Genomic DNA, 144,179 nt, shown 5'->3' on the forward strand with positions numbered 1-144,179 from the left:
ATGCTTACATGAACAGTTTACTTAGATATGGTGTGATCTTCTGGGGAAATACAGGTAAGGCAAGACAAGCTTTCAAACTTCAAAAAAAGGGTTATTAGAATAATGGAAGGGGTTCCCTGCAGAGTGTCATGCACGGAAATATTTAAAGAATTTAAAATAATGACTCCTCCTAGGTTATACATCTATGAATGTATCTGAAAACCCACCAGGAATTTTCTACATTAAATAATCAGGTTCATAACTATGAAACAAGGAAGAGGGATGATTTTCACAGAGACATCCACAAAGGAGCACTCTACCAAAAAAGTGTAAACCACCAGCCCAAAATACTTTTTAGTGCATTGCCTTCTACAATAAAGAAAATTAAAGAATTTCATAAATTCAAGGTAGATCTTAAACAGTTTTTACTAACACATAGTTTTTGTAGCAATGAAGAATATCTGAATATGGAAAAGTAATATTATTTATATATACTGATAAAGATATTTGTATTTATTATCCAAGATTTTGAAACAAATTAAAGATAACAAACTGTATTGTATATTGTTAATGGATGAATAAAAAGATTGATTGATTCAATGATCGAAAACCATCTGTAATTGGCATGAAGTTTTGTTGTGCCTTTCTGCATCTCAGCATCTCAACTATATGGTGAGTAGAAACTATACTTTCCATTATATTGTTACGTTTCATCCTGGATTTTTCCATTGTTTGGTGTAAAGAAACATTACATTTTTAGCATTTTCTACAAATTATCATTACTGTAATGATTTTGCATCATAACAATGAATTACGTATTATTTTCAAGTAACAAAATGCACATATGTGTAATAGTAAACTAGAAACATAAAAAAACCATGCATGTAAAATGTAAAACAACAATTTGAAATGTAGAATAAATATAAGTGAAATTAATAATTAGAGTAATAATGTACCCTTAGCTATTTTAATAGGTGTGTTAAAAGTACTCTGACAGCATAGTGTGTACAGCTTATTTTCCAAGAACGGTATTTCAGAAACCAGCTTTATTACACGACTGTATGTGACTTGAAGGCTTCTTTAGCTTATGTTGTAATAAAAATTTTCATTTGTCAAAATTAATTAAGGACAGCATTTTTTCCAATATTTCAAATAATTGCAAAAGTTGACATACAGTTTTCAAGAAAGTTAGTTACATTTCAGCTCTCATATGAAAAGCGTTTTTTATGTATCATCATCTCAAAGATATTCAATCTAAATTTAATGTGCCAAATTACCTTTCAGGTTATGTTTATCCCTTAAAAGTGAAATAGATCACTAACAAAAAGTACCATTTGCATTTTTTTCCCTCTGTAACCTCCAAGTCCCATCAAGATAATTTTTTTATACTTGGGAATATTCCCTTGATAGAAAGATTCTAGGGCCTACTTTAAGTAATATATCTAGAAATATATCACAAGCCCTTATACATTGCTGACAGTGAGATACTTAAGACAAGATTAGACTAATTAAAGCCCACACAGAGGCATTAAAGTGATAATCTGTACCATCCTCAATATGCAAAAGGAACAGGAAAAACCCAATAACTGGTACTGTGAGATATATTCTCTGTTCTGCCCTGTGTAGTGATTTGGGGGGGTATGAATGTATATGTAGATGTGGGCCAAGTCGTGGTTTAAGTTTTGGTCTCATTTGTTAGCAGGTTTTGGTAAAAAAAAATACAAGAAATATTTCCCACACATGCAGTGAATATGTTTAGAGCATCAAAACATTTTGGCTATAAAGTTGCAGTTGAAGGCAATGGCAATTGTTCATTTCCCAAATCAAAATTTGTTGAATGGAAAAAACAGCCTGTGTGACAAGTTTGTTTCAAATTATTTTATTAGACATTTATCATGAAACCTGTTGCATGTTAACTTCATATATTATGATGTTTTATAAATTATTTTCCTTATTTTTCTTTTTTACAGCCCCGCACTTTGAGAAGTATTAAGAGAAAACTATTTAATAGAAATTCAGATGACTGGTTTATACTGTCTACGAAGAAATGTCTTGGATCTGTACATCTTATTCAGTTGTGGCATGATAACACAGGAGATACACCATCATGGTAAACTGTCATAAATAATTATGGTACCAAACATTTTTATTAAATATTTAATATCTTACATTTCCATACTCTGATGTTATAGGTTCAGAATCATTCACTTATTCACTTATTTATTCATTCACTCACCTAGGTATTGTCTCAAAATAACATAGGATTTGTCATCATAATTCAATGAAAGCAAATATGTCTAATGTACACTCATGCTCATAAATTAAGGATAATTGCAGAATGTGGTGACACCCAATGTGGCAATACACAAAACTGGCTCTAATAGCATAGGCACATAGGGAACACACATGACACAGATCTGTAAGTGCACAGTACTGGTAATAAGTTGAAAAAGCCATCCCGAAACACATGTGCTGCAAAACACCACTGTTTCCTGCATGTGTACCCCATCATCAGTATGGGATATGATCACCATGCACATGTACAGAGGCCGTACACCGGGTTGGCATACTCTGGATCAGGTGGTGAAGCAGCTGCTGGGGTATAGCCTCCCTTTCTTGCACCAGTGCCTGTTGGAGCTCCTAATGTGTCATAGGTATTTGGAGATGTGCTGTGATACTTCGACCGAGAGCATCCCACACATGCTGGATGGGGTTTTGGTCTGGCGAACAGGCAGGCCACTCCGTTCGCCTGATATTTTCTGTTTCAATGTACTCCTCTATGATGGCAGCTCAGTGGGGCTGTGCATTATCATCTATCAGGAGGAAGGTGGGACCCACTGTACCTCTGAAAAGGCAGACATACTGGTGCAAAATGCTGTCCCTATATACTTGACCTATTACAGTTCCTTTGTAAAAGACGTGCCGGGGTGTACATGCACCAATCATACTCTTACACCATCAAACCATGACCTCCATACAGGTCCATTTCAAGGACATTAAGGGGTTTGTATCAGGTTCATGGTTCACACCAGATGAAAACACAGTGAGAATCAATTGTTCAGACTATACCTGGACTCGTCCATGAACATAACCTGTGACCACTGTTCCAATGACCAAGTACTGTGTTCTTGACACCAGGCTTTACGGTCTTTCCTGTGACCAGGGTTCAGTGGAATGCAACTTGCAGGTCTCCAGATGAATAAACCATATCTGTTCAGTCAGCTGTAGACTGTGTGTCTGAAGACAATTGTTCCAGTGTCTGTGGTAGAGTCCCAAGCAAGGCTACCTGTAGTACTCCATGGCTAACTATGGGCACTGATGGTGAGATATTGTCTTCTTGTGGTCTTGTACACTATGGATGTCCCGTATTGTAGCACCTGGGTGCATTTCCTGTCTGCTGGAATCGTTGCCATAATCTCAGGATCACACTTTGTGGCACATGGAGGGCCTATGCTACGACCTGCTGTGTTTGACCAGCCTTCAGTCACCCTAGTATTCTACCCTTCATAACAACATCAATATGTGTTCTTTGAGCCATTTTCAACACACAGTGAACCATTAGCACATCTGAAAATGTCTGCACACTTCCTCACTGCACCGTACTCTGACATGTACCAACACACCTCTGCATATGAGGATTGCTGCCAGTGCCACCATGTGATGACCGCAGTTCAAATGGACCACATGGCCATACCCTGAGGTGATTTAAACCCACAAACTGCCCACCATAGTGTTGTTTCACCATTTATCAGCATTACCCTTAATTTATGAGCATGGTTTAGATTATATTAGAATTACTTTCATTCCAACAGATTCGTAGTGAGGAGGTCCTCCAGGATGTAGAACATGTCAGAAAAACCATGATACATGAAAAATATTTACAACTGAAACAAATAAGCTAATGTACCTTTCACAGGTCCCAAGTGGAATGATTGTCATTTTTTTAATGAACACTATATGAAAGAATGTACTGAATTTAAAAAACAAAGAAGTTTTTTTTATTTATAAGTTTTTAAACATGTAATAGAGCTACTATAATACTTACTTACAATGAACACATTACAGCACTGAAATGGTACAGAAGTTAGATTATACTTACACACACACACACACACACACACACACACACACACACACACACACACTTATTTGCAATAAACACATTCTCTCTCTTCTCTCTCTCTCTCTCTCTCTCTCTCTCTCTCTCTCTCTCTCTCTCTCTCTCTTAGATTAGATTAGATTAGATTAGATTAATACTTGTTCCATAGATCATGAATACGACACTTCGTAATGATGTGGAACGTGTCAGGTTAATAAAAGATGTCTGTACAAGAAATTACATTACACAAAATATTGCATGACACTAATGATTAAGTTTTTTTTTTTTTTTTTTTTTTTTTTTTTTTTTTTTTTTTTTTTTACTTACTTTATATCTAAAAATTCAGCCAATGAGTAGAAGGAGTTGTCATCTAGAAATTCTTTTAATTTATTTTTAAATGTTAGTTGGCTATCTGTCAGGCTTTTGATGCTGTTTGGTAGGTGCCCAAAGACTTTTGTGGCAGCATAATTTACCCCTTTCTGTGCCAAAGTCAGATTTAACCCTGCATAGTGAAGATCATCCTTTCTCCTGGTGTTATAGGTATGCACACTGCTATTACTTTTGAATTGGGTTGGATTATTATCAACAAATTTCATAAGGGAATATATATACTGTGAGGTTACTGTGAGGATCCCTAGATCCTTAAATAGATGTCTGCAGGATGACCGTGGGTGGGCTCCAGCAATTATTCTGATTACACGTTTTTGTGCAATGAATACTTTTCTACTCAACGATGAATTACCCCAGAATATGATGCCATACGAAAGCAGTGAATGAAAGTAGGCATAGTAAGCTAATTTACTGAGATTCTTATCACCAAAATTTGCAATAACCCTAATAGCATACGTAGCTGAACTCAGACGTTTCAGCAGACCATCAATGTGTTGCTTCCAGTTTAACCTCTCATCAATGGACACACCTAAAAATTTTGAAAATTCTACCTTAGCTACAGACTTCTGTTCAAATTCTATATTTATTACTGGAGTTTTGCCATTTACTGTACGGAACTGTATATACTGTGTTTTATCAAAATTTAAAGAGAGTCCGTTTGCTGAGAACCACTTAATAATTTTGTGAAAAACATCATTTACAATTACATCACTTAGTTCTTGGTTTTTGGATGTTATTACTATACTTGTATCATCAGCAAAAAGAACTAACTTTGCATCTTCATCAATGTGGAATGGTAAGTCATTAATGTATATCAAGAACAGTAAAGGACCTAAGACCGAACCCTGTGGGACCCCGTGCTTGATAGCACCCCAGTTTGAGGAATCAGCTGTTTTAACATTACACGAACCACTTATTTCAACTTTCTGCATTCTTCCAGTTAAGTATGAATTAAACCATTTGTGCACTGCCCCGCTCAAACCATAATGATTTAGCTTATCTAAAAGAATTCCATGATTTACACAATCAAAGGCCTTTGAGAGATCACAAAAAATACCAATGGGTGATGTCCGGTTATTCAGAGCATTTAATATTTGATCAGTGAAAGCATATATAGCATTTTCTGTTGAAAAGCCTTTCTGAAAACCAAACTGACATTTTGTTAGTACTTTATTTTTACAAATATGGGAGGCTACTCTTGAATACATTACTTTCTCAAAAATTTTTGATAGAGCTGTCAGAAGAGAGATTGGGCGGTAGTTGTTGACATCCGACATATCCCCCTTTTTATGCAATGGTTTTACAATGGCATATTTCAGTCTATCAGGGAAAACACCCTGCTCCAAAGAGCTATTACATACGTGGCTGAGAATTCTACTTATCTGTGGGGAACAAGCTTTAAGTACTTTGCTGGAAATGCCATCAATTCCGTAAGAGCTTTTACTTTTCAGTGAGTTTATTATTTTACTGATTTCAGAGGGAGAGGTTGGTGGAATTACAGCTGTTTCAAACTGTGCAGGTATGGCCTCTTCTATTAATAGCCTTGCCTCTTCTAGTGAAGATCTAGATCCTATTTTCTCCACAACATTTAAAAAATGATTATTCAAAATATTTTCAATTTCTGATTGTTTGTTAGTGCACTTGTCATTCAATTTTATTGCACTAAAGTCTTCCTGTGCTCTTGGTTGCCCTGTTTCCCTTTCAATAATATTCCAAATTGCTTTAATTTTATTATCAGAGTTACTGATCTCAGTCATGATACACATGCTTCTGGACTTTTTAATAACTTTTCTTAGTACCGCACAATAGTTTTTATAATATTGAACAATTTTGGGGTCAGTACTCCATCTTGCTGTTAGATACAGTTCTCTTTTGCGGTTGCAAGATATTCTTATTCCTTTAGTTAGCCAAGGTTTTTTATATGTTTTCTTGGAATTATGTTTAACTATTTTCTTGGGAAAACAATTTTCAAATACCCTTAAAAATGTATTGTGAAATAAGTTATATTTCAAGTTTGCATCGGGTTCCTTATACACTTCATCCCAGTCTAGCTGCTGTAGGCTTTCCCTAAAGTTTGCAATATTTATATTGTTAATTGAACGCACTGCTTTGAAAGTCTGATTTATTATACTGCATGGAGCTATGTCATGTACTGTAACAAGCTGTGCACTATGATCTGAAAGACCATTCTCAACAGGATAAGCATTTATGTCCTTAAACTTATCTTGGTCTATAAAAAAGTTATCTATCAATGTACTGCTGTTCTTTGTTATCCGAGTAGGAAAATCAATGACGGAGCTCAAATTGAAAGAACTGAGTAATACTAAAAGGTCATTCTTCCTATTACACTCTTTCAGGGAATCAACATTGAAATCCCCACAAATGATAATTTGCTTCCCCCTGTCTGACAGATAGCACAACAAAGCATCCAAGTTTTCCAGAAATAGCTGGAAATTCCCTGAGGGGGACCTATACACTGTTACAATTATGAAAGTGCCATCCTTTAGTTTAAGTTCAGTGGCACATGCTTCCATATGTTGCTCTACACAAAATTTTTTAGTTTCTAAATTTTTTGCACTGTGGAAGCTTTTCACATATATGGCAACTCCTCCTCTCATCATATTATCTCTACTTACATGTGCAGCTAATTTGTACCCATTGATGCTAACCTTTTGCATATCAGTGACAATGTGATGCTCAGACAGGCATAGTACATCTATTACATTCTCAGTTTCTATATCTTCTAAACAAAGCAGAAGCTCATCAATTTTATTGTTCAATCCCCCAATATTTTGATGAAATATACTAACATTTTTCATTTTACTTTTGCAACTATCTTGAACTTTTTTGACATCTTTAGTACTTGCATGGCTGAGTTTCCCACTGGACACTGATCTTACACTAAAAAAGAGTTTCCACCATGAGATGTAGTTCCTCCCCCCTTTAAATTTCCTCTCTCTCTCTCTCTCTCTATTCGTTTATTGGTTTAGTCGGTTCTGACACTTCGTGACCCCATGAACCAAATCACTCCACTTTTTCCTGTCTTGCACTTTCTCCTGTAGATCTTCCAGGTTGGAACACATTGCTTTTTTCCAGCGAGGCATGCCTTTGCATTGTGTGTCCAAAGGAGGTCAGCTTTTGTTTCAACATTAAACCTTCGAGGGAGAAATCTGGTTTTATTTGATCCATTATTGATCCGTTGGTTTTCTGTTCAGTCCATGGAACTCTAAGAAGTTTCCTCCAACACCACAATTCAAAGGAGTCAATTCTTTGCCGTTCAGCTTTTCTAATGGTCCAGGTCTCATATCCATACATCACAACTGGAAAGACCATAGCCCTCACAATACGGATCTTTGTTGCTAGTGTTATATCTCTGGACCTTATAACCTTGTCAAGGTTTGACATCGCCTGTCTACCGAGCAACAGGCGTCTCCGGATTTCATGGGTGCAGTCGCCATCAGCAGAGATCTGGGAACCGAGATAACTGAAAGTGGTCACTACCTCCATGGTTTCTCGTGCTACATCCCACAAATTGGTAGGTGTAGTTGCCATAATTTTCGTTTTCTTCACATTCAGCATAAGACCGGCCTTTTCACTTTTGTCTCTCACCTTCAGCAAGAGTGTTCTCAATTCTTCTTCACTTTCTGCCAACAGGATCGTATCATCCACATACCTGAGGTTGTTTACATTTATTCCAGCTATTGTAATTCATGTTTCTCCTTCATCTAGCCTCGCATTCCTCATAATATGTTCTTCATACAGATTAAAGAAGTACGGTGACAGTATGCAGCCTTGCCGGACCTGTTTCTGCACTGAAATTGTGCAGAAGTTATATTGTACACAAGCACAAAAATCAGTTGGTTCATCAATGGAGTAGAAAGAGTTTGTCACCAATAAATCCTTTAGGCTTCTCTTAAACTGAATTTCATTGGCTGTTAAGCTTTTTATGACTGCTGGCAAGATATTGAAAATGTATGTTCCTGAATAATGCACACCTTTTTGTACAACATTAAATGACTTTAAATTTGTGTGAAGATGATTCTTATTTCTAGTATTGATTCCATGAATTGAGCTGTTGGTTTGAAAAAGCGATATATTTGTAATGACAAATTTCACGAAGGAATAAATATATTGGGAAAAACTAGTTAGTAACCCTAGTTCTTTAAACAGGCTTCTGCAGGATGTTCTTGAGTTCACACCACATATAACTCTTACTGCACATTTTCATGCTCAGAAAACCTTTGTTTGGCTTGATGAATTACCCCAACAAAAAAATCCCTTATGACATTATGGAATGAAAGAAACCGTAGTATGCCACCTTCTTCATTTTTATATCACCTAAGTCTGACACAATTTGCATTGCAAATAGAGATTTTTTAAGACACTTCAGCAGTTCTGTGGTTTGCTCCTCCCAGTTGAATTTATTATCCCAAGAATTTAACTTCTTCTATCTGCTTGTCATCATATGTTAGACATATTCTCATGGGACACCACTTACATTTTTTGGACTCCATGTAGTGTGTTTTTTTCAAAGTTTAGCAACGAAGTTTAGCACAAATATTTTATTAGGCGATCTTTCTAAGACTACACTTGATTTGCTATTTATTGCATCATTGGCAAACAAAACGAACTTGGCATCGGGTAATTTTACTGATGAAAGGTCATTGATATACACAAGAAAAAGTCAGGGCCCTAAGATGGAACCTTGTGGGACCCCACATGTAATTATTTCACATTTGGATGATGCTTGATAGATTAATGCATGTCTCTTTACTAATAACAACCTTTGTTTCCTGCCAGAAGTATAAAATTTGAAGAATTCTGGAGCATTTGAAATTACAGCACCAAATATTAAGCAAAAGATTAAACTAAGATCAGGTCCAAAGGAGGTCACTTTAGGAGTACCACAAGGAAGTGTATTAGGCCCCTTGCTGTTCCTCATTCACATTAATGATATTCAAGCGTCAGAGAGAAAAGCTAAAATCGTTTTATTGTCTTATGATACTAGTTTAATAGTTATATTAAAAACAAAGATTCCAAGACTTACCAAGTGGGAAAGCGCCGGTAGACAGGCACAATAAAATAACACACAAACACACACACACACACAAAATTTCAAGCTTTCGCAACCAGCGGCTGCTTCGTCAGGAAAGAGGGAAGGAAAAGGAAAGATGAAAGGATGTGGGTTTTAAGGAAGAGGGTAAGGAGTCATTCCAATCCCTGGAGCGGAAAGACTTACAAGCAGACATCAGTCTGCTTGTGTCTGTGTATGTATGGATGGATATGTGCATGTGTGTGTGCGCGAGTATATACCTATCCTTTTTTCCCCCTAAGGTAAGTCTTTCCACTCCCGGGATTGGAATGACAGTGCCCAGCCATGCTCCTGCACCACAAGCTGGCTTTCCTTATGCTGGTTCCATGCTAACTTTTGTGATGTGGGTCGCAACTGCAAACCCCAGTGCACTTTCCCAAACACTTATTGTGGGCACACCTTGGCGCCACATCCCGCTGTGCTGCCTCACGTCACCTACTGGCATCTTGTCCAATGCCTACTGCACTGTCATCTGCTTCACACCTCTTCCTCGAGGACACCAACACCGAACTTGGTTTTCTAATGGGCACTGGAGCCGACATTAGTGTTATCCTGCCCTCCCTTGCCCCTAACATAGATCCCTTATCTGCACCACCACTGATAGCTGCTAACAATTCCCTGATTCCAGTGCTAGGTTTTTCACATCTCCTGCTCAAATTCTGCCCTGGATCAGGTTTTCCCCTGGACATTTTACATTGTGGAAGTTGATGCACCTATACTAGACCTCGATTTTCTTCATAACTATACCCTCTCCCCTAATCTGCAAGCTGGCTGTCTGACTCAAATCTCCGGTTGGAGTGTTCATGGTGCATCACACCATTCCCCCCTCAGCTCAAAGTTTCTACTGACTGATCACTCTCTGCCCTTTCAAAGTGTATGTCACTTGCTTCAAACCTTTCCTCTACTCTCTCTGCTTTCTTGCTTAAGCGTTCAGATTTCGATGCATTGCACACTCAGAATGTTGACCTGGGTGTTCGCATTGACGAAGTCTATGCACAACTTTTGCAGACACAACAGCAGCTTCTGGAGCTCTGCACACCCATTCTTGCAATCGTAGACAGGCCTCCTCAGCCTGGTCATTATTCTGCAGCTGCAACCCCATTAACGGTTTGTCCGGCCTCTGCCCCTTCCCCCTCTGACCCTCTCCTCCCTGCTCCTGCCCCCCCTCCCCTACCCCTCCTGCCCCTACCCCTCATGCCCCTACCCTCCCTGCCCCTACACCCTCTGTTTCTCAAATGTCCCTGCGTGCAGTTGCCAATGGCACGTGCCACAGAATAAACACAACTGAAGGACCCCCTGTGTGGCATAAGGCACATCGCCTAAACGCGCAGAAACTTTGCTGTGCTACAGACATTGTTAAAGATCTTTTGGTTTCCAAGATTCTCTGTCAATCTGATAATAACTGGTGATTGCCAATCCATCTTGTGCTGCAGAAGGATGGTACTTTCCAACTCTGTGGTGACTACCGTGCATTTAATGCTCACACTACCATCGATAACTACCCTATCCCCCATATTCAAGATTGCACTCAGATGTTGCGTGGTTCCCAGATCTGCATTCTTGATTGTAGCAAAGCATATCATCAGATTCCCATGTTCCCCGAGGATATCCCAAAGAGAGCCATAATCACTCCATTTGGTCTCTTTGGATATTGTTCCATGCCACGTGGTCTCAAAAATGCCGCACAGACATGGCAACGCTTCATCGACTCACTGTTGTTTGACCTTCCTTTCGCCTGTGTCTACTTAGATGATATTCTGATTTTCTCTCCCTCACCTGAGGAACACGCTCTCCATGTTTCCAGAGTGCTTGCACTGCTTGCTGCTAATGGAGTGGAGGTTAACCATGAGTAGTCTCAGCTTAGCAGTCCTGAAGTCACCTTCTTAGGTCACACAGTCACGGCCGAGGGCATCTTCCCTACTTCCTCTTGGGTTGAACTCATACTTATCCTCCCTCCCCCAGAGGACTTTGCTGAACTTCGACATTTTCTAGGCATGGTGAACTTCTACAGGCGCCACCTGCCCCATACTGTGTCTATCCAGATCCGTCTGACCGACGCTCTGGCGGGTAAGGATAGTAAAGGCAAACGTAAACTTGTTTGGACACTGGAGATGACTGATTCATTTGAAAACCTCGAAACTGCCCTCTCTAAAGCTGTCACACTCTCTCACCCTGCTACTGACGCACCCATTTCTATTGCAGCTGATGCAAGCGACACTGCAATTGACGTGGTCCTTCAGCAACATGCAGTGGATACCCCCCAACCCCTCTGTTCTTCCGCAAGAAATTAACCAAATCCCAGTCCAAATGGTCTGTCTTCAACCATGAACTGCTCGCCCTGTACGAGGTGGTCAAATATTTCAGAGCCGATGTCAAGGGCCGCCTGTTCACGATTTATACAGATCACAAACCGTTGGCAGACGCAATCCGTAACCCTTCACGCGATCTCCCCCCACGACGCTTGCACCATATGGATTTCAAATCCCAATGTTCCACTGATGCACAATATATCCAAGGCACTGACAATGTAGTCATTGACTACCTGTCTCGCATCGACAACATCACTACCCCACTTGTCCTTACCAACCTGTCCCGCCGACAAACCGAAGACCCCAATATTCGTGCCTTGCAACAAGACACAACCTCTTCCCTCCAACTGGAACAACGTGCATTCCCCGGCACCACAGAACCAGTCTGGTGCGATGTTTCCACTGGTAGCCCCCACCGTCTCATACCTGCAGCTCTCCGCCGCTCCTGTTTTTGATGTACTCAACAACCTAGCTCAGCCATGCATCAATCATGAGCTGGCTCATTGTAAGTTCACAAGATGACACCATCTAACCAGCACTATACCCTCCCTAATTGGGCCATCACCAGGTTTTGGCCAAGGTGAACAGTACTATGGACATTTTACTGAATGGTAAATGACAGAACATTTTGGTCAACTTGATCAAGCCTACTCAGACTTTAGATGATGACCCACCTACAGATGTATCCGCACACTATACAGTGTTGAGTGGAACACCTTTGGTATCATGTGACATTCTGCCTTGCCAAGTATTCTGTCAACTATTCCTCTTATGGTCAACTCTTGCCAAGCTCCTGCCCCCTCTTCCCATGATAGCATCAATGTTTCACTTGATCTGCCCACACTCACTTTGGTGCTGGTCAACACAAATGCTGTGTTTGCTGTCAGTGTATCTCACCATCATGTTGATGACCTCATCATTCATGTGTGCGACAACACCATCTTCATATTTTGTAACTGCAATGAGGCTACCACATTGCATGCCATATTCCTGTGTTCATTCCCGATTCCTCATATTGCAGACAAAGATCACATCACTGCCACGATCAATGACAGAGGGTGTCTCACCATCACTGTGCCTGTTCGTGCAGTGTCTTCCCCATCACCATTCTCAAATGCCAGCACCATCAGCCCTCCAAGTGCCTACATGACTATATCATCTCAGGGGTCCACACTCACAAAAATGGTGAACCTCCAAGAAACAGTCCAACCACACCCTCCTTTATGACCTCCCATTACATGATTGGTCACTCATGTTTGCCCCCACAGCAGTTCACTATTGATGGGCTGCCATCTGTCTCAATTATGATATGCTCTGTCACCATTAATGTCTACCTTCCAGCTTCCATCATGCTGTACATACCTGGCATGGGAGGAGGGGTGGGGCTGCTCAGTGGTGACAATTGATAACACCAAAGATGTGGTCAACAGGTAAACAAATTGCTCTGCATGAACAGTGTGCTTCCGTTTTCTGTCCAGGTGATACACATGTTTGTCATTATTTGTATTAACAACATAGTTTGGTGAAGAAAGTCAGATGTAATCAAGTGTTGGAGTATCCTTGTCTGTTCTGTCATTCACAGGATCATGAATATATCCACATCTTATTTTGTGTTAGTCTAGCAACCTTTTGTACCCTGGCCAGTGTGTGGAACTCATTAGGGTGTATTATAATGGATCTACTTATATGGAAATCCATGAGGAATCATAACGCTAATATTGAGGTGAAGTAATTTTTTAGCGTGTATTGTGGTGGACAGAATAATGTGAAGATTCATGAGGAATTGACAATAATGAGTTCAAGTAAACATTTTCTTTATCACAACTCATTGTGAGTCTACCAAGATTCATTGTGGTCTTAGTACTCTTTGTCTTGTGTACAAGACTGAAATCTTTCTCCCCTTGCTGCAATGAAGTATTTATTTGATAATCATCATTGTGGTCTTTGTATCTTTTGTACCCTTTGTGGAGAAGCAACATTTTTTTTTCTGCTAGGGCAAATGACTGGTTTCTGTTTGTAATGAGCTGAAACAGATGTGCCCACAAGCAATAGTAATGCAAATATTACTTAAAATGCTTGAGAGAAAGAAACATCTGCAACCCTTCCACTATGAAAGACCTGCTATAATTTCATTATATGAATCCCCTAACAATTCTTGAGTAAGGTTATTCTCAAAATAAATGAGTGTTTCTATCCAAGAATAAATTTCAAACAGAGATTTTATAGCAAATAAGTTAACATGATTTTATATCTTTAATCTATTAAATGGCAAAATCTAATGCAGGTATGTACTGTTTCATACAAGATGTTAGTGATATTGATTGGTATAGATTTTTATGAAGGAATTTAGCACTTATTTTATTTTCCATGTGCTATGGTTTTGTTTGTACATGTCATTTACAGAGGAGGTTAATTTAGCTAAATTTAGTTACTTAAGTTAATTGCTTAGCTTGACTTATCAAAAAGTATTCAGATCAACCCTGAAGCACGCATGCTTGTGTATAAAGTGCGCCAACTGCAAATAATGTTGTCGTGCACAGTTCCACTGTTGTTTTACAATAGCAAACCCCTACCTATTCCTGCATTACTTTTTCAGGTATCACAGTGAGAAATGTGTTGTCATAGGTTCACGTGAGCTACAGTAATTTAAAATAAACTGCAAGTGTATCATCTTAGTGTATAAAGTACACCACATGCCCGGTCATGTAAGTAATTTTTCATTCACTTTTATTTCATTTCTTTTTAATAGCATCAAAAGATAACACATAACAAGTGGGCATTTCACTGAGCAGGGCAAGATCAAAGCCGATAGACAATGAGCTTGATTGATTACTCAATGAGGATTCAGAGTTCATCTCTGTACCAGACAATGAAAACGATGATGACTCCAAAGAAGAAAAGGAATTTATCACATGAAGTGACCACAGGTCAGATTCTGATCATGTCCACAGTGCAGATGATGACTGTGAAGAGCCAGTCTCCATTCATGGAATTTTTATTGGGAGGGACAAAACCTGTAAATGGAATATAATATGACCTAATGTGACTTAAAAAAAAGAAAAGAAAAGAAAGAAACTTCCTTGGCCTGCGGGTGTTTCCGGAGGGGTCACAAGTGAAACACAGGCTTTATGGACAATACTTAGCCTGTAAATGATTGATGAAATTGTAAAATAAGTGAACATATACATTCAGTTTAAGAAAGAATGTGTACAATATTACAGAGAAAGGATGCTAAGGAAACTACAAGGTGTAAAATAATGGCATTGTTGGGATTGCTGAATCTCATTGGGACTGTGAAACCAAACCACACAAATGTCACTGAACTGTGGACCACAGATGGTACTGCTATGAAGATTACGAGAGCCATGATTAGCTACAGAAGTTGTGTTGTCATTATACGATGTATCCGTTTTGATGACAAGAGTACAAGACAAAAAAGAAGAGCAACTGATAAACTTGGTGCAATAATGATAATATTGGATACCTTTGTGGTGAACTGCAAGAACACTTATAGTGTAGGACAATTTGTGACAGTAGGTGAAAAGTTGCAAGCTTTCCAGGGTCACTTTTCTTTTGTTCAATATATCCCAAACAAACCAGCGAAATATGGGATAAATATTTTTGTTTTAGCAGACACTAAAACATTCTTCACTATTAATACTGAAGTCTGGTGTGAAAAACAACCTAAAGGACCATATGATGTTTCTAATTCTCCCTGTGATATTGTAGGAAGGCTAGTTACTCACACTGAAGGGTCAGGATGAAACATTACAATGGATAATTGGTACACTAGCTATTCCTTAGCCAACTCCCTTCTGCAAAAGCAACTAACAGGCATTGGCACATTGAGGAAAAACAAATGTGAGATCCCACAAGAATTCTTACCTGGGAAATGAAGGGCTATCCACTCCTCCTTATTTGGTTTTCAGAATGATATGACGCTAGATTTTTATGTGCCGAAACGAAACAAGGCAGTTATATTACTTTCTTTACTATTCACAATCTTGGAACCATTGATGAAGTTACAGGTAAACCAGATGTAATATAACAAAAGGAGGAGTCGACGCAGTCGATCAACTAGGATGTGCTTGTTCCATGACGAGAAGATGGCCATTGGTTGCATTCTATGCTCTAATAGACATGGCAGGAATTGATGCTCAAATAACTTTTCATGTAAATGGGACAGATCCTAAAAAGAAGAGAAGAGTTTTCTTGGAAGATTTAGCGCTGTTTCTTATGAAGCCTCAACTAGTGGAAAGAGCCAATATTGCTTCACTTCCTGCCAACATTGCAACTTTCCTTGTGAAATACAAAGATCCATATGTTGAAAGAACTGAGGAGGATGCCACCAAGAAAAGAGGTTAGTGTGTGTCGTGGATGAGCAACCATAAGGTGTAACTTATGCCACAGCTTTGTTTGCAAATGACACTTAAAAGCAGTGCATACATGTGAGCAGTGTAAACCATTTCCCAAAAATGTGCAAGACAATTAACTGTGTGGATGGAAGGCACTTTATGATAACTGATACTTCTTCAATATATAAAGTCTTTGTAATTTTATACTGCAATGAAAGAGTTGTTCAGTATGTGGTTAAAAATGTGTTACAATAGATTGATGTGTCAGCTGAGGCAATAGAAAGATATGAAATTTTCTTATTTGTTTAATCAAATAGTAAATTAGTGATGTAATATAAGTTTATTCTATTGTTTTTTAAATAAACTAAATGTAAACTGTGATTTAGTTCATACATGCTTCCCTTGGTAGCATAATGACAGCTTTTGACTATGTGTGAACAAAATGACCCACGTGCCCGCTTGTGACAAAATTGGCATGCCTGCTCAAGTTTTGAGCATGGGATGAAATTGATTAAATAATCCTCTTTACAGTTCAGTTCACATAATTGGATGAATTCAAGGAATGTGTAAATAGCTTTGTGTTAAAGTGTTCTACCGCACTTAAAGAATTTGAGAAAAGATTACATGAATACTTTAGAACAATGCTCAAGTACCTCACACAGAAAGTTATTTTTATCCATTATAGCACTGAGTAGTTGAGGAGAGATATGTATATAGGTTGGATTACTCCCAGATACTACGTGGCCCTTCATCATAGGCCAATTAACTATACAGTTATAAAAAGTGAAAGACTACGATAATCGAGCTGTGAAAATTACCTCAGTGGGGGATCTACTTTAAATAGTATTCTTAAAGATTTAATGATGAAATAAGAGTAATGTTTAACAGTTAAATATACATCCATTATGTCACTGCCGTGACATGTTCACACTTTCAAAAGGTTGAGTTGACACAAGACTTGATACATTCTTGGCAATATCTGTGAAAAGGAACAGGGCACAAGATAAAACAGTATCAAGAAACTTGCTGCACGTGTGATGGTGCTATTTCATCCATGAATAGTTCCTCAGGCTTCTGTATGTGACTGCACATTTGTGTGTGTGTGTGTGTGTGTGTGTGTGTGTGTGTGTGTGTGAAATAGAGAAAGAGAGAGAGAGAGAGAGAGAGAGAGAGAGAGAGAGAGAGAGAGAGAGAGAGAGAAATTGATATCAGAGTCTGCCATGTGCCTCAGTCTATTTAAGACTAGCCAAGTCGGAATAAAGTTTTGCTCAGTCTACAGGTCATGTTGTACTTAATCCTAATTCCAACATGATTGGCGATGGGTGTTGTCCTGGGTGTTGTCCTGTTTTCTGCACAAATTTCTACTCTGATTGGTCCTCCATTTATTCTCATGATGGCTGATGGTGTTATGGAAGACATTTTATGTTGGTTGATCAAGCAGCAAGTTTCTTGATACTGTTTTATCTTGTGCCCTGTTCCTTTTCACAGATATTGCCAAGAATGTATCAAGTGTTGTGTCAACTCAACCTTTTGCAGAATCTGGCTTTTTTAATGTGAACCTCTTTCGAAACATTACTGTAAGTATACCCATGTTATTGCTTCCCTGGTTGAGTTTAACCACCATAGGAAGCAACCACATCAACCCTATCAATCTGGGCAGATGAACTCTCTGGGTCAAGTCATTGTCATTTTGTGTCCAATATACATATAGAGTACACTGGTCACATTGTGATGGGTCATGAGGTGTGAGAGCATCGCCTCCAGGGTCAAAATCCATCCCTCTCTGAGGTTTTAGCTGTTGCACAATGATTCAAGGAGTCACGAGCTGCAAGTAACCTAATTAGATCATGGTGTGAGGTATCAGGAACCCAACCCTCTCCTCCACACCAAGTTTCAGATAGTTCACAGGGGAAGACATGGCTGCAGTGGTCTGCACACAATCATGGCATCAAGACATTCAATCTCACTCCTAGAAGTGTCACACTTACAAAGTAAACAGGCCAGTAAACAGCAATGTGTGCATTCCATATTCCCATCATACCTTTATTGTGCATTTAACCATGAGTGCCCAAACAGTCTTAAACACTGGGCTACCTGTCATAATTGCAACAAAAAAGATAACATTGCTTCTGTTTGTAATGTAAAAACTCAGCACAATGATCCTGATGTGTAAATGGCCATAAACATTGTATTAGGTGTTTCTGTTGCACCAAATGAATTTTTCATTGACGTTATGGTTTTTTCTAAAGTTCTGCACATGCAAGTGGATAAAGGAGCTATAGTCACCTTTTTAAACTCGTGAACTTACGTGGACTTGGACACCCCTCCTATTCTCCCTGTGTCACAAAAGTTAGTAAATTACAATAAACAAAGTATTCCTACTCTTGGTCAGTTCTCTGCCCCAGTGACCTGAGAGTCAGTAGTTCAGTCACTTACATTTCTTGCTATAGATAAAACAAATATGGAGAATATTTTTTATCAGATGCTTTAAACTTGTTTGGTTTTACCATTTCAGATGAAGTGAATTTAGTGTCTGAATTAGTGCTGTATACACAGTTAGGTGCATTATGTTCTCAGTTTTTCTCATTGTCCTCTACTGTACTGGGGTGTGTCAATAATTTTCAAGTGCACATTACCATGTAACCTTCTGTCTGGTTCCAGTAGCACTCAGCAAACAAGTCAAAGATGAATTAGATCACCTCATGGAATTCGGCATTGTTCTGCCCATTGCATCAAGTGAATTGTTTACACCCTTAGTTATAATAAAGTAACTATTGGGCCTGTTTCACCCCTGCAAAGATTTTAAAGTTTCTGTGAACACACAATCCGTAGAGGACTCTGACCCGAGACTGCTCTCGAATTAACTCTTTGCAAAGTTATCAGGTGATCAATATTTCTCCAAAATTGATTTGTCATATGTCTATTTATAACATCCTTTAAATACAGTGTCACAACATATGTTAGTTGTCAATACCCATTTTGGAATGTACTAATACTTCCAGTTGCTTTTTGGTGTCCCAGCATTCCTGCTATTTTTCAACTTGTTTTGGAACTACTTATAGCACCTGTGCTTGGTTGTGCAAATTAGTAGGTGCCAGTGTTTCCACTGATGAACATTTATGAAATATCTATACTCTTTTCTGTCCTCCAACCAGCCAGGTTCAAGGGCCATTTAGAAGAACATAAATTGTTTTAAGTCTTCTATCATTTATCTTGGGTCTGAAGTTTCTCACAAGGGTCTCAAAGTCTTTCAAAAACATATTTCTGCTATTTTATTGCTTCCATGCCCTTTGTTAGTTAAATAACTTCAGGTTTTTCTAGTCTAAGTCGCCTACTGTCATAAATTTTTGCCTGAGGCAGCAACAATTGCACTGTCATGCAGAGGAACTAAGTTTTGTTGTTCACCACTTGTGAAACCATGTTTTCCACTCGTAAGAACATATTGCAGACTGCACCCTGCTTAGTGACGTACTAACCATACCTCCACTTGGTCCTTGTGACGGACACTTCACAGTGCAGGTTGTGGGTGGTACTGGCTCACAGATAATGAGTCACCCTACTCTAACATTATGTTTCCTTTTTTTTCTTATAGAGATAACCAGTTCTATGTATACTGTTGATTCTTGCATAGTGTGGCTGAGCGGTTCTAGGCGATTCAGTCTGGAACCGCATGACTCTTGACCTCAATGGTCACAGGTTCGAATCCTGCCTCGGGCATGGATGTGTGCAATGTGCTTAGGTTAGTTAGGTTTAAGTAGTTCTAAGTTCTAGGGGACTGATGACCTCAGATGTTAAGTCCCATAGTGCTTAGAGCCATTTGATTCTCGCCTAGGTCAAAATTATCTCAACTGTTTAATTAAAAGAATTCATTTGATTTTGCATATGATGCATTATATTTCAGGCAAAAATGAATAAAACAGAAATTAATGTGTTACAATTGATATGTACTAACAGTTAAAATTACACTCCTTTTAAAAACATTTGAAATCACAAAATTTCTGGTATACTTAAAATTCTTATTATTAATTGTACAATCTAACACTAATTACTAAATTTATTTCTGGATTTATTTACAAAATAATGATATAATTTGGTGAAAATTCTTCTTTGGTAAAGAAAGTTTGTACACTCTTTGGAATAATGTGAGTATCACAGAATGTAAGTAGTAGCATGCCTCAGATGCTAATGCATGTATTTTGCTAATCATGCCTCTCTCGTGATGTGACAGAAATGGAGATTGTGTAGTCAGTGTGATACAGAAGAATGTGATAAAATAAAAATATATTTGTAGCAACAGGCAAATCTTCATCAATTATTTAGTGTAGGTCACATCGAAAATGTAAAGCCTGATCTTTGAACTCTAACTGCTCTGATGAGCCGTCATGTTAATGTTCCAGTCAGCCTTTGTACCTTGTACAGCATACACATATATCTTTCTTTGTGCTGAAATATATGTATGTATAGACATTTATGGGAACAGTTTGTTGCATGTATTCCCGTTTCCCATATTGGTGACCCCGAAGTTTCTATGCTTCTGCGTTCCACGCTGGCTGTATGGAATCAACAGGTTTTACATTTGACACCATGGCTGCCTCACCCAACATTTTGGAGGCTCAGCTCCTACTAACAGGCAACTCCAACCCCCTGCCAATAGGTGTTTCGTCACTAACGGACAGTGATTTGCAATCTCCAATGAAGTCAACCTCACACTTTGCAGCTCTGCAATGTCCAGGTGTTACACAGTTACCTCAAACAATGGACTCAGGTTCCATGTTGCCTGACTGTGCATGCCAATATGTGACAGGTGAAGCGGATGATTTCCATAATTGTGTAATGATCGATCCCTCATGTGGTGTTCAAAGAGACCAAAATTCACACACATGCTTTGATCCTCTACGCACCACAACATTGGTTACAGTAGTGCTGTGTGCAATGCCACCATTTGTGCAAAACGCCATCAAACATTTTCGCTCCAACACTGAGGACCACTCTTTCTTCATCCCTACTGACCACAAACCACTGGATCTTCTCTATCTCCTCCGTCAACCTGATCTGGTATGGATCCCACACTGATGAGCAACACTCAAATATAGGTCGAACAGGTGTTTTGTAAGCCACCTCCTTTGTTAATGGACTACATTTTCTAAGGACTCTCCCAATGAATCTCAACCTGGTACTTGCCTTACCAACAATTAATTTTATATGAGCATTCCACTTCAAATCATTCCACATGCATACTCCGAGATATTTTACAGAAGTAACTGCTACCAGTGTTTGCTCCACTATCATATAGTCATACAATAAAGGATCCTTCTTTCTATGTATTCACAATACATTACATTTGTCTTTGTTGAGGGTCAGTTGTCACTCCCTGCACCAAGTGCCTATCCGATGCAGATCTTTCTGCATTTCGTTACAATTTTCTAATGCTACAACTTCTCTGTATACTACAGAATCATCCACGAAAAGCTGAATGGAACTTCTGACACTATCTACTAGGTCATTTATATATATTGTGAAAAACAATGGTCCCATAACACTCCCCTGTGGCACGCCTGAGGTTACTTTAATGTCTGTAGATGTCTCTCCATTGATAACAACATGCTGTGTTCTGCTTGCTAAAAACTCTTCAATCCAGCCACACAGCTGGTCTGATATTCCGTAGGCTCTTACTTTGTTTATCAGGTGACAGTGCGGAACTGTATCGAATGCCTTCCGGAAGTCAAGGAAAATAGCATCTACCTTGGAGCCTGTATCTAATATTTTCTGGGTCTCATGAACAAATAAAGTGAGTTGGGTCTCACACGATCGCTGTTTCTGGAATCCATGTTGATTCCTACAGAGTAGATTCTGGGTTTCCAAAAACGATATGATACTCGAGCAAAAAACATGTTCTAAAATTCTACAACAGATCAATGTCAGAGATATAGGTCTATAATTTTGCGCATCTACTCGACGACCCTTCTTGAAGACTGGGACTGCCTATGCTCTTTTCCAATCTTTTGGAACCTTCCATTCCTGTAGAGACTTGCAGCACACGGCTGTTAGAAGGGGGGCAAGTTCTTTCGCATACTCTGTGTAGAATCGAATTGGTATCCCGTCAGGTCCAGTGGACTTTCCTCTGTTGAGTGATTGCAGTTGCTTTTCTATTCCTTGGACACTTATTTCAATGTCAGCCATTTTTTTGTTCATGCGAGGATTTAGAGAAGGAACTGCAGCACGGTCTTCCTCTGTGAAACAACTTTGGAAAAAGGTGTTTAGTATTTGAGCTTTACGCGTGTCATCCTCTGTTTCAATGCTGCCCTGACTGAGATGGAGCTCTCAGACGTGCACCTGCTGTCTCGTACTACTCACTCCAATGGTGACACCCTCAAGGCCTCCCCTCAGGCCTCGCAGGTCGTACCCGTACTACGCACTGCGGGGTAGTGGGAGGGGGGGAGGGGGAGAGGGCGACTGTGTGGCGTCAATAGGTCACATTGACAATGTAAAGCATGATCTTTGAACTCTAACTGCCCTGACGAGCTGCCATGTTAATGTTCCAGTCAGCCTTTGTACCTTGTACAGTATACACATGTCCTTTCTTTGTGTTGAAATATATGTATTGTAACATTACAGGACATATTGGGACATATTGAAGTATTCGATACTGTAGACTTTTAGGGGATGTCGATACAGATATGCAAAATGTAAAGGGAAACTTTGGGGATGTTTAAATATTGTACTGTGTCAATATTAGGACATTTTGCACAGAAAGAACAAAAATAGAATTAATGTAAATATATATTAGTGTTAGTAACCTACTTTCATTCAATTTTGTAATTATATTTCATTTTGTAAAAGAAAGACTCACTGTTTGCTGTAGCTCTGATTAATTGTATAAATTATCAGTTTTAAGCTAAATTATTTCGTATAATATGGACAAGATACTTTTAAAAACTCACCAGCTAAAGAGAAAGTCTGTAAAAGAACGTTTAATGCACACTTCTGGAACTTTCTATGGAGAAATTCTATATTATGATCGCAAAAATACGAAAACTTGTGAAAACTGTTTCATTACCTAATTTCGAAAGACGATTTGTATCAAGTTATATTGCTAAAAAGATTTATTTACGTTTTGAAACACGATTTAAATCATTTTACATATAAATAGTTGTTCTAAATCACTCAAGAAATATCCAGAATCAAATGTCAAGATATTTCTGGAAACATCGGTACAAATCTGGTGAAGGTTATCCAGAAGCTGGTAGAAAAATGTTATAAAATCTATTTGGAAATTATGCTTGTAAGAATTTATATGTACTGATCCTTTCACTTACTTTAATCTGTACTAAAATTCTGTAATGTCTAATTTAGTTTTAAGCTGTGAATTGCTATCGTATTATAAACAAAACATTGTCAAACGACTTTCATTGTTTGGGAAGATAGTAATACACCTAGGAGTTGTCAGTTGCCAGTTCGGATATGCAGTGCGGTTAGCTCGGAGAGTCAGTTGTTGAGTCTGTGAAGTCTGTCAGTTCTGTTTGTAAATAAACGTCTGTAATGAAGCATTACTTGTTGTCGTCAATATGAACTCAAGACCTTTTGCACGAAGCAGACACCTCCTAATGCAACGTTTTAATTTGGTTGAGGAAGATGGGATGTTTTAATTTGGTTGAGGAAGCTGGGATCGCTATAAGTGCAAACAAATTGAAGTGGAACGTTTTAATTTGGTGTTGAGGAGCTGAAATGTTATAATTTGGTGGAGGAAGCAGAGGATATGACGACCACCCAGTGATTCTTCAAAATAAAATACGTCTCTTCTGGGATCACAAGAAGAAAATACGTCTGTTTTGGGACCACAAGAAGAGGATATACGACGGACCAGTCATTCTTCAGAAGTAAATACGTCGATTCTGGGGTCACAAGAAGAGGAGTGAATCAACTGAGCGAAACCATCCTGGAATTGAAGAAATTTCGCAAAACTCGGACACCAACGACCGCCGACGGACACTAAAATAAGTACCTGCTTCCTAAAATAATGGAAAAAGACGCAGATTTCAGTATTGACAGCGGTGTAGCGAGTACACCTATTAGGGAAAGTGCTTCTGACAGTGTAGGAATGTTGGAAATGGTAAAACAAATGTTTTCAGAGTTAAACTCGAAGTTGGATAACACAAACTCGAAGATGGACGATTCTCGTGCCGAATTACGTCAACAAATTGAGCAGACACAACAACAGATGGACAGGTCGATTTCGAAGGCTGTGTGTGATTTAAAATCAGAAATAAATTCAAATACTGAACAGATTGCTCACACTAATCAGGTTCTCGAAGAATGGCGAATTACTTTTGAGTCAAACCAAAAAGAACTTAGTTGTCGTGTGGACACGGTTGAGAGCAAAATTTCTGTCCTTGAAACTGATTTAAGTAACGAAATTTCAAATAACCAGTCAAAACTTTAAAAAGTTGTTGATTTTGTAAATGAGGAAAATTCTCAATTGAGAAATGAATTTGACCAGACAAAACGATTTTTTGAAAGCGAAATTGAATCTTTCAAATCTGATTCTGACAAAAAGGTCACAAAAATATGTAGTAGAGTAGGTAATGTCGAAAAAACTGTAGACAGAAAATTTGTAGAAATACAAGAAATTATGTTGCAAAAAGGTTTTAGTAATAGTTGTAATGGCGTATGGGGAAATTTTCCCATTAAAACTTATCCCGGTGACAAGAATATACACCCAAAAGACTTCATGCAATTCTGCAAGGAGCAGTTCACGTCCATAATGACAGATAGTGTTAAGATAAAATTTGTAAAGAAATTACTTGATGGTGAGGCGCTTTCGTGAGCCAATCAGAATTGTTCCCCGGAAATGTCCTTTGAAGATTTCGAAAAATGTTTTCTAACCAAATTTTGGTCTGAAACTGAGCAAGCTCGAATCAAAAGTGAATTCTTGAATGGTCCTAGTTACAGAGAATCTGATGGGTCAATGAAAGCCTATTGTGAGAAACAGTTGCAAAAATTAGTGCATCTGGATAAGCCATTTGATGAGCTAACTCAAATTGATGCACTAAAACGGAGACTTCCGAAAAGAGTACAATGGGGTTTAGTATATGGTCCAGATGAGTCCATAGAACAATTCTTGAAATATGTGGACAAACTTGATAGAGCCTTTGAACAAAACAACAGATTTAACGACTTTGTAGGTTCATCACACAGAGGGTGGGAACCGAACCGTGGAAATAATAACAATAATAGTGAACGAAGAAACTTTAACAACAACAGGGATAATTATAATAGCAATGACAGAAGAAATTTTGGTAGGAATGATCAGCACTTTAATTCAAACAGAGAATGGGAAAATCGAAACAGGTCCTGGGGTAATGACATGAGAGAAGGTAACACGAAGCAGGGAAACGACAGACATAGGCCTTTAAACGACTAAATGCTCCACTGGGAGTCTGTCAGTTTGGGGCAAGGAATTTTCAAAATCAGGCTAATTTCACCCGGAACAGACAGCACTATAATCAAAGACCTAACCAGTATAGACAGTATGCTTATGATCGATCTGTAGATAGAGGTAATGAAAAAATTAAATTTGACAGGAAATTTTGGAATGTCATCAGAGAAAATACTGGAAACAACTGTAATAGGAACCAGGCTACCTTTGATGAAGTAGGCTTAGAAGATGATATAATTGCAAATTTATATAATCAAGAAGAAGCACCTAATGCTGACATGAAAGGTAGGGATAACTTTGATAATTTTGGATTGTACAAACTTATGTGTGGTGATGTTTTAGATGTAAGTTGTCATAATGATGTTCGTACTGAAGTTTCTGGAAAGTCTGATATTCATGTGGATGTGGTTGGTGAAGATGGTGTTGTGAGTAATGTTAGTGATACTAGTAGTGTTTGTAGTGTAAGCTCAGGCAATGATGATGATAATGTTGATGTTAAGGCTAATGGTGATTATGTACTAGAAGATTTTGATGGTGAATTGGATGGAATAGTTTATGTTGAAGTTAAGGAGGATGTTATAAGCAATAGTGTTGAGAATAGTTGTGCCAGGAACTCTAACTACATTCCACATGAGAATCAGATTGTGCCAGTTCAGCTTAGTAATACATCAGGAGACAGGGGGGTTGATTGTGCTGATGCATCTGAGATTATTTTGAAATCTGTTTGGGACAAATTTAAAGATTACAGTGATGACAATGATGTTAAGATCAAATTAAGGGAAATTTGTGAACCAGTTTCTGCTTTTAAGCCTAATGAAATCATCAAACGGGGTACTAGTCAGGATGTGTCTGAGGTAAATAGTAATCCAGACATTCCAGTTAATTCCAGTAGACCTAGAAGTTTGAAGAAAGTATTGCCTAATAAAGAAAACCTAAATATGGAACAGAGGTATGATGAGATAGCAGAAGATCTTTTGTATGAAGAACAGGAAGAAAGGGAAAACACCACTATTGGTAGTCCATACATAAAAATTAAAGCTGCAGGTTGGGAAGGGTATTGTTTGATTGACACAGGGAGTCCAATTAGTGCCATTTCAAGCAAATTAAGAGATATAATTAAGCATGATCCTGACTTTGTTGAATTACCAGTTGTTGGAATAAAAATTAGAGGCATTACCGGAAACTGAGCAAAATTGTTAATAGACAGGTGTTGTTGTCCTTCAGTATAAATGATGTACAGTTTACTCAAGGATGTCTTGTAATAAGTGACCTAAATGAGAATGTACTGTTGGGTATGGACTGGATATTAAAAGCTAATGCAGCATTTGATTGGGAAAAGAGTTTGTTTACCTTTATTGATCCTAAGACGAGAGTATGTTCCAGTACTGACATGTCGGTTCAAAACTGTGCTGATAAGGGAATTGAAATTAGGGACGTTACATTTTCTAAAGACAGTGGTTATTGTGTAGAGGAAATTACTGAGGATTATGATGATGGAGAATATGGGGATATAGTTCAAGAAAAATTACGGGAATCAGATAATTTGAACCAAGAACAGAAGGTAGAGTTAGAAAGATTATTGTGGAATTACTGTGATGTTTTTGATGATAGACCTGGCAGAGTAAAGAATTATCAATGTAAACTCAGATTAAAACCACATGAGCCATTCTTTATAAAACCTTATAGTGTACCCATTGCAAAGAGAAAAGATGTAGAAAAGTAACTTCAAAAGTTGGAAGAGTGGGGCATCATTGAGAGAAGTAAGAGCCAATACAATAATCCTTTGGTAGTGGTTGCAAAACGTGATGGCAGTGTCAGGCTTGTACTAAATTCAAGACACCTAAATAAGTATCTGGAAAGAGAGACCGATCATCCCGAGAATATAGATGAATTACTTCATAAATTTGAAAGAATGAAATACATGACCAGTTTAGATCACACATCCGGATTTCACCAAGTAGAATTAGAAAATGATTCCAGAAAGTATACTGCCTTTTTGTATGGGGGAAGATGTTACCAGTATTGTGTGGTACCATTTGGGCTGAATGTCTCAGTAGCCGAATTCATTGTAGCACTTGACTTTGTTTTGGGAAAAGATGTTTTATCAAAATTAACTGTGTATGTAGATGACATTTTGATTACTGGAGAAACTTTGGAAGAACATGTTAATACTTTGAGGGAGGTTTGCAATAGGTTAAGGAAAGGGGGAATATCACTTAAATTATCTAAATGTAAGTTTGGTATGAAAAAATTGAAGTTTTCTGGGGCACAGTATTTCTCAGGAAGGTATTTTGCCAGATCCTGAAAAACTCAAGGCAATTGCAAAATTCCCAATTCCAAAAACCAAGAAACAACTAAAGTCATTTTTCGGGATGTGCGGTTACTACAGAAAGTTCATTAGTACCCAAGCTCTAAATGCTCCAAGTCTTAACAGATTGCTGAAGAAAAACACAATGTGGGTTTGGGATCAGGAATGTGAAGCTGCTTTTGAAGAAATAAAAACACAGTTATGTAACAGTCAAATTTTGTACCGTCCTGATTTAAGTTTACCTTTTTGCATTATGGCAGATAGTAGTGATTATGGCCTAGGTGCTCATCTTTTCCAAGAAGTAAATATAAATGGGAAAATAGAACACAGGTCTATTGCTTTTGCTAGTCGAACCTTGAAAAAACATGAGGGGCAATACACTGTTACCGAGAAAGAGCTTTTGGCCATTTACTGGGCATTTTCTAAATTCAGAAATTATTTATTGGGAAACCAGGTAGTTGTCTACACGGACCATAAGGCATTAATTTATATTCAAGAATGTAGGTTGCATCATGGAAGGATTACCAGGTGGGCACTCTTGTTACAACAATTTAATTACTCAATAAAATATTTTAGAGGACCCGATAATGTAGTTGCTGATGCTTTATCTAGACTACCTGTGGGGGGTGACTTTGAAGATGGCAGTGGGGAATGTGAAAAAGAATTCAAAATTATGTATTTAAGAGGGGTGGACAATGAACAAGAAATCAGAGACATTTGTAATGACATCCGATGGAATCAGAACCACGATGAGAACTGTAAACTGGGCAAAAGGGACATGAAAAAGTGGGAGATTATTACAAAATCTACAAGGGGATTCTATTCAAGAGAAACAGTGTAGATAGCGATGTATGGAAATTATGTTGGCCTGAACAGTACATCAATGTACTCATCAAGTACATTCATGAAAGTTTTGGTCATTGTGGGATTCAAAAGTGTATCCAGAAAATCGAAGAAAATGTGTACTTTAACAACATAGCCAGGAGGGTTAGAAAAATTTTGACGGGTTGTGACAGATGCCAAAGAGTAAAAGTATCCAACCAAACTTGTCGAGGATTGATGCAAAACATCTTACCAAAAGAACAACACCAGTTAGTCGCTGTCGACTTATATGGACCATTACCGAAGACCAGAGGAGGCTATTGCTACATTTTTGTTATGGTTGATGTTTTTTCAAAATTCATTAAGTTATACCCTCTTCGCAAGGCAAATAGTAAGAGCATTATTTCAAAAATCAGAGGAGACTATTTTGGCAGGGTTGGAAAACCTCAGAAAATCTTATCAGACAATGGGACTCAATTTACTTCTGGAGTATGGAAAGCTTTTGTTGAAGATGAAAATATAAGTCACATTCTTATTTCAGCTTATCATTCATCAGGAAACCCTTTGGAGAGATACATGAGGGAAATTGGGCGATTCTTTAGAACCTACTGCAATACTGATCATGCTAGTTGGATTGACTATGTTGAGAAATTCAAAGATGTTGTGAACAGCCTACAGCATTCCTCAACAGGGTTTTCGCCTTATGAAATACAGTATAATAGCAAACCACCACATCCAATTAGTGATTTCATTGATTTTCCAGTCTGCAAACCATTAAGTACTCAAGAGAGAGAGGAAATAGTGAGAAAGACCATGAAATCTCAAGGTGATAAGAGGAAATGTAGACATGACAAAAGATTGAAGCCTACTCAATTTAAAATTGAAGACTTGGTCCTTGTTAAAACACAAGAGAAGTCTAAAGCCATCAGTAGTGAATTAAAAAAGTTTTTTGACATATACATTGGACCTTTCAAGATTCAGGACAATCCTCATCCGAATGCTTACCGTCTAGTCTACCCAAATTCTGGCAGACTGTTTGGCCTACGAAACGTGACTTAACTGAAATTGTATAAAAAAATGTAAAAAAGTATTTTAGATAATAGATGTTTATAGACTTTTATATGTAAACTTACCAGGATATTTTTGTATACTTTGTTATGTTGTATTTATCTGATTCCTCAGGGGAGCATACATTCTTTGTGTGCTAAGTGTTTGGCGAGCACTAGGTCCCCTAGCTACGCAATTGTCATATTTCATTTTCGTATTCTGGCATTGCATCTTACACTTATTCTGTGATCCTGTATAATCAATTTTCTCCATCTGTCAGTCTATCCTCTCTTAGCTTTAAGAAATTATTTAGAGTAAATTTTCTTGAGTAATTAGACTTTAGAGAATTCAAATTTCTATGTCCTTAAAAACCGGTCCACCGACTATTAAATGCTTTTGCTAATGTTTAACTGGGTTTGACCACTGTATGCTGTATATTCATAGCGGACTGTGCTATTGCAGCCTGTGATAGCCTGCAGTGTATATGGAAACCATACAGACTGTGAAGATGAGACTGAAATACAGTGTGTGGCATTGAGGTATACCGACCTTTAAGGAAGAAGATCACCGACCTTCAAGAAAGAAGATCACCGGTCTTCAAGAAAGAAGACACCAAAGATATGTGTAAAAACTTTTCTGTTTTGTAACGTAAGGACATCAACCCTTCCGTGTTTCACGTGGAAGTGCTGATGGGGGGGTTGTGTAACATTACAGGACATATTGGGACATATTGAAGTATTCGATACTGTAGACTTTTAGGGGATGTCGATACAGATATGCAAAATGTAAAGGGTAACTTTGGTGATGTTTAAATATTGTACTGTGTCAATATTAGGACATTTTGCACAGAAAGAACAAAAATAGAATTAATGTAAATATATATTAGTGTTAGTAACCTATTTTCATTCAATTTTGTAATTATATTTCATTTTGTAAAAGAAAGACTCACTGTTTGCTGTAGTTCTGATTAATTATATAAATTATCAGTTTTGAGCTAAATTATTTCGTATAATATGGACAAAATACTTTTAAAAACTCACCAGCTAAAGTGAAACTCTGTAAAAGAACGTTTAATGCACACTTCTGGAACTTTCTATGGAGAAATTCTATATTATGATCGCAAAAATACGAAAACTTGTGAAAACTGTTTCATTACCTAATTTCGAAAGACAATTTGTATCAAGAAATATTGCTAAAAAGATTTATTTACATTTTGAAACACGATTTAAATCATTTTACATATAAATAGTTGTACTAAATCACTCAAGAAATATCCAGAATCAAATGTCAAGATATTTCTGGAAACATCGGTACAAATCTGGTGAAGATTATCCAGAAGCTGGTAGAAAAATGTTATAAAATCTATTTGGAAATTATGCTTGTAAGAATTTATATGTACTGATCCTTTCACTTACTTTAATCTGTACTAAAATTCTGTAATGTCTAATTTAGTTTTAAGTTGTGAATTGCTATCATATTATAAACAAAACATTGTCAAAAGACTCTCATTGTTTGGGAAGATAGTAATACACCTAGGAGTTGTCAGTTGCCAGTTCGGATATGCAGTGCGGTTAGCTCGGAGAGTCAGTTGTTGAGTCTGTGAAGTCTGTCAGTTCTGTTTGTAAATAAACGTCTGTAATGAAGAATTACTTGTTGTCATCAATATGAACTCAAGACCTTTTGCACGAAGCAGACACCTCCTAATGCAATGTTTTAATTTGGTTGAGGAAGCTGGGATGTTTTAATTTGGTTGAGGAAGCTGGGATCGCTATAAGTGCAAACAAATTGAAGTGGAACATTTTAATTTGGTGTTGAGGAGCTGAAATGTTATAGTATCTATAGACATTTATGGGAACAGTTTGTTGCGTATACCATTATCTGTATTCCCATTTCCCATAAGTGCAACAAGAAACCTCAATGTTAAATCAAAATTTTTGGCAGCAAGAATGTAGTCTTAGACACAAGAATATTTTGAGCCAGCAACAATAACAACAAAGAGATAATCAAGATAAGTGTCCAAAATTTGCACTGATGTAAGATTACAAGTGGGAGTGTTAGCCATGATTTGTTAACTGATATTGAAGTCTTGTCTGCAGAAGAAGAAAGTAGAATTATATCTCATTTTCAGTTTTTATATACATATGTAAACTCTGTTCACCTTACGAAAGAAGATCAGAGAGCTGCCCAATGAGGTCGTACCAACGGTGATGAGGATTTCATATGATATCAACAATGACAGACCAGATGAATTGGAAGAGAACTTGACAACTATGATGAAGAACATGAGAAAACATAAGTACAAACCACTTGTGAAATTAACCTTCCTTAGTGAACTTCTGTAATTTCTAGGAAAGTGAATAGAGACGAGGGTAGTGCTGATGAAATGAAAGCTGTAGGACCCAGCCTAGACAGTGTGAACTAAGTGAAAGTGCAGTTGGCAAAGAAATGAAGACAGACAACAACAGCAAATTTAGTGCAGTTCGTAATATTCCAGGCTGATGGTTACTACCCCTGCATTATGTATTACTAGATCAATACTCTTATATCTCTAGCTATAATTAAATTCAATTATGTTTTGATAATAGGAAAAAGGCTTTTGGAAGAATAACAGCAATAACAAACAATAGTAGTTCCAATACGCTTTGAACCATAAACAATCAAAATCAGATTAAGGAAATTAATATATGGAAAATGTTTAGATAAAAAACAATATTTTCGTTCTTATCATCTGTAAATGGTAGAAATAAAATCTCGAGCCTAATTAACAAAAGATAGATATTTGATCATTTAGCATTGTTAGAATGCTTATTTCTCCAATTTCAATATTAATGTGGTTTTTACATGTTTAGAAAAGTCATAAACTTGTTCTATCAAAGTTGGGAATATTATAGAGTGTTTGATAATGTTGTTAAACTATTTCATATTATAGATTACGTTTTGCATTATTATAACCAGTAGTACATTGTAGGAAGAGCATAAATACTCAGCCTTGAGTATTTTAGGGCAGATGTGTGTTGGACCCAATAGAGAACAGATCTCTGCATACAGTGTAGATAAGTTCTTGGTGCATGATTCAGGTTTGGATTTAAATAGAGCAAATTGTGTGCTGGACATTGGCCAAAACACCACATTAGAACAGTTTGATTTAATATCACAAAAGGCAGAATGGTATGTGGCTTTATATTCATACTTTTTTGAGTAAGAGTGTTGAACAATGCAATGGACCTCACACATATCTCTATCAAATTACTGAATTTGGACTATTTAATATCACCAGTGTAGTATGTGCTAACACTTGTTAGCTGTAGCAGTAACAATGCAATGGACCTCACACACATTACTATCAAATTACTGCATTTGGACTATTTAATATCATCAGTGTAGTATGTGCTAACGTTGGTTAGCTGTAGTAGTAGCAATAAGGCTTATTAGACTGAAGATTCATCATGAGCTTATAAGATAGAGGTTTTGAAATGAATAAATCTATGTACTTACTTTACTTCAGTTGTGGCCACATCACTGTAGTGAAATCCATTATGGAATCCTGTATTTATTGAACAAACAAGTTTTAGTTCATGTATGCACTCGCTGAGGGACACTGAAGCCAAGATATTCACAGATATTTAAACCATTTTTAACTACTCACTGACCAGAGGGACATTACATATGGTGCCCCAGTTTGAGGAAAACCATGACATTTATTGTTTTATTGTGCATAAAAACATATTGCATATAATGCTCTGTCAAGAGAAGAACTGTTATTGAAATTAACATTACATCAAAATAACGACAATTACAAAGTTCACCAGCGGGAAAGAGGAGGATGATGTCAGTTCAGAAGACGCACCCTTTTGAAAGTTGTACAACCATGTACTTTGGAACTTCAGATGTAGCAAGACGCAGTTTGTTTACGATTTGGATGCAGCCACATACCTGGAAATGGCAGATGTCATCTGAAGGATAAAGAAGGCAGACTGACTGCCTAGAACAGGTATACACATAGTGTTAAAAATTGCACATAGTGTTAAAAATTAATTTCGTGTGTAAACATTGAGTTAATATGAAATCATGGATAGAGAAAGTGCAGATGGAATATGTGTTATTCAAAGAAATGAAAATACACCTGTTTCAAATTATTTACAAAAATTAATATCTAGAGAAGGGAGTGGAGATGATAGTGATGTAAAATTAGACGATTCACATTTTCACAGTGGAGATAGTAGCAGTTCTGCAATGGGTGAGACTGCAGTTGTAACACCTCATAATTTTGATATCTGTTACATTAAAGTTGAAGAGACTAATGTAAATCCAAATAGTGATGTTGTGACTGAGCAAAAAGTTGTCTCACAGGAACATAGTGATGTAAGATTAAGTTTTGAGAATAATGAAATGTTAATAGTGATGGCTAGTCTGATCAATAGTAACATTGACAACAAAATCAGTGGTCTAGCTAGTAACATGAACAGTAGCATGAGTAGTTTGAGAACTGATATGTGTACTAAGAATGACATACATAGTTTAAAGGATGAAATTGACAGTAACATGAGTAGTTTGAAAAGTGAAATGTGTGCTACTATTGACAGCAAAATTAACAAGCTGGAATCAATTTATGACCAAAAGTTACAAAAAAGTCAGCAGGACCTTGTGAAGGCTTTAAATGCAACCATTGAAAATAAGTACAGTAGACAACAATTGTATTACTAGAATTAATAGTGTTTTAGAATACTGTGATGGGAAAATGGAAGAAGCAGTTGATTCCTGTATTAAGAAAGCTAAAAGGAACTGTTCTGATAACAGGAAGGCTGTAGAATCTCCAATCCAAGTTACTGCAGACAATTTTAAAAGAGAGTTGGAATCAATGGGAAAAAACCTAGAAGGGAAGTGCTTGGCAACAATTGACAGTAAAATAGAAAATCTAGGTAAGAAATTCTTGGAAATTGAAAGTAAAGTTGATAATGTGCAGAGGAAATTGTAGGAGTTTTAACTGTTTTGAGAAATATGGTGAGGTGCATCCCTTAGATTTTATTAGGGAATTTAATAATCTACCAAATAATTGGAATGGTCAAGAGAAAATGTCTTTTGTAAGGGGGTATATGAAATCTGACTCTTTCAATTGGGCAGCTAAGATTTCAGAAAAATGTGCTTCATGGGAAGAGTGCAGGTAAGCTTTTCTAGATAAATATTGGTCTAAAGATGAGCAACAAAGGATATGGCATGACTTCTGGGATTGAGGCAGATATGATGATAGCAAGAACGATGACAGAGTTCTGTGAAAAGTGGATTGGAAAAGTGAAGTATTTGGATCTTAGTAGTGAAACAGTTATAATGGGACTGGAAAATAAGTTGCCAAGTAAAATAAAAGAATGGCTTATTCCAGCTCCTAGAGATAATATTAGTAAATTTTTTAGTTATGTGGGAAGAACAGAGAGAGAGCAAAGGCTGCAGTGGAAGGATCTAGGAGTTATGGAAATATGGATAACCACAATAGACAACCCCATGCTAACAGGGACAAAACTTCAGAGAGGACAGATGATACAATAATGATAGAAATTCTGGAGAGGGGAGAAATTATAGTTACAACGGTAGTCATAAAAGTAACAGGAATTTCCATAATGAAGAGAGAACAGACAGGAATTCCAGAGAAGATAGAGGTTATAATAATGATAACAGTTACACAAGTAGTAGGTATTTCCAAAATGATATAGGGCAAAATGAGCAAAGAGGAAGTAGCAATGATAGGAGTTTTAGGGATGAAAATGGGTATAATAATGATAATGGTTATAGGAATGGTGGAAATTCCCCAGATGAGGCAGTACCAGATGATCAAGGGAGAGAAAGGAATGACAGATCAGACAACAGAGGGGGTAGGAATAACAGTGAGAGACACCATAATTTAAAATGACTTCTGTTCCGGTCGGTTCCCGAACTAGGGCAAGGGATTCAGCAGGGCCAAGATTTAGACAATTCAAACCAAGGGTAAGCAATGAACATGACTACAAGGCTAGTTAAGATATTAGAGTACTTAATATACAGGTAGATAATGTAGAAATGGTTTCTGAAGAACAGGAACCTACAGATGTAATAGAAACTAACATAGTAAGCATGGATAATTCGGAGTTTGATCAGTATGATGGTGAAGTTGGGGTCAGTTACACCAAACAATACTCTGTAATGGATCTGGGAGATGTGTTATTTTCTTTGTCAATACCAACTGTAATGAGGGAGGTTGTAAATGTTTTCTTATATTTTTGTCTGAATACTTTTTGTGAAATGTAATTTGTCTTATTTTATGCTAATTTGCTTATATGTTCGAGAGTGATAGCATATTGATTAATATTAGTAGATGTGGTGAATAACATCAAAGAGACTGGCTACAAGCAGAAGCTTGTGTGTTGTGTGAAATGTCTTTCACACTGGAGTCATCTTTGACTGTAGTCAGTCGACAGTGAACACTCGGTGTGTGATGTTGGAACAATGTACGGGTCCCCATTACAATAACTTTGCACGTGACCAGCAAAAATGAGTTATTGTACTACTTTTTTATATAAACATCAAGAAGGAAGCGCATGCAGAAAATTGCTATTTGAAGCACCAAAAATGAGGCAAATGCATTGAACCAGGACATTTCTGCAGCCGACAAAACAGCACTATGGAATCATACTTTCATTAGACAACTGAAGCCAACACAAAAAAATCAAATATCATTTTATAAACACCCACGCAAAAGTGAGTACTGTCATGAAATATGCTAAATTCAAGTTCATAAAATTGGTGAGCATATTTCAACTCCCATTTTGCAATAGTTTAGTTCAAGGACAATACTCAAATCGAAGCTGGTGTCAACCTCATCGGCACCACAAGTATGATGATATAAGTTGTAATAAGTTACAGTGTGAAAAACCATTAAAGTGTTTGGCCTTATGGTCTGAAAAGGAAGACAATAAACAGTTGGTTAGCCAGGCAGTAGAAGGAGAGAACAGTGACATCTTGGGTGGTTTGGATAGTGACTCACCAAGTAATAGTGATGCTAGTGAAGTAAATGAATTTGTTTATGATGAGAAAGATAACATAATTAGTAAAGAGAGATTAATGGTTGAAGAAGTGAGTGATGAGGAAGATTGTTTTGTAGGTGATGTAACTGAGAAAGGGGATCATGTGGTATGTCACTTGACTGTAACAGATGATGTTTTTGGTGAACTAGATGATATTTTTTCGAGGAGAAAAATCAATTAGGATTTGTGGTATGAACAAGACTCTAAAGATAATAATGATAGTAATTGGCATCCTATGGTTATGACTAAGTTATGAGGTACACTCATACAATGCTTGTCGGACAGTGGAAGTGAACTGAATGCAATATCTCATGCATTGTTTGAGTCAATGAAAGGCAATAAAGAAGTGGTGGTCATGCATGTATCTAGTATGAGGGGAGTTGGTGCTACTGGAAAAATGACTAAGCCAATTAAGCAGGAAGTGTTGCTGTCTGTTGAAATTTGTAATCAATTACTTGAGTGTAGAGCTCTGATGGTACCAGGACTCAGCCTGGATATGATTCTAGGGACAGAATTCTTGTGTAAATGGAATGTGAATATAGATATTACTGCCAGTAAATTTAATATTGTGTGTCGTGGGAATAGATTTGAGATGAGTTTCATAGAGAAAATTTCTGATGAAGAGAATAATGATTTAGGTTGTTCATTGATATATCTGGCCAATAATAATGTAAATGGATTAGGTGAAGGAGAGAAAATACAAAGGGAGATAGAGGAGACAGTAAACGGTATTGAAGCTATAACAGAAGAACAGGGGAAGGTGAGACAGGTGTTATTGGAAAATAAAGAGGTATTTTCAGATAGGCCAGGGTTAATAAAGTGTTGGTGAAATCCAAAGAGAAATCTAAAGTGTTGACATCTGAGATAAAGAAATTTTCCAATTTTTATATTGGACCATTTGAAGTTCTTGAAAATCCACATTCTAATGCATACCATCTTGTGTACCCAAAATCTAAGCTGTTGTTTGGATTACACAATATCATTGAACTGAAATCATAAAGACATGATCCATAAGTATCAAATTTTTGTTTGTTTGTTCACTCTTTCTCCATTGTCATAAATTTAGTATGTAAGAAAATTTAGTTTCTAGAGTTATGTCTTATCTACTGACTTAGTTTAAATGTATCTGTATATGCATAAGACTAGATAACTGTGTTTTTGTTTGTCTCACATTTAGCATGTAAGATGATTTAATTTCTAAAGATCTGACTTATCTGTTGACTGAAATAAAATCTATGATACACTATATAATTATGTTCTGTAATAGATTTGTGCTTCAGAATTTATTATATAGATGCCATGACACTAAATTTAAATGAGTAGACCTTTCTACAGTTTTGAAATGAGACAATATTCATAACATGTACAGCAAAGATTAGGAATATATCTGTGTGTATTACCCTATTAACTCCAATTTTTTGATTGCATTTTACTCTGATGTTTCATGTTTCATATGTGAACACTTTTTAATCACATCTGACATAAATCCCTTATAACTGACTATGTAAAATATCTAAGGAAAACATATTTCTTGTGATGTGAAAGAGGAATTGAACAGCATATTTCGTATACAAAACAATGTTTCAGTGTTTGATGTGATTGCTAGGCAGAATGTTACCTATCCGTTGGAGCATGTGATGATAACTCTAAGGAGGAAGCTGAAAGATATGGGTTGATCCATTCCCCACACTGGATTATTGCTGTATTCTGCTGGACCAATAATCTTGCAAGAGATCAAGGGTGCTGGCTAATGTACTCGACCATCTGTTCACTGGAATGCATGTTGTGTTTGATATTTGGCAATTGTTGTAATTATTATTCTTTTGACATCAATTCTCTTGTGGAGATTATTCTGCTTTTATGCATAGATCACATGGTCCCTTAGGTAGTTATCCCCTCAGCACCTCATTTGGGGGTTGTCTGTTTATTATATGCAGATCATTGGGATGTGTCATGCACAAAAGCATTGGCCCCTCAATACATGGTTTGGCCCATCTCGGATCATGAAGTTATACAAATGGTTGCCTCCTGTTCACAGTGTACAATGAATGCACCAAGCAGCACACCAGCCATTGTTTTCTCCTTGGCCAATGCAATTGCAGGCATGGGACTATATACATGTGGATTTTGCTGGCCCCTATCTCAATGCTTATTGGCTGCTGGTTGTTGACATACGAGGGCTATCCACAAAGTACATTACGTTTTGGAATGAAAAACAAATAAAGTATTGGAATTTTTTTATTATATACAGATGAAAGCCACACTAAAATACTACTTTTCTACATAGTTGCCATTTAATTTAAGGCACTTATCATAGCGATGGACGAGGTTCGAAATTCCTTCGTAGTAAAATTCAGCCGCCTGCTCCTTCAACCACGTGGTTACCTCATCTTGAAGCTGTGCATCGTCATCAAAACACTGCATAGCCAACCACTTCTTCATTGCTGGGAATAAGTGGAAGTCGCTTGGTGCTAGGTCAGGATTGTACAGGGGATGAGGAAACAACTCCCACTTAAAAGATTTGAGAATTTCACGAGTGGCATTTGCCGTGTGGGCCTGGGCGTTGTCGTGAATCAGCAGGCACTTTGAGTCCAACATTCCCCTGCGCTTGTTTTGTATTGCTCTTCTGAGGTTGTGCAGAGTTTATCATTACCTTTGAGAGTTTATTGTGGTGCCTCTTTCCAGGAAATTCACAAAAATCACACCTTTTCTGTCCCAAAAGAAAGTCGCCATCACCTTCCTTGCCGACATTGTCTGCATGCATTTCTTGGGTTTTTGAGGGGAATTTGTGTGCCCCCACTGCATTGACAGCAATTTTGTCTTGCAGTTCACATGCTTAACCCATGTTTTGTCACCAGTAACGATGCAATTGAGCAATGAGTCGCCATCTTTCTCATAAGCGTCCAAAAACGTTAACGCTGCAGCAATTCACTGATTTTTATGAATCTCTGTCAAGATTTTTGGTATCCATCTTGCAAAAAACTTGTGGTAACCAAGCTTTTCGGTAATGATTTCATGCAACAAACGTCTTGAAATTTGTGGAAAACTCATAGAAAGTTGCGTTATTGTGAAATTACGGTTTTCACGGACCGCGGCATCGACTTTTTCGACAAGTTTGGCAGTCACTATGCTGGGTCTTCCACTTCGCTCTTCATCGTGAATGTTAGTTCGGCCATTTTTGAATTTTATGACCCATTGACATACTTCACCTTCAGTGATTATGTTGTCCCCATAAACTTCACAAAGCTGCTGATAGACTTCTATCCGTGTACAGCTTTTTGCAGTCAGAAACCTTATTACAGCACACACTTCACACTTCGCGGCATTTTCAATTTATGCTGACACTTCAAACGCTCACAGTAATTTTTGGAGTACAGCACAAACCTCTCACTAGCACAGCAGGATGCCGACTGAGCTGCAGAATGCCATGACACCAAGATGGCCGCACTAGCCCCACCCCTAACGGACACAAATGAAAACGTAATGTACTTTGTGGATAGCCCTCGTATATTCTCATTTTATGTATGTCGTTCATTGTGTTTCTACATCCACAACTGCCACCTTTGCAGCCTTGACCAAAAATTTCTCACTCAATGGCTTGCCCACAATGTCAGTGTCTGATAAAGGTCTACAGTTTTCATCACAAAAGTTTGCAGCATTTTGCAATTCCCATGGTATCCATCACATCCTTGCCTCAGCATTCCATCCACAATCTAATGCATGAGCCATTTGGTAGTAACTAGGCAGATTGCCCATTATGAACATTCATAACTTAGATGAAACTGTATGTTGCCAACCCTTCATCTGACTTTGCCTTAGATTGGTTTCTCTCCTCTACTGTTTCACATTGTTTGGCAGAAGAGCCTGGCAGAGCTACTCCACAGGCACTAGCCAGGGTCACTGCTACACCTCCTGTGTCCTTCATCTGGACACCAATCCATGCAGCTGTCTTCCCTCTTCCAGTTCGATGTGGCTTTCTGATTGCATGGTTTTGGATGCTGCCCTAAATGGATTCCTGCTGACATTGCCAGATGACAGCAGTGGTACCTGTGCGACATCTGCATGGAGGATGGCCTCTGATTAACATGCCATCATCAGCTTTGCCTTCATGTGGATGGCCAGGTACACCTTAGTGTCACACCATCACCTCCAACCCCATACCCATTGAGTATCACATCACCTGCTGCTGCCAGTTCTCCAATCCTGCACAGGCGAGGGCATCCATCCTTGGTGGCCAAACCAGCAGTTCTTCTATTGTTCCTGACACTGTCATCAGGGATTCTGTCACCAGTTCCTGAGCAACCGCTGATACTGGTATCATCAGCACTGTAAACACTGTCATCAGCACTGGTGCCTGACATCAACATGGAAACAGCCGCAGTGGCACCAGTGTTGCCATCTGATTTGACATGGGTAAGTGGACATGGAATGTGTCAGGGCCTGAAGCACTTTGGACCATAAGCTCACACTGCAGTGTGCCACCTTAGCCAGAGTCCAGCTGATAAGGAGGATGGCATGGACATCTCAAGAATTCTTTTATATTGGGTGGCATGTGTAATGTATACAATTTTTTGTATTTAAATGGAGGATTTTACCCTACTGAAGTTGGAAGTACAAAGATTTCTGTGTCCTAAAAACCATACAACAGCCAAGATCATATAAAATATTTCTTAAGACAACCTATTTCAAGAGACTTTCCTCTCATCTTGATATCTTAAAGATCTTTTTGTTGTAAAACATGTTCATTTTACACTGAAACTCACGCCAAGATGTGGAAGTGGTGATAAGTTCCTATGGGACCAGCCTGCTGAGGTCATCAGTTCCTTGGCTTACATAGTACTTAATCTAGCTTAAACTAACTTATGCTAAGGACAACACACACACTCACACACACACACACACACACACACACACACACACACATGCCTGAGGGATGCCAGGATGTCAAGTGAATAAAAGTCAACGCATTATAAATGGTTTGACATTGCTAATATATTTAAAAATGTAAAACACCTTGTGTAAGAAGGCCATGTCCATTGACATAGTGCACACAGATGCTTCTTACATCACACAAACATGGCATGAAACATCTTATCTGTTTACATATGATGTACCCTCATCATCTTAGACTGTAAAAACGACTAATCTTGGAAGTTTATTGATAAGTGTGTGGATGTGAAGGTCCATGTCTGGCATATAGTGTTTTGTATTAGAACATATAGTTTGCTTGTGTTGTATTATTATATATTTAAGAGTCTCCTTTAGCAGTGGGCATCATTTGAAGTTAGTCAGCAGATGCTTGCTACATCACAGCAATTATGGCTACAAATGCCTGTTATGTCACAGCAATTATTATGGCTCAGAACTTTTTTAGCTCTATATGGATGTCATAAGGATGACCTCAGAATAACATTTTTCAGACCATCAATGAAATCTATACAGAAGAATGTTTAACATGTGACTCATACAAAGAAAAGTTTTGAGTTTGCTTTAGTACTGAAATTATGACTGAACTATTCATACATACAAATTGTTGTATTAGTTCATGTAATAAATGCAAAATGGTGTTTATCCTGGGACAATAATTTCAAGATACTTGTGGGAGTATCGGTCTCGATGCAGTATCAAGAGACCTTATACCCTGAGAAGAGATTGATCTCAGGATGATTCAGTGATAGAGAGTAGTTGATCTGACTCTTCATTTGAGCCAGTTGTATGCATTTGTGTTGGTTAATAAAGTTTATTTAGCTGTATCCACTGCTTACATTATTTGTTGTAGTCATAAATACTGGCCTGTACTATGATCTACCCACATTGGTGACCCATCATCAGTCATGAGATGCGTAATTATTCAAATTTTCACCATTTTTCTTCATGCCACACAACCCTCCAACCAGCATGCACTTCAGGACTGCAGCAATGACAGGATTGCAGCAAAGGATGTGAAGTTTTCTCAGTGAGTTTGAACAATGTAGACAACTGAGTGTGCTGAAGACTCAAGACTCATCCTTACCAACATCATCGAACATTTGGTGCATTAACTGTGGTATCCATTCTCACACCATGACTACAACTCTGCTATTAGCAGTGTAACTTATGTACAATGATCACAGAGTTTTTGTATGAACATTTTCACATCATCTTCCCCTTTCATGGTGCTTGTGCTATATGAATATTCTCATACCACAAAGCAACTATCATTTGTGTGTCACAGTCACCAGTCATGTTGCCTCACACTACCGTCCTGCTTTTAAATTTGGATGATAGTGCCTTCAGGGACAATGCTCCCATTTGAAACTGAGTGCAACATAGATGTGAAACAGCCTGTGTGTTTCACATGTCTTCCACATTGTGGAATGCATACATCCGCTTGTTCACTGTTTTGTCACAACAAAAGAAGGCTTCATGCATAATTGTCAGGCAACTTGCCTGCAACAAGAGGCAATGCTCAAAATTTCACCTTCACTTCATGTCTGAACCTTAGTATTATCTGAAATGGCCACCTTCTGATGTCATGAAGACCACCTTGTGGTTTATGATGACTGACAACATTTTTATGGCAACAGCGGTCTTCAATGATGATGCTAGATATGTCACTTTACTCTGCCATGTATTGGGTCAAGCAGAAGTCATCTGTGATACCACACTGTCACCATCTCAAACAAACATGTACACTGCACTGAAGTTAACACTGCTACAGTGCCTCTCACATACTCCTGAACAAGTACAGGAGGTTATGTTTGATCAACAGCTGTATGGAAACACTCTATCAAACTTCTGGCAAAGTCTCCATGCAACCTTCAATTGCACCCTGAGGCCAGATATGGTACTATGGACACTATGCATGATTAAACTACAAATGGAACCATAACTAATGCTGATTATGTGTAATCTGAACTTCTCAACAAATGACTCATGCTAGCTGACCATATATTCTCCATCATCCATCACTATCAATGAATAAACAACTAGGGTGATGACATACCAGGCAGAATATGGGCATTACTGTCTTCAGAACCAACCACTGCCAGTCAGGTCAGCTTAATGTGCCCTGAGGGTGATGTTACACCTCTCTATGTAAAGTACAATCAGCTTTATAACCATCTTATTTCAAATAACATACTGCCAAGTCACAGTTTGGATTTCTAAATGGTTCTGATATTGAGAAGGCTATCTACAGTTACAGTGAAAATGTGCTTAATTCATTAGACAAAAAATTGCAGGCCACTGGTATATTTTGTGATCTGTCAAAGGCATTTGACTGTGTAAATCACAATATCCTTTTAAATAAATTAGAATATTATAGTGTAACAGGAAATGCTGCAAAATGGTTCAAATCTTATATCTCGGACAGGAAACAAAGGGTGCTATTAGATAAGAAACATGTATTAAGCTATCAGGCATCATCCAACTGGGGACTAATTACATGTGGGGTCCCGCAAGTTTACATTTTAGGGCCCTTAGCTTTTCTTGTGTATATCAATGACCTTTCATCAGTAACATTACCAGATGCCAAGTTTGTTTTGTTTGATGACTATACAAACATTGCAATAAATAGCAAATCAAGTGTAGTCTTAGAAAGATCAGCTAATAAAATATTTGTGGATATTAATCACTGGTTCCTAGCCAATTATTTGTCGCTAAACTTTGAAAAAAACACACTACATGCAGTTTAGAACTTGCAAGGGGTGTCCCACAAGTATATGCCTAACGTATGATGACAAGCAGATAGAAGAAGTGGACAGTGTTAAATTCTTGGGATTACAGCTTGATAATAAATTCAACTGGGAGGAGCACACCACAGAACTGCTGAAGCATCTTAACAAATCTCTATTTGTAATGCAAATTGTGTCAGAGTTAGGTGATATAAAAATGAAAAAGCTGGCATACTATGCTTACTTTCATTCCATAATATCATATGGGATTATTTTCTGGGGTAATTCATCAAGCCAAGCTAAAGTGTTCTGGGCATAAAAACGTGCAGTAAGTTATATGAGGTGTGAGAACATTCTTCAGAAGCCTGTTTAGGGAATCAGTGGTACTAACTACTGCTTCCCAATATTTTTATTCCTTAATGTAATTTGTCATTAAAAATATACCACTTTATCAAACCAACAGCTCAATTCATGAAATCAATACTAGAAATAAGAATAATCTTCACAAGGATTTAAAGTCACTTAGTCTTGTACAAAAATGTGTGTATTATTCAGGAACACACATTTTCAATAACTTGCCAGCAGGCATAAAAACCTTAACAACCAATGAAATTCAGTTTAAGAGAAGCCTAAAGGATTTATTGGTGGCCAATTCCTTCTACTCCATTGATGAATTTCTCAGTAAAACAAAGTGACTTGTGTGTGAATATACATATATAAGTACAATATAACTTCTGCACAGTTTCAGTGCAGTAATGTGTTTATTGTAAATATGTGTGTGTGTGTGTGTGTGTGTGTGTGTGTGTGTGTGTGTGTGTAAGTACAATCTAACTTCTGCACCATTTCAGTGCAATAATGTGTTCATTGTAAATAAGTATTATAGTAGTTGTATTACACGTTTATTACCTTATAATTAAAAACTTTTTTATTTTAAATTCAGTGTATTAGTATTTGTAAAATGACTCTTTCATATACTGTTCACTAAAAAATTATGGTCATTCCACTTGGGACCTGTGGAGTTGTACATTAGCTTATTTGTTGTAGTTGTAAATATTTGTCATGTATTGTTTTTCTGACATGTTCTGCATCCTGGAGGACCTCCTCACTACAGATCAATTGGAATGAATGTAAATCTAATCTAATCTAATCCATCAAGTTCCAGCATGCAGCAGCAAGAACACCCTGTCCCCATCATTGGATAAGGACATGCCTGGTGACATGACCTCTTCACTATTGTCATTCTGCTGATTTCATACTATTTTCAGGTGGACTGCTCAAAAAAGTCAAAAAACACATGAGTTCTCAAAGGCCTTCAGTTCCCAAAGGCTGAAATAGGTGATTCAGTCTACTCAACACAGCGTAGCTGCCCATCACCTTCACATATATTACAGGCTCACATCAGTTCTATAGCCCCCATGGGTGGATGCCTCTTCACTCAGGACCTAACTATAAAACAAATCTTCCTTGTGGGTATGGGCTCAGATATCAGTTTTCTGCCCTACAACAACATGACCATTTTTTAGCCATCGTTGAATGAGTGCATGACTCAGAAATCTCCATCAATGGCATCACCTCTCATACTGTTCAGCTTAAACACTGGATTTACAATATACCTAGACATGTTATGTCATGGATGTCTGCAAGCCTATTCAGCATGAACATCCGATGCCACCAAATATTTCACCTAACATAGTGCATGTGGCATTAATGTACCACACAGCTAGGCTGAAGTTCAAAGATGATCCTCTAAGACAATGCCCACTACCCCTCATTCAGCTGGATGCACTTCTACTGATGAGTCTATGACAGAAATAATTTTCCAGTGCATCTCTATGATTCAATGTGAGAGAAGCCAAACTTGCATCAGCATGCAGACATATAGCAAGCTCGCTTAACAATGAGCACAACTGCAACAAATGGGACACCAATTGACAGTGTACATCCTCTCACAGCTGTGGCCTGAATTTCAAAGGCATTCTGCCCTGCAATGTGCAAACATCATCTGTTAACTGTAACTTTAAACTGGCCACTGCAGGTGAAGTGCACTCCTCCTCCTCAACATTTGCCTCCACATTGGTCTCAGCACTTTTGCCAGAGCTGCCACTGCTGCAACGCTACAGTGCACACCTCAAGGTCTGAATATCACTAACTTCAGTGATAGTGAACAGTTCACTTCCCTTGGCTCTCAGCCACATCTGGGATTATGCGTGTGCAGTATGTGATGGTACATGTGACACCAAATGGTCCTCCGATCAGACATAAAGCTCATTATGTTTGTCTCCCAGATTTACAAACAGCTAAAAACACCATTCAGACATTTTTACATGCAAGCATTTCCACCCATCCAACAGCCCCTAGGCATGACAAATTAAATTTGTTCACAACAAAGATGGTACAACAAGCCTTTGTGGTGACTACAGAATTCTTAACTCTAGAACAGTCAGTGACAGTTACTCTGTCCTGAATTTCCAAGATTTGATGCATGCACTCACAGGTGCAACAGTGCCATTAGCTGGTGTGATGAATGGCAGCTATCTCTAAATGTCTGAAAAATTTAAGCTAATGTGGGTGAGTTGAAAAAGTGGACCCACAGTGTTCAGATACAGCATTAGTAGCATCAAGTCAAGATATTCAGATCTCTGGGCATTAGATTGTAATGCAATATGAAAATGGAATGGGAGTGTGAAGACTGTGGTGTGGAAGGTGAATGGTTGACTTTGGTTTATTGGGAGAGTTTTAGAAAAGTGTGGTACATGCATAAAGGACATTTCATATAGAATGCTGGTGTGACCTATTCATGAATGCTGTTTGAAGTTTAAAATCCATACCAGGTCAAAGTATAGGAAGACATTAAAGCAATTGAGACTCATGCTGCTAGATTTCTTACTTGTAGGTTTAAACATCACATAAGTGTTATAGAGATGCTTTGCAAACTGAAATAGGAATCCCTGCAGGTAAGGCATACTGCTACTAACATACAATGTACATAAGGATCATGAAGATAAGATATGTGAAATTAGGGGTCATACAGATGCATGTACAATGTCATTTTTCCCTTGCTCTATTTGCTTCTGGAACAGGAAAGGAAATGACTAGAAGTGGTACAGGGTACTCTTCACCACATGCCATACAGTTGATTTTGCAGTATGCATGTAGACATAGATGTAATGTTAAATTGCAGCTCCTCATCTACTCTTTGATAGTCCACATAAGCCAAATTCAGTCACTTAAGTGGCATATGGGCAGTTTGATTCTTTTGACTCCAGTTTCTGTAGATTGGGCGGGGGGAGGGGGTGGGGAGGGGGGTTGTGGATGGGTTGGGGTTGGAGGATTGATGGAAGGGTAGGAAAAAGGAAAGTCGAGTAAACAGGATAATACAGTGAATTATCAGTATATGCTAAGCCATACAATGGGGATGCAGCACTGATATTAGGATCTTTTTCCCCCACAGAATGATGTTCCTTCCCCAGGATGGAAGGAAATGTAAGTAGGGTCCAGAAGCACATTCAGTCCATGGAGGAGGGATGAAGCATGAAGTCACATTGTGTTAGACCAATTGTACTACAGATGTCTAGCCAAAGCAGTTAAGGTACATTCTGTGTCATGAGGTGTTGTTTTCCCAGCAGATCGATGGGATCATGTTGGTTCAGCTGTGGATATTAAGGATACAGTGCAACGTCTGGGCGCCTGGAAACAAGATTTGGATACTGGAAGAAATGTTCAAGAAATTGCACAGTATGATAAGTAATCAGTCAGTTACACATAGGGAGTATCATCTGTCACGATCAGTTTGCAAAGCTACAGGTGCTCCTATGGAGTAAATCCCATGGGTGAGACAGAGAGTAGGATAGTTGGACATGGGTGGTAGGATTCTAAAGACTGTGTTTGGTACAACCGATGTGTATGACATAGAAAACATCCATAAGGCATCACAGAGAACCATAGTTGTCAGTATGGTCCATTATTTAATTTATGTATCTGACTTAATTTCCTTGGTTTTGCCCCCTGAACACCTCTCATTTCTTAGTGATACCATTGCTGAGGACCTTCTCATCTCACTAGATCACATGATCAGCAGCAAACATGGTCATGCTCCCATGGAATGTCTCCTAGAGCACATATGAAGCCACAGAAGTAAGTATCAGCAGCAGTTGCTAATCATCGTTTCATTAACATCAGCAGCTTGAATATTCCTCATGGTGATTGGAGTTATATACACACACATCAAAAAAAGTGTTGTGTCACCCCAGTCCCCAGAGTTCCTGAAGATAGACATTGACTGTGGATATTGTGTCACAGACACAGTCCCTTTTGGCTGTTTAGAGATGTCACTAAAATTGCCGAAGGATGTAAACAACCATGCATGAGCACCACCTGTTAAATGGAAGGGGTCTGATGGCTAATTAGTTCCAGTCATTCCAGCAGGAAGGAGGTACATGGCTCGTGTTGTCTGTAGTTCAACCATGCCTATACAGAACAATATCATAGTTTTACTGTGTCTGCATTGTTACTTTGTACCAGGAAGGGCTCTCAACAACAGAAGTGTCCAGGTGTCTCAGAGTGAACCAAAGTAATGTTGTTCAGACATTGAGAAGATACAGAAAGACAGGAGCTATTGATGACATGCCTAACTCAGGCTGCCCAAGGGCTGATACTGTAGTTGACGACCACTACATTTGGATAATGGCTTGGAGGAACGCTGACAGCAACACCACTATGTTCAATAATGCCTTTCATACATCCAGAGGTTGTCATATTATGACTCAAACTGTGTGCAATATACTGCATAATGCGCAACTTGACTGCCGACATCCATGGCAAGGTCCATCTTTGCAACCACAACACCATGCAGCACGATAGAGATTGGCCTAACAACATGCGGAATGGACCGCTCAGGATTGGCATCATGTTCTCTTCACTGATGAGTGTCACATATGCCTTCAACCAGACTACCGTTGGAGACATATTTGGAAGCAAGCTGGTCAGACTGAATGCCTTAGACACATTATCCAGTGATAGCAAAGTGGAGGTTCCCTGATGTTTTGGGGTGGCATTATGTACGGCCAATGTACAGCACTGGTGGTCATGGTAGGTGCAGTAACAACTGTACGATACGTGAATGCCATCCTCCCATTGATAGTGCAACCATATTGGGAGCATATTGCTGAGACATTCATCTTCATGGATGACAATTTGCACCCCCATCATGCACATCTTGTGAATGACTTCCTTCAGGATAATAGCATCGACTAGAGTGGTCAGCATGTTCTAGAGACCCTATCAAACATGCCTGGGATAGACTGAAAAGCACTGTTTATGGTTGATGTGACCCACCAACCACTCTGAGGGATCTAGGTCAAATCACCATTGAGAAGTGGGACAATCTGGACCACCAGTGCCTCGATGAACTTATGGATAGTATGCCATGACGAATACAGGCATGCATCAATGCAAGAGAACATGCTACTGGGTAGAGGTACCAGTGTGTACAGCAATCCTGACCACCACCTCTGAAGGTCTCCCTGTATGGTGGTACAAGATGCAATATGTGGTTTTCATGAGCATTAAAAAGGGTGGAAATGATGTTTATGTTGATCTCTATTCCAATTTTCTGTACAGGTTCTAGAATTCTTAGAACTGAGGTGATGCAAAACTTTTTTTGATGTGTTTATTTCCTGTTCTCAGAAGAGTTTCACAAATTTGACTTCTCCCAACCTTCAGCCTACAGGTTCAAACTGCTCAGAATAGCAACCCCCAACAAGGTTATGGGATGAGTGAACAGACACGAAGGCAAGACCTAGTATATTCAAAGTCCATAATGATCAATGGCGTCTAAGAGGGAGAACTGTAGTGTAATTAGTAGTGAAAAGTCACTATATATATATATATATATATATATATATATATATATATATATATATATATATATATATTATCAAAGGAAGTGAACCATGCAAATATGGTACAATTCCAATATTAGTAGAGGGTTCAAAACCATGTAAATAGAGACAAGTGTAAATAGATGTTGAGACAGAATGCAGGGATATCGTTCCTTCCATAGAAGTGGGTAACATGAAGGGTCAAATGATTAGAGTGATCAAGTTCATAAAAGGTAAGTGTTTTAAGTAATGAAGTTAGCTAAAATGTGAAGGAATAATGGGAGGTGCATTTCAGTGGTATGGTATCATGATGCAAGTGATGCAAGTGTGTCGGTGGAGCACTGGGTTAAGCAACCCGTGTCATTAGCGAGCAGAGAATGGGACAAGAAGCAGCTCACTGCATACCAGGGTGTCAACATTGAGGGTAGTAATTGTTCAGTTATGCCAGCTAAGCAACACCAGACTATTCCACTGATGTATTGAGGAAGAAGGCCCACAGACATCAGATACAAAAGGCTGTATTTAAGGATCGGCAGCCAGCTTGTCATCTTCAACTATTATGAGGTGTTGGACTGGCACAGAGCCTGTGCCACTCAGCTCTGGCACCAGTTCAAAGTTTTACTGTCATCACAGTAATTGTAATAGTCACTATCATAATGCAGGTCAAAGCCTAGGAGGTGCCAGAGTGACACCACTCTTGTAATCATGACCATCACTATCATCAGACACTGTGAGCGGGCAGCCACCTGTCATGGGAGAGACACTTGAAATGCACTGTGGTAACACAGTGTTACCATCATACTGAGATGCTGCCTCCACAAACGCCATGACTGGGCCTGGAGTCAGGGGCTCTGACCCACTACACTGTCACCAGACAGCCGCTGTCAGTCATCATAACTGAGACTGGGCACTGACCTGTCCCAGTGCTGCCACCACTATGCACCCCAGCTGTGATCACAGCAGAGGCCCACTGCAAATGGTTACAGCTGCCGTGGCACAAACCAGCAAGGATGTAGCACTGCTGCAGAGATAGTGGAGTTTAGTTATGGCAGCGCAGCTACATTCACAACAGTGAGCATGCATGTGGGCACCTGACTGCCACCTTTGTTGCTGTCAAGAGTATTTTAAGTGGAAGCAAAACTCGCCCAGAGGATGAACAAACAATGTATTGCAGTTGGTCAATAACTGTTGTTATTCTGTCATCAGGAGCCATCCATGTACACACTACCATCATTTTATTCCTCACATTCAGCAGAGAACCCATGTTTGAACCTGGTGATGGCTAGTGGAGTCCCGTGCCTGTTTACATGTAGATGTAGATGGCAAGTGCACATATCTACAGATTCCAGTGCATCCAAATAGTATACAAAAGACTGTCATCATAATACCATTCAAACTTTAGGGATACCTCTGTATACCTTACAGCTTAAAGAGTTCTGCACAAAAGTGGCACTGAGGGCCTCCTCCACTGTTCTCTATTTTATATGAATATCTTGATGATACTTTTGTTTTATCACATCCCTCAAAGGAGCACACACTTCACCTAAAACAAGTTATTGCCGCACTGCAGCAGGTTGATGTTATTATCAATGGTGCCAAGTCACAGATATGTCAGTCGGAAGTAACATTTCTTAGTCAGACACTTAATGTGTCCAGCATTAAGCCAACCATTTCATGAATGGATATGGTTAATGATGTACCTCTTCCTGAAACTTACCATAACTTATGTTGTTTCTTAGGTACTCTCCATTTTTATCGCAGATATTTCCCATGCCAATCTTCAGTCTCCCCTGACAGATGCCTTATAAGGCAATGACAAACAGAGTAAGAGGAAAACTGACTGAGCAGTGGAGATGACTGAGGTATTCTGTAAAGGAAATAACAGCTTGCTGCAAGAATTACTCTCTTTCTCCCCAACCTGGAAGCTTGCCTCACACCCTCTATTAGGTACTTCAGTAGTTTGTTGATGGAATTAATCAGCCATTATGAGTCTTCTCACAGAAATTTTCACAACCTTAGTCTAAACAGTTGGTTTTCCGCTGTGAGCATTTCATCTTACACATGGCTGTCAGTCATTTTTGAGAAGACAATGAAGGACATCAGGTGACTATATACACAGATCACAAGCTGCTGGTTGACAACATTAGAAATCCCTCCCAAGATGCCAGCCCTAGGTGGTACTGGCACTTAGATCTCAAAGTACAGTATACCATTGACAAGTACCACATTCACAGTGCAGGTAACACCATTGCCAATTAGCTGTCCTGAATCTGTATGCTTTCCCTACAGCATGATTATGAACTTATAGCTGATGACAAATAAAAGCCTCCATTGTCATGGATCTTATCAATAATATGGCTACAAACCTGCAGACTGAACAATGGAGTTTGGCCTCTACTAAGACAACACATCTCTGAGACTTTTCTCATACAGAACACAGAACATTTCTGACCATCATCCACCATGAAGTGTTTTGCAGCCTACACAATCTTAGCCTCCCAAGCATCAAAGTATTGATATGATTAGTCAGAGACAGATGTGTGAGGTGCTACTGTCATTGCTAGCTGCAGAGTTGCCTTGCACATCAGCATTCAAAAACAAACTGCCATATCCAACCACAGCTCAGACAGTTCCCAATTCCAAAGATGAGATTTTATCATGTCCACTTTGATAGTATTGGGCCACTATCAGGTTCCGAGTGATTCCGTTAATTACTTTGAAGCATCATTAGAATATCTTGTTGGGTTGAAACAGTTCCCTTGGGTGATATCACTGTCAAATTGGTTGTACTCACCTTTTGTATAAATGTGGGGCACTCATTTTGGTGCACCTGAGCTGGTCGTCTTTGATCAAAGTCACCAGTGATGTGTGAACATCAGCTTATCATATGTAGAGCAATGGTCTCTTAGAGAGGTGGCACAGGATCATCAAGGTGACCCTAGTGTGCTACTCTGGTTCATGGACTTGCGGGAATAGGTACAATGGCTGAAATGAATATGCTAAGATACCACATGCAGACATAAGCACTTTAATGATCAGCTTGATATCACTATACATAAACACACAGTCACTCCAGTTCAAGAGTTTGCAACAAACTGAAGGTTCACAAGTTATCTGTCGCAAACCTAGAAAATGGCGGACCAATCATAGGTCACTCTACTGACTGCATGCCTCCACAGAGCCCCCCCCCCCCCCCTCCCCTGCAGTGCGGACACTGCACACAGACAGTACATACATCTGGGTCTGTAGGCAGGGCCCAAGCTAGTCACTGCTGATGGGTGACAGAGGAAGGGGAAGGAATGGTGTAGTCCTTCTGCCACACAGGTGGCTGTAATAAATTGCCCACACATGAGCAGGGAGGATCATCAGAATTGGTTGGAGGAGGGGGGGGGGGATGGAGTGAGTGGGATGGTGACAGTTATGAGGCCTGTAGAGTTGATGAAAGAAGAGATCAAATTGATCTCCACACCTTTGAGAAGTTGGAGATGTTTGATGATAGAAATGGAAGAGGAGAGAGGGTCACCGGCAGAATAGGGACGAGCATGAAGGATGAAAATGAAATTGTCACATACCTATAGAGAGACGTCATCCAGGCCAAAATGGGACACATCTGTTTGGAAGGTGAAGGAGCTAGGAGGGTGATGAAAAAAGTGAGTGAGTGGTGACAAAGGGGACTTGGGTAGGCTGGAGTTGGAGCCAGTGCCAAGCAGGCATCTATGGTGAGATGCTGGTGTTAGCAGAAACCTCATGTGGTGATAGAGCCAGTTTGACAGAGGCAGGCTCGTCCACAATGTCATCTGCAACAGTCCAAGCTGGCTTCACTCGATGAACTGAAACGGTGAGAGTTCCTTCATGTAGGAGGATGTCAGATGTGTTCATTGTATGCACTAACACTTCATGAGGGCTGGAATATGCTCTTTGTAAAGCTGCACACACTGAGTGGTTGTGTAACATCACATAATCACACTTGCCTAGTTCCTTATGGATAAACACAGTCAGAGTAGAGTGAGAACCAGGAAGTGGCACACACTGTCAAGAAATATGAAAGTGCACCTGTTCTACTAGTGGAGGGAGTTCAGTGTCTGCAAGCAGAGGTGAGTTCTCAACAAACTAGGCTAGAAGGACAAATAGTTTACAATACAATATTTGGGCCAGGGAAGCCTTGAGGTCTTCCTTGAAAGACGCCCAGATTCCCAGGAGAACCCAGGGCAATGTGTCAGATCATGAGGAGTTGTGATGCATGAGGGTAGCTTTTAAGGTCCGATGCCATTGCTCCAGAGGCTGTTACTTTGGGTGTGGTAGGCAGTAGTCCAGAATCAAGCCACCCCACACAGGTTGCATAATTTGGAGAAAAGTATAGGTTCAAACTGCCAGCCTTGATCTGTTGTAACATAGGATGGACAGCCAAAGCTAGAGATCCACGTGGCTATGAAAGAAAGAGCAACAGTGTGTGCAGAAATGTCCACCCTCGACCCAAAAGGTTGCCCTGTTAATAATTGATCGGATGTATTGACAGTTTTGTGAGGGGGGCAGTGGACTGACCAAATCAAGGTGTACATGTCTGAAGCAACCTGGTCTACATCAGACCTGCCAGTCAGAGGTTGTGTGTGCCTAGCGAGCTTGCAACATTGGCATGCAACATATACCTGTGTTCAGTTTCAGCACTGAACTTTAATTCCAGGGCACACAAAGAATTCAGTTATGAGCCTGGTCATGGCCTTGATGCCTGGGTGGGTGAGGTTATCTATGGCATCAAAAATCTTTTGTCTCACAGATGATGGGACAAGTGGGCAGGGTCAATCAAGTTAAAAATCATCCAGGAATGGGATGTCTGACCAATGGGGTGTGTGAGGCTTGATCATGAGAGCCGTGGAACTGTCTGTGAGTTATTTCATGATTTCTGCATCAAGATGTTACACTCGGGTTAGTGCATCATAGTGGCAGAGACACAGGAGAGATAATCGGCCTTGACATTGCCTACTACCCATATGTAGCAAAAGTCGTTTGTGTATTGGGCAACAAGGTTCATGTGCTGAGACTGGATAGGGAGGGGGGTTCGCAGTTGGTTTGTGTAAAGCGTCTGTGAGGGGGTGGTGGTTGGTGAAGACCGTAATGTCTCTGCTCTCAGTGTCTTCAGGGAAATAACGTACAGCCTCGTACACATCAAGTAGCTCCCAGTCGAATGCCAACCATTTCTTCTGGGAGGGTGACAGCTTTTTTGAGGAGAAATGTAGGGATTGTACTTCATCTCCAATGTGCTGTTGCAGGACAGTCCCAATGGAAGAATCGCAGGCATCCATGGTGCTGAAGATTTTAATGCCTATGACTGGATGACCTGAGGTCACAGCTTGCATGAGGGCCTGTTTCAAATCCGCAAATTTGTGCTCCAGTTTCTTTGTCCATGGTACTTTGCATGTGCCTGTTGTATGTGGGCCTGACAGGGCATCTGTCAATGGTGTTTGTAGTGATGTGGCCTTAGGGATGTGGTGATGGAAGAAGTTAGTCTTCCCCAAAAAGCGACATAAGTCGTGGTACGTTTCAGGTGGGGGTAGCTGGCAAACCAGCGCAATTCTGTCCAAAGTGGGTCTAATGCCTGCAGTTGACACTTCATGGCTAAGAATGGTGACCAAAGTGCATCGGAGTTGTGTTTTGTCCTCATTGATTACCACCCCATTATCGGATAGTATACGAAACACAGCCTTGAGATTATGTTTGTGTTCTTCTGCAGATGATAAAAAAATTAGAATATCATCGAGGTATGCATAGTAAAATGAGAGTGCAAGAAGGAGGGAGTGTAAGAAGCACTGCCATGTCTGCACTACATTCTTTAAACTATATGACATGTAGAGATACTCGAAAAGGCCAAAGGGTGTAATGATAGCAGTTTTATGTATGGCATCAGGGTGCATTTGAATTTGATGGTAGGCTTTCTTGCAACCTACCATGGTGAAAATCTTACAACCACTCAGTTGTTATGCAAAGTCCTATATATGAGGACCTGGGTAAGTGTCCAAAATGGTTTTATCATTTAGTTTCTGGTAATTGAAACAGCCTGAATGAACCATCTTTTTTTGGAACAAGTTGAGTTGGTGATAACCAATTGTTGGATGAGGGGCAAACAATCCCTGCAGTTAAAAATTTCTGAATAACAGACTTAGCAACCATGAGTTTATGAGAATCCAGTCTCTGAGCTTTATGTCTAACAGGGGTATGTGTAGTAGTGTACAGTTTATGACATGGACCACTGGTAGCACCCAAAACACTTCCCAGTTGGGGAGGGGAATCACACTGTTCACTAGGTGAGGCAGGAACACTGACATTAATATCATCCATCACACAGTGGTCTTTGTCAGCAGTGTGTGGCAAGACTGAACAGCTGGTGCTGTGAAAGCTGGAGATCTCACGTCTGGCAAGGTCAAGTGCATGACTAGCATCCCAATGAGTCATCGTAACATGGCTTGATTAGTTTGGAGGTCATTAATATGTTGGTATTGAACTAGAAGGTCATGTTGCACTTGCAAGTTTAGCTGTAAGCAGAACACACTCAGCTGCCAAAGAGGTAAGAGAACTGTCACAAAGGGGCGGGGGTTTCACCCGAGAGGCAGATGGGAGAGGAATAGTCGTATCAGTAGGTAGATTACACAGAGTATTGTCTAACATACTGATAGAAAATGGGTGGTGGCGTAGGAACTCAATGTCTAGCACTGGGTAACTGACTTCTGTCACACGGTATGTCCATGGAAACTGCAAAGAGCCATATAATTTCAGAGTGTGTGGAGCTGTTCCAAGCTTGTTGATATTTGAATTGTTTGCAGCCTGTAGAGATGTAGGGAAGGATTGCAGATTCAGAAGTACAAGTGATGGGGGAATGACACTTGTGTCGGCCTCACTGTCAATCAAAATCTTTTGGTTGGTGGTAACATTGTGCACATAGAGGCATTCACCGACAGGTGAGGTGATATGTGGTGACTGCTCATGACTGTGGTGCCTTGTGCTTTTGGCACAAGATGAGGCAGCTAATGCATTTCACACTGCATGTTTCCCACTGCACATGGTCAGTGACAGTTGTGAGTGGTGTCACCAAACATGGCGTAAAACCAGCATAACAGATAGTGTGGGTGCATATAAGTTGCTGTGGTAGTACCGGAGGTTGTTTCTACGCTGCGCTGAATGTCACTCAGGGCCGCCCAAGTGGGGGCAGGCTGCAGTGAACGAGGTTCATGGTTCAGGCTGCCACATGGAAGCACTCATGCTGTCTAAGGGCTGCGTGGACAAGCGCGTACAATAGTAGGTGGTGGAGTGGGTGTAACCATGCTAATGTGACTCAACTGAGCGGGGGAAGTTGGAATGTGAAATGAAAGTTTGCACCGGTGAATTATTTTGAAAGCATAGTCCACCACTAACAGTTTCTTGTCCAGTGTGCTCAATGTGAGGGGCAGGAGTAGTAGTTGTGATGTTTCTGGGAATTTCATTAATCAGATCGACCACAGTGGCTACGTCTGGCAGAAAGTCACATGTTGCAAGGGTAAGTAGATGATGCCACAGTGCAGAGGGAGTGAGGTTGTTATATGTCCCTTGTGAAAAATGAGGTGAATTATCTCATCAGAAGACAACGACAAACATTCACATACAATTCGTTTATCATTTGTGTATTGAGGACGGGGGCAGATGCACCACAATGTCACTGTTTAAGTCCAAATGGTTGTTTAAATGGCTGGTGAGGCACATGAAATTGATTCATCAGCATGGACACCAGTAGCAGAAAAAAGAGAGTCCACAAGTGCAAACCAGGTGTGTGGCTGGTCCTCTACAAATGTAGGCAATTTTGGAAATTTGGCGTGCAAGGCATTCAATAACGCGATGTAACTGTTTGTTTGGTGGTGGTAACACTGGGGAGAGATGGACATGGGGTCTCGGAAATGCGACCAGGTGGGCAAGGTTCCTGTTGCAGCCCAGGCATCAGGAAATGTTGTGGCATGGTAGTGTCATCTCCCATGTCAATAATGCACTGCTCAGAATTCATGGTAGGCATAGGACAGAGTAGTAATTCAGTCGGTATCACAGCTGGCACGCGCAGCATGGAGGACTCAACGTAGGCCAAGGCAAGACACCATGGGCTATTGAACCCATGTTGTCGAAATCGGATGCATAACATATCGGTGCAGAAGGCACAGTTCATGAATCATCACTCTCTTGATCAAAAAGTCCATACATGTACAAAGGCAGAGTCTGAGGCAATATGGTAGTGGCTGCATTGGTCCTATTAACCGTAGCACTCACAGGCACAGTAGAAAAATAATGGAAGTGCATGTTCATAAGTTCAGGTTGCATAGCTGGAAGCTGCAATGGCATCTGGTTCACTGATAAGTAAGTTGCTTGAGTCACGGCAGGCGAAGGTATCTGCTATTGGCTGTTGAGAGACCACATGGCGTAGCAACAGAAGATAAAATGAAAAACATGAAAACAGTTTGGAGCACTTGTCATCGGGGTCACCAATGTGGAAGTAGGTATGATGGCTTAAATGAATACACTAAGATTCCACAAGCAGAGATAAGCACTTGAATGATCAGCTTGATATCACTATACATATGCACACAGTCACTCCAATTCTAAAGTTAGCAATGAACTGAAGGTCCATGTGCTATCTGTCACAAAGCTCAAAGATGGCGGTCCAAAGATAGGTCACTCGACCGATTGCATGTCACCACACACTGAAGCACTGCCAGGGACTCTCATTGTTATCTGCTCCTTGTATAAAGAAGATTTACCTGCATCATATGAAAAGGTAATGCATGGGAAACCACTAGACCTACCAGCTGACCTTGCACAGCCTATTACTGACAGCCATCATCAGGACATACCAGCAGTCATAGTTTTTTCATCAGCATATTCAGAAGAGGTGCTGACCACTTCCGGCTACCTATACTACCCACAAGGTATTTGTACACAAAGCGTTGTCTACATGTGAATTCATGGTGATGGGGAATGACATGGGTTGGGCAATTGTTGGCCACCATACATTGGCCAGTACAGGGTACTTCAGTGCTGGCCACAAACATTTCTTATCTAGCTTTGCAGTAAACCCATGACAAGCTCCCTCTCCTGCCTCAAGCACACCTGGGTCCTGAAAGACACTCTGGATACATTGCCTCAGTTGACACTACTATCAAAGCACCTTGCAGCATCCTTCCCCACAACCAGACTTGTCTCTCAATGAGTGATCTCTTACTAATCTGCCATCACTGTAACCACCCCGGCTTTTCCATCCAGGTCATGTTATGGCCACACGTGACATCCACCACCATACCTGGTGTTGTACCACATCTACAGCCTATGCATCAGTTGTGTCAATTACTTGAGAAATGTCCAGCCATTCACATTCACACACCAGCCATGACACAGCTGGTCAAGCACACTGGTGCCAGCTGTGCACATTATGCAACAATCCACAGTGCCACGCACCCCTGCTGTGGACTCAGTGGTGGTACTGATCTCAGTACAGCGTGCAGAGGTCCTCCACCATGAGAAGAGACCAATATTTGGATGGTGCAGAGAGAGAGAATGTGATCTGAGTCTCGTCCTGAGGCAGCTGCATGCATTTCTATTTGCTAATAAGGTTTATCTAAATGTATCTGCTGCATTAGTTGTTTATGACAGTCGCAAATACATGCCCGTAGTATGATCTATCACTATGATGATATATTATTATTATTATTATTATTATTATTATTATTATTATTATTATTATTATTGTAAGGAACATATTTAAGGCAAGATACTAAAAGATATACTACAGTTTCACCATCCAGTGAACTCTCACATTATATGGAACAACAGTATTTTCTCATTGTTCAACACATTTGGTCACCTTTCAGATATAGAATAAATCTCATGAGATGAGATGTATCCAAAAACACATGTAATCCTTAAATGTCATTTGTAAATTCTGTCTGAATTACATTTGGATTCCAACAGCAGCAATTAAATGTCTCATCTTTTTTGTCTGTACTGTAGTGCTTTCCATTTATGTAACTGGAAAAATGAATGTAATTAAAGGCTTTGCATTCATGCTGACTGCCAGCAGGTTTCTTGGGTATTGCACTGGATGCTGTTACAGGAACTGCACAGTGAGCACAATGGACAAAGCATTAGTGTTACTAAGAGGCTTAAGTTCCTTCACATTATGCTTTTCAGTGCACCATTGCAGCAAAGTACTTCCTAGTCATTCGTTTTGAACAAACTGTGCAGACTGAGACTAACTATTTGTTACCTCTTAAATTGGAAAGACACTGTATGCAGCACTTCCCAGAAAGCACTTCTGTTAGTGGACTCATATCATTTGTACAATTTTAATTGTTTTCAACCTTTAATTTTGATTGTCTGATAAAATTTCATACATATTTGTCACTGTTTTGTTTCCTCCTCATTGGCTGGCTTTCAACACTACTTTCAGTGGTGTAACCTTTGTGAAGTATCTCCACACACTTTAACGTGCAAGTCGCCGAAGTGGCATCAGATCAAAGACTTGCACCTGTCGAATGGTCTACCTGACAGGAGGCCCTAGTCACAAGACATTTACATCTCCACACAATGCTGTTATCCACGAAATATCACAATCTTTGAAAATTAACAACAACATGAGCACATAGTTATAAGCACAACAGGCCTTCAGAGTTTCATTCTAGAACATTGTGATGCCATTTATGAACTATAGCAGAAACTACATAAGTCAGTGACTCAAAGTGATTCTGTAATGACTGAATTTTATTAGGGCAGGGACAAGGCACCAGACAAGTGTGATTCAAGACACATTGTTTGTTGAGCCCAGATAAATCAGTTAATCCCAAAAAGTTATAAATATACATGGTTTTTGTAACAATTGTTCACATTTTTGATTATGTTCAGAATGTGCTGTTTTATGTATGTGCTTGCTGTTCTGATGAAGCTATTCTTCCACATGCACTATAAAGAGGATCTGGATATCATGGTCTGTATGCTGTGAAATATAGTAATACAAAAACTTTCATTGATACTTAACTGGAACTTTAACCAAAAAATTAGTATGTTTTGACCTCAATCTGACAAAAAATTAATGACTGTGGAACTGATAATGGAGTGAAAATGGATTTTTATCTTACATACAGTACTGAATAACGAATATTTTAGGTACACTGCATTTCCACACTATTCAAAATAAAGAGTCAAAACAAATTTTATTCTCTTAATCATTAACTTGCTAAAACAATAATGCAGGAATAATTATCAGTTTCTTTTGTTCATTTATTTATAAAAAATTAGAAGTCATTTTTTTCTTCTAAGAATTTAAGGACATATGACAAGTCCCAGATTAAAATAGATCATACTTTTTGAGTCATTTCTGTCACTGGCTAGACAATCATTGATGCAAAATTCTGTTTTTATAGCTTTAATAATGAGTGAGATAATAATACTGGTATGGTACCTAAAGTATGCAAAAATGTTGATTATGGGGAATTGAGACTAAAGATCTGTAGGTCACTTTCTTCACAATGACAACATGTTGAAACATTTCAGCCCCATAACATTCTTGATTCTGTGTGTCCCTCTCATCTTCTTAAGTTTTCTTTCTTTTCTTTGTTACTCTGGCCTTCCTTGTCATGATACATCAGCTTTTTCAGCAAAGCAACACATTGTCTGTACACTTGAAAACCTCCATTTTTCATGTTGTCCTCAACTGTGATGCCTAGTCTGTTCATTGTTTTTAATCTGCTTGTTAACCTTTCGTTAAAATATATTATGGTATCGGTCACACCAATTTGAAAAGCTGGGATGCCAACAAAAACAGTTTTGGCAAGTGCTCCCATATGCAACTATTGCCACTTTAATTTGGATTCTGCATTTTGCCATTAAACATTTTTTTTCAGGAGTTAAGAATCTGAAAGATTCCTATATATTGACTTGAGTTTTACCATAACAGTTTCACCAAGGGGTGTGCATGTGTATGTTTGGGAGGCTTTCTCTTTCTGTTTTGGTGAGTCTACCTTCTCCACCTAACCGACTTTGCTGTGGCATAACAAGTTCTTCATTTCTAATATGACTTCTACATCTACATCTATATCCATACTCCACAAGCCACCTGACAGTGTGTGGCAGAGGGTCCCTTGAGTACCTCTATCGGTTCTCCCTTTTATTCCAGTCTCGTATTGTTCATGGAAAGAAGGATTGTCAGTCTGCCTCTGTGTGGGCTCTAATCTCTCTGATTTTATCCTCATGGTCTCTTCGTGAGATATACGTAGGAGGGAGCAATATACTGCTTGACTCCTCGGTGAAGGTATGTTCTCGAAACTTCAACAAAAGCCCATAACAAGCTACTGAGCATCTCTCCTGCAGAGTCTTCCACTGGAGTTTATCTATCATCTCTGTAATGCTTTCGTGATTACTAAATGATCATGTAACGGTGCGCTGCTCTCTGTTGGATCTTCTCTGTCTCTTCTTTCAAACCTACCTGGTAGAAATCCCACACTGCTGAGCAATATTCAAACAGTGGGCGAACAAATGTACTGTAACCTACTTCCTTTGTTTTCGGATTGCATTTCCTTAGGATTCTTCCACTGAATCTCAGTCTTGCATCTGCTTTACCGACAATCAACTTTATATGATCATTCCATTTTAAATCACTCCTAATGCGTACTCCCAGATAATTTATGGAATTAACTGCCTACAGTTGCTGACCTGATATATTGTAGCTAAATGATAAGGGCTCTTTCTTTCTATGTATTTGCAGCACATTACACTTTTCTACATTGAGATTCAACTGCCATTTCCTGCACCATGCGTCAATTCGCTGCAGATCCTTCTGCATTTCAGTATAATTTTCCATTGTTACAACCTCTCGACATACCACAGCATCACCCACAAAAAGCCTCAGTGAACTTCTGATGTGATCCACAAGGTCATTTATGTATATTTTGAATAGGAACGATCCTACGACACTCCCCTGTGGTGCACCTGAAATCACTCTTACTTCTGTTATCTAGGAACTCTTCAATCCAATTACACAATTGGTCTGATAGTCCATATGCTCTTACTTTGTTCATTAAGCGACTGTGGGGAACTGTATTGAACGCATTGTGGAAGTAAAGAAACATGGCATCTGCCTGGGAACCCGTGTCTATGGCCCTCTGGGTCTCGTGGACTAATAGCATGATCTGGGTTTCACACGATCGTCTTTTCCGAAACCCATGCTGATTCATACAGAGTACATTTCTAGTCTCCAGAAAAGTCATTATAGTCAAACATAATATGTGTTGCAAAATTCTACAACTGATCGACGTTAGAGATATAGGTCTATAGTTCTGCACATCTGTTCGACGTCCCTTCTTAAAAACGGGGATGACCTGTGCCATGTTTCAATCCTTTGGAATGCTAGGCTCTTCTAGAGACCTACGGTACACTGCTGCAAGAAGGGGGGCAAGTTCCTTCATGTACTCTGTGTAAAATCGAGCTGGTATCCCATCAGGTCCAGTGGCCTTTCCTCTTTTGAGTGACTTTAATTGTTTCTCTATCCCTCTGTAGTCTATTTCGATATCTACCATTTTGTCATCTGTGCAACAATCTAGAGAGGGAACTACAGTGCAGTCTTTCTCTGTGAAACAGCTTTGGAAAAAGACATTTAGTATTTTGGCCTTTAGTCTGTCATCCTCTGTTTCAGTACCATTTTGGTCACAGAGTGTCTGGACCATTTTGTTTTGATCCACCTACCACTTCGACATGAGACCAAAATTTCTTAGGATTTTCTGCCAAGTCAGTATATAGAACTTTACTATCGAATTCATTGAATGCCTCTCGCATAGCCCACCTCACACTACATTTTGCTTCACATAATTTTTGTTTGTCTGCAAGGCTTTGGCTATGTTTGTTATGAAGTTCCCTTTGCTTCCGCAGCAGTTTCCTAACTCGGTTGTTGTACCATGGTGGCTCTTTTCCATCTCTAATGATCTTACTTGGCACATAATCATCTAATGCATATTGTATGATGGTTCTGAACTGTGTCCACTGATCCTCAACACTATCTGTACTTGAGACATAACTTTTGTATTGGGCCATCAAGTACTCTAAAATCTGCTTTTTGTCGCTTTTGCTGAACAGAAAAATCTTCCTACCTTTTTTAATATTTATATTTATGGCTGAAATCATCGATCTTGTTTGAGAATTGTAAAATTTATGACTGAAGTTAAATCCCTTAGCTTTGGGCATTGTGTGATGCACAATCAATAAAACCTGTCCAAATGAAATTTACAACATGAGTCTCCATGAAAACCATTATTAAACTAAGGTAATTACTTGTATTGACAGAAAGACTGATTTCAATAAACCTCTGCTCACAGAACACTCAACATGTTCTTCAAGAACATTATGCAAAGTAGTTGCTATGGATACATCACTGCCAAAATTAAATAACAAGACATGTGGGTAGGGTTTTGTGTTTGACAGTAGTGTAACCGCTTGGTGTTTAAAGAACACATGTGGCATGCTTTAAGAAGGCATTTAAATGCAAAAATGATAAAGTAATGTACAGAAAGTATATATAATATCATAATCAGAAAGAATCACAAAATTATATTAAATAAAAAATAACATTTCCATTATTTGAGTCCTCGTGGTATCAAGGTCCCCTTAAGAATTAATCACAGGACAGCACACAAACTTCACATGATCTGTTCGATCTTATTATATTTGTTTCATCATGTTCAACACTGCATTCATATTATTTGCAAGCACAAAATTGATATTAGAATTTTAGCAATCACTGGTATTTTGTTGACAGGTATTGTAACAGAGTTTTTATTAGAGACCTCCAGACAAAAAATGAATGGACATTCCTAGTGTACAGATGGTTTTCACTGACAAAAGGAGACAGAAGTGTCCACTACAGAGTAAAAGAAGCATCAGAAGAAGAAATTATGTCTTTTAAAACACTTTTATATGAAAACTGTTGCTTTGATCTGGGAGAACAGCATGATTTTTTTGGCATTGTACTAAGGTATGTTTAACATGTTTGAATTCATTTAGGGTTGTGCAGCTTTCACAAATGAAAGTTACTACAAGCTATGCATCACCCAGCATGGCATAACATTTAAGAGGCACCAGCTGCTGACAGTCAGCCTTCTGTCATTATGTGGGGCAGTTTGACAAGGCAAGATCTTTGCCAATGGCAGAATTCCATCTAATGTGATTTAATGATAATACTAGCCTACTCATATGTAACATATTATCTAGTTCGTGTACAGTTTTGTGAAACATTAAAAAGTATTCAAAGAACAAGTGAAGTAATTATGTATTCTAGTAAAATTTTACCTCTAATTCCTATATCTAGTAAAAACAGGGTGAAGACAAACATGTCTTTGAAGAAAAGAAGGTTATGTATAAAAAAGTTCATTAAAAGCTATGATGAAAGGCAACAGTATAAGAAGTAAATATTTGTGTACTTCACTAGAATGCTGCAATAAAAACAAATCACAAAAAGTACACAGAAATCATAACAACAAAGTTTATAAATTTATTTTGCAAATTGTTTACACCATTAAGTGACCATCCCATGTAGGTCCTTATTCAGTTTCTTTAAAATATCTTCCAGTTTGTTACCTTTCCTTACCACATGAATTTGGTTGTTGTCACATTGATACTGCTCATGTTAGTTGACTGAGAAGCAAGTGCTGAATACTTGCAGCATATTATTATTAAATCCAGGGACATAAAGAACTTAGTTTGCTCAAGCTTTGACAGTAATTCCTCAATGCTTACAGGCCTATCCCTCTCTGCTTTAATGTACTTACTTCAAGTTTGCTTGTCTAATATCAGTTAACTCCTCCAGATGTTTTCTTTTTTTTTTTTCATTGCTGACATCAGATTATTGTTTGCACTTAAGCTGCATTCAGTAATGCCCTTCTCAACCATTCTTTTTGTCTCTTCATGGACAGCAGCAAAAAAACTCATCAGAATAATATATGATTTGCAAAAGAAAGGCCTTTCACCATTTATCTTATCCTGGTTTATCTCAAAATACTTATTTATATGTGAGTAATACATTTTGTAAATCCTTCTTGTAACCCAGCATTAGTATTTTATATTTCAGTGACTTTACTTCTGCTAATCCTTCCTCTGGCATACACTGATTTTCTACTACCACCATGTTAGTTGCAGTGACTAAATGAACAGTTTTCACTCTTTGTAGTTACATGGTAGTTTATAGGTAAGGTTTCTAATCTTCCATCATACTTTATTTGCTTCGAAATCAAGAGATATTTTATTGGTGACTATCCTGTCTAGACCCAAAAGCACACCTGAGGTTATGGTGGGTACGATTAAGTGTTTGATAGGAAGTAAAGACATTAGTTGTTGAATGCAATCTCATTTCTTGTAAGTTTTCCTTTAGTTCCAGTTAAGTCTACAACATGGACTCAGTCAAAGGTAATATTGAGCACACACATTTGCTTCAGAGAGTGAGCATGTGATATAATTGATATCTCACCATCTGAGTCTACATGAACATCCATGTACAATTTTAAAACTCTCCTTGTGTCTATGGATTTTGTTTATTCTGCCTTATCACTGTTGTCTTCTAGTAACCACTCATATATAGGTGCAGGGTGGATTAGGGCTACTTTCTTTTCCATATGTAGGCCTGCTTCTCGACAGTTATGCCCTGAAGCCTGTACCCCTGCTTTGGAACAGGCATTGTTTTTGACAACAAACTTATTCATTAGCATATTAGTATTAGCATTTTTGGAGGTAAATATCTGTGTTAGATTATTCCGTAGGCTACTTCTCCTATTATTAGAATGATTATAATTATTGGCCACATTACACATTCTGTCTCATTCATGCGTGTGATACATGGTGGATAACAATTTCCATTCTTATTCTTCGATCATGAGTTTTCTTCCTGAGTAGAGTCACTTCTTTTTTGTTCAGCTTATCCAGGCCTTCAACAAATGTTAGTAAATCATTCACCATTTTCCATCCTCGAAGCCATATTTCTTTCCTTACATGATAAGGTAGCATATTTACCAACACCTTAATCAAATAACTCTCCTTTATACATTCATCTAAGTATTTAGATCTAGTTTGGTGCTATTCAGTAACATCTTATAACTACCTCAACTATGATAATAGTATCTAGGATCCAGTAATTCCAGTGTTAACTTTTCCTGCATACTTTTTGACTAATACTTATTCTTAAACTTAGCCTGGAAGTCATCCCAAAAGAGACTTCTGTATGCAGTGTTGTCCATTCAGCAACACCCCCTCCAAATAACACAGCACAAAATACACTTTCTTGAAATTATCCCATCACTTAGGAAGGGATTTAAAAAACAGCCATAAAAAATAAGTAGGAAGAATTTCCAACCCTCTGGTTTAAGTTTTTTAATAGTTTGAAAAAGTTTGTTCCATCTTCTAAGCACAATTCTCTATTAACTCTAGAGAAATCACGCAGTTATAATTTTCTCACTTTTTACTAACCTCTTCCTCAGGTTTCAATAGTTATTCTACACTGAACATCCATTTTATCTGTAACCTCTGAAGAAATTGTCATAGTGACAGGTGATTCTACATTTTTCTGACATTTTTGTTCAATTAACTAACTAACATTCTGCTACAAAGTCATGAGTGTAGAGCCTGAATTATCAGTTACATCAGAATCTTCACTCTGTTCTAAATCATTGAACTGGGCTTTAGTGCGTAGATATATTGATACACATCTGAAAATTCATGTTCAGTGAAATCTTTAATCTGTTTTAAATTCTAAGTGAGATCCTTAAATTGTTAATTAACATCATTTCACAGTAAGTCTCACTTTTTAATTACTTCAGAATGTAGTTCCTCCATCAAGTCAGAGAATACTGTCTGCAGTTTAGAAATCTTATTATTTATCTCAATTTTTTCATGGCAAGAATCCATAAGGTTTCTCTCCAGATTAACATTTTTATTTCTAACTTTTCATTTGCCACCAAAATAGGCTGTTAATAGTTAACTCCATAATGACATATTTTAGTAGATATTTTGTTATGGCATGCCTTCTTTATTTCTTTATTTGTTGTCCTGGGTATCAATGTACTGCGTTGCTACACTGGTCGAAATATGAATTGTGGAAGTACAACACTGACCACCTTAAATGATGTAGCCGACAGATGCACATTTGCATTTAACAGTACTTTACTTTCACTGTTCACAACCCCCCAATAATACACAGTTATATATGGCCAGAGCCCTATTGTTTTAACTTTCCATAAGTCTCTTAATAGTTTGCAGGCAAACATCCACATACTGCTACAATATTTTACTATTGTACATCTACGAGAAGTAAAAACCTAACCACAAAGGTCACAGTTCTTGAAGAATAGAGAGATAGGTATGGAGCAGACACTGTGTTTGTTTTAACACATGGCCAAATTCTGTAACATTTATTTCACAGTTAAGATGAAGAACTGTTGTAAAAATGTTTCTCATCTGAATCTTGGCCACGGACCTACTGTCTCATGAGCAAAAATTTGGTCCAAATATATCCTCACAATAATAGGTACTCAAACTGTACACTGTTTGAAGTTAAATTTATAAAAATTACAATTAAAACTTAACTCATTAAATTAACTGACATCAAAAAATTGGTTCTTTTTAACAGTTTCTTCTACTTCAAGAGTTAGGCTGAATTATTTGCTCCCACACTTATGTTCCATGTTCTGTTTCTCTTGTGACATGTAAGTTAGTACACGAGTGCTCCAAAATTGTGGCCTACACTGTGACCTGTATCAACTAACCTACTGTCAGAATACAACTCCGCGGCACAACTCCACCTGGAAAATGACGACCTGAAACAATGAATAGCACTCACTTACAATGAGCTTGTCATGGCTCGTACCTCATTGCTGAAACTGCAGACACCAGCTCAGACACTCAGCGGGTTAGTCCAAAAACATTAATTGCATGTGATGATTCGTGTCCAGTAGACACCACTCACCCGACGTACTCGACACATTGAGTGACATGTGTTTCAAATGCATGTCAACATTTCATCAACTCAGTCTTATGACTGTTTGAGTTATGCTTTGCATATCTGGATGACATACTCATTTTCAGCAACTGAGGAACACGAAAATCATTTACACAAGGTCCTTCAGACTTTGATCTCTAACGGCATCTTGGTCAACAAGGACAAATTCCAACTGAGCCAGTCCTCTGTCAAAATTTTGGATTACGCTGTCGCCTCTGGCAGAATACAGCCTCCCAATTCCCGCTGCAGACCATCACATCACTGCTGCCTCTGGCTACTTACAGAGAACTCTGACATTTCTTGGGTACACTAAATTACTGCCATTGGCATCTGCCCTCTGCTCCCACCGTGCATGCCCTGAAGACAGACTAGCTGTCAGGCAAACAGACTTCAGGCCTTAATCCAGTTTGCTGGACTGAACCTATGCTGGAGGCCCTCAAGGCTCTAAAAATTTCTTTAGCTCACGCCGTGACACTCACACATCCTGACCCGTTGGCCGAGTTGTTCATCGCTACAGATGCCAGCGACATCTTGGTGGGTGCAGTACTACAGCAATGATAGGGCAACACGGATTTTCCCCTTCATTTCTTCTCTAAAAAACTGTCTACATCACAGAATAAATATTCTGCTTTTGATAGGGAACTTCTGACAGTCTTTGAAGCTGTCAAACACTTTCCCCTTTACTTAGAGGGCTGCTCTTTTTTCATCATCACAGATCACAAACCACTAGCAGACGGTTTCTGCAACCCTCCCGGGGACCCACCCCCTCAGCCTTTCCGCCACCTTGATTTATTCTCTCAATTCACAACAGACATTCGCTCCAATGTTAGGCGCGTAATGGGGCCCCTTAGGGATACGGCGGCTAAGGAGGGGAAGAAATCCAGTGTGCACTCCGTGTGCATTCCGGGAGGAGTCATTCCTGATGTGGAAAGGGTCCTTCCGGATGCCATGAAGAGCACAGGGTGCAGCCAGCTGCAGGTGGTGGCACATGTCGGCACTAATGACGTGTGTCGCTTTGGATCTGAGAAAATTCTCTCTGGATTCCAGCGGCTATCTGATTTGGTGAAGGCTGCCGGTCTTGCTTACGAGATGAAGGCAGAGCTCACCATCTGCAGCATCGTTGACAGAACCGACTGCGGACCTTTGGTGCAGAGCCGGGTGGAGGGTCTGAATCAGAGGCTCAGACGGTTTTGCGACCGTATTGGCTGCAGATTCCTTGACTTGCGCCATAGGGTGGTGGGGTTTCGGGTTCCGCTGAATAGGTCAGGAGTTCACTACACTCAGCTGGCAGCTACACGGGTAGCGGAGGCTGTGTGGCGTGGACTGGGCGGTTTTTTAGGTTAGAAGGCCTCGGGAAAGTGCGGGATGGGCTACAATGTCAAAGGGTGCTTGGCAATTACAGGACGTGCTTGGATCAAGGAACAGTTGGAATTATAGTTGTAAATTGTTGTAGTTGCGCTGGAAAAGTCCCTGAGCTTCAAGCGCTAATAGAAAGCACAGAAGCTGATATCGTTATAGGTACAGAAAGCTGGCTAAAGCCTGAAATAAGTTCTGCAGAAATTTTTACGAAGTCTCAGACGGTGTTCAGGAAAGATAGATTAGGCAGAACTGGTGGTGGAGTGTTTGTGTCTGTCAGTAGTGGTTTATCTTGTAGTGAAGTCGAAGTAGATACTCCGTGCGAATTGGTGTGGGTGGAGGTTATACTTAACAGCCGAATTAAGTTAATAATTGGCTCCTTCTACCGACCCCCAGACTCCGATGATACAGTTGCGGAACAGTTCAGAGAAAGTTTGAGTCTCGTAACAAATAAATACCCCACTCATATGGTTATAGTTGGTGGGGACTTCAACCTACCCTCGGTATGTTGGCAAAAATACTTGTTCAAAACCGGTGGTAGGCAGAAAACGTCTTCCGAGATTGTCCTAAATGCATTCTCCGAAAATTATTTCGAGCAGTTAGTCCACGAACCCACGCGAATTGTAAATGGTTGCGAAAACACACTTGACCTCTTGGCCACAAACAATCCAGAGCTGATAGAGAGCATCATGACTGATACAGGGATTAGTGATCACAAGGTCATTGTAGCTAGGCTCAATACCATTTCTTCCAAACCCATCAGAAACAAACGCAAAATAATTTTATTTAAAAAAGCGGATAAAGTGCCACTAGAAGCCTTCCTAAAAGACAATTTCCATTCCTTCCGAACTGACTATGCGAATGTAGACGAGATGTGGCTCAAATTCAAAGATATAGTAGCAGCAGCAATTGAGAGATTCATACCTCATAAATTGGTAAGAGATGGAACGGATCCCCCGTGGTACACAAAAAAGGTCCGAACGCTGTTGCAGAGGCAACGGAAAAGGCATGCGAAGTTCAGAAGAACGCGAAATCCCGAAGATGGGCTAAAATTTACAGACGCGCGAAATTTGGCACGTACTTCGATGCGAGATGCCTTTAATAGGTTCCACAACGAAACATTGTCTCGAAAATTGGTAGAAAATCCGAAGAAATTCTGGTCGTATGTAAAGTACACAAGCGGCAAGACGCAGTCAATACCTTCGCTGCGCAGTGCCGATGGTACTGTTATCGACGACTGTGCCGCTAAAGAGGAGTTATTTAACGCAGTTTTCCGAAATTCCTTCACCAGGGAAGACGAATGGAATATTCCAGAATTTGAAACACGAACATCTGCTAGCATGAGTTTCTTAGAAGTAGATACCTTAGGGGTTGCGAAGCAACTCAAATCGCTTAATACGGGCAAGTCTTCAGGTCCAGATTGTATACCGATTAGGTTCCTTTCAGATTACGCTGATACTATAGCTCCCTACTTAGCACTCATATACAACCGCTCGCTCACCGATAGATCTGTACCTACAGATTGGAAAATTGTGCAGGTCGCACCAGTGTTTAAGAAGGGTAGTAGGAGTAATCCATTTAACTACAGACCTATATCATTGACGTCGGTTTGCAGTAGGGTTTTGGAGCATATACTGTATTCAAACATTATGAACCACCTCGAAGGGAACGATCTATTGACACGTAATCAGCATGGCTTCAGAAAACATCGCTCTTGTGCAACGCAGCTAGCTCTTTATTCGCACGAAGTAATGGCCGCTATCGACAGGGGATCTCAAGTTGATTCCATATTTCTAGATTTCCGGAAAGCTTTTGACACCGTTTCTCACAAGCGACTTCTAATCAAGCTGCGGAGCTATGGGGTATCGTCTCAGTTGTGCGACTGGATTCGTGATTTCCTGTCAGGAAGGTCGCAGTTCATAGTAATAGACGGCAAATCATCGAGTAAAACTGAAGTGATATCAGGTGTTCCCCAGGGAAGCGTCCTGGGACCTCTACTGTTCCTGATCTATATAAATGACCTGGGTGACAATCTGAGCAGTTCTCTTAGACTGTTCGCAGATGATGCTGTAATTTACCGTCTAGTAAGGTCATCCGAAGACCAGTATCAGCTGCAAAGCGATTTAGAAAAGATTGCTGTATGGTGTGTCAGGTGGCAGTTGACGCTAAATAACGAAAAGTGTGAGATGATCCACATGAGTTCCAAAAGAAATCCGTTGGAATTCGATTACTCGATAAATAGTACAATTCTCAAGGCTGTCAATTCAACTAAGTACCTGGGTGTTAAAATTACGAACAACTTCAGTTGGAAGGACCACATAGATAATATTGTCGGGAAGGCGAGCCAAAGGTTGCGTTTCATTGGCAGGACACTTAGCAGATGCAACAAGTCCACTAAAGAGACAGCTTACACTACACTCGTTCGTCCTCTGTTAGAATATTGCTGCGCGGTGTGGGATTCTTACCAGGTGGGATTGACGGAGGACATCGAAAGGGTGCAAAAAAGGGCAGCTCGTTTTCTATTATCGCGTTATAGGGGAGAGAGTGTGGCAGATATGGTAAGCGAGTTGGGATGGAAGTCATTACAGCATAGACGTTTTTCGTCGCGGCGAGACCTTCTTACGAAATTTCAGTCACCAACTTTCTCTTCCGAATGCGAAAATATTTTGTTGAGCCCAACCTACATAGGTAGGAATGATCATCAAAATAAAATAAGAGAAATCAGAGCTCGAACAGAAAGGTTTAGGTGTTCGTTTTTCCCGCTCGCTGTTTGGGAGTGGAATAGTAGAGTGATAGTATGATTGTGGTTCGATGAACCCTCTGCCAAGCACTTAAATGTGAATTGCAGAGTAGTCATGTAGATGTAGATGTACATTAAAGGCACAGAAATATCCATGCTGATTTCTTCTTGCAGATCAATACTGTCTCACACATCATCGACTTATCTAACCTGGCTGCTCTCCATACCTCCCAACAAGGAATCTCAAGCTGTCCTCATGGATCCTCAAACATCTCTTGTGTTTACCAAATACAAGTTCCCCATGATTTGGATAAAGTGTAGTGCAATTCTTCTACTGGCACCCTGCAGCCGTTGCTCCCGCCCACATTGCGCAGGCAAGCCTTTGACGCCTCGCATAACCTCACTCACTCTGGCGTCCACGTGACTACATGAGTCATATCTGAGCATTTCATATAGAAAAATATTAAATGGGACTGTCAGACCTGGGCACGCAGCTGCGTCCCCTGTCAACGCAAAAAAATCGGATGCCACACCACCTCTCCACTAAGCAAGTTTGACATTGACATCAATGGCATTGGAGTTCTGGGTCTGGAGGAGCTTGTATAAATGATTTTCATGTTACTCAGGTGAGTTGCTGAAAATGAGTATGTCATCCACATATGCAAAGCAAAACTCGAACTGTCGTAAGATTGAGTTGATGACACATTGCCATATTTGTGTGAGCGTTTTTTTTTTTGTGCCGAAGAGCATGAAGTTTGGGGATGAGGTGAATCGGTGAAGACCAGTTGCTGTCTGACAGATGTAGAACACCCTCTTTAAAAGTTATTTAATTTGCTGCTGGGTACACCTAACTTAATGGGGTTGAGATATCTAACCCTGTGCGTAATAGGAGGGCTAGCAGTGGTAATTATCTCATGTGTCATTTGTCAGTCATGGAAGAAACTGAGAATTGCACTTGAGACTGAGTAATATCCTGACATTAAGTTTTTGGACAAGCGGGGCACAACAAGGTGTAACTGTTAGCGCAGGTGGGAAAAGGCAGCACAGAAGTCACATGCCTATTAAGTGAGCACAGTGTGCACTTATTTGCAGAGGTCAGCTGCGTGTGCAGCACGGAGTGGTTCGGGACATGCAGTGATTGTCTTTTGTTTGCCTTGCTTTGGGTAACTGGCACTGGTGAGAGAGGCATTGGCGTCATGCGGGGAACAGCAATAGCCACTGAGTAACGTGGTTGGTGCGCGAGAGAGGGGGAATGTTTATCAACAGCTGGGGCATCTGCCTGTGTGGTGAGCATGATCGTAACGATCGTGTGACTGTCATTAGAAGCACTGTTTGAAACACATGGCACTTAATGTGGCGAGCATGTCGGGAGTGCGGTGTCTACTGGACGTGAATCATCATACACAATTAATGTTTTTGGACTAAACTACTGAGTGTCCAAGCAGATATCTGCTGGAGAAAGCAGGTTAGGTGTTGGTCCTGTGGACTGCAGTTTTAGCAGCGAGGTATGAGCTGTGACGAGCTCATTGTAAGCATGTGCTATTCGTTTTTTAAGCTCATTGTTTTCCCAGCAGAGTTGTAAAGCCGAGTCGTATTCTGACAGTAGGTAAGTGACATAGGTCACAATGTCACCCTTGAGGGTTCAGCACTCATGTACTAACTCACATGTTGCGAGAGAAACAGAATCTGGAACATAAGTGAGGGAGCACAGTATCTGAGTGTTAGTGGAATGGTGTAGCACCGAGCCCTGAACTACATTCAGAGAGAGTTTGTAATGGGACAAAAAATCCATACTGAGAATTAGTTCATCGATGTCAGCATTGTAGATTAACCACGGAAAACACAGAGAAGGGAATAGGTGGACCATAACTTTGACAGAGCCTGAGGTTTGTAATGTTGATGCGTGGAAAGCTTGCAGAAGTGACCTCGTCAGTGAAAAGATGGGGGAAACCATCAATGTGGGTATGATAGACATGCAAGCACCAGTGTCGACTAGGAAAACACACCATGACTAAATGTCAGTCACATATAAACGACCGCTAGGCCAGGCAGATGAGTGGAAGGAGTGCAATGTATGGGGATGCCTGTGAGATTTCCTGCAGGACTCTGTGTCTTTTAGGCCCTGAGGTCTGCTTGGGTGCTGGCAAAGTAATCGGCACTTCCTAGCATTATTGCTGAGAACCTTGTGGTATGGATGAGCCGGAGTGGTGGTGGTGGTGACTGCGGCAGCAGAAGAGACTTGTCCTCATCGATTTATTCTGACATGTGTATCAGCACATATGCTGCATGGGTGATCCTGGAATGTTCTGACGGTGGAGAGAGTGAGCGGATAGCAGATGGCCCGTAATCAGGAGCAGTTGTGCCGATCATTTGTGAGCAGTGAGCTGGTTGGTGTTGTCATAGCAGTGCAGCTGGTCTGCAATGCAGAGACAATAGCTGATTGACATGAAGTAGTGTGGTAGCCGAGGAACCTGTAGGTCAGTAGGCAATTTGGGGGACCATACCACCCACAGGATGACGTCCGGCATTGTATGCTCACTCACAAGCAACAGAAGGCAGCGCCAGAGTTGTGAAGGAGTTCAGTCCCCCAGGTGTTCGTCATACAACATCTTGATGATTAATTCTTGTGGTGAGCAGATGAGTTGCTCCATGATCATTTTCTTCACAAACTCGTGCTTCAGGGGAGGCGGTGGCGAGAGGAGTGGATCACAAATTAAGCCTGAGTGATCATGGAGGTGCATGGCGATACACAGGAATTTAGAGTTGTTGTCAGACATGTGATGCAACTCCAAAAGATTCTCAACAAGTGCAAACCATTATACAGCATTGTCTTCATATAAAGGAGGCAGATTCAGCAGATGACCATGGGGAGGGAATGAAGGCAGCTTCAGTGTTCCTTGGAAAACCGGCTGGTCCATGGTAGGAGAGGCTGTACAGCAGACCGGTACAGTAAGCATAGGTGTGTTACTGTCAAGCACGTCCATGGCAACAGTGGGTTGCATTGTCCTTGACATGTCATGAAAACACGATGCAGCTGGCATGATCGGTACTGTGGGAATGAGTAGTTGCGCAATACATGCAGGAGTCTCGTAAACTGGAGTGGAGATTACATGTACTGAATTGAATTGACCCACCCTGGACATACTGCAGAAGACCATAGCAGCAAACACAGACACAGGCAGTGCTGTGGGTGAGGTGAGCTGCTAGCTGAGCGAACAAAACTGTGGCACCGTACAAGCGATGGGGTGGGGAGGGGGGGGGGGGGGCAGGGGGAGGTGGTTTGGTAACTTGTATGAATAAAGTTAAAGTTCTTCTTAAGTGGGTATGGAGAGTTGTGCACACTAAAATGTTCTTGATTAGTTTGCCAATAAGGCAAAACCGGAAGAGTTCCAGTTGATAGTTGCCAGGTGCTGCACATTGCATGATAGTAACCCACCATGATGTCACTGGCATCCGTAGTGATGAACAACTCAGCAGACAGGTCGGGATGGGCAAGTGTCATGGTGTGACCTAAGGAAGTTTTTAGAGCCTTGAAGGCCTCCATCATAGGTTCAGTCAAGCGAACTGGTTTAAGGCCTAAAGTCAGTTGCCTGACAGCAAATCTGTCAGTGGAGGCTGCATGTCAGTGGCAGAAGGCAGATGCCGATGGCAATAATCTATTGTACCCAAGAAACATCGAAGTTCTTTGTAACTACCCAGAGGCAACCACACTCCTTCAAGTCCATCAGCTCTCATCTCTGCATCACAGGCCAGCTGTAGGCATTGCTACGACAACACCAACCAGCTCATCACTCACTGGTTGACACAACTGCACCTGTTTATGGGCATTCTGTTGGCAGAAGCAGAGCTCACTCCACATCTGTGCTGTGCTTTCTACACCACCTGGCAGTATTCACTCACACTCTCCATTGTCCGAACATTTGAAGATCACCCATGCACCATATGTGGTGGTATACACACCAGAACAAATCGATTAGGACAAGCCTCCTCCACTGCTGCAGTCACCACCACCGCGACATACGGCTCATCCATACTGCTGGTACCACAAGGTTTTCAGCAATAATGCTAAGAAGTGTCGGTTACCTTGCAGCAACCAAGCTGACAGCGAGACCTAAAAGACATGTCTTGCAGGGAACCTCACAGACATCTCCATACATTGAACTCTGTCCACCCGGCCACCTGGAAGAGCATTCGTTTATACATGACTGTCATTTTCCTAGTCGACACTGGTGCTCATGTGTCCATCATACCTACATCAATGGCTCCCTCCATCTTTTCACTGATAAGGTCCCTTCTGCAAGTTGTCAACACAACAATATAACAATCCTCAGGCTCTGTCAAAGTTGCAGTGCACCTATCTTCTTCTCTGTGTTTCCCATGGATTTTCAACATTTCCAACATTGATGAACTAATTCTCAGCATGGATTTTTTGTTCCATTACAAACTCTCTTTGAATGTGGTTTAGGGCTCAGTGCTACACCATCCCACTAACACTCGGGTAATGTGCTTCCTCACTTATGTTTCATGTCCTGTTTCTCTCACAACATGTGAGTCAGTACACGAATGCTCTGTCTTTGTGGGTGACATTGTGATCTGCATCACTAACCTACTTCTATTATACCAGAATTAATATTAAGGTCTCATATTTAAGATGGTTTACACTGCTTATTGCGTCTGCTGCTGTAGCAATTTATACTAATTTCACGCATGAGCTGATTACTTCAGATGGTACTTATCCTCAACATTTGCTGACACCTTTTTTCTGTTTAACTTACCTCTTTGACAGAAATTCTTTGACTATGGTACCAATTTGCTTTCTTCCATCACCTTATGATTCTATTACTTATAACTAATACAACATAATATATATACACTCCTGGAAATGGAAAAAAGAACACATTGACACCCGTGTGTCAGACCCACCATACTTGCTCCGGACACTGCGAGAGGGCTGTACAAGCAATGATTACACGCACTGCACAGCGGACACACCAGGAACCGTGGTGTTGGCCATCGAATGGCGCTAGCTGCGCAGCATTTGTGCACCGCCGCCATCAGTGTCAGCCAGTTTGCCGTGGCATACGGAGCTCCATCACAGTCTTTAACACTGGTAGCATGCCGCGACAGCATGGACGTGAACCGTATGTGGAGTTGACAGACTTTGAACGAGGGCGTATAGTGGGCATGCGGGAGGCCGGGTGGATGTACCGCCGAATTGCTCAACACGTGGGGCATGAGGTCTCCACAGTACATCGATGTTGTCGCCAGTGGTCGGCGGAAGGTGCACGTGCCCGTCGACCTGGGACCAGACCGCAGCGACGCACGGATGCACGCCAAGACCATAGGATCCTACGCAGTGCCGTAGGGGACCGCACCACCACTTCCCAGCAAATTAAGGACACTGTTGCTCCTGGGGTATCGGCGAGGACCATTCGCAACCGTCTCCATGAAGCTGGGCTACGGTCCCGCAGACCGTTAGGCCGTCTTCCGCTAACGCCCCAACATCGTGCAGCCCGCCTCCAGTGGTGTCGCGACAGGCGTGAATGGAGGGACGAATGGAGACGTGTCGTCTTCAGCGATGAGAGTCGCTTCTGCTTTGGTGCCAATGATGGTCGTGTGCGTGTTTGGCGCCGTGCAGGTGAGCGCCACAATCAGGACTGCATACGACCGAGGCACACAGGGCCAACACCCGGCATCATGGTGTGGGGAGCGATCTCCTACACTGGCCGTACACCTCTGGTGATCCTCGAGGGGACACTGAATAGTGCACGGTACATCCAAACCGTCATCGAACCCATCGTTCTACCATTCCTAGACCGGCAAGGGAACTTGCTGTTCCAACAGAACAATGCACGTCCGCATGTATCTTGTGCCACCCAACGTGCTCTAGAAGGTGTAAGTCAACTAGCCTGGCCAGCAAGATCTCCGGATCTGTCCCCCATTGAGCATGTTTGGGACTGGATGAAGCGTCGTCTCACGTGGTCTTCACGTCCAGCACGAACGCTGGTCCAACTGAGGCACCAGGTGGTAATGGCATGGGAATCCGTTCCACAGGACTGCATCCAGCATCTCTACGATCGTCTCCATGTGAGAATAGCAGCCTGCATTGCTGCGAAAGGTGGATATACACTGTACTAGTGCCGACATTGTGCATGCTCTGTTGCCTGTGTCTATGTGCCTGTGGTTCTGTCAGTGTGATCATGTGATGTATCTGACCCCAGGAATGTGTCAATATATATATATATATATATATATATATATATATATATATATATATATATATATATATATATATATATATATATATATATAACACTAGACAAGCCTTTTCTAAAATATCTCTATAATAAAGTATCCTCCTGCACAAAATTGCATGAAAGTAGGAGATTGAATAGTTCTGATTCACTTATAAACTACAGATACGATAGGAGAAGAGTTTCACTGCCTCAGGAAATGTGCAAAATTGAGACAGACAGCTGTGGTAAGCATTATTGCCCCAGATTGTTGAACCCTCTACTTGCTAATTGCACAAGAAATTAGTTCCACATATTACATGAATACTGAGATTTTGAATTACCAAGAAATTACACTGCAACAGCTGTCCTACAAATTGCACAGGTAATAGTATGTCTTGGTTCTCACTCTCTGATAGCTTATCATTAGCGCCAATAGTTTTTATTCCAGAAACATGCATTACTACTATACCCTCTGTGTTCTTAATAGTTTAAAAAATGCCTTTGAAATACCATTCAAATCACTACCATTGCTCAGTAAACACTTTATGTGTATCCCCTGTTCACTTGCAGTTATTACAGGGTAACATGCTTCCATTTGGCTTACCATATGATCTTCAAACAACAAATACCCATTAAATCTTTCTTTGGAAAACTATCATCCTGCTTACCAACATGATTATCAGACTCAGTCAAGTAACAGATGGCATGGTCCTCTTTCTCATTACTACTCTCAAACTCTAACTCTTCATTAGGCCTAACATTATCTTCGTTTGTTCTTTCTTTATTTAACACATTGCCGTCATTATCAATTATAAATTCAAATACCTTTTCCCTTTCACAACTGGATTACTCATGGCTATCATTAATACAATTGCTGTCAGAATCATACCCACTTTCTCTTTCTCTATGCTTTAGATTTTGTACCTCTTTCACTTTTTTTCTCTATTTAGATCAATTTTGAATCTACATTTTCTTTTACTTTTACTGGGTTTTCCTATACCACTTCCGCACACTTGGTTTCTACCTTCGTTACAAAATCATTTTTATTCTAACTGATTTAGTTCTCAAGTTTATCCCTATTTTCAGCACATTGTTTCTCAAAAACCTCCCCCTCCCTGCTATTGTCATCACAAAGTTTCTGTCTCTCTCTCTCTCTCCCCTACACATTTATTACTCAATTTTAATTTCTCATTAGTATTATGTACTACTTTCTTTATACTACTTCCCAACCTGCTAAAGTCTTTTTTTTTTCAAACTATTAATGACTTCTCTCTTACATATACTACTCACAATTTACCTTAACTTTGCTTCCAATTTTCTGCAACCACTATCGTCCTGTGAATCAGTCCCCATTAAGTCTTTCTGTTTACTTAAAAACTTAAGCTCTCAGCTTTGTTTTAAACCGCACTGTCATGTTTGTTAAGGCCACTCATTATGTATCACTTAATATAAAATGGCTTTTGCTATGAAGTGCCTTATTTTTCAATCACTCATCTCCTGCTGCTGTTGTTGCTGCTGTTGTGGTTGTCATCTTGGTCCATCATCTACATGGCTGCAGGAAGTTGTAATTCTCTTGGTGAAGCATTTTGTCTATCCCAGTCAGCTGTGTCCTCCTGCATGCTGATTGGTTGCTCCTATACTCAATGGCTGCTTCTATAGAAGCCACACCCTGATTGGTTGCTGTCATAGTGTGGCCATGAAACCCAAGCGCTGTTTGGCTGTTGCATCACTGGGGCACCACGTATGATGGCATGCCTTCTCTATTTCTTCATTTGTTCTTTTTGGTGTTGATGTACTGCATTGCTACACTGGCTGAAAAATGGGTTGTGGAAGTACAACACTGACTACTTTAAATAATGTAGCCAACAAGTGCACATTTGCATTTCACTGTACTTTACTTTCACTGTTCACAACCACCCAATAACGCACAGTTAAATATCATTAGGGGACTATTGTTTTAACTTTCCATAAGCCTCACTAATAGTTTGCAGACAAACCACCCTGTGCTGCTACAATATTTTGCTATTGAACATCTACGAATAGTAAAAGCTTAACCAGAAAGTTCATAGTTCTTGAAGAATAGAAATGTACATATGGAGCAGACACTGTCATTGTTTTAACACATGGCCTATTTGTGTAACACTTATTTCACAGTTAAGTTGAAGAATTGTTGTTGTTCTAACCAACATAGGTTTCTCGTCTGAAACTTGGCCATGGACTGACTCTCTTGTGACCAAAAATTTGGCCCTTATATATCCTCACAATAATAGGCACTGAAACTACACATTGTTTGAAGTTAAATTCACAGAATAATGATTAAAACTTAACTAATTAAATCAACTGAATACATCAAAAAATTTGTTCTTTTTAATAATTTCTTATACTACAAGAGTTAGACTGAATTATTTGTTTAAATGATGAAAGTAACATACATCATTATGCAAACAATACTTTTGACAAAACTGTTAATTACTTTGGAATTAATTTAGGGCTGGTTTTGCTAACATGTTTTCGAATAGAGCCAAATAGATCCCTTAAAAATCCTTTTAGTTGTTCCTCCAAATGTTTATAATTAGTCCAGAATTTATATTTATTTATAAGTTAACAAAAGAATTTAAGTTATGAAACAATTACTGATTTCACCCTATAACAAAAGATGCTAAATAGGAATATTCAAAATAAATTAGAAAATAAATTACATACATAAAACTAAGCACAAAATTAGACCTGGTGTTATATTCTTTAAAACTGAGGGCAAACCTTTTTTGTATGAATATACAGATTATATTCATGTATGATAATGGTAATCAGTTAAAAGTGAAAAAATGAATTCTAAGGAGGCAGGTGGTAAAACAAGAGGGGTAGTAAAAATATCCCAGCTTGCTTCATCACAAGTTCAGTCTCTGAGCTTTTATAATAGAAGTTCACTATGTTTTCAAATAAGAAACATTTGTACTTATTTTAGTACCTACTATTTTTAAATCAGCATTGGAGGTATCCATTTTAGCACACAGTTCATCACCCGGAACTCTAAAGTTTGCATTAAAGTTATCTATCATAGTACTTAAATTGGCATTTAATTGCACATTTAAGTGTTTAAATTACATTCACCTCTATGCCTACTGTCAGTATAGGCATACAATCACAGTACCAATAACCTGAATAATTAATCTTAGTCTGTGCTCAACTGTCACAGTACTTTGACACCATTGCAGCCAACCCAAAAGGAAAACGCTTTGATAAAAAAATTCACTTCTGTTTGCCCACAACACCATCACAACCACCAACTCAGATTTAGTATAGCTCACTGCTGGTACAGTTCTCTGCATTGAGAAGGTGACTGGAGGCTGGAACATGGAGATGGCGAAAATGCATTGTGGCAGATGACTGTGCTGTTGAATCACCTGCTGTAGGTCATTGAGCCACAGACACGATTGCTGTTGGATTCTTTGTTGTTTTTACAAATTGATGAAACAACTGTAGCTCTCATTAGCTGCAGTCTACTATGTTCCATCTTCAACGTAGTTGCAGTGAACAGCACAGCATTAGTATTGGCTCACAGCATATGCATTTCTGTTTAACACCTTTTCACTCTTTTGCTAGAATTAGCTTTTTCACTGCCACAATATTGGCTTTAACCCCATTGATGAGGACAACAATATATTCCGGTGAATTTTTTTTTTTTCAGAATTGTTACTTCCTTCATATTTCATAGTTATTTTATTCTTCTCCTCGAAATTTTGTGACTTTTCCAACTCAACACTATTCTGAGTCTAGTCATTTATGACACCAGAATTATATCATCCCTCATGTGTAATTTTTTAGATAAAATTTGATGATCACCATTGCTTTTAATTACTATGCAACTGTTACTTTGTCTGACCTTCCAACGAAACTATTTTTTTTTATTCATAAGCAGACTGCTTCTCTTCTGCAGCCTCTTCTGTGTTGGAGACTGAGAAATGTTTGCAAAGCTAAAGCTTTACTAAATGATCAAAACATTTCTCCAGAAACATTCATAACTGAAAAAAAGATACTGTATGGTTCCACAGACCTTTCCATCTCAAACATCCATAGTGAACATGTGCAGACTGAAGCAACAAATGAAATTTTGCATGAAGATCAGGTTTTGAACCAGACTCTCGTGTTCAGTAGACAGGTGCACTAAGCACTATACCATCCTGGAACAATGGCTTTGACCAGCTGCGTGGAGTACCCTAGCATGCCTCTCTCCTCAATCTAATTCACATTCATGCCTCACCCCACTTGGTATTTCCCCTAAACTTGAATAGCACTGCACAGGCTTTCCATTTGTATTTGAATGGCACCTCAGCATGAAATGAAATATGGGATCCTGCCTGAAACCCAAGCATATGTGCTTCAATCATATGAAACTGAATAGTTCCTGAAACATTTTCAAGTCTGATTTTTAGGTACAGAGGCAAAAAACTCCATAAAAATTTGACCTATTCCATTCAGTCTGTATAATATGACATCAATGACAAGTCACCCAGTTCTCAATGACAGTTCACCTTCTTCTCTGGTTCACATGATGCCATGCCGATTGTCAGCATACTCATTGCTCTATTGCATTCTAACTGTCCCCACTGACTTGTGGGTCAGTTTTGAACTTACTGATGTTTGGAGTAAGTTAGTAATTTCAGTAACTTACCACATTTTCACAGCACTCACATAGTGATACAGTGCAGCAAGTGGCATAGACAGTCAAATTTAAATAGTCAGATCCATTAATATTAATTATGCTCATCTTTTTTTGTTGCTCTTCTTTTCTGCATATTGATGGCTCTGTGTTTCTCTTCCTTTCCATGGTTTATCTTTCTGTAATTGTCTAGAGGATGATCTGATCACCACATAAATAACATTGTGAAAGCTGGTGGACTTTCTACAGAAATTACATATATTTTCAGTCATTCCACTTCACAGCACAGACCAATAAAACACATATAACTCATTCTCCGTCCTTGGACTTCTGACTCTTTCAACCAACTGCACAAAATAATAAAGATTTTCCTCTAACAACTAGTAGCAAAGAAATTACTATGATATATCAATCTCTTTATGCAAAATAGTCTTTGGAACATACATAAAACACAAATAATTGTTTACACTGTTTGAAAAGTACATAATCATAATTTTAATTACATTAATTATTTATAAACATTGATATTTTAACATTTTTGTGTAGAATTTTAGTAGTGGAATTTTGATATTAATATCCGCAGTATGATATTGTCCACTTTATATGATACAAGTTTGGGTTGTACATTTATCTCACTGTAACCAGTTTTATTAGAATAACTCCCCTTAAAAATTTTTAAAGCATAAAATGTGATAAAAGTTTTTGATAAAAATAAAAAATAAACAGGTTATCCAAACAATTTTTGGCATATAACAAATTAATATTCAAAGGTTCATTATTACACAATATAGTGCATTTTGATCCCTTAGCATCGTCACTTCATGCAAATGAGATCAAGAACAAAATTTCATTTCACTGAGTTCTTTTCTCACAAATTTTCAAAACAGTCCCAAAAGTGCGACCTTTTACTTATTCTATTGCTCTCAAATTATTACCAAATATCATATAACATATATGGGATAAGTAAAATGATGTTACACGTCACAGTGATTTTATTGTATTAGCATGACAGTAGAACTTGTATTTCATGGGAATGTCTGTATGCAAATATTTATAAATCTGTCTGTGATAGATGAAATATCATTGGTTGTTAATGCACCATGATCGTAAGATAACAAACATCCTAGTCCATATTGAGTTATCTGAAGTGCATAAAAGAAAATGTAGGAAAATACTTTAGATGACAGGACTAAATTAATGTAGTTAGTTAGGAACTTAATCCTTTTTCTCATAACACTGATGAAATGTTTTTTAAACAACATTTTACAATGTCTTACATCCAAGTTTACCTTCCATACAGTTGTTAAATAAAATTCAGACATTTTCAACAAATCAGACACAGCTCAAGCTTTCATAAACATCAATCATATAATCAAAGCAAATGTTCAACATTATTTTTCCTAACTTCTTTACAGTCATTTCTCAGAATTTTCTACAATATGACATCATAAACCAATGCAAACACATTACAAGACAGAGCACCAATATTTTCTAATATTTCATTTCAATAAAATCATCATAACCCTCATAAACTTCATGTACTCATTATAGTTCACAATACAATAAACCTTCATTCCTCACAGCACTTCATCTCAGCATAAACCTCATCATCATCACAAAATATTTCACAGAACCTCATAATACCATCAATATGCCTCAAATAGAAAAATTGCTGTCCATTGTAATTCTTGTATTCTATTCATAATAATACAACATGTGCTATAAACCAAGAAACATATGTTAGTCATTAATGTCACATAGTTCTGAAAAACAACACTCTCCATTATGCCTTTCCCTCACAAAAACACCACAATAATAACTGAACTGGCATAGCTTATAACATTTTTGCTTTTTCATGTTCCATAAACATTTTCTTTTATTTACTAAAGCAGTGCTTTTTGTACAGCAAATAAACTCATTTGAAATGACTATCATGATGGGGAACTTATCTTCAATTAATTCCATTATACAATTCCCTTATTGGGAGACAATAGAAGACAAATACACAGTATAATGTAATTGTAAAAAGATGAATAGGCAAGTAACAGACAAACCTTGCGGCATGGAATTTCAAACTGATTAAGCAATATTGACAAGCGAAAACAATAAATCAGATAGTTGATTTTGAGATAATAGAAAATTTTCTGCATCTCAAGTCATAGTGACCTTATCACTATTTATCATTTCACTGTACAGTACAGTCTGTTTGCAATGTTTAGCCTCTACTTGGCTTTGCTGTCATTCTTTACTTGGCATAGTTCATAATTATTTTCCTCCTTTTTATAATAGCTGAGTTAATTTTAACCTTCACATGGTTCTTTACTTTCATGTTTGCAAAACATGGCAAAACTTTTACTTTCACTCTTGTCTTAGATTCCTCCATTAACTACTTTTTCCATTTGTAGATACTTAGCAATAATATTTTATGAAATTTCTTCACTGTAAATTACTCTTGTACAGAATATAAAGTCTGCAGTTCATTGCTTCCTCAGCAAAACTCTCCTCAATAGATCAATATAATTATCATTGTTATAATTATCTTCATCATAAAACAAAAGGACATTTTTATTAATTCTCACTTCTCAGAGAATATTCTCATCTTACAGTTCACCACTAAACATCATCAATAACAATAAACTCATTTATTCTCACTCCTCAGAGAATATTCTCATCTTACAGTTCACCACTAAACATCAGCAATAACAATAAACTCACCTTATAGGAACATCATGTCAGCAGCATAACATTCATTCCCTCATTGCCATGTTACATGTTCTAAATCCAGCATTATGACATTCAACATGTTATATACCACACATAAAATTATATTGAGAACTGAATAAATGCTCAGGAGTTGACTGAGTCTTCCACAGAAGCTTACTCTACACAATGACATATAAAAAAATAAAGCAATTACTTCTTACATAAAAAATAATAAAATCCAGATCATTACTTATTTACAACCTGTAAAAAAGTAACACAGTACAAGCAAAAATAATAAGTTACTGCATTTTAACTGTTTGCACAAAAATGTGCAAAAAACTGTAGCTACATGGTTATTTACATATGCCAAATAGCATTTTGTTTTTACAACTTTTTTTGGTTTTCTTTTGTGGAACAGATACATATGACGTTCGTCCTTTTCTTTCTTATTTTGCTGCAACTATGTTGCTTTCCAGAATGAAGGTTGTATCATTTACGCTATTGTGTTCCTTCTAATGATAATCGTTACTATTGTGATTACTAGGCACCCTCATTTTGTGATTATTACTATGTTAATTTTGATTGCTAACTCTTTCAAAATGTGCATGTGTATCGTGGTTGTAATTCCCAGTTTTTTCCAACTTTGCCCACAATCTATCTAAAAATCCTCTCTCTAAGTCTACATACACTGTGTGACCATTAGCATACTGATTTATGCAGTTTAATGTTTCACCTCCAGAACCTTCATAACATATAATTAAAAGAAAAACAGCCCTCAGTCACTATTTTTAACAAATTAACTTGGATTCAACACTGCTGAGAGTGTCTTCTTCAGAATTTAAAACAAAGAATGGTCTATATTCAATGACAATATTCTGTGACCATGTTATAGAAAACAGACCATTCTTTGTTTTAAGTTCTGAAGAAGACACTCCTAACAGTGTTGAAACCAGGTTAATTTGTTAAAAGTAGTGACCAAGGGTTGCTTTTCTTTCAATTATAACTATTCACGGTCTCTGAATGTGCAGCCATGTACAGAACTTTGACCTTCATAACAAGCCTGATATTCAAAGTATCGGTCATATTAGACACAAAATTATCTCTGCAACTGCAGAAAATCTATAGGATGTACACTACCTTTACCTGAAAAGTTTTTCACTGGAATGTCACAAAACATGTACCAGTATTGTTAGCTATATTTCTAATAACTACATCATTAGACAATTATTCAACTTTTTTACGCAAAATGAAACACTACTTTCTAGGGAGGTAGTGTTTTTGTTATTTAATGTTACATTTGCTTTGAATTTGCTGTCTGCTGTGTTCACTTGTTCAACTAAACTGCTTTCAACAAGTGCCAGTTTGGTGTCAATATTAGTTCCCAACATCAAAATTTGTCTATTTACATTTCTGTCAACAGTTCTTGTTTCCTCGTGCACATTTTTGAAGTTAATTTTGTTTGTTTGTCTATCTTCAGTGATCTCATATTTTACATTTTTAACTTCAGTGTTAAAGCTGCAATCAATTTCTTTCATTTTAGACAGAAGAGATTCTACTTGAACATCTAATCTAATAATTATTTGATCAGTATCATTTACTTGAGCTGTACTTTTTCTGACACATTCAAATAATACTCCTATTGTCTGACTGAGTTTTATGAACTGATTAACTGATTCTTATTATCTTTGCTCATTTCTGTGAAATGATTCTTATTTTCTTGTTTATGTTTTTCAAGTTGCTCATTTATTTTTGTAAACAGGTCATTACTTATTTTTATTAACAATAACAATGTAGTACTTATGTCATTATTATCATCTCATTTTAGTTTTCAATTCCTGTATTATACCCTATTTTTCCAGATTCTTCAGTGAACATCATTGTTAACAATTATACAACAAAACACTTCACCAAAAAAAGAATAAATAAATAAATTTTTCCAGTACGTAACTTTATTGCTGGATGTCAACATCGCTAAATGTTCATCTCACTTTTTATTTTTTGCATCCTCCTTGTTTGTGAACTCCTTTCTTGCTGTTATTGTTGCTGTTTTATAACTGTGATTCATATCTGGTTGATCATTCACATAAAATTTTCACAATATCTTTTAATCAGCAAGAAGAAATATAGTCCAACACATTTCATTTTCAGAAAATCTCAGATGTTGCCAATATTTGTTGATCATCCTGTCCCTCTTGTTACCCAATGTTGAACTTAGTGGGGTTTGGAGTAAGTTAGTAATTTGGGTCATTGGCCACATTTTCACATCAGTTGCCACACAGTGACACTCTAACACTGTGTGGCGATACGAAGCAGTGTGACTTTGGATTGCAAGAAAAATCCACACCTCTCTCACATCAGTTAACTTGCTTGATACACACAGCTGATCCTCTTCTCTGGATAGCTGGCTACATCAGTCTCCAAAACCTCCTTCTCCGAAGAATAATTCTGGTTATGGGAATTTATCAGACTCTCTCTCTCTCTCTCTCTCTCTCTCTCTCTCTCTCTCTCTCTCTCTCCTATCTCTCTCTCTACTCTACTCTTGAAAAAAGTCGATATTTGCAGAATACTTTTAATTTAGCCTTGGTACATTTCAACTTCCACATATAACATATTCACAACTTCTCACATAAATATTCAAGTGTTTGCAATCCAACTGATTCATCTAGCATTAGATCCAATTAAATACATTTTTATCATAGTTTTTGCAACCACATAATCATGAACATGTCTTACTTCTGGCAAGTCCAACACATGAAGTTCAATTAAAATGTCTATGACCAACTGTTCATTTTTCTTTAACAATAACCACGGACACTAAAACAGTAAAGAATATTACATGATTACTTCTTGTTCTTCTAATATGACTTCCGTGGTGTGAGTAGCAAACACTTGTCAATGCCGTTCGACCATCACGTCTACCTTGTGCTCATGACTCCTCTCCAGCCTGCACACACAAACATATGTTGTGCATTATGTACATTCTCTCACACTTATTTTTAAAACATCATGTGTTCGAGATGGTAGAAGGATGAGTGGTTCTGGAAATTCTTGAAGCACTACATATCCCTTCCCTCAGCATGAACACATGATATTTTATACATACTCATTATGTACATCACCATTACATAGAATAACAATTAATAAATTCACTTTTTTATTTTTTATTAAGCGTGCATAACCAATTATTTTACTATTTTGCTTTTGTTTTTTTTTTCATTTTACTTTGTTTATAAAACGGGAGTATTTCACTCAATGTTGGAGTCATTTCTTTTATATCTAGGAGTCATGGGGCCTAAACCTTTGGGTTTCCAATTGTAAGCTCCAGGTGTTCATGACATTTGAGTATTTTACTCTTTATTCTAATTAACTCCAATCTGGCTTGCAATCTCCTACATTACTTATGCTTCCTTCTTATGTATACTGGTTGCAAAATCATCATAGTTTTTCTATACTTATGTATATATGTGATACGAAATCATCATAGTTCTCATATGTATATTCAGGGTGTTACAAAAAGGTATGGCCAAACTTTCAGGAAACATTCCTCATACACAAATAAAAAAAAGATGTTATGTGGACATTTGTACGGAATTGCTTGATTTCCATGTTAGAGCTCATTTTAGTTTTGTCAGTTTGTACTGTACTTCCTTGATTCACCACCAGTTGGCCCAATTGAAAGAAGGTAATGTTGACTTCGGTGCTTGTGTTGACATGCGACTCATTGCTCTACAGTACTAGCATCAAGCACATCAGTACGTAACATCAACAGGTTAGTGTTAATCACAAATGTGGTTTTGCAGTCAGTGCAATGTTTACAAATGCGGAGTTGGCAGATGCCCATTTGATGTATGGATTAGCACGGGGCAATAGCCGTGGCGCAGTACATTTGTATCAAGACAGATTTCCAGAATGAAGGTGTGCTGACAGGAAAATGTTTGAAGCAATTTATCGGCATCTTAGGGAGCACGGATCATTCCAGCCTATGACTCATGACTGGGGAAGACCTAGAATGACAAGGACACCTGCAATGGACAGGCAATTCTTCGTGCAGTTGACAATAACCCTAATATCAGCATCAGATAAGTTGCTGCTGTACAAGGTAACATTGACCATGTCACTGTATGAAGAGTGCTACCGGAGAACCAGTTGTTTCCATACCATGTACAGTGTGTGCAGGCACTATCAGCAGCTGATTTGCCTCCATGAGTACACTTCTGCCAATGGTTCATCCAACAATGTGTCAATCCTCATTTCAGTGCACATGTTTTCTTTACGGATGAGGCTTCATTCCAACATGATCAAATTGTAAATTTTCCAAATCAACAGGTGTGGGCTGGCGAGAATCCTCACGCAATTGTGCAATCACATTATCAACACAGATTTTCTGTGAACATTTGGGCAGGCATTGTTGGTGATGTCTTGATTGGGCCCCATGTTCTTCCACCTACGCTCAATGGAGCACATTATCAAGATTTCATACAGGATACTCTACCTATGCTGCTAGAACATGTGCCTTTACAAGTACAACATGTGGTTCATGCATGATGGAGCTCCTGCACATTTCAGTCAAAGTGTTTGTACACTTCTCAACAACAGATTCGGTGACCAATGGATTGGTAGAGGCGGACCAATTCTATGGCCTCCACACTCTCCTGACCTCAACCCTCTTGACTTTCATTTATGGGGGGGGGGGGGGGGGGGGGGCATTTGAAAGGTCTTGTCTACACAACCCCAATCTGGCTTGCAAACTCCATGCGATGGAGGGTGGATGCATGTATCCTTGCTAATTTTGAACATTTCCTGTAACAAAGTGTTTGAAGTCATGCTGGTACATTCTGTTGCTGTGTGTTTCCGCTCCATGATTAATGTGATTTGTAGAGAAGTAATAAAATGAGCTCTAACATTGAAAGTAAGCATTTCCGTACACATGTCCACATAACATATTTTCTTTCTTTGTGTGTGAGGAATGGTTCCTGAAAGTCTGACAGTACCTTTTTGTAACACATATACATGTGATGTAGAACTGTCACAATAAACAACAATGTGTGCATATTTCCCAATGTACACACACCTTCTCCCTACAATGCTTGATGGTTCATACCTCTCGACAGGTTCCTAGTTATTATTTTCACTGTTTGCATACTTGTGTATCACTGAGTGTATGATGATGTGTGTTTGTGTGGCCTGTTTCTTCAGCCTACTTATATCAGATAAGTTATATGGTACTGGAAACCACAGAAAAAGAGAAGGACTTCTGCAATAGAAGTAGACAAATATAGAAAGAGGGAAAAAATACGCAGGTACTCAAAAGAGAAGTAAGAAATGGAAAAAAATGGAAATGTTTGCTAAGATCGTAGAAGAAAAAGAAGATAGCCCCAAAGACAGGAAACCCTTCCCACCCCCACCCCCCCTCCCCAGGATCACTACTTCACCGGTACTTGAGTGAGAATGGACATTCTCACCTTCGCCTTTGAAGTCTCGGAAGAAAATCTTAGCAACCCCTATGGAATGGCAAATGGTGAAGAATCAGTCACACTTGTCTCCAAGGACTGTCTGGAAGGTGTGGTGTGTGTTCTGTGTTAGCCATGATTTATTAGTTTAATCATGGTTTAATCTAATACGAACCCTCCCCTTTACATCACATCTCTTAAAAGGTGTAAAATGTTTCACAAAAATAGAAGATTATACAGTACAATCAAGTAGTTGTTTAGTTAATCACTCTACACTATATTTTATACACTCATAAAATACTCAGTTCAATTTATATCTTCTAGACATCACCCGCTTTAAATAGTACCATCATTTTATACCTTTCACTCAAATAATATTTTATTCATTTCATTTCATGTCTAGAGATCACTGTTTATCTGTGATTCTCTTAAATTGGTCCTAATCTTGTAGTCATATCCAGTTTGGTAATTACTAACATTATATCATAGTTTAAGAATTCAAGAATAAATTACAGAATATTTTAAGAATTGAAGGGAATTCGGTGAAAGAAAACTATGTTTGGAGAAACACTGAAAACAACTAAGGATCCAACGATCATCACTCCACTCTTTAACACAGAATGTTAACATCCCTGGAGGATATATGATTATGCACAGGTCCCATGGATCTGATATTAACTTCACTTGAGCAAATGCACACCAATACTACTAATTACATTTTGTTTAAAAGCCTCCCCACTGTAAAATAATCATCACTTCCCTAGGTAACACAACATTAGGTGATGATACATTTCTTCTACTTTGTTTTGGATAAGCTTAAACTCTTTCCACATTTCATATAACATTGCTAGTATCATTAAATTTGGAAGAAAGAATAGTTTCCATAGGCTCTACTCTCGGTAAATTTTTGATCTATAATTTGTTCAGATGGTTCCTCCAAACTACGAACATTTATAATATCAAAGTTAGATATTATCTCTTTGAAGTATTCATTGACATTATCCACTTGGGTACTGACACCTGTAATTCGCTATTGAATAATCGGTATTAATTCCTTAGGCTGATATACACTCCGTTTCAAAGTTCATTCCCTGTCTTACATTATTGTATACACTATTGTGCACATCTTCCAAAGATTCTAAGTTTCCGTTAGGTTCTGATTTCACATTATTACTTTTGGGGCCAAACTCCGTTTATAGAGCACCCATGCCTTCACATAGATTACTAGGTTATTTGCTTTGAGCATCTATTTTGACATTTAACGAACCCTATACTCATAGTTTGATTATGTAGAGTTTCATTCTGAGCCTTTAATTGAGAATTTACTAAATCTAGTCCTTTATTTAGAGTCTCACCTCAAGCCTGTAATTTATTTAGTGTATCAAGTCTAGGTCTTTTAAAAAAAATTTGCATCCAAATCTACACTCCAGGCATTGAAATGAGCACGTAAAGCTTCACACTGGCCTTTGAAGTGAGTGTCTAATTTAGCATTTAAAGTTTTGATCAGATTTACTAACTTAGACTGGTCAGGCTCTAATTTAGTAATCCTCATAGCCATGGCTGGTTCTGACTTCTCTTCAACTTGTTGTATACTGTCCATGCTTCTATAGACTTCAGCTCTTGTGAACATTTAATTTTAGTTATAATTATACCAATTACACAGTAAAAGTTCACCCCACAGTGTTTTGTAACACTTCTTACCAGAGTAATAAAGTTTCTATTTCATGCGCACTATAACATCCCAGCTCCCTCAACCAAATTATAACGTCCCAGGACTTTCTGCACCAAATTATAACATTTCAGCTCCTCAACACCAAATTAAAACGTTGCATTAGGAGGTGTCTGCTTCGTGCAAAAGGTCTTGAGTTCATATTGACGACAACAAGTAATTCTTCATTACAGACGTTTATTTACAAACAGAACTGACAGACTTCACAGACTCAACAACTGACTCTCCGAGCTAACCGCACTGCATATCCGAACTGAACTGGCCACTGACAACTCCTAGGTGTATTAATATCTTTCCAAACAATGAGAGTCTTTCACAATGTTTTGTTTACAATACGATAGCAATTCACGACTTAAAACTAAATTAGACATTACAGAATTTTAGTACAGATTAAAGTAAGTAAAGGGATCAGTACATATAAATTCTTACAAGCATAATTTCCAAATAGATTTTATAACATTTTTCCACCAGCTTCTGGATAACCTTCACCAGATTTGTACCGATGTTTCCAGAAATATCTTGACATTTGATTCTGGATATTTCTTGAGTGATTTAGAACAACTATTTATATGTAAAATGATTTAAATCGTGTTTCATAACGTAAATAAATCCCTTCAGCAATATTTCTTGATACAAATCGTCTTTCGAAACTAGGCCATGAAACACCTTTCACAAGTTTTCGCATTTTTGCGATCATAATACAGAACCCCTCCATAGAAAGTTCCAGAAGTGTGCATTAAACGCTCACCCACAGACCCTCTCTTTAGCTGGTGAGTCCCCAAAAGCATCTTGTCCATATTATACGAAATAATTTAGCTCAAAACTGATAATTTATACAATTAATCAGAGCTACAGCAAACAGTGAGTCTTTCTTTTACAAAATGAAATATAATTACAAAATTGAATAAAAATAGGTTACTAACACTAATATATATTTACATTAATTCTATTTTTTGTTCTTTCTGTGCAAAATGTCCTAATATTGACACAGTACAATATTTAAACATCACCAAAGTTTCCCTTTACATTTTGCATATCTGTATCGACATCCCCTAAAAGTCTACAGTATCGAATACTTCAATATGTCCCAATATGTCCTGTAATGTTACAGCACCCAGCGTAGAATTCTATCTACATTGGTGAGGGAAGTGTAATCAGCACCAGTGAAGAGCACTAGTGCTGGTGGTGTCAAATGTTGGTTTCAGCATTGGTGTCAACAAGCATATGTGGAATCAGCACTGGTGATCAGTGACTGGTTTCCTCTTACATGTTGTGAGTAGCAGATCTTCTTCTCTGGATAGCCAGATAAACTGATCTCCAAAATCTCCTTCTCTGAAGATAATGCTGGTTACAAGAAGTTTTCAGACTCTCTCTCTCTCTCTCTCTCTCTCTCTATCTGTCTATCTATCTATCTATCTATCTATCTACTCTTGAAATAATTCGATATTCGTAGAATACTTTTAGTTTAGCCTTGGTATATTTCAACTTCCATAAAGAACAAATTCACTACTTCTCACATAAATATTCAAATGTTGAAAGTCAACTGATTCATCTAGTATTAGATTTGATTAAATACATTTTTAGGATAGTTTTTGCAACCACATCATTGTGAACATGTCTTACTTCTAGCAAGTCCAACACATGAATAAGAGTTAAAATGTTGATTATCAATTGTTCAGTTTTCTTTAACAATAATTACAGACACTAAAGCAGCAAAGAATACTACATGATTACTTCTTGTTCTTCTAATATGACTTCCGTGGTGTTATAACCTTTAATCACAATAATTGCGTGGATATTCACACTCTCTCTTAGAAACAATAGCTGATCACATGATTACAACTCAGTCTCTCGTATTCGACTGCCGTGCCATGACATGCAGCCGGCGCCGTTCTTAGCTAGGTGGCGCTCCCGCGCTCAGCCAATTTGCGGAGCACCTCTATCGCCGTTTGTGCGTACTGTCGTGGCGGCACTGTTAAATGTTGTGGCACTATCACAACACTTTTCCCCCCTTGAAAAAAAAACACTCACTTCCTTGGAGACATGGACAGCGCGGAGACATCCATGGCCTCTTGTGAGGCCCCGAGGAGACCCCGCGCAGAGACACGAGAGTATGGTCGAAGATGTCCAGGACGGAAACTCGTGTGTGGAACGTGCCTCCTGGATGAGATGATTGGTGAAAACTCTGGAGCAGCATCCATAGGTGTCATTGACTTGGGAGTGTGCTCCAGCGAGATGGGTCCCGGAGAAGGCGGCGTCCCGACTGGGGCCGGTTCCGGCATACTTGGAAGCGGCAGCGATGGCGGCTGCATCAACACGGACGGTAGATCGGCAGCAGCAGCAGAACTGGCGTCTTGGGCTGGTGGAGGCGAAGGATGGGGTGGTGGCACCGGCGTGGCCACCACTCATGGGCGCATCTGGTCGTAATGGCGAACAACCGTGCCGTCGCCCGTATGGATTTCACAAATCCGGCGGCTGCGAAGAGCCTTGACCACCCCTGGAATCCATTTAGGCGAGATCCATACCCTCGTGCCCACACGTCGGCGCCCACCGAGTATTTTCCCGCACTAGGGGACACAGTACAAGGCCTGACAGGGTGAAGCAGGTGCAGTAGAGTGCGCGGTTGGCGGCCATGCAAGAGTTCAGCAGGGCTGCGATCACCCAGATGCGTGAAGCGATAATAACTCATAAATTGCAGCAGGGCGTCATCTGTGGAAAAATCACTAAGGAATTTTTTCATCTGGTATTTGAAAGTGCGGACAAGGCGCTCGACCTCCCCATTCGATTGCGGATGGAAGGGAGGTGCGATAACATGATGAATCCCTTGTCCAGTACAAAAATCACGGAAGGTCTGTGAAGAGAACTGAGGGCCATTGTCCGTGACGATCGTGGATGGAAGACCTTCTAGCGCAAAGATTTTGGACAAAGCCAGCGTCATCGCCGCAGTGGTGGTTGACGGACATCTAACAACAAACGGAAACTTCTAGAAGGCGTCAATCAACAGTAGCCAATAAGTACCGAGGAAGGGGCCAGCAAAGTCGGCGTGCACCCATTCCCATGGCTGAGCTGGATCAGGCGACGGAGAGAGCATTGTACGAGGTGCTGCCAGTTGTTGAGCACACTGTCCACATGCAGCAACCATATGGGCTATGTCCGAATCAATACCGGGCCAATAAATGTGCCTGTGGGCCAGGGACTTAGTCCGAGAAATACCCCAATGGCCTTCGTGCAACAGTTTGAGAACATCTTTGCAAAGAGAGGCTGGCACCACGACCCGTGGAGATGCGCCATCCGTGGCCAGAAGAACAACACCATCATGAACAGACAGACGAAGGCGCAAGGCATGGTAGTTGCGAAGGGGATCCGATGCCCGGCCCTTGGTCCTGTCTGGCCAACCTCGTTGAACAAAACCGATCACCCGATGCAGGACCGGGTCCCGCGCAGTAGCCAAAGCGACCTGCAAACCTGTAAGTGGACCGCATGACGTTCTTCCTCATCAATGTGGAAACAGAGGAGTTCATCACGATCGAAAACAGGGTCGGGGCCCATCGAAGATCGCGACAATGCATCAGCGTTGGCGTGCTGGGCCGTGGGGCGATAGTGAATCTCATAATGAAAACGAGACAAGTATAAGGCCCAACGTTGCAGGCGGTGAGCTTCCTTATCCGGAAGTGACGCCGATGGGCTGAACAGAGAGACCAGCGGTTTGTGGTCGGTGATGAGGTGAAACTTAGAACCATACAAAAAAACGCTGAACTTTTTTAGAGCATAAATGATAGCGAGCGCCTCCTTTTCGATTTGAGAGTTACACCGTTGCGCCTCATTGAGGGTCTTGGAAGCATAGGCGATGGGTCGTTCCGACCCATCCCCATACCGATGGGCGAGAACAGCCCCTAGGCCATACTGTGATGCGTCAGTCGCCAGAACCAAGTGCTGATCCGGACGGAATGTGGCCAGACAAGGCGCCGACTGCAAATGAGCCTTCAGGCGGACAAAAGCCTGCTCACACCCGTCGGACCAATAGAAGGGGACGCTTTTGCGTAACAGCTGATGCAGAGGAGAAGCTTCTGCCACTGCGGATGGAATGAATTTGTGATAATAAGCACTCTTGCCTAGAAACGCCTGAAGTTCTTTGACTGTAGACGGCCGGGGTAGAGCGTTAATGGCCGCAACGTGCTGACGGAGAAAGCGTATACCCTCACGGGACAAGTGGAAACCAAGATACTCAATGGAGGGTTGGAAGAACTGTGACTTGTCCAGATTGCACCTCAACCCAGCCGAATGCAAAACCCGAAACAGTGAACGTAAATTACGAAGGTGCTCCTCAGTGGAGGCTCCCGTGACAACAATGTCATCCAGATAGTTTATGCAGCCGGGAACGGAAGCCGTGAGCTGTTCCAAAAACCACTGAAAATGGCCGGTGCGCTAGCGACGCCAAATGGTAATCGCTGGTACTGATACAACCCACAAGGAGTGTTGATAACGAGAAATTCCTTGGAAGTAGCGTCCAACGGCAACTGATGGTACGCCTCCGATAAGTCAAGTTTGGAAAAGAACTGGCCCCCAGCGCGCTTGGTAAACAACTCTTCAGGACGGGGAAGAGGATAAGTGTCAATGAGGCTCTGAGTGTTGACGGTGGCTTTAAAGTCACCACACAATCGCAGACTCCCGTTTGCTTTAGAAACCACCACGATCGGCGATGCCCATTCGCTGGAGGTAACTGAAAGGAGACTCCCTGAAGCTGTTAACCTGTCTAGCTCAGCCTTGACAGGTGCACGCAACGCCACTGGAATAGGGCATGCCCAGAAAAACTTAGGGCGAGCTGTAGGTTTAAGAGTAACGTGGGCTTCAAAATCCTTGGCACAACCCAGACCAGCAGAGAACATGGACGAAAATTCAGAACACAATCCATCCAGCTGTTGATACGGAATATCCTCAGATATGAGGTGCACATCATCATCAATGGAGAACCCGAACAACTGGAAAGCATCATAACCGAACAGGTTTTCAGTGCCTGCATGATCCACCACATAAAACGTGAGGGACCGAACAACAGACTTGTAGGCAGTGGAAGCATCAAACTGGCCCATGATAGGAATTTTCTGTTTATTTTGAGTCCTCAGATTTCGCGTAACTGGAGACAAAGGAGGAGAGCCCAACGCCAAATATGTGCGAGAATTAATGAGAGTTACTGCAGAGCCAGTGTCCACTTGCATTTGGATGTCTTTATTCAGAACACGAACAGTAACAAACAACTTATTTGTTTGAGAAAGCACACAGTGAACATCCATGTCCGACGCCTCGTTCTCGTCGACAGGAACTTTATGGGACTGATACACAGAAGCAATGTGGCCTTTTTTCCTACATGAATTACACGTGGCCCAACGTTTTGGACTCGCTGCCCTGTCGTGCTGTACAAAACAACGGGGGCAAGAAGGAAGTGCGGAACGAACCGGCTTCTGTGGTTGCTGGTTTCGCAGCGAGCGTTGCGGCCCAACGCGACGTTGTTGACGCGAGTGAACCGCCGCCACATTATCGTTCTCCTGTGAAACAGGCAAATTGCTCGTGTCGAGAGTTGACTGTACAGCGCCTACATCACACCACGCGTCGATTTGCACGCCAGCAGCGTGAGACACTTCAAAGGATTGAGCGATGCTTAGAACTTCCAACAACGATGGGTTTGGCAGTTGGAGGGCACGTTGCCAAACTTCTTTCTCGGGTGCAAGCCGTAGAATAGCATCCCTAACCATTGAGTCAGCATAAGACTCGTGATGTGTGTCCGTGACAAACTGACATTTCCTACTCAGACCATGTAGTTCCGCCGCCCAAGCCCAGTAAGATTGATGGGGCTGTTTACGACACCGGTAGAACACCACACTGGCAGCAACGACGTGGGTGTTTTTTCGATAATAGGCAGACAATAAGTCACACATTTCTTGGAAGGACAGGGAGGCAGGTTCCCGCAGAGGGGCTAACTGAGATAGCAGCTGATAGACTCGAGGGGAAATCGAAGATAGAAATAACGACTTACACATAGGAGCGTCGACAACGCCGAAAGCCAAGAAGTGTTGCCGCAAACGCTTCTCATAATCCTCCCAGTCTTCAGCGGCCTCGTCGTAAGGAGGGAATGGAGGCGGAGAAGAGGAAGACAGACGATGAGTAAGCGATGTCGACAACGCCTGAATCGCTGCCGTCAGCTGTGTTTGTTGAGCCTGAATAGTAGCCATCAGCTGTGTTTGTTGTTCAATGAGCGCTTGCATAATCTGTTCCATGTCTGCCCCATCATGAACACGCAAATCCGCAATGGAGTGAAAATATCCTGATCTCGTCGCCAAAAAGTGTTATAATCTTTAATCACAATAATTGCGTGGATATTCACACTCTCTCTTAGAAACAATAGCTGATCACATGATTACAACTCAGTCTCTAGTATTCGACTGCCGTGCCGTGACATGCGGCCGGCGCCGTTCATAGCTAGGTGGCGCTCCCGCGCTCAGCCGATTTGCAGAGCGCCTCTATCGCCGTTTGTGCGTACTGTCGTGGCGGCACTGTTAAATGTCGTGGCACTATCACAACACGTGGCATAAGTGGCAAACACTTGTCGTTGCCGTTTGACCATCATGTCTACATTGTGGTTGTAACTCATTTCCAGCCTGCACACAGAACCATGTGTCATGCAGTATGTACATTCTCTCATACTTATTTTTAAAATATCATGTGTTCAAGATAGTAGAAGGACAAGTTATTCTGGAATTTACATTGAAAAATCTCGAAGCACTACAACACATTGCAGTGAATGACAGAGACAATCAAATGTAAGTGACCAGTTCTATTAAAAATGAAATACTCATCATTTTTGTTGCTCTTCTGTGTTTGACATTATTGGGACATTGTTCTCTTCCTTTCTGTGGCTTATCTTTCTATAATAGTCTAGATGATGATTGGGATATTACTTTAATAACAATGCAAAAACTGGTGGAATTTTGCAGAATTACACATATATTTTCAGTCATTTCACTTCACAATATGATCAATAAAATACACATAATTCATTTGCCATATTCACACTTAAACTCATACAATCAACTATCCAAAAGAACAAAGATTTACCTCTAACACCACGTAGCAAAGAAATTTCAATCACATATCATTCTATTTATGGAAAATAATCTTTGGGACATGCATTTCATAAATAAAATACAATTAATTGGCTATCTTTTCTGAGAAGTCCATAATTGTCATTGTAATTACATTAAGTATTGGGAAACATTGACATTTAAACATTTTCACATAGCTTTGTAGTAGTGGATTTTTACTTTTTACACCTTCACCACAGCATCATTCACTTCATATGATCCAAGATGGAGTAGTACATTTATCTCACTATAATTCAGTTTATTACAGCATGCAGCACATCTCTGAGCAAGGACAAAGCTGTGTGGAATAAACTGCCGGACTCAGCAGGTACAACAGCATGATAAAGCAGCTAAAATCATACTGTCTTGCAGAAATGCCTTTCCCATGAGCATCACATTTCATACAAAAACAAGAGAACTCCCAGTCAGTAGACGAGTGTAAAACCACTCTCTAAATGAAAGAATATTTTTGTGGTGGTGATCATAATTTACTAGTACTATGAACATTGTGAAACGTGTCACTTTACCAAAGTGATATGTGAGACCACAGTACATACAATGGGTGCATATGTAAATGATCACAGCTGCTATTCTTTGTGATGGGTACAAAGACAACCTGAGTACACTGATGTTGTTCATGTTTAGTGTTGTCACCAGACATGGTAGGGTTGTGGACAGCATCAGATGCTGATTGAGCATGGTGAGGCACATGGGGATGCTGTATGCTCATGAGAGGCAGCATTATCTGAAACACTGAGTTTGAATGATGTCAAGCTGTGGGCACCTTTTGGCCAACTGGTCAATTCTGCAGCATCCAGATCTAAGGGGAATTTGGAAGTAACAGTGGCATGACATACTGCATGGGCATTTGAGTGCATGCAAACTTTTCATCATGTTTCTGTCAATCCCATGTGGCTGCCATGAGGAGAGATTGCCTTATTGTGTACCAGTGTAAACTCATTATATCTGCATCTGTCTTCTGAGAACAAATAATCAACTCTCTGCAACATTCCTGTACCACTGGATGGACTCTAGCAGCAGTCAGATTAGGGATTTTCTGTGCCATGCAAAGACCATCAGTAAATCTACAGCACTGGTGGTTGCAGATGGAGTTGTGCTGTGACCAGGAAGTTGGGTCTGCTGATGAATGGCATTGCAGTGTGTTCTGCAATAAACCACAATTGTACTCTACCCTGAGTTGCCAATGTTGGTAAGTATGGCAGTGACCTACAGAGAAGTCCCATTCTGACAATGTTTTTACAGAGGAACAGTAGTGTTACTCATGGCACCATGGTGTGGGGAGACATTGTGTATGATGTCAGGTCATGGCTGGTAGTGATTGGAGGGCTCTAATGGGACAACATGACATCAAAAATGTCTCACATTCTTGTGTATTACTTCTTACATGACAGGATAATGCTACCATTTTTCAATAACACAATGCACATCTGTGCTTGGAATATGTCTCTATGAACTTTTTCAAACAATGGGATGGAATGTAACAATGTAATGAAAAGAATACTTGCTACTCACCACATAGCGGATGTGATGAATCTCATAAAGGCACAACAAAATTACTGTCACACAATTAGCCTTTGGCCAACAAGGCCTTTGTCAGAATTAGAGAACATACACACACTCACACAAATGCAAGTCACATGCACATGACCACAGTCTCTGTATTGGCCAAAACCTAATTGTGCAACAGTCATTTTGTTGTGCCTTTCTGCAGCTCAGCATCTCTGCTATATGGTGAGTAGCACCCACCCTTTTCATTCTATGAACTTTTTGTGTGATGTGGTTAGCAAGATCCTAGATCTGTCTCCTATAGATATGTGTGGGACTAGATCAAAATTCTACTTTCTTTCAATGTGTGTGAAAAGATATCAGAAATGGTTACAATATTTTTGGGACAGCTTGAATCAGGAGAGTATATAACATTTTTATGGCACTTTTTCCAATTGAATTAGCACATGAATACATGTCAGAGGGGTGCAATGATGTGATGATACTGGATCTTATACAGTCAAGTTTTTTGTAAATTTGACTCTGTATTGTAATCACTGATAAGGATATTACTGAGTCATTGGTACTTTATTTTTATGTGAGACAGAATATTCATATACTATAATGCACTTACATTAAAGTTACAGCCAGTGCTTCCATCTATGGCACAGCTAATCCCATGTCCATGTCTTCCTTCTGTAATGCACTCCTAACCATGTGATGCCATATGTCAAAGATTGGAAAATAATTTCTCAAGTAAATGTAACATTTTTTTTTGGCATCTCATAGCTCTTCAACTAAAACATTAAAGTCCTGTTGTGGTAACCAACTACTCACCAACAGATGCACACAATACTTCCAATGTACTTTTTTTTCTTTCAAAACTTAGAGCACTACATACACTATGTGTTTAGCATCAGTTCTAACAACCAGCTTGTAAGTTTACTGATCTGTAACTGTGTCCTCCTGTTGTTAAAGAGACTGATAGATATTTACTAAATAAAGTACAAAACTGCAGCAGTTGGTTTACAGTCCCTTCAAGCCTTTTCCACATAATATTTCCTTTATTATGACCAGTTTTTGAGGTATGTAGGACCCCCAATATTATACATAGGTCAAGTTACATTCATTAATGAACATTCAGTGAGTTTGCTGGTGGCAAAGAAACTCATTATTTTATGTGACTCTGAGCGACATACATTGTTTGTGGAATGACTGTTAGATTCTGACTGACATAACATGATATTTACTTTTTCCCACCTGGGTACTGATTGAAAAACACAAAAAAATCACATTTGGATGTTTTAAGACTGACTTAATGAAACATGGGTTGTCCATGAATTCAGTGTTGGACTCTGACTGACTGAGGTTTTGTATGCCATGCCCATTTATATAAGAATCACAAAATGCCAAAATGCATGGATCTTACATTTTAATTAATAACATAAAAACAGGAAAATGCAAGAGACAAAGACACAATAAACCATGATGTAAGTTTTGTTAAGGTGATTTCTGTATAATTAGTAAATTTCTGTACTGTTTTGAGGAAGGGCAGTATTAACAAAAAAAGAAAGAGGGTCTCTAAGTTTGCCACTCAAATCGTGAGAAAGTGATATTATCTTACTGCATTTTTGGAATCAGAAAAATCAGGGCCATGAAACTATGGCAATAAAATTTGGAAAGTACATTTTGAGATTGGAGCAGACTAGAGCACAAAATGTTTGAACAGAAATAGCTTTTGTGATGTGTAATTTTTGGCAGTTTTAAAATTATTGTTGAAAAGATGAGAATGTGGTCTTTCAGATGAACTGTATCAATTTAGGAACAATAGATTATTTGTTTATAGAAAATTTTACATCCATCTGGTGCATATGAATAATTAATCACTAATACTTATGTAAAGACAATACTTCCATAAGTACAAAACGTACTGTTATCATCAGTAGTTTGAAAACTATCCTGGTAATTGTAAATTTTAATGAGATAAAGAATGGATAAGAAATTAACGATTTCATGGAACTACCATATATTTATTGCTAATAAAAAAGTATTAGAAATAAAAATAATACTGACTTTGGAAGAGGTATAAAAACCAGTAGGATGGACACACTTTGCTCTGTTACAAGCTGAAAAATAATCCAGTAGACTTTAGTCCCAGAATGTATAACTCTGTTCTTAAGTCTAGAAGGGGATGCATCGACTATATGGAAATTATTTCAATTTCCAGTTTTGTAGCTGTGAATTGCTATGTCCATCCTAAATTCATATTTATTATTATTCACAAATATGTATGTGGGATGTGCTTACAGACAAGTAAGTGTAAAAATCTGTAAATCCATGAAGAGCCTTTCACAAGATGTTTGTTTAACAACTTTACACAATATTCATATTGCACAGTTTTGTAGAACAAAAATTTCTTTAACCTAGCTGCTGTGCCCCAAAAGATTACTCTACTGGGTGGAACTGAGTGAAAGTAATCATGTCATCAGCTCAACACATTGAGAGAGGTTGTAGAGGAGAAGCAGAAATGAAAGTTTTTGATGTACTCATATGCTGGTGTCTCCTCAGTTTATAATCCACCTCAATACACAGAATTTCCACGCAAGAAGCCTCATCAACTTATGTCCATTCATCTCTATTTCTATTTTTATCTGTTTGGGATTGCACAGTACAAATTTTTGCTAGATTAACCACTTGTAAGCCTGTTCCATTATTCTCCTGTGTGTGTGGGATATGGATGTGTTTAATTACTATCAATGTACTTTTGTTATCAGCAAACATAATGATGAAGCAAGCTGGAGTATTTTTACTTCCCCTCTTATTTTGCCATTTGCCTCCTTAAAATTCATTTTATCAATCTTAACTATGTACCATTCACATAAGTGAATATAATCTACATTTTCAAAAAAACAATTAACACTCAGTTTTAAAGAATATAACACCAGATCTAACTCTGTGCTTAGTTTTAGGTATAGAACTGATTTCCTAATTTATTTCAAGTATTCCATGTTAGTATCTTTTGTTGTATGGTGAAATCAGCAATATCAACATACCAATGCTTTCGTTTGGTAAGTTACATCATCTTTGTTTTTAGATACAGTTATAAATTCTGTACTAATTGTAAACATTTGGAAGTAATCTTAAAGTATCTGCTTGGCTCTAGTTGGAAACATATTAGCAAAACCAAAGTAATCAACAATTTTGTCAAAAGTATTGTTTGTGTAACAACATTTGTTAATTTCATGACTTAAACAAATAATTCAGCCTGACTCTTGTAGTAGATGAAACTGATAAAGGAATGAATTTTTTGATGTATTCAGTTAATTTAATGGATTAAGTTTTAATTGTAATTTCTGTAAATTAAACATTGAACAGTGGGTAGTTTCCATAGCAATTATTGTGAGGATACATAAGGGCCCAATTTTTGGTCATGAGACAGTAAGTCCATGGTCGAGTTTCAGATGAGGAACCTGTGTTGGTTAGAATGACAACAATGCATTGACTTAATACTGAAATAAGTGTTACACCAATAGGCCAGATGTAAAGACAATGACATTGTCTGTTTCTGTATGTACCTGTTTACTCTTCAAGAACTGTGAACTTTGTGGCTAGGTTTCGATTGCTTGTAGGTATTCTGTACAGGATGGTAGGATGGTAGGTGGTGGGTGTTATGGAATGATTAGGATAAAATTTCTTGGTGCTGACTTCCTGTTGCTAAACCATGGGACAAAGGAATTTACAGGCAGCCGACACTGCCAGCCGAGTATTGCCATTAACAAGAAAAATAAAGTTACCCTTTGAAAGCTCATATAATAAAGTAAAATCTCCTTCTGTCTGGCTCATCCTTTGCAATTCAACAGTAAACTATTGTAGTAAACAGAAAGACCTTAGTTTGACTGCTACTGTAGCTGATTATAAATCAAACATGAATGTAACTTTGACTGGTGGGGACTAAAATCCTATTGTAGATGAAATGATAAAACATCATCTACACTGTGTGGTGAGGTGAGTAGAATGGACAAAAGCAATACTGAAGTGCATAAGATCATTAAGATTAAGGCGGAGGAACCTAGCAGCAAAAATGAGTGAGGGCAATAGTTTATGGCAGATGGATAAGTGGGAGCAATGTTAAGGCAAATTATGAGCAGTCTGAATAGTATGGAAAGTGGTATGAAAGAAGACATGCATAGGATAGCAAGTAGTATGAAAGAAGACATTAGTAGTGTAGAAAGTAGTTTCAAAGAAGACATTAGGAGGGGGGAAATAGTATAAAGAAAGTAGTACGTAATACTAATGAGAAATTAACTTCAAGTAGTAAATGTGTAAAGGAGAAGGAGAAACTTAGTGATGACAATAGTAGGAAGGTGGAGGCTTCTGAAAAACACAGTAAAGATGAAGTCAAGGCTTCTGAGAAATTTTGTGCTGAAAGCAGAGTTAAACTTGAGAACCAAATCGATCACATTAGAAATGATTCAGAAACTTATGTAGAAATCAAGTGTGCTGTAGGGGTAGCGGAAAAACTGGTAAAAGTAAATCAAAATATAGATTGAAAATTGGCTAAAATAGAGGAAAAGGAACAAAATCTGAAGCATAGAGAAAGTGACAGTGTAGCTGATAATCATCTTGGTAAGCAGGATGATAGTTTGTCCAAAGAAAGAATTAATGGGTATTTGTTGTATGAAGATCACATGGTAAGCAAAAAGGAAATGTGGCATCCTGTAATAATGGCAAGTGCTCAAGATATAGACGTTAAATGTTTACTGGGCAGTGGTAGTGACCTGAATGGCATTTCACAGGCATTTTTTTGAATCTACGAAGAACACTGAGGGTATAGTAGTGGTGCATGTTTCTGGGACAAATATTTTTGGTGCTACTGGTAAACTGTCAAAGAGTGTGGAAACAAGAGATAATACTAACTCTAAAATTGGCAGGACAGCTGTTGGAGTGCAATTTCTTGATGATTCAAAATCTCAGCATTGATGTAATATTTGGAACTAATTTCTTGTGCAAATAGCAAGTAAGGGGTTCAACATTCTGTGTTGTATTCATTATGTGGTGATAATGCTTACCCCAGCTGTCTATCTCATTTTTTGTGTTTCCTGTGGCAGTGAAACTCTTTTCCTGTCATATCTGATCTGTAGTTTATGAGTGAATCAGATTTATTCTATTTCTCACTCTCATGTAATTTTGTGTGGTAGGATACTTAAGCATAATGATGTTTTACAAGAGGTTTCTCCAGTGTTGTCTGTGTGTAAGTGTGTATTATGTTGTGTTAGGTATAAGTAATGGAGTCATAAGAGGATGAAAGAAAATTAAGTGGTGCCATGGCTAAAGAGTTTCTGTCAAATAAAAAGGTAAGGTAAACTGAAGTAATCAGCTCATTGGTCTAGCAGCAGAGGCAATATGCTGTAAAAACCAACTTTAATATGAGATCTTAATATTAATTGTGATATAATAGAATTTTTTGTGTTCAGTGCAGCCAGTATATGGAGATAACTAACTACCCATAGAAGTGTGATGGTACAGCCTCTTCTAACATTAAGGAATTACAACTTTAAACATAGTTTCCTGGAGAAATGTGTGGAAAGAATAAGTAAGATTTGTAAGTATATCAGCCTTTAAGCTAGGATCTCCAGAAACTGGATGGAATACAGTGAAATAGCTGTTTTTCTTCCTGATAATTTTGTCTGATCAGTAAGGAGAATTAAGTTTGCCTTAGCATAAGTATCTGGTACTGTGGGCATTTCTCTGTAGAGTCAATTTTGCATTACATAAGCAGGGCAGGTGTTTATTTCTTAGATATTGAAACAATAATGGAATAATAAAACAATGAATAATGTTAGGGTCTTAATGGTTAGGGAGCCTGTCTCTGCAGTAGGGATATTTTTTGAGAAAGCTCTCCACTACTTAACAAGGTAAGAAATGTGAGTAAAATAATGGAGCTGACAGACAAGATTGAGTAATGAAGAAGATAACTGTGTACCAACAAATGTGGTGTAACTATATTGAGGATCTATTTGTGAATTGGGCAACTTTGTGTACTGTGTTTGTGAGGCTTTAATTTTATGGTTGAATCAGAGTAGTGCTCAGAATTGAGTGGAGAAATAGAGCAATGATTTGGTACAACTTCCATCGGATTAATTTTCATACGAGTAGTAAATAATTTTTTTGTAATGGTATTTCTATTCATTTTTCGTAACATAAATATTAGTAAGTCTATGCTACTGCACATCTTCAGTTTTTGCTATTTTGTAAATGTGAAAGAAACAAAAATCTTTCAAACTTTAACCAGTTTCAGACAGTTAAAACACAAAGTGATGTATTACAGTGTAATGTGTACTTGATTTAAAATTTTTACTAGTCCACACCTTTCATACTACAGTCAAAGTTAGTCCTTATTATTGTAATGTTATGAGAACTATGTGATGTATTTATTTATGATATAATGACTATCATTTGCTATTTGTGTTAAACTTTTTTTCTTAGACTTAAGTTAGAAGAAAAATTAAGTGTATATTTTGTCTAATTTTTTCATGTACTGTGGCAGAGGAGAACCACCTCCAAGGATATGGAGAGCAGTGCATTTCCTTACTAACTGCCACTTGGACCTGTTGAAGGCATGGACAACTTGGTTAGAAAGTGTGCAAAAGTTCATTAAAAGTGTGAAAGTGTTTGTGAAAAATATTAAACATTGAGCAAGTGAAATTTTCTGTCTTTTGTAACAGATGAAGATTTATTATTTGAAGCAAGACAGGACTTGTATCACATGACATGTATCTTTAAATGTAATCTTTTCTTTCCCAAAAAGGACATTGCTTGTGATGAAGATGCCTAATTTTTTGTTAATGTATAACTTGTGCATATTTTATGTAAATGTACAAAAAAGCATTCCGTCTTCAGGCCATGAGAGGCCTACCAGATCCATCCAACTGCTGTGTCATCCTCAGTGGAGGATGCAGATAGGAGGGGCAAGGGGTCAGCACACCGCTCTTCCGGTCATTGTGATGGTATTCTTGACTGAAGCCACTACTATTCAGTCAAGTAGCTCCTCAATTGGCATCACGAGGCTGAGTGCACCCTGAAAAACGGCAACAGCACATGGCGGCCTGGATGGTCAGCAATCCAAGTGTTGACCACGCCTGACAGCACTTAACTTCGGTGATCTGACGGGAATCGGTGTATCCACTGCACCAAGGCCGTTGCCCAAATGAACAATAGACTGTATGTAAATATTTTGTATGGGGCTTTTGGTATGGCCAATTGAAAAATATATTTACTGTAGTTTCTGATAGGATTCATTATGTAATATTTTCTTGTGTGTAGATTTCAAACCCAATTTTTGGGGTCACTTGTGGTCATTGAATTGCCCAGTTAGCTATTTGCAATATCTATTTGGTCAATCCAGTGAGGGGGTGATGTGATAAAGCAAGCTGGGGCATTTTTACTACCCCTCTTGTTTTGTCATCTGTCTCCTTAAAATTCATTTTTTTAATCTTACCTAATTACCATTAATATATATGAATATAACCTGCATTTTTATAAAAGAGAAGGGTTGACCCTAAGTTTTAAATGATATAACACCAGATCTAATTTTGTGCTTAGTTGTAGGTATGTAATTGATTTCTTAATTTATTTCAGCTATTCCTAGTTACTATCTATTATTATATGGTGAAATCAGTAATTGGAAACAATTAAATCATATTGTTGATTTATAAACAAATGTAAATTCTTTATTAATTGTAAACATTTGGAAGACAAAATACTAGTAATCTTAAAGTATCTATTTGCCTATAGTCAAAAACATGTTAGCCCTTAATTAATTCCAAAATAATTGACAGTTATGTCAAAAGTATTGTCTGAGTAACTAATATTTGTTAATTCCATGATTTAAACTAACTATTTGGCCTAACTCTTGTAGTAGAAGAAACTGTTAAATGGAATGAATTTTTTGATGTATTCAGTTAATTTAATGAGTTAAGTTTTAATTATAATTTCTGTAATTTAAACATCAAACAATGTGTCATTTCAGTACCTATTATTGTGAGGATATATAAGGGCCCAATTTTTGGTCATGAGACAGTCAGTCCATGGCCGAGTTTTGGACGAGGAACCTGTGTTAGTTAGAATGACAACAATGCATTAACTTAACAGTAAAATAAGTGTTACACCAATAGGCCAGGTGTAAATACAATGACATTGTCTTTTTCCATATGTACCTGTTTATTCTTCAAGAACTGTGAACTTTGTGGCTAGGTTTTGAGTGCTTGTAGATACTCAACAGTAAACTACTGTAGCAGTATGTGGGTGTTGACCTGCAAGCTATTAATGAGGCTTGTTGAAAGTTGAACAATAGTGCAGTAGCCATATGACTGTGTAATATTGGTGGTTGTGAATAGTGAAAGTGAAAGACTGTGAAACTCAAATGTTCGTCTGTCAACTACATCATTTACAGTAGATAGTAGTTGCACATCCACAACCCATTTTTCAGTCAGTATGACAATCCAGTACGACAATAAGGACAACCAACAAAGAAAAAAAAATGAAATTATCCTTCAGTATCCCCAGTAAGTTATTCAGGTAGACCAAGATTAGCTATGGCCCGTGCACTGATCCCTGCAACAGACGATATCTTCCACACCCTGAATTTACTCTTACTTTTGCTGTACTATTTACTACTATGACCTTCTGCCTTCTGTTATCAAGATATGACTCTATCTATGCAAAAGGAAGACCCTTAATGTCATACCATTTTGGATTCCCCAGCAAAATTTTTAGAACAAGTCTACATCTAATTCACAGCAATCAAAGTTTCAAATAAAAAAAAAGTATCTACTACCAACAGTAGCAGTGATTAATGTTAAAACATTAAATGCAGCACTGGAAAATAAATTAAGAACGGAATCAACAGTCAAAATGTTAACTTTGTAATGTTTTACTCTTAGAAGTGTGTCTTATTGTGTTGATGGAAATATTAGTTTCTATTCTTGTATTGTGTGCTTTCATTTGCATTTATCTTGTTATGGGTATAATTCCTGGGTAGGTCAAAGATTTTCTTTCCTCACGGGCTGGGTATGGCATTGACCTCATCATAATTTCATCACTGATATGTAAGTCGCTAAATTGTCATCAAATAATGGCTTGCAACAGCAGCCCAACTCCCTGAAAGAGGCTTCCCAGCCAAAATACGCCATATGCAGATCTTATCTCATGAAATTATCCTCTGGGTATTGCACCTAAAGTAAATAACTTACTTATTCAACTTACGTGAACTGTTAGAGTAGTGTCTCAAATAGATAACTGCAGGTAATGAACAAATCTCTTTAAGTATCTTGGAATTCTTATATTCATTTCTGAGTGCATCTACTCTCTAACTACTCCGTAATGCATTTTGTTATTACTAGTAAAATTCAGTCTCAGGTGAGCTGCAATTTGCATAGCCACAATAAATGACACAAAAAATTGTTTTCATAGATTTTACCTCCTTATCTATGCTTCAGAAAGGAGTTGTTCACTTGGGTGCAAGGGTACTCATGAAGGTCTCATCTAACATGAAGTAATAAATTGTGAATCACTACCATTTCATAGCAACATTCAAGGAAAACATCTTATTAGCCACTCCTCCTCTGGCAAGATGAAATATTCATTGTAGAAATGTATGACAATTACGTATTATAAATGGACCTGTGTCTGTACAATTATATGTAGCCTTCTACTTCAAAAAAATACAAATCTAATCAAGTAAATACTAAATTACTAGCAGGAGATAAAGAACAGCTGCTTAATATGACAGAGGATGAACCACCTTTCTTCAAAGAAGCAAATTTCTGGGTAACTTAATAGGTTCAGATTCAAATGATTCAAACTGAAAAGGTATTAAGAAATGAAATGATAACTATTAATGCAGTGTACAGATAACATTCCTATGATTTATTTGTCTCTTGTTTATTTACACCTTAAATTTTTCCACATCTCTGAAGGTACTCCTTTTGGTGAGAGCTATTAAACACATTGAATGATTGACTGAATGAATGAGTGTCATAAATGTGATCAATTTTAGTGGCGAAGTGAAGAAAGACCTTGCTCAAGTATAAGATGTTATCTGTGTAACAAGTATTAGATGATTTACTACTATATTACATGTACAGCTGCACAGCAAACTTTTGAATGGCTTTTAACTGTAAATGACAGCTATGTAATTCCAATAAATTTTCAGTGGTTAGAATATTGTGAAAAATATATGTGATTAAAATGCATTAATCAGTTTCATCATTTTATTTCAGGAATCCACGCAATCCTTTTACGCGTTGCCAGCGAACCATGGCAATTTTTGTTACTTTACTGCTTAGTATGTTGGCAAATGTGATGTTCTATGGTACACCAAATGGAACACCAGGTGAAATACATATGCTGCATTAACTAATTATTTCTTCTGTGAATATACACACATCAAAAAATGTTTTGCATCACCCCAGGTCCAGAACATCTGAAGATAGACATTGACTATGAAAACTGTATCACAGACTGAGTACCTTTGGCTGTTCACATATGTCACTAAACCTGTCCAAAGATGAAAACAACCATGCATGAGCAGCATCTATTAGATGGAGGGGGTCTGACAGCTGATCAGTTCCAGTCATTCCACCAGGAAGAAGGTACACGGCTCATGTTGTCTGTAGTTAAGCCATGCACAGATGGACAATACTGCAGTTTGATCATGTCCACATTGTTACTTTGTGCCAAGAAGGACCCGCAACAAGGGAAGTGTCCAGGCATCTAGAAGTGAACCAAAGCAATGTTATTCAGACATGGAGGAGATACAGAGAGACAGAAACTGTCAATGACATCCCTCCTCTGGCCGCCCAAGGGTTACTACAGCAGGTGATGACCACTACCTATGGATTATGGCTCAGAGGAACCCTGCCAGCAATGCCACCATATTGAGTAATGCTTTTCCTACAACCACAGGATGTCATGTTACGACACAAACTGTGTGCAATTGGCTGCATGATGCACAACTTCACCCCTGACACCCGTGGTGAGGTTCATCTTTGCAACCACAGCACCATGCAGTGTGATACAGATGAACCCAACAACATGCTGAATGGACTGCTCAGGATTGGCATCACATTCTCTGCCTACAACCAGACAGTTGTCGGAGACATGTTTGAAGGCAAGCTGGTCAGGCTGAACGCCTTAGACACACTGTCGGCCGAGTGCAATAAGGTGGAGGTTCCCTGATGTTTTGGAATGGCCTTGTGTGGGGCTGATATACGCTGCTGGTGATCATGGAAGGTACTGTAATGGCTGTACAATTTTTGAATGCCATCCTTCGACTGATAGTGCAACTTTATCAGCAGCATATTGGTGAGGCATTCATCTTCATGGATGACAATTTGGCTCTCCACTGTGGACATTTAGTGAATGACTTCCTTCAAGATAATGACATCTCTCGACTAGAGTGGCCAGCATGTTCCCCAGACATGAACCCTATCAAACGTGCCTGGGATAGATTGAAAAGGGCTGTTTAAGGATGACATGATTAACCAACCACTCTGAGGGACCTATGCTGAATTGCTGTTGAGGAGTGGGACAATCTGGACCATCAGTGCCTTGATGAATTTGTGAATAGTATGCCACAATGAATGCAGGCATGCACCAATGCAAGAGAACGGCTACTGTGCATTATAAGTACCGGTGTGTACAGCAGTCTGGACCATCACCTCTGAAGGTCTCAATGTATGGTGATACAACTTGCAATGTGTGATTTTCATGAGCAATAAAAAGGGCGGAAATGATGTTTATGTTGATCTCTATTCCAATTTTCTGTACAGGTTCTGGAACTGTTGGAACTGAGGTGATGTAAAACTTTTTTTGATGTGTGTAATCCCCATTCCATCTACTTTGTACACTTATATTTCCCACTTGTATATTTATATTGCCTCTCTCCATCCTTCCCCCTCTTCCCTCCCACACCTCTCTCTCTCTCTCTCTCTCTCTCTCTCTCTCTCTCTCTCTCTCTCTCTCTCTCTCTCCCTCTCCCTCTCTGTCTCCCCCCCCCCCCCCCCCCGCCAAAAGGAATGGCCATTACTGGTAATATCTGCTGCCATTGTTACTAATTTGCTAGTTCAGTGCTGTTTAAATTGTTTATATTGTAGATACAAATAACTGATACTTGTGTTTTGCAAATAAGCTTTATTTTATTGCTAAACATTCCCTGGAAGTGGGTGAGCCCTTTCTTGTATGTACTGTGAGTCCATGACAGTGCCCACCCACATAGCCCATTAAGACGTCTGAGACACACCAATGAATCTCTTATAAAATAGCTGTAAAGTTGTTTCCAAAAATTGTGAAAATGATTTACAAATGACATGGATTTTTTCCACATTTATTTGTACCGGAAACACCATGATAAACAGTTTCAGTTTCACATATAATGTTTCGTACAATTAAACAAGAGTGCTCCCCTATGACACAGTGCCACAGTGGAAAACACTAATGCACTGCACTTTTATTTGGAGAGAGACAGATGAACATTCTGAAGTTGGTATCAAATTTACACAGTTAGTAGACAATAAGCTGTATGTTGACAGATAATACAGCACAAAAATTTATTTAGTTGACACAGAGACATTAACACAATATAAACAACTTCCAAGTAAAGCCAGAGTAATATTTATATGTCAAATCAACTATTGGATTTAAGACTTTCCACACAAAGCATCAAGTTTGGAGACCTTGCATATGTATTGCGTGAGTGCTAGCTGGTACCAGACTGAAAATTTTGACTGGTATCTGGCTGTTTAGTGTCTGATACGTGAATTTACACCCCTTGTGATCTCAGAAACTACATAATCATTTGAAAAATGGCTAGGTTAGATTTTTCTACTTAACATGGGCTATAAATATTAACAGTACCTTGGTGTATAAAATATGGATTATAAAAGTTAGTGAAAGCATTTTATGCACCAACATCTTGAATATCCTATTTACTGGTACAATGCCCATTTTGAAAATTATCATAAATTATGCAAAAATCTTAAGTAATTGCATAATCAGTTAGTGAAATATGTCAGCATATGTATAAAAACAAGTATAATGAGAATGGTCAGAGTCTAACAAAGATAGAAGCAATATCTCCCATGAAAACTTAACTAGTCACAAAATTTAATGTTAATTAACTCAAAAGTTAATTAGTTTCACACAAATTTGAATACATTGTTGAAAAGTCAGAATGCCATTCTTTCTAATGAGTTATGTCACTATGTCCATTAATACAAATTAGTTCACATGAAAATTGCAAAGTCCTACTGTAATAAAAACATTCAGTGTTTCATTCCCTGTGATTCTACATCTATATCCATACTCCTAAAACCACCATGAGGTACCTGTTATTAGGGTTTCTTCCTGTTCCATTCACTTATGGAGAGTATGAAGAATAATTGTTTGAATGCCTCTGTGCATGCAGTAATTATTCTAATCTTACATTCATGATCCCTATGTGAGCAATACATAGAGGGCTGAAGTACATTCGTAGAGCGATAATTTAAAGCCGGTTCTTGAAACTTTGTTAATATATTTTGTAAGTGTAGTTCATGTCTGTCTTCAAGAGTCTTCCAATTCAGTTCTTTCAGTATCTCTGTGACACTCTCCCATGGATTAATCAAACCTGTGACCATTCATGCTGTCATTCTCTGTATACATTCAATATCACCTGTTAGGCCTATCTGGTACTGGCCCACACACTTGAGCAATATTATATAACCGGTCACACCAGTGATTTGTAAGCAAATTACACTTCCCCAATATTCTACTAATAAATCAAAGTGTACCACCAGCTTTACCCATGACTGAACCTATGTGATCATTCCCTATAAAATGTTTCTCCCAGGTATTTGTATGAGCTGGCCATTTCCTACAGTAACGCATTGAAATTATAGTCAAAGGATACTACATATTCCATTTTGTGAAGTGGAAAATTTTACATTTCTGAACATTCAAAACAAGTTGGCAATTCTTACAACATGTTAAAATCTTACCAAGATCTGACTGTATATTTACACAGCTCCTTTCAGACAATACTTCATCATAGGTAACTTAATCATCTACATAAGCTCTGATTTTTACTATTAATATTGTCTGCAAGGTCATAAAATCACACAATATGAACAGCAAGGGTCACAACACACTGCCCTGGGGCACATATGAAGTTACTTGTACATCTGACGAAGACGCTCCATCCAAGACAGCAAGCTTTGTCATACATACCAGAAAGTCATCAATGCAATCCCCTCAACAGTCAAATTCCACTTGACACCCCATATATTTGTACTTTTGACAATAAGCATAGGTGTGGTAGTGAGACAAATGGTTTTCATAAACCAAGAAATCCTGCATCTAACTGGCTGCCTTGATACATATCATTCAATATGTCATGTGAGAAAAGTGTGAGTTACCTTTCATATGATTGATGGTTCCAAAATCCATAATGGTTAGCACTGAGGAGGTTACCCTCTTTAAGATGTTTTAGCTCAGAATACATTATAAGATTTTTCAACCAGTCACTGTCAGGGGTTCTGAATGGTAGTTTAATGAAACAACTTCTATTACCCTTCTTGTAGGTGTGTGTAACCTGTGCCTTTTTCCAACAACTCGTCATGATTTTTGTTTGAGGGGCCCATGATAGACTAAAGTTAGAAGAGGGACTAACTCAGCTGAAATTTCACTATAGAATCTGGCAGTGGTTCCATCAGGGCCTGGAGCTTCATACAATTTTAACGATTTCAGCTGTTTCTCAACACCACTGACACTAATAGTTATTCCATTCATCTTTGCAGTGGTGTGAGGATTGAACTGGGGCAATTCTCATTCGTTTTCTTTTGTAAAGGTACATTTGAAAATGGAGTTAATCATTTCAGCTTCTGCTTTTCTACCTTCAATTTTAGTTTCTGTCTCATTCACCAGGGATGAACACTAACTTTGGTGCCACTATCAGCTTTTATACACTACCAGAATTTCTGTGAAAGATCACTTGACAATGTTTTGCTACAGTAGTCACTGAAGGCATCACACATTGCTCTCTTGACAGCCAAACATGTTTTATTCAGCATCTCTTTATCTATAGTCCTATGCTTTGTCTTACACTTACGATGCAGTAATCTCTGTTTCTTTAGAAGTGTCTTTACGGTGACTGTATACCATGGAGGTTCTCTCCCATTATGAACTGTTTTACTCTGTACATATCTCTCCAGTGAGTTTTCAAGTATTCTTTTAAACTTGAGACAAAGTTTCTTTACATACAGCTACTCCTGGCCTGTGCTGAAAGTTTCAAATTCCTCGTTGAGATATGACACTACTAATTTTTTTATCTAGTTTACTGAACATAAACATCTTTCTGCTTGTTTTAGTAGTCCTTTGTACTTTGATAATAGTTGTAGGCATAACTGCATCACAGTCACTGATACCAGTTTGGATGTGGACATCCTACAAGAGGTCAGGTCTATTTGTAGCCATTAGATCCAATATAGTTCCATCGAGAGTGGGGTTCCTAACAATCTGTTCTAGGTAGTTTTCAGTGAAGGTATTTAGTAAAGTTTCACAGGATGTCTTATCCCACCCACAAATAATAAAACTGTATTTTCCCAATTAACTGTTGGATGATTAAAGTATCCATTGATGACTACAGTATGACTGGGGAACTTATGTACAAGTCAACTGATGTTTTCTCTAAAGTTTTCAGTTACATCACGAGATGAGTCTGGAGGGCAATAGAAGGATCCACTTATTATTTTGTGCCCACCCCTGATACTGAGTCTTGCCCAAACAGTCTTAATGCAGCTTCAGTTTCTACCTTGGTGAGTATGAGTTTCTTTTCTAGTGCAACGAATACACCAACTCCATTTCCCATTTACCTGTCCTTTCGATATATACTTAAATGTTCCCCAAGAATGTCACTGCTATGAACTTCAAGTTTCAACCAGGTTTCTGTACCTAGTATTAGGTGAGCTTCACTGCTTTTCATGAGTGCTTCAAACTCTTGGAGTTCGTTGTGAATTCTTCAGCAGTTTACCATTACGATTTTAATACTCTCACCTGTGGGAGGCATTTATTTTGAACTTACACTGATACTTCTGGTTTCTGTACAGATATTGTTATCTGTGTTGGATGGGGAGTCACCTAATCTAAGAAAACCCCACACACAATCAGCTAGCTGACTAGCAGCCTCTGATGTGGAGTGCGCATCTGACCCATTTAGGGAAACTCTACAGTTCTCAAATCTGGTGCAAGTCCAGAAGTCACAGCTTAGCTTGTCACAGAAGCTTTGAAGTCTCTAGTTCAGTCCTTCCACTCCACACAGAAGCAAAGGGACATGATCAGTCTGGGGAAGATGCTGCAGATTGTGAGGTTCATTGAAACCCCGCACATAACGCTGGTCTTCACAATCTTCTCTGTCAGTCCCCAAAAGTCACCTTGTAGCCCAGACAGAAGGCTCATTTTGTTCCAACATGTGCCACAATCTGCAGTTGGTTTCAACCCTGTCCCCTCAATGGCTGCCAGAACAGCCTCTTCAACATGCTGAAAGAGGCCTCCAGGCATATAAACTGAGTTCACATGATTTCCATAAGTCACAATATGTTCGAAAAGCTGATGATAAATAAACCCTGTGTTTTGTGTTTGCCTCCTCCTGACACCATACAAAACAGGTTGCCCCAAAAGCGGTGAAGTGAGTCTCACTTGCTCAGTTTCACTTTCAGTGAAAGACAGCACCTCAGACTTGTTAGTTAGGGGGATTAGTACAACACCATGAGTTCTCCCTGGTACTCAGGGGGATTAGTACAACACCATGAGTCCTCCCTGGTCCTCATCCACCCTGTACATGATGCTTGGATCTACCATTGACATGCCACTTGCAGTCAAGTATAATGGTAATGACAGATCCTGTACTTTCTGCACAGGAGACAGAATCCACAGGAGAGGATAGTGCTTGAGGTACCTCTGGTATAGGTGTCACAGGTACAAGACTCTTGAGAGCTCTTCCAATACACTGACTCACAGCAGGGCGATTTCCACATTCTTGCAAACATCTACCAACTCATCACATGTTTTAGAACAACATTCGCAGTGTGGTTGCATTTTGACTGGTGAGACGTATTACAGGGCAGTGAACAAATAACATTAAATTAAGCCATCTGATTATCTTTTAATCTTTTGTGATGAACAGTTGCTAATTTCCTATAAGAACTGAAGTAGATATACTAAAAAAAGACTTCTATTATCGCCACACAAAAACCTGTGTTAGAAGTTACTACTTTCCTGAAACATTTTGATGTTGATTGTAGTTGTTGCAAACTTGAAAAGAGAGTTAATTTAAGATAAAAGTAGGTAATACATAGCGCTACTCCTCTTTAAGGGAAAACTAGATCTAATGAAATATATGTTAGTTAGAAAATCTGCTATAGTACCTAAATCAGAAGTGCCAACTGGCTACAAACTGCTCATAGATTATGAAATGGACAAAGGTAGCCTCCAAAAATTCTGAAAATCTCACATTTATTTCCGTTGATATACAATGAAATTTGTGGGTGATGTACTCTTGGGCTGAACTGTAAGCCACAAAGGCTGATTTGCTAAGAAAGAAATTACATATCCAAAACACTCATACATACATTACACCTAGTACATAAATACATTACACCTAGTAGATAGTGTTGGAAGATCCATGTAGCTTTTCATGGATGATGCTGTAGTATACAGAGAAATTGCAGCATTTGAAAATTGCAGTGAAATGCAGGAAGATCTGCTGTGGATAGGCACTTGGTGCAACTGACCCTTAACTTAGATAAATGTAATGTATTGTGAATACATAGAAAGAAGGATCCTTTATTGTATGATTACGTGATAGCGGAACAAACACTGGTAGCAGTTACTCCTGTAAAATATCTGGGAGTATGCATACAGAAGTATTTGAGGTGGAATGATCTTATAAAATAAATTGTTGGTAAGGCAGGTAGCAGGTTGAGATTCATTGGGAGAGTCCTTAGAAAATGTAGTCCATCAACAAAGGAGGTGGTTTACAAAACACTTGTTCAACCTATACTTGAGTATTGCTCATCAATGTGGGATCCATACCAGGTCGGGTTGATGGAGGAGATGGGAAGATCCAAAGAAGATTGACGCATTTTGTCACAGGGTTATTTGGTAAGCTTGATAGCATTATGGAGATGCTTAGCAAACTAAAGTGGCAGACTCTGCAAAAGAGGCGCTCAGCATCGCGGTGTAGCTTGCTGTCCACATTTTGAGAGGGTGCATTTCTGGATGAGGGTTCGAATATATTGCTTCCCCCTACTTATACCTTCCGAGGGGATCATGAATGTAAAATTAGAGAGATTCGAGCCTGCACAGAGGCTTTCCAGCAGTCGTTCTTTCCCACGAACCATACGTGACTGGAACAGGAAAGGGAGGTAATGACAGTGGCACATGAAGTGCCCTCCGCCACACACCGTTGGGTGGCTTGTGGAGTATAGATGTAGATGTAGATGTACATACCGGTAACTTATGAAAATACAAGTATAGCTTTGAAGCATCAGCAGATTCTCAAACTAACTTATTTCTCACACAGTTGTACATTGAAATGAGGGATGAATTGTTTTGAATGAAGACAGGCCTACTGTTCTGAAAAAAAATTAAAAGAGCACAAATCAAACAATGGAAAATCCAGGATGGACTCAGAATATTGAGAAAAGGAAAGTTGCTACTCACCATATAGCAGAGATACTGAGTTGCAGATAGGCACAGCAAGAAGACTGTCACAAATAATAGCATTCGGCCAGAGAGGCCTTATTCAGAATTAGGTGGCAAACACACACATACACACTCATGCAAATGCAACTCACACACACATGACTGCAGTATAAGGTAACTGAGGCCACACTGTGAGCAGCAGCACAGGAGCATGATGGGAGTGGCGACTGGGTGGGGTTAAGGAGGAGGCTGTGGCAGGAATGGGGAGGGATAGTAGCGTAGGAGTGGCAAACAGTGAGTTGCTGTTGGGGAGCCGGGAGGGATGAGATGGAAAGAGGGTAGGGCTGCTATGTGCAGTTGGAAGGTTAGAAGGTTGGAGTGTCAAGGTCAGCCAAGGTGGAAGGGGGATTGCAGAAAAAGAGAGAAACAAAATGACTGCATGCAATGGAGGAATTAGGGCTGTCTGGTGCTGGACTGGAACAGAGAAGGGGCTGGATGGAAGAGGACAATGACTAACAAAGTTTGAAGCCAGGAGGGTTACAGGAATGTTGGATATATTGCAGGGAATTGCCAGTCATTGCAGAAAAGTTGGCGTGGTGGGAAGCATCCCTATGGTACAGGCTCTGAAGTAGTCATTGAAATGGAGGATGTCATGTTTGGCAGCATTCTCAGCACAGGGGGTCCACTTGTTTCTTGGCCACAGCTTTTCGGTGGCCATTCATGGGGAAAGATGGCTTGTTAGTTGTCATTCTCACATAGAATGCAGCACATTGGCTGCAACTTAGCTTGTAGATCACATGACTGGTTTCACAGGTAGCCCTGCCTTTGGTGGGATATGTGATGTTTCTGATCAGACTGTAGTAGGTGGTGGTGGGAGGATGTATAGGACAGGTTTCACATCCAGGTCTATTACAGGGATATGAGCCATGTGGTAAGGGGTTAGGAGCAGGGGTTGTGTTGCCAGAGGCAAGTATATTATGTAGGTTTGGTGGACAGTAGAATACCACTGTGGGAGGTTTGGGGAGGACAGTGGGCAGAACATATCTCATTTCAGAGCACAATGAGATGTAGTCAAAACACTGGCAGAGAATGTAATTCAGTTGCTCCAGTCCTGGGCAGTACTGAATTATGAGGGGAATGCTCCTCTATGGCTGTATGGTGGGACTTTGTGAGGTGGTGGGGGACTGGAGAGATGAGACATGGGAGATTTGTTTTTTTACAAGGTTGGGAGAATAATTACATTTTGTGAAAGTTTCAGTCAGACCCCCAATATATTTTGAGAGAGACTGCTCATCACTGCAGATGCAACAACCATGGGTCACTAGGCTGTATGGAAGGAACTTCTTGGTATGTAATGGGTGGCAGCCGTCAAAGTGAAGGTATTGTTCATGGTTAGTTGGTTTGATAGGGACAGAGGTACTGTGGTAGCCAACTTTGAGGTGGAATTCAACATCTAGGATGGTGGCTTGTTGGATTGAGTAGGACTAGGTGAAGCAAATGGAGGAGAAGTTGTTGGAGGAATGTGGATAGGATGTCCTCACCCTCAATCCAGATCCCAAAAATGTCATCAATGAATCTGAACCAGGTGAGCAGTTTAGGAGTCTGGGTGTTTAGGAAGGAATGCTCTAGATGGCCCATGATTAGGTTGGAATAAGATGGTGCCATGTTGTAGGCCATAGCAGTACCATGGATTTGTTTGTAGCTAATGGCTTCAAAAGAGCAGCAATTGTGGGTGAGGATATAGTTAGTCAATGCAATTAGGAAGGAGGTAGTTGGTTTGGAATCAGTCAGGTATTGGGAAAGCTAGTGTTCAGCAGTGGTAAGGCCATGGCCAAGGGAGGTGGCATCAGTAGTGATAAGCATGGCACTGTGTAGCAAAGGGACAGGAACTATGAAGAGTCGGTAGAGGAAATGGTTGGTACCTTTTATATAGGAGAGTAGGTTTCAGATAATATGTTGAACGTGTTGGTCTACAAGTGCAGAGATTCTCTCAGTGGGGGTACAGTAACTGGTCACAATGGGGTGTCCTGGGTGGATGGATATATGAATCTTCAGAAGCATGTAGAAGATGGGTGTGGTAGTGATGAGTAGAGACATGGACTCTGGGGAGAGGTTCTGGGAAGGGCCTAAGGATTTGAGGAGCGACTGGAGATCCTGCTGTATTTCTGGAGTGGGGTCACTGTGGCAAGGTTTGTAGGTGGAGGTACCTGACAGCTGATTTAGTCCCTCTGCCAGATAATCCTTGCAGTTCAAAACAACAGTGCTGAAAACTTTGTCTGCAGGTAGGATTATAAGATGGTCTATTGCAGATATTTTTTCAAATGTACGGTTAGTTAGCATGTTGAGGGATTTGGAGAATGATATTGAGGCAAGGTTCAAGGTTAAGAAATCCTGGAAAGTTAACAGGGGGTGATTTGGGAGAAGTTAGATGGAGAACTGAACTGTGATAGGCAAGGTTCAGTATTGGGTGTTGGTTGCGTCTGATTGGTAGGGTTGGTGCCAAAAAAAATGTTTCCACTGTAGGGACTGGGAGAATGAGAGAAGATCTTCAACAAGTCCTGTACGACTGAATTTGAGAGTGGGGCAAAAGGTGAGGCCTTTGGAAATGACTGATATTTCTGTGGGGCTAAGGCTTCTAGAAGAACGGTTCATGACTGTGTTTTGGGTCTGTTTATGTTCTAGATTCTGCATGGTGATGGGAGCGAGTGTTGGAGGGTGAGGCTAATGCAGTAGGTCTGTGAGACAGGGTTTGTCAGCTATGAGCAGATGTGGAGGAGGTTTGAAGGTTGTTGAAGCGAGGGAGAGAGATACTCCAAAATGGGAGTAGGTAGTGAGCAGGGTAGAAAGATTTTTGAGGTAGCGTTGTGCATGTTGCTCTATTTCCTGGACAGCAAGAGTTCTGATGTGTGTTGTGGGTTCTAGGAATTTGGGATTGCATGGCAGAAGAATTTTGTGGATGGACAGAGGGTAACACAAGGAAATTTGGGCTTGGTTGACATGATTTTAAAGGAGTATGGTGGTGAGAGCTAAGGATTGGTGGAATATGAACAGGTGGAAGTCATTGAGGAAGGAGGGATGATGTACCAGCTACTGTGGCCAACCGGTTCTAGGAGCTTCAGTCCGGAACCGCGCGACGGCTATAGTCGCATGTTCTAATCATGCCTTGGGCACGGATGTGTGTGATGTCCTTAGGTTAGTTATGTTTAAGTAGTTCTAAGTTCTAGGGGACTGATGAGCTGAGATGTTAAGTCCCATAGTGCTCAGAGTCATTTTGGAGCGATGGCAGCTGGAGTTGGGTAATTTGATGGTAAGGCCATATACGGGTATTCCATGAGTCATGCATCAATGCAGGAACAGTATGTGGGACTGGGTTCTGGCTGGGGATAAGGAAACTTGTGAGTATTGATGCAGATGGAAGGACCAAGGATCCATGGTGATGGAAAAAAATGCGAAAAAGTAAGAAAAATTGCATGAATAACATGGAATTACATAAAAAAAATTGAAAAAAAATTCACAATTACGTGCTAAACATAATGAGAAGGATAAAACAGAGGCAAAAGGGGGAAACAAAATGAAATCTGTGGGAGTGAAAGGTGAAAACTCACTAAAACTGGGGAGAAATCACAATGAGATCAAAGAAAAGATATAATATACAAATATATTTTATTATGGGTAGCAGCATGGATGAGTATGAAGGAGGGTGATGAAATTAACTGACTGGTTGTGAACTGGGATAGAATGGAGAAAGAGTAGGGGGTGGGGAGGTCTTCATAGGATAAGATACAAGATCATGTGGCACCAGAAAGGTGAGGAAAAGAAAATGCAAAAATATGGGAGAGTAACACAGAGAGAGTCATAAATTAGATGGTATGGATTAGTGATATTGACCAGAGTGAAGTGTGTCATAAGATGCTCCACCAACAATCATTGTGGTCTCGTAGCTATCTCTTGTGCATGGCCAAGACAGTTGATGCAGCGTGGCTTGTAAGTACTATGCGATGCTGCTTGTAAGGTGACAAGGAGACACAAGAAAGAAGAGAAAGAAGAATGGACATTGAGTACAGTGATGCATTAGAAAATAGTAACAAAGGAAAGCAGAACTGGGTTAGGATCAAAGAAAAGCCATCAGGCAAAAATCAAACAATGGAAAATCCAGGATGTAATGTAACAATATTGTGAAAAATGTGAAAAAGAAAGTTGCTACCCACTGTATAATGGAGATGATGATTTGCAGATAGACACAACAAAAAGACTGTCACAAATAATAGCTTTCAGCCAGTAAGACTCTCTTCAAAATTAGACAGAAAACACACACAAACACACTCATGCAAATGCAACTCATACATACATGATAAACTGTGGCCAAGGAACAAGTGGACCATTCTGTTTCTGAGCACACTGCCAAACATGACGTCCTTCATTTCAGTGAATGCTTCACAGCCTGAGCCCATGTAGATCCTTCCCACCAACACCAGCTTTTCTGAGGTGCACCAGTTGGAACTTTTGCTGCTACCCCTTTTCCCCCACTCCTCATGCCCTTTGTCCTATCACCCAACAGCACATAGGTGCTGCTAGGGTAGCCACGCGGTCTGAAGAGCTTCTCCCCCTTTCCTCCTGCACCCCCCCCCCCCCTCTCCACCCATTGGAAGTTTGAGTCCTCCCTGGAGCATGGATGTGAATGTTGTCCTTAGTGTAAGTTACTTTAAGTTAGATTAATTAGTGTGTAAGCCTAGGGACTGATGACCTCAGCAGCTTCATTATGTAGGAACTTACCACCACCATCGCATCTAACTGCCCAACTCTCTCTCCATATCATCCCTGCACACTCCCACAAGCAGTACTTTACCATCCCCCACCTCTACCCTGTTATACCTCCCCTCCCTGCACCAGTCCCCCCCCTTACTGGCACGGTTACCTCTCCCGTCATTTGCTGGTGCTGGCAAACTGCTTCAGCATCCAGAGACTGTGGTCATTTGTGTGTGTGAGTTGTGTTTGTATAAGTGTGTGTGTGTGTGTGTGTGTGTGTGTGTGTGTGTGTGTGTGTGTGTGTGTGAATGTTGTCTATTTCCAACAAAGGCCATGTTGGCCAACTAGCTAACTTTCTGACGGTCTTTTTGTTGTCTCTCTCTGCAACTCAGGGTCTCTGCTGTATGGTGAGTAGTAATTATCCTTTTCATAATATTGTTATCTTCCATCCTTGGTTTTCCATTGTTTTATACTTTATAAACTGCTACTGGTAACAAACAGTAAACAAGTACAAATTCATATTAGTTTCAGTTGCCAGTAAATGACAATATATTTTTATAAACTGGTGTTAATCAACAAAAATTGCATTGTATTCTGAAGCAAGTCATTATAAGGCCAATACTCACATTACTGCAGTCAGTCTCACTCCCGTCTTCATTTAGTTGCATCCAAATCAGCAGACCTGGTTTCAGGTGGAATTTAGCAACAGTCTTGTATCTATCTTTATTCACTTTGGACTCAGAACATGTTTGGACTACACAGTCAATTTAGCTAACCAAAAGTGAGTGAACTTCTTTTGCAGATATGAGCAGTGTCTATTAAAATGTGAGTTACTCTCTTTAGGTGAGTACTATTGTTGGAGATGGTGAGCTTTTGTGCATCACTTTATTAATATGACTGATGTAACTTTATTCCCATTCATATATACTGTATGATCTTGTATTATGAATAGGTAGGTTCAATTAAGCTCTGCATGTGTCTGTGCTAAATACTTGCTTGTAGATATTGTGCAAATTTGATGTTTATGAGTTTTATGAGTTTTTTTCTCGTTTAATTCACAAATCCTGTAAGTTGTGAGCAAGTGTTTCCGTGAACTTATGTCTGGTATCCCTGGTTATATTTGTACTCTTCCGCCATAAGTATTTATCTCTTGACTGTGTGTAAACATTAGTTCTTGATCAGACTATGCTTGCCAATGCAGGCTACTTGTTGACCTGACACTGAGATAATGCACATAAGAAAGGAATACTTTCGTGGTTTTGCTCAAAAATGAACTTTCGGACTCAGTATTTTCATAGTATTATTATTCAGATAACACATTGATGCACAAGAAAAACATCTTCTCCCCACAAGAATTGAAGACAGAGTCTCTCTAATGATTGACAAAAAGAATTGAATGGAAGTTTTTATCATTTGTTACCCACCTTACGGCGTAGCAAAATATATCTTTATCGATACTTATAGTGACCGCACTAATGATTATTATCATTGGTTTTAAACTTTTGCCATAGCTTGTTGCGGCTTTTCCTTATGTACTTATACAATTGCCACCACACTATTTGGTGACATGCAATGGATGTGCACAGTGTTTTGTATACACTTGTACAGCTTAAATTTAAATTTTGCCCAAAGGGGTACAATGACCTTTATTTGTCAGAGTATTTTTCTTTGTGTTTTGGGTTGGAGATTTCAGCTTGTCTTGCTTACATTTTATCTTACAGGAAATACATAACTTACATACAGAGTGATAGTTCATTAAGTATATACATGAGAGCACTGCGAAAGCGACTACTTGTCCTTCTGGCAACATTGGCAGTCTCTGTGCACATGCGCATGAAATATCTTTGTTGGCTGTGCAAGAGTCATTAATGCTCCAAGCATTATTGTGTATGGTCATTCACCCTTTCACTCCCGCTATAGTGTCACTTCCACACTGAGTGCTGTACTATGCATCAAATAATTTGCTGTGGTGTGGTCTTCCGTAGTGAGTGTGGTGCATGTGTGTTTATACTCCAAGAACCAATGCTGCTGCAGATGACTCACCTTTTATGTAGCTCGGGAAGGATCTTCTCCAACATATCCACATTTTCAGTGGGGTGAATACTGCACACCAACACCTGATGTCAAAGTAAGTGATGCTTGCACAAATATAGTTTGCTGATTAATTTATCAGATGTTGCGTAGCATGACATTGCCATTAATTGATTCGTTGCACTACTGCACACAGGTTTGGATACCACTATCTATTTCATTGTTCACTTTGACAGGAGAATTGTTTTTAGTCCTTGAGGTTTTTTCCCTTTCTGTTAGCTTTTAAGTTCATTTTTTACATATGGCTCGATATACACATAAAATTCACATAAACATTTTGACACAACAATGCGTATTACAATGGCTTACATTTAAAGCTGACATTCCACCCATTATTTGTATAAAATGTAGAAAATTCTTAAATACTAAAACATTACAAAATTCCTGTTTCAATTACAGTTGCTGGTTAGTATAGTTTGTTTGTTAGCTTGAAAAAAAAATCCTTTTGTACATAAATACAAGTAACTAATTTACATTCCATTACATCATGTTACTATATATGCATTTAATGCATCCACATTTTATTTTCCAGTCATGGTTACATCAGTTATGAGAGTTTAATATTTTCCTAGGGAGAAATAGAGAAAAACATTTGCACCAGAATTCTGCATTACACGTTGCTGGCTTAACTACGCTTTGGCCCTGCCTCCTGTGTTGGGGAGGGAATAAGGAATATTATTCTACTAATTTAAGGATTACTAAGGAAATGCTATTCATCCTTCCTTAAATCACTTATCAGGGTACTCCTTTTTCATGGAGCTGAAATGTATTAATGACTCATGTACTATATAGGGTGGTCCATTGGTCGTGACTGAGCGAAATATCTCATGAAATAAGCGTCAAACAAAAAAACTACAAAGAACAAAACTTGTCTAGCTTGAAGGGGGAAGCCAGATGGTTGGCCTACTGGATGGCGCTGCCATAGGTCAAACGGATATCAGCTGTGCTTTTTTTAAATAGGAACCCCCATTTTTTATTACATATTTGTGTAGTACGTAAAGAAATATGAATGTTTTAGGTGGAGCATTTTTTTCACTTTGTGACAGATGGCACTGTAATAAACACAAACATATGGCTCACAATTTTAGATGAACAGTTGGTAACATGTAGGTTTTTTAAATTAAAATATAAAATGTAGGTACGTTTGAACATTATATTTCGTTTGTTCCAATGTGATACATGTACCTTTGTGAATTTATCATTTCTGAGAATGCATGCTGTTACAGTGTGATTACCTGTAAATACAACATCAATGCAATAAATGCTCAAAATGGTGTCCATCAACATTAATGCATTTGGCAATATGCGTAACAACATTCCTCTCAACAGCTAGTAGTTCACCTTCCGTAATGTTCGCACATGCATTGACAATATGCTGACTCATGTTATCGGGCATTGTCCATTGATCATGATAGCAAATATCCTTCAACTTTCCCCACGGAAAGAAATCCAGGGATGTCATATCAGGTGAACATTGAACATGTGGGTCATGGTATGGTGCTTTGATGACCAATCCACCTGTCATGAAATATGCTATTCAATACCACTTCAACTGCATGTGAACTATGTGCCAGACAGCCATCATGTTGGAAGTACATCACCATTCTGTCATGAAGTGAAACATCTTTAGTAACATCGGTAGAACATTACATAGGAAATCAGCATACATTGCACCATTTAGATTTCCATCGATAAAATAGGGTCCAATTATCCTTCCTCTCATAATGCCACACCATAGATTAACCCACCAAGGTCACTGACGTTCCACTTGTCACAGCCATCATGAATTTTCCATTGCCCAATAGTGCATATTATGGCAGTTTATATCACTGCTGTTGGTGAACAATGCTTCGTCGCTAAATAGGACACATGCAAAAAATCTGTCATCATTCCGTAATTTCTCTTGAACCCAGTGGTAGAACTGTACACAGCATTCAGATTCGTTGCCATGCAGTTCCTGGTGCATAGATATATGGAACGGGTGCAATCGATGTTGATGTAGCATTCTCAACACCAACGTTTTTGAGATTACCAATTCTCACACAATTTGTCAACTACAGATGTGCAGATTAGCCATGACAGCAGCTAAAACACCTACTAGGGCATCATCATGTCATGGTTGATGTTTCACATGTGGCTGAACACTTTCTGTTTCTTTAACACTTGGATGATGTCATCCCAGATACCGAGCAGCATACATAGAACATGCCTGTTGGGTATTTTGATCACAATAGCCATACATCAACATGATATCGACCATTTCCACAATTGGTAAATGGTCAATTTTGACGTGGGTAATGTATCACGAAGCAAATACCGTCTGCACTGGCGGTATGTAACATGATACCACATACTTAAACGTTTGTGACTATTAAAGCACCATCTATCACAAAGGGAAAAGGTGGTCCAACTAAAAAATTCGTATTTCCTTACATACTACATGAATATGTAATAAAAAATGGAGGTTCCTATCCTAAAAAATGCAGTTCATATTCATTTGACCTATGGCAGTGCCATCTAGCGGGCCATCCATAGAGCCATCTGGTTTCCCCCTTCAAGCTAGACGAGTTTCGTTCTTTGTAGTTTTTTCGTTTGATGCTTATTTTATGAGATATTTGGCTCAGTCACTATCAATGAACCACCCTGTATATGCTTATAATTGTTTATTTGTAGCTTTGTGTTCGTAATGCAAAAGTTTCTTCTATATGTCATGCTTACCTTTTTACGATTATGTGGAAATGTCATTGTTTATATTCGCATGTGATGCAATATTAATTGGTTAGTTTTATTTGAGATCACATGCCTCCATATTTATGTGCACTTTGTAGCCAGTAGGTATGGGTAAATGTTTTGTAGTTGCACTGATACAATGTGTTTTCTTATTGTTCATTTTCTTCATGACCAAAATATACACATAGACATACTAACAACTAAATCATTTCTCTGAGGTGCTGCCCGTTTTTTCATTTGGTACCTATAACATCTGTTGTAAATCTCTTCTTCTGTGCTGTGTTGATGCCCTGGTTTCTGCTATATAAAAAACTTATAACTAACTTAAAAACTAATTTTGTTTCATAGCTCATAGGCCACACATATACTCGGTCATCACCCTTGTTCACAGACGTTTTTTCATTTCATTCTTATTTGTTTATATATTTATTTACTTGTATTTGTGTTCCTTCTATTCATTTACCCTGCAAAGAAAGTTGCTTTGACATCTCCTATGGTATCTTATTCTTTTGTTAGCTAACACATCCTATATGTTTCATTGTAATGATTTCTTTTAATCCTAGTTACAATGTATGTATTGATGCAACTTCACACACACACACACACACACACACACACACACACACACACACACACACACACACACACACATATATATATATATATATATATATATATATATATATATATATATATATATATATATATATACTTTCATTGTCTGATAGTAAATATAGTTGTTATTTGTTATTATTTATTTTGAAATTGGGCTAGATACTATTGGTTGCACCAGGAGTTAGCTTGTTGCGCTTGCACAAGGTTAACATCTCCTCCCTAGTACTGATGTAAGCATGCATTGTTGAGTGTGCACAGCTGAGATGCATGCTGCTCCAGTTTGCATTTCTCTTCACATGAAGCTGTGTTTTTACACTTCCTTCTAGTCAAATGTTTGTCTTTGCTTACAAAACAAGAAAATTACTTAAGTCTATATCTATTTCATTCAGAAATACACATAATAAAATTTTTTAGTTATAAAACTATGACATTATTTATGAATATATTTTATGACTGTGATATTGTGTCACTAGTCATGAAAAGCTTTTAAGTCTTTGTGAGGGTGGAGACCTTGGTCTCTCCCTGTTCTTTCATATACCAACCTATAATTTCCAGGATAATGTATTTTTGCAATAATAGATGGCCCTGAGTATAGTAACTGCCATTTTTTGTTCAACTTACTGATCTTTGTTGATTTGGGATGTGTTCTAAATAGAACTCGTTGCCCTTCAAAAAAACGTATAACGCATTTCAACTTTTTTTTTTTGTATATTCTCTTTATGTATTCTGCTTTATTCTCCGACGTAATTACTGCTCGTTTGATTTTATCCTGTAAAGTTAACTCTTTAGTAGGTAATTTTGGTATGGGTGATTCCCATTCGTCAGTTTGCTTTGTGATAAACATCAGTTCATTAGGAGTGAAACCTGTGGAAGAGTGGGGGGGACTGTTTACTGTTTGCATAAATGGAGTCATGCATTAAATCCATCATGAACGCTTATTATGAGCATATGTCCTTATAAATCCATTGAATTCCTTAAACACCCTCTCCAAGGGACTTGCTTCTGGGTGGAAGAAACTTACCAAGATGTGTTTAATGCCCTGTGTATTCATGAATTGTTTCCACTTTCTTCCTACAAAATAGGCTCCACTGTCTGTTAAAATTACTTTGGATTTCCCTACTCTTTGTAAATAATCCTCTTCATTTCTCCTTATGATGCTACAGGATGTAGTGGTTTTGATAGCATAAAGTTTGATGTATTTTGTGAAAATATCATAAAGAGCTGTTATGTATTTGACACCTCCTTTTGCGCTAGGTTATGGCCCTGCGATATCCAGAGACACCATTCCCAGTGGAGATTTGGTTAATACGGGTTGTAGTTCTGTAAACTTTGACATATTGGATGGTTTTGTTCTTTGGCAAATAGCAAACTTTTCTAAGTAACAAAGTTTGGAAATCTTGTCTGTGCATTTTGTTACTCCATAGTGCCCCATACTTGTGTTTGTGTGTGTGTGTGTGTGTGTGTGTGTGTGTGTGTGTGTGTGTGATTAATTCATATATATATTTCTCTGGAAGGCATACAAACCAATGGTTAGAAGTTTCGTGCTTCTGGTGAAACAAAACGCCTTTGTATAACTGATACCATTTACTTACCTTATGGTTTGTATTCTGATTGAGATTTTGTATTACCTCTTTTCACCTATGGTCTTGGTGTAGCACCATTCCCATCTGTTTGCAAAATTTTTTGTAGTCTGATTTTTGTGTATTACTTTGAATCAATAATGTTTGGATTTCTGAATCATGGTCACACAGTTCACTGAGCTCGTCTGGTCCCTGCGGTACTCTGGATAGTGCATCTGCGATACTATTCTGACTGCCTTTTATGTATATTATTTCAAAATTGAATTCCTGCAGGTACAAACACCACCTCACTAGTTCCCGGTGTAACAGTTTACATATTAAGAGAAAAAATAATGATTGGTGATCACAATAGACCTTAGAAAATACTTGATTTTCTTAAACACCCAAATATTGCTAAATTTTCCAGTTATGATACAGAATATGATTCTTCTGCCTCTGATAAAGTTGTACTGGCAAAGCTGATGGCTTTGGGTACTGTTTCTCCTTCTTCTTCTTGTATCTGGAACAAACATGCCCCAAGCCCCTGAGACGAGGCATCCATGTTTAAACAAAAGTCCTTAGACACGTCAGGATGGCTCAAAATGTTTAGTGATATTAATGCATTATTAATTTTGGTAAAGTCCTCCTGTCATCTCTCATCGCATATCCAAGGTTTATTCTTTCCTAACAGGCATCGCCATTCAGAAGTTGTAATGGTGTAAATTTTTGAAAAAAGGAGGTTAGTCCTAGATATGCTTTCAATTGCTTTTTGTTCCTTGGGGGTAGGCAATTATGTATGGCACCTAGTATCTAGTTTCTTTGGGTTGGGTAATATACCCTGTTCTGAGACGATATGTCCTAAAACTTTTATTTGATCTTTGTCAAAGATAGATTTTTTAAGATTTGCTGTTACTTTGTACTCTGTAAATCTCTGAAATACTTTTTCCATTATACTGATGTGTTCAGCCCAACTCAGTGTGGCTGTTAACATATTGTCAACATAAGTGGTAACCTTACTGAGCAATTCTGGTCCTAAGACCCTGCCCAAAGCTGATATAAATATGCCTGCACTAATGTTTAAGCCAAAGGGTAGAACTTGAAATTCATAACTCCTGCCATTGCAGACAAATGCTGTGTATTTTCCATTCTCCTCATGTAACTTTATTTGCCTGCAAGATTTTTTAAGGTTGAAGGTGCTGAAATATTTGATATTATGAAATTTTAGTAACTGTTCATCTAAATTATCTGGCTATGTTCTTACTGGTACTAGGATTTTGTTTATGCCTCTAGCATCTAAAACTAGTCATACTGCACCATCAGGTTTAATTACTGGTAGTATTGGGCTTCAGTATGGAGAAAATGATGACTGTATGATTCCCCATTCCCACATTCTATTGATTTCCTGCTTAATTACCACACTTTGCCCAAAGTACAGGGTAAAACATTACACAAAATGTTTTGTGAGGATAGATATTTAGTTTATGTTCATGATCTTTGCTAACTCCTGGATTCTTATTAAATATACTTGCATATTTAAAAAATAAGTCCGAAAGATCTTGTCATTGTGTAGCATCTAGAATATTTGATTCATTCAATTCTTGCTCTACTAATGCCTGGTTAGCTTCAGTGCTGGTATCATGTTTGTTATCACATTTGTTCAAAAAATACATGGTGGGATACGAATACCGTACAGTGACATGGGGTCCTGGGTTTACTGTGTCATACTTCTCTGGTGTGGTAATCAGGGTGATACAAAATCTTTGGTCTTTCACAAAGAAATGGCACTTTCCATGACCTATGTCTATTTGAGTTTTGTAGGTTCTAAACGTGTCCATAACTATCAAGCAGTTGACAGTAAGTTTTTCTACTATTAAAAAATTACACTGCACATAAAATTATTCATTATGCACAGTGACAAGAGCTTGGTGTTTTACTAACTTGGTTTTGCTGGGGGTAATAGTTTGTACTTTGCAGTTTTGTACTGGCCGAACAGGAAATTTATTCCATCTTTTTAACTGAGTGAAAAATGCTCCAGACATTAAAATAGTCATGGACCTTGTATCAAATATTTACTGTGTGTCTATACAAAAAATTTTCACTCTTACTGCTCCTCACATCTTTTCTTCTAGTGTATTTTTCATCGGTCCTAGTTCATGTTGGTATATATCATCTTTCATGTCTACTTGATCATCAAATTGTATGAAACATATTTGAAAAGCTGATTTGCCCCCTTCATTTATAAGGTCTATAGTATGGGTCTCAACTATGACCAATTTGGGTTCTACTGCAGTGTAGTCTGATGTACTTAAGTATATGGGACAATTTCTGTCAGTTGTACTGTGTGATTGTTTCCCCAGTGTGTATCATTTCCAGTTCAAGACATGCATTCTTGTGTGTTCATATGGCTGTTGTGGAATGTTGCCGTATTGTGATTTTGCTTTGCAAAGGTTGGCTGCGATATGGTATGTGGCATATTATTGTTGTTGCCGCTCACTGGCCTTTGGTACATCCTTGCAGTTGCACGTACCAGCCTTTCTGTATGTTTGTGTATGGCTTTTTGTATTGACCATTTGAGTTATTTTGTTGTGGTGTTTGGCTGTCTGATGCCCTATTTGTTACTACTTTCTCCTCATATATTAGATCGATTGAATTTAAAATGGATAGAAAATATTCTGCGTCGGGCTCAGGTGTAATAATTAATTTTTTGCAAATTTGCAATGGGAAATGCTTTTTTGAAATTTTTAAAACATCAACATGAGAAATAGGATTCGTCCAGTAACATGTTTTATTGAGATACTTCTCAAAATACCCTCACAAGCTACCATATTTGCTATTAAAAGGGACGGGGTTAAAAACCGCTTGTGTAAGTCTCTCCTGCATTGCTTCTGAGCAGTATTTGTCAAGAAATGCCCATTCAAATTGTAAATATGTGGCATAACCCGCAGCTACATCGGTCACCCAAAAAGTACATGGCCTTGCATGCACCCAAAACAAACCTGATCTTTTGTGCTTCCATCCAATTTCTAGAAAATACATGTCAAAAAGCACTAATAAATACAACAGGATTCATCTTCTGACCTTCATTCATAAACATTGGAAACTGATGGTTTCTTAATAGTCCTTCATCAGCAAATAGTGTGGACAAGCTGTTTGCATTTTGTGCTGTGTTTACATAGCTGTCATAATTATTTACATTTCTCGTAGGTACTGGTTCTGGTGTTATGCCCTGTAAGCTTACACTCTGTGTTCTATCATTACTACTGGCATTGTTTGTAGGGTTTGCAATGATCTGTGTGCATACATTACTTTGGTTTGCTGTGGCTGGCACTTTGGTTATGTGTAGAAACTTGTGTCTCTGTAACATTTTCAGCTAAGTAGTTGCATATTCTGTGCTCTGTAGCTTGCAAATTGGTGTTCACTTTGTCGATAATGTTGTTTTCCTTTTGCTGAATAGCTTTTTCAACTACATCATTGATTAATCTACATTCCTTCTCTACTTTTTCCACTTCGGTACTGACTTTGTCCAAAGTACCTGCTTCAGCTTTTGAAATTAATTTCCTTTTTGACACAGACTGATTCGATTTCAAGTGATGCTACTTTTAAAGTGAGTTCATCAATAGCTATTGGTATATTTTCGTAATCCTTATGCAGTTTGTTTACTACAGAAGAGATGTTCTTTACAGTGGAAGTTATTTGTATTTGTGTAGCTTCCAAGATTGTTTGTGTGTGTGTGTGTGTGTGTGTGTGTGTGTGTGTGTGTGTGTGTGTGTGTATTTAATCACTTTTATTTGTTGCCCTACTGTATCATTCTGCTCATTAAAAGTGTCTAATATCTGTTTTATTTCCGTAATGTCATTGTTTACTTAGGAAAGTACATCTTGCTTCAGCTGTGTTTCCATGTCTTTAAAATTTACACTCATTTCCTCGTGAAAATTCTTAGTGAAATCACTGATCTGTGGTGTGACTGTATCCTGAAAATCTTTTAAAAATTTGCAACAAACTGTCAAATTTTGTATTTGTCTGCATGCAAATTGGTGTTATTGGTGTTTGAACTTTTTATTTCTGCACTCAGGCTATTGAGTTTTTGAAGTATAGTGGCAAGTGCACTGTTATGGTTGCTATCTAATGTACTTTGGTTGTTAACAACTGTACTTTGTAATTTGATATTTGGATTTCGTATGCTAGGTGATGGTAAAGTGTTATAAAAAATCATGTTATCTTCGCTTTCTAAGTTTTCCTGTGTGAGCAGAATGTTGCTCTCGGAGATATGTAATGCTGTTTCATCTATTGTCATCAACATATTATCAAAGTTAGAACTCTGTGAAAGCTCACTAGCACTCGTTACTTTGGTTAGGTTCATCTCTGAACTACTTAATACTTCTGAGTGTGGAAGACATGGCACTGGTACTTCAGATGTTCTGTCTTGCAATTTTACACCATCTTGGCTCATTGCATTTTCGCCATTGTCAGCAATAAGGGAAACAAATTTTTCTGCCATTTTGCTTTAATATTAAAATTAAAATTTTGAAAAATAGAAAATTGAAATATATTATTTTTGGAAATTTGAGCATATAATTTACGTGTTGTCAAGCATTAAATATCTACTTTTATGACACACGAAATGTTATAGCACAAAAGCTTCAAACTTTTCTCATACTAATCATTGCATAAAATTTCTGAAAAATTCATTACAATACATTTACAAAGGGAAATTTAGGAAAGGGATTTCTAATTACTACAAAGGAGACACTACCAAGCATAGCTAAGGAAACAGTTGTGTAACGGTACTACCGTTGCTGCAATGAAACAAACAGTGTATTTCCAAAGTTTTCCATAAATTCTGGTTTCACTTTTGATTCCCTTTTAAACTGGTTACTTTACCCATGAGAATTTTTGGTTCTGGTTTTTTTGCTCCCAGTCATGATGTTGCACATGAAAATTTCAAAATAATTAGTACATGTAAAAAAATCTCATACAAACACTGTCTGCCTGTGTCCATTCATCCAAATGGACAGTTTGTTGCTGGTCATTCCCACATAGTATGCTTCACAATGTAGGTATGTCAGTTGGTAAATCATGTGGGTGTTTTCACATGTGGCTCTACCTATGATAGTGTACACCTTCCGGGTTACAGGACTAGAGTAGATGGTGGTGGGAGGGTGCATAAAAGTGTATGAAAGTGAAACATGGACAATAAATAGTTTGGACAAGAAGAGAATATAAGCTTTTGAAATGTGGTGCTACAGAAGAATGCTGAAGATTAGATGTGTAGATCACATAACTAATGAGGAGGTCTTGAATAGAATTGGGGAGAAGAGGTGTTTGTGGCACAACTTGACTAGAAGAAGGGATCAATTGGTAGGACATGTTCTGAGGCATCAAGGAATCACCAATTTAGTGTTGGAGGACAGCATGGAGGCTAAAAATCATAGAGGGAGACCAAGAGACGAATACACTAAGCAGATTCAGAAGGATGTAGGCTGCAGTATGTACTTGGAGATGAAGCAGTTTGCACAGTATAGAGTAGCATGGAGAGCTGATCAAACCAGTCTCATAACTGAATACCACAACAAAAACAACAACAACAGTTGCTATTCACCATATAGCAGAGATGCTGAGTCACAGATAGGCACAACAAAAAGACTGTCAGAAAGTTATCTTTTGGCAAACAAGGTCTCCATCAGAAATAGACAACATATGCACACAGATACATAGACTCATGCATACATTCACACACACAGGTGAGGTGCCACCAGCAGCACATGATGGAAGAGGCAACCGGGTGGTGGGGCTAAGTACGAGATTGGGGTTGGAAATGTGAGGTATAGCAGGGTAGGGGTGGTGTTAGTAAAGTACTGCTTGTGGGAGCATACAGGGATGAGTTGGACAGTTAAGTGCACTTGGAAGGTTAGAGGAAAGGCAGGGGGACGGGGGAAGGAGGTAGAGAAAATGGAGAGAAGTAAAGATTGTGGGTGCATTGGTGAAAAAAAAGGCTGTCTGGTGCTAGAAAGGTAAACAGGGAAGGGGTTAGGCTGGTAAGGATAATGACTGACAAAAGTTGAGGTCACAAGGATAATGGGAATGTACGATATATTACAGGGAGAGTACCCACCTGCTCAATTCAGAAAAGTGATGTACGTTTTGAATGACTGTTTTATACCACTACGTGATATGATAATAGTGAGTGTAGAAACTGGGCGAAGTAAATACTGAGATTGTGTCATGAGACGAACTAACTATGACAATGCAACCAAGAAATGATGGTATTGTAGCTTTGTGTCTGTGAACTGAACTGCACTTGTAATTTGACTGTGTTTTCGAACACTCAAGTACTGTGAACTAACATATTTATTCACGTTTCAATGAACTGTCAGATGCCTATAATCAGTAACAGTCATTATGAACTTATGCGAACTGTCTATTGTGTGTGAGTACATTTCTGCCCAGGACAGTTTTTTGTGATCGCGCCAGTCATAATACGAATTGACTTTCTATAGAACTCGCCGTCAGCAAGTTTTATAAACTGTGTGTGGCATAAGTAAACTTAAATTGTGTGCCAGAAACATTAATACTGTGCACATACAGAAATCTGTAACAACAATTACATCGACCAATCAGTGGCCTGCAAAACGCCACTGTAATCAGGTTTGCAGCTTAATGAATACCACCGCCCACCCGGTTATGAGGAAAAATCATCAGCTGCAATCAAACAACTGTGGAGGCAGACCTCAGCGGTTCACCAGGACCAACCAGATGCCCTCGATATCGTGACCATCATAACAGCAGCACTCTCCTGTGAAAGACTCAAAATTATTGCAAACAATTTTAATTTCGTTTGGCTGACATACACGTAACATTTGTCTTCTTTAGAATAAAAGTGTTACCCACGAAGTGGTGTGTTCTATGTAGACATTGTTGACTTTCATTAGCAGTAGCCATTTCCTTTTTAATTATTTACATTTTAAATCCACTGGCGCTGCCTGTGTATTTTTTATGTGAGGGTATGTGTCGAAATTCGTGTGCCATAGCATTTACCAGAAGTATTGTCATGCAAGGGCGCCTGCCATTAATTTCTTAAACTTCAACCAATGACAGTGAAGCTCGCTTGCTATTGGTGCTAACATTCTATAGTGGGTAATTCAAAGGTGGGTCACACCACACGGGTTGTGATTACTTTGAATGAGAGTCGTGTAAAATTGTGGGTTCATCACTCAGCTTTGGTATTCTTTTGTTTATTGATGTTGGAGAGGATTTCAAATATAAAGTTGGATATAGGCAAAGATTTTAACAAATTTAAAGATGATGTTAAAGAGACATTTAAAGAAACTGAATTCGAGCTGATGGAAAAGCAAAAGAGTTTTAGGGAGGAGGTAAATGGAAGGGTAAATTGCTTGGATATGAATATTGTAGGACAGGCTGAAGAGTGTGATAAAAGGCAGACAGAAGTGAAGGAATATTGTGATAGAATTTTACAGGAACATAGTAAGAAAGCTCAAGTAGAAGTGGGAAGAATCAGGGAGTCCACTTCTGTGATTGAGAAAAGAGTAGGAACTTTGGAAAGAAAAATAGAAGATGGGAATTGCACAGCTCCATCTGTGGCAGTACATATGAGAGATGGTAATACTTTTAATAATATAGTATTTGATCCTAAAGGCAACAACCATCCAGTGGCTTTTGTGAATAGTTTACAAAGTCAGTTTACTGTAGAGTAGATTGTGAAGATAAATTAAGGAGGGCAAGTGCATGTTTAAAGGGTGAAAGTTTAGATTGGGGAGCAGATGCACCAGATAGATATGAAACTTTTGAGGATTTTGTGTCAGCTTTTCTAGCAGAGTACTGGTCTAAAGAAAAACAGAGTGATGTAATTGAGGCTTTTAAGAAGGCACCATGCTATGATAACCGAAATAGGGAGAGCATGAGAGAATATTGTGAAAGATGGATCAATTGGTTAAAGCATTTGGACAGTACTTGGAGTTATCAAGATACAGTAGAAGTATTTATGGGGAAGTTACCTCCTAATAGGAGATGTGGATTAATAGGGCATTATAATAATGTGAAAGATTTTCTGAGTAGGATGAGAGATGTGGATAGATGGCAGACAAATTGTTCTTTTGGTGTAAACAGAGATTCATGGAGGTACCAAGAGAACAGGGAACAGACCAGTAGAGTGAATCAGGTAAATGTGAACGGTAGGGGAGAAAGAGGTCGAGGGAATTTTAGGGATAATGGTAGAGGTTATGATAGGAGAGGAATTTTTAATACGGGAAACGGTACACCGCAACAGTAAGGGCCCATGCTGGGGCGGGGTCAAGTATCAGGGCCTACCAATGTTGCCAGTTGCCACAATGATGTCAGATGTTTTGTGATGTGCAGCAATAGTAATACTAATCATGGTGATAGGGGGTGTGGAAGTCAGAACTTAGTAATTGAAGAGGTAGGGCCCAAAATTAAGTGTGGGAATAATATAGAATCGGGAGGTTAATGTATGGAGATATTTTCTCATATGTATGATGGTGTTGCAGAATATGAAAAGGAGCAAATAGACAGGGAGAAGGAGAATGAAGTGATACAAATAGAAAGTATTGAAAGTGAGGAGGAAGAGACAAGTAGTGGTAGCAGTGACAGTGAAGGGGGAGAAGAAGAGGTACCAGAGGATACGTTTCTTTTCCAGAGTAATTTGCATAGGAGTAAAGGGGAAGAGATCGGGCCAGTTTCTGAAGTTATTGAGGGAGAGATTTCTACTGGTTCCTTGAACCATGGTGTAGATGCTGATGAGGAGGAACAAATTAATGTGTTTATAATTGACAAGGATAAGGATGTGAGAACTTGTAGCGAGGAGGAAGAGAGTTTACCTGCAAGTAGAAGGGAGTCAACAGAAGAGGAAAGCTCAGAGATAGGTTGTAGAAAATTGAAATATGATAATATTGAAAGAGATTTGTTACATGAAGGTGAAGATATGAGGGATATTAAAGCTGGACAAGCTTTTGTAAAAATGAAAACCTATGGTAGGGAAAAAAAGGCTCTCTTGGATACAGGTAGTGAAATAAGTGCTGTATCAGAGGAATTCTATAACTGTATAATGGAAGGTAATGAGGTAATGGATGTACCTGTGTTGGGGTTAAAAATAATGGGTGCTACGACCAAGTTGAGCAAAGCGGTCAAGCGACAGATCATCTTAGAATTTGAACTTTTGGGCATAAGCTTAGTACATAATTTTTTTGTTGTTCCTGGGCTCAGTGTGGAAATTATCCTGGGCATAGACTGGTTGACAGAGTGTAAAGCAGGAGTAAATTGTGGGGATGGTTTTGTCACTTTTTATAATGAGGGATTAGAAACAAGTGTGAAATTTGATGGAATGATAGTGGTAGCAATAATTTAGTTGGTCAGTTGAAAATGAGAGTGATGACGGTAAGAGTCAATATGAGAGATTTAGAGTTGAACTTGGATTATAGGGGTAGCAGATTGGAGAGAGAGATAATAGAAGAATTGAAGAACCAGATGGACAAGGTAGAAGGGTTAAGTAAACAACAGAAAGAAGAGTTAAGGGAAGTATTATGGATAAATAGAGAGGTATTTTCAGACAGGCCTAGTAAAGTTAAGAACTTTGAGTGGAAATTAGATGTGAAACCACATGAACCCTTTGCAAGAAAGCCGTTTTCTATACCATTTGCGTTGAGAGAAGCTGTACATAAAAAGATTGAGAGAATGGTAGACTGTGGAGTTATAGAAAGAAGCAAGAATGAGTACAATGGTCCCTTAATAGTGGTGGGCAAGAAAGATGGTAGTGTAAGAGTGGTTATTGATGCTAGAGCTTTGAGCAACATAGTGAGTAGAGAGACCAATTGCCCCGAAAATATGGACAGGGTATTACAGAAGTATTATAATATGAACTACATGACTAGCCTCGATCTCACGGCCGGGTACTGGCAGGTTTCACTTGTGGAGGAGTATAGGAAGTATACGGCCATTTTGGTAAATGGGAAATGTTACCAATATACTGTAGTACCCTTTGGTTTGAATATTAGTGTGTCAGTATTAATTCGAGCATCAGACCAAGTGTTGGGACCAGAGTAGATGATTTGTTGATTACCACCGAGCCATGGGAGGAACATTATAGCTTATTGGATGATGTGTTTCAGGCTTTGAGACAAGGGGGCATGACCCTTAGACTTAATAAATTTGAGTTTGTGAGAAAGGAAATAAAGGTTTTGGGTAGAATCTTGTCCACTATGGGTATCAAAGTTGACCCTGAGAAGATCAAAGCTGTTAAAGAATGACCGTCTCCGAAGAATCGAAAACAATTGAAGTCCTTTCTCGGTTTATGTAACTTTTATAGAAATTTTGTATTAGGACAAGTATTTAACAATCCAAGTTTAAATAAGTTATTGAGTCCTAAAGTGCCATTTGTTTGACCAGTGAGTGTCAGGAAGCTTTCACGCAGCTTAAGGGAGCTTTAAAAGGGGATAGAATTTTGCATCATCCTGACCTTATTAGACCTTTTTGTTTGGGGACTGATTCTAGTGGATATGGTATTGGAATAGAATTATTTCAGGATTTTGGAGAAGGTGGTAAGGAAGATCATAGAACAATTGCATTTGCGAGCAGGTCATTAACTAAGTATGAAAAGAATTATAGTGTGACAGAAAAGGAAGCTTTGGCAATAATCTGGGGATTTAGAAAATTTAGGGATTATCTGTGGGGAAATAAAACCATCATATATACTGATCATAG

General features: G+C 39.0%; 1 long non-coding RNA gene across 1 annotated transcript; it reads left to right on the top strand.

Annotated features, from left to right (window-relative positions):
• The first annotated feature begins 33,751 nt into the window (after positions 1–33,751).
• LOC126274820 (uncharacterized) lies at positions 33,752–113,326 on the top strand. Its single transcript, XR_007550378.1, has 3 exons — positions 33,752–33,828; positions 65,230–65,445; positions 113,250–113,326. It is a non-coding gene; the product is annotated as an uncharacterized LOC126274820 (long non-coding RNA).
• Positions 113,327–144,179: the final 30,853 nt, after the last annotated feature.

Source organism: Schistocerca gregaria, chromosome 1 (genome assembly GCF_023897955.1).
Source record: "Schistocerca gregaria isolate iqSchGreg1 chromosome 1, iqSchGreg1.2, whole genome shotgun sequence".
NCBI classification, from domain to species: domain Eukaryota; kingdom Metazoa; phylum Arthropoda; class Insecta; order Orthoptera; family Acrididae; genus Schistocerca; species Schistocerca gregaria.